This window comes from Hyla sarda, chromosome 2 (assembly GCF_029499605.1).
Source record: "Hyla sarda isolate aHylSar1 chromosome 2, aHylSar1.hap1, whole genome shotgun sequence".
In the NCBI taxonomy this organism is placed as follows: domain Eukaryota; kingdom Metazoa; phylum Chordata; class Amphibia; order Anura; family Hylidae; genus Hyla; species Hyla sarda.
Window position 1 is genome coordinate 286,983,071 of NC_079190.1, and position 144,179 is coordinate 287,127,249.

At 43.9% G+C, this 144,179-nt stretch overlaps 3 protein-coding genes across 8 annotated transcripts; all 3 read right to left on the bottom strand.

Annotated features, from left to right (window-relative positions):
- Positions 1 to 7,442: 7,442 nt before the first annotated feature.
- On the bottom strand, positions 7,443 to 35,862 carry LOC130356196 (peptide methionine sulfoxide reductase MsrA-like). Of its 3 annotated transcripts, none has more exons than XM_056557358.1 (6): positions 35,722 to 35,862; positions 23,485 to 23,553; positions 23,276 to 23,395; positions 12,832 to 12,936; positions 9,772 to 9,878; positions 7,443 to 7,737 (listed from the first exon to the last, which is right to left on the bottom strand). In XM_056557358.1, exons 2-6 carry the CDS (start codon positions 23,489 to 23,491, stop codon positions 7,585 to 7,587), a joined length of 492 nt encoding a protein of 163 aa, XP_056413333.1. In that variant the 5' UTR covers positions 23,492 to 23,553; positions 35,722 to 35,862; the 3' UTR covers positions 7,443 to 7,584. The 3 variants fall into 3 exon arrangements, with proteins under 3 accessions (XP_056413333.1, XP_056413332.1, XP_056413334.1); XM_056557357.1 differs by lacking the exon at positions 35,722 to 35,862 and adding an exon at positions 23,725 to 24,083; XM_056557359.1 differs by lacking the exon at positions 23,485 to 23,553 and having other exon boundaries at positions 35,722 to 35,820.
- On the bottom strand, positions 33,938 to 55,890 carry YTHDF2 (YTH N6-methyladenosine RNA binding protein F2). The gene is made up of 7 exons (XM_056557355.1): positions 55,127 to 55,890; positions 53,307 to 53,331; positions 50,412 to 50,491; positions 46,771 to 48,090; positions 43,839 to 43,866; positions 40,739 to 40,772; positions 33,938 to 36,657 (listed from the first exon to the last, which is right to left on the bottom strand). Exons 1-6 carry the CDS (start codon positions 55,151 to 55,153, stop codon positions 40,765 to 40,767), a joined length of 1,488 nt encoding a protein of 495 aa, XP_056413330.1. The 5' UTR covers positions 55,154 to 55,890; the 3' UTR covers positions 33,938 to 36,657; positions 40,739 to 40,764.
- A 19,657-nt stretch (positions 55,891 to 75,547) lies between these two features.
- GMEB1 (glucocorticoid modulatory element binding protein 1) lies at positions 75,548 to 112,374 on the bottom strand. 4 transcript variants are annotated; one of them, XM_056557361.1, is made up of 10 exons: positions 112,233 to 112,374; positions 106,591 to 106,744; positions 99,367 to 99,446; positions 99,168 to 99,292; positions 89,754 to 89,857; positions 89,515 to 89,669; positions 89,276 to 89,407; positions 86,324 to 86,461; positions 85,726 to 85,848; positions 75,548 to 76,369 (listed from the first exon to the last, which is right to left on the bottom strand). In XM_056557361.1, the coding sequence occupies exons 2-10, from the start codon at positions 106,716 to 106,718 to the stop codon at positions 75,840 to 75,842; spliced, it is 1,515 nt and encodes a 504-aa protein (XP_056413336.1). In that variant the 5' UTR covers positions 106,719 to 106,744; positions 112,233 to 112,374; the 3' UTR covers positions 75,548 to 75,839. The 4 variants fall into 4 exon arrangements, with proteins under 4 accessions (XP_056413336.1, XP_056413338.1, XP_056413335.1 ...); XM_056557363.1 differs by having other exon boundaries at positions 89,276 to 89,392; positions 112,203 to 112,319; XM_056557360.1 differs by having other exon boundaries at positions 112,203 to 112,319.
- Between the last annotated feature and the right edge of the window lie 31,805 nt (positions 112,375 to 144,179).

A 144,179-nucleotide genomic window follows, 5' to 3' on the forward strand; every position in this document is an offset into this window, starting at 1 on the left:
CAGAGAGGGACTCTAGGACTGGACTCTTTCGTGTGTGTGTGTGTGTGTGTGTGTGTGTGTGTGTGTGTGTGTATGTATATATATATATATATTTAGTATGGACCCATGTCCAGAGGGGGGGGGGGGGGATGGGATATTTTAGTATAGGCTGCTATTCTGTGTCATTCTGTTATAATGTATATTTTGTATGTTACCTTGTACAAGTATTTTTATGTAAGTATTTTGTATAATGTTACAGTTCTTCTGGGAGAAAGGCAGTCGGACCAGTTTCTTTAGTTTGATTTTCTTTAGTTAGGGCAGTTAGCCATATTTTTTCGTTAGTTATTTAAAAAGGGGGGGGGATGCTATTCCAAGTTGAATTATTTTTAGTTAAGGCAGTTAGCCATATTTTTCTTTTGTTATAAAAAAAAACATTTTTGTGAGGTTGTTGTCACGATCCCGGCTGGTAGGAGGTGGATCCTCTGTGCCAGAGAGGGATTGGCGTGGACCGTGCTAGTGGACCGGTTCTAAGTCACTACTGGTTTTCACCAGAGCCCGCCGCAAGGCGGGATGGTCTTGCTGCGGCGGTAGTGACCAGGTCGTATCCACTAGCAACGGCTCAACCTCTCTGGCTGCTGAAGATAGGCGCGGTACAAGGGAGTAGACAGAAGCAAGGTCGGACGTAGCAGAAGGTCGGGGCAGGCAGCAAGGTTCGTAGTCAGGGTGGATAGCAGAAGTTCTGGTACACAGGCTTTGGACACACAAAACGCTTTCACTAGGCACAAGGGCAACAAGATCCGGCAAGGGAGTGCATGGGAGGAGGTCAGATATAGTCAGGGACCAGGTGGAAGCCAATTAAGCTAATTGGGCCAGGCACCAATCATTGGTGCACTGGCCCTTTAAGTCTCAGGGAGCCGGCGCGCGCGCGCCCTAGAGAGCGGAGCCGCGCGCGCCAGCACATGACAGCAGGGGACGGGAACGGGTAAGTGACCTGGGATGCGATTCGCGAGCGGGCGCGTCCCGCTGTGCGAATCGCATCCCCGACGGCCATGACAGTGCAGCGCTCCCGGTCAGCGGGACCGACCGGGGCGCTGCGGAGAGAGAGACGCCGTACGCGCTCCGGGGAGGAGCGGGGACCCGGAGCGCTAGGCGTAACAGTACCCCCCCCCCCTTAGGTCTCCCCTTCTCTTTGTCCGGTAACTGCCCCCCCTGGGATGAGGACACCGGGAAAGGATGGAGGGATTCCTCAACGGAAGGCAGTACAGCAGGAGTGGGAATGGGGAGGGAGGGCAGAGGGCGAGGCCTGGCACGGGGCAGTGTGACACCAGGACGAGGGCCATGAGGAGGCACCGAGGCTTGCCTGACTGGACTGGGAGGGGGGGGAGAGGCACTTCTTAAGGCGGGCAGAGTCCATAACGACCTTAGGGAGACCGGATACAGGAGGAACCACAGGGTCACGGCAGGGAGTACTGGGAACCGGTTTAAGGCAGTCCTTGAAGCAAGAGGTACCCCAGCTCTTGATCTCCCCTGTGGACCAATCCAGGGTTGGGGAATGGTGTTGAAGCCAGGGTAGTCCAAGGAGAATTTCAGAAGTGCAATTGGAGAGGACCAAAAACTCAATTTTCTCATGATGAGGTCCGATGCACATTAGGAGGGGCTTCGTGCGGAAACGCACGGTGCAATCCAACCTGGCTCCGTTGACCGCGGAAATGTGGAGTGGCTTGACAAGACGGGTCACAGGGATGCGGAATTTATTCACAAAGGACTCCCGAATGAAATTCCCAGAGGCACCAGAGTCCAGGCAGGCCACGGCTGAGAGGGAAGAGCTGGCTGAAGGAGAAATCCGTACAGGCACCGTGAGACGTGGAGAAGCCGACTTATCATCAAGAGACGCCACACCCACGAGAGCTGGGTGCGAGCGTGCGTTTCCCAGACGTGGAGGACGGATGGGGCAATCCACCAAAAAATGTTCGGTACTGGCACAGTACAGACAAAGATTCTCTTCCTTACGGCGATTCCTCTCTTCCAGGGTCAGGCGAGACCGGTCCACTTGCATGGCCTCCTCGGCGGGAGGCCTAGGCGCAGATTGCAATGGAGACTGTGGGAGAGGTGTCCAGAGATCTAAGTCTTTTTCCTGGCGGAGCTCTTGATGCCTCTCAGAAAAACGCATGTCAATGCGAGTGGCTAGATGAATGAGTTCATGCAGGTTAGCAGGAGTATCTCGTGCGGCCAGAACATCTTTAATGTTGCTGGATAGGCCTTTTTTAAAGGTCGCGCAGAGAGCCTCATTATTCCAGGAAAGTTCAGAAGCAAGAGTACGGAATTGTATGGCGTACTCGCCAACGGAAGAATTACCCTGGACCAGGTTCAGCAGGGCAGTCTCAGCAGAAGAGGCTCGGGCAGGTTCCTCAAAGACACTTCGAATTTCCGAGAAGAAGGAGTGTACAGAGGCAGTGACGGGGTCATTGCGGTCCCAGAGCGGTGTGGCCCATGACAGGGCTTTTCCAGACAGAAGGCTGACTACGAAAGCCACCTTAGACCTTTCAGTAGGAAACTGATCCGACATCATCTCCAAGTGCAGGGAACATTGCGAAAGAAAGCCACGGCAAAACTTAGAGTCCCCATTAAATTTGACCGCCCCCCCCCCCCCCAAAATGCCACCCCACACCATTACTGACACACCACCAAATCAGTTATGCTGGAGGATGTTGCAGGCAGCAGAACGTTCTCCACGGCGTCTCCAGACTTGGTCACGTCTGTCCAATGTGCTCAGTGTGAACCTGCTTTAATCTGTGAAGAGCACAGTGCGCCAGTGGCGAATTTGCCAATCTTTGCCAAAAGTCCTGCACGGTGTTGGGCTGTAAGCACAACTCCCACCTGTGGATGTCGGGCCCTCATACCACCCTCATGGAGTCTGTTTCTTTCCGTTTGAGGACACATGCACATTTGTGGCCTGCAGGTGGTCATTTTGCAGGGCTCTGGCAGTGCTGCTCCTCCTTGTATCTTGTTGCCCTGCTACGGCCTCCTCCACATCTCCTGATGTACTGGCCTGTCTCCTGATAGCGCCTTCATGCTCTGGACACTACGCTGACAGACACAGCAAACCTTCTTGCCACAGCTCGCACGGATGTGCCATCCTGGATGAGCTGCACTCCCTGAGCCACTTGTGTAGGTTGTAGACTCTGTCTCATGCTACCACTAGAGTGAGAGCACCTCCAACATTCAAAAGTGACCATAACATCAGCCAGGAAGCATAGGAACTGAGAAGTGGTCTTTGGTCACGACCTGCAGAACCACTCCTTTATTGGGGGGGGGGGGTCTTGACCCCTGTTGACTGTCCCATTTGCACAACAGCATGTTAAATTGATTGTCAATCAGTGTTGTTTCCTGAGTGGACAGTGTGATTTCACAGAAGTGTGATTGACTTGGAGTTACATTGTGTTGTTTAAGTGTTCCCTTTATTTTTTTTTTTAGCAGTGTATATGTTATATTCACCAAAACATGTTAAAATATATGTTAAACATAAAAACTTGATTTTCTTAATCTAAAAAAGAAATGTTATGATGTGTGATTTCTACATATGTGTTATGTTCACTGCCATCTGAACTCTACATATGGCATATATGGAGATTAGATTGATTGCTGGAAAGCCGCACATAAGACTCCCACACACTGCAGCCTGAAGACACCTGCAGACTAGAATACAGGTGTGTAACAGGAAATGTGTGGGTGTCACCGCCCCATCCTCACTCAGCATCTGTGCTTCCTGGAAGCAGGACTCCAAGCATGCCACTGACAATCTGCTCTAGTGATCAGCACTTTGTGTACCTGGCTTCTATCATCTTACGTCACAATCTCCCCCCATACCATGACAATCATTCAGCAGTGAAGATCTTTTAGTTCATCTACTAGCACTATGTGGTTACCCTTCTAAATATTCTGCTATGTAACAATTCACACTTCAGTACCAGAACATTGTGTAATTCACACTTTATTTTTTCATAAACTAGTCTGAGTTTACTACAATTGTATCCAGTCTATATACAATTCTGTGGGAGCCAAACATCCTGGTCTTAAGAATGATACATATTATCTACACTAATACTTTGTAGCTCCCAGGACAGCTGAGAGAGTTGTGCTTCTGTGTATCAAATAGTATCTAGATCAAAAGGTATAAGGCTTTGTTCACACCGTCTCTATTTTTCCCCCATTGTTCTGTCATAGAAGCAGAACAAATGAGAAAACAGATCAGCAGTACAATAGACACCAACTGCACTAGCAGGATCACATTGACTTTAAAGGGGTTCTCCCTTGTTTATACTGTTTTTTGTCATTATGTTTGTGTGTTATGTGTGTATAAGTATGTGTTTTTTATATGTGTGTTGTGATTATGTATATATGTATTTTCTTACCTTTTGTGAAGATCCAGAAGCTGGCCCCTCTTTCTTCAAGCGGCTTGCTGTGTAACCTCGGCCTCCGCCATGTTGTGTTCGGTAAGTGGGATGTCGGGGGGGGGGGGGGGGGGGTGTTCTTGCTTCTGTCCTTCCTATCTTCTGACGTCCGAGGCGAATCTTTTCTTCCTGTTTCTTCCGTGGCTCAGCGACGAATCTGCGGCCTCTTCCGGCGCATGCACAGTTTTTTTTTGTCTAATTGACAAACTGTCTGCGCTTGCGCGAAGCTACGCTATTAGCGTAGACCTAACGTACGCTACGCTGTTAGCGTAGAGCACTTGCATACTCGCGCATGCGCAGACAGTTTGTCAATTAGACAAAAAAACCTTTATTGGTAAAAAAAAAAAAAAAAACTAGCTGCGCATGTGCCGGAAGAGGCCGCAGATTCGTCGCTGAGCCACGGAAGAAACAGGACGTCAGAAGATAGGAAGGACAGAAGCAAGAACACACACCCCGACATCCCACTTACCGAACACAACATGGCGGAGGCCGAGGTACACAGTAAGCCGCTGGAAGAAAAAGGGGCTAGCTTCCGGATCTTCACAAAAGGTAAGAAAATACATATATACATAATCACAACACACATAAAAAAAACACATACTTATACACACATAACACACAAACATAATAACAAAAAACAGTATAAACAAGGGAGAACCCCTTTAATGAGGACTATCCAGTTTCCCTCATAGTGCCTGGCATTCTACCACACAAAATAGCACTCACTGCTTGCTCCACTATTTTGTCTGGCATTTGTGGTGCAATCTGTAATAAATGCTCCTAACATCCAACACAGGTGTGATTCAAGCCTTCAGGACCTACTACACAGGGTGATTATCCGCTAAAATGGCTGATATAGCTGTGTGTCATAGGACCAGTGTCTTATAGTAAGATTTCCTCTGTTGCTCATAGCTCTGCCAAAATGAAAGCAAAGATGTGACTGGTTGCTATGGGCAACAAACAGAATCTTACTATAAGACTACATGAGCTTATGAATAAGTATTAGATCTCACCCAGTGCTTGATTCAAAGCTTAGACTGGTCAGTACTACTCTAGAATGCTCTTATACTGGTACAGCTTCTAAGGCTGGGTTTAAGAGACATAGAGGAGGAGCATACTGTCTCCCCTGTGTGCCGTGTACAAGTAGAGATAAAGTCCATATCTGATTTTGTATTATATATATATATATATATATATATATATTATCCATACGGGTGGTAAACTGTGTGGGCCAAACTGATTCAAAGAAGCATTACATATAGGAGGAGATTTATCAAACCTGTACAGAACAGTGGAGGACTTGGCCATAACAACCAGTCATTTTTTCAGTGGACTTTTTAAAAATGAAGAAGCAAGCTGATAGGTTGCTATGAGCAACTGCACCACTGTTCAAGGTTTGATAAATCTCCCCATAGTTTTTGAAGTATATGCACTAAATATGTTTCTCTAGTAAGTAGTATAGTAACAAACTTCAGCACCCCACAATTAGCAAAATGATAGGGCTGTGGTATATCCTGGAGTTATGCCATACTTTATTCCTTATTTACACTCTATACATATCTATATATGATTGATGATTTTGAGGGTGCCACCGGTGGCTATTCCCTTACTACAAATGGATGGCTATCCTAAAAAGAGATCATCAATGAATATCCCTGAACACTATCTTTATGTAGTTACAATGTCAGCAACGTGGCAAAATCGTTAATAGAGTGTTTTAGAGAAGGTATTTTGTATGATCTGATGTGATCTCTACCTAATGCTTTTTATTTTTTTTTTATTTTTTTTGTTTTACAGTGGTCCCTCGACCCATCGTTTGTCGAATCCATCGTATGTTGAGAGATCCGTGCAATGTAAAGTATAGGAAGTTATACTCACCTGTCCCCGCCGCTCCGGACTACATCCTCACCGCTCCCAATGCTGTCCCAGGGGCTCCCGATGCTGTCCCGCTGCTCCGATGTCTTCTTCGGGATCCTCCGGTGTCTTGCGCATCTTCTGCAGGGTCTGGGTCTTGCTTTCTGGTGACGTTATTACGCTGCTGCGCCGGCACAGCGTGTGTAGTGACGTAATAACGATGCCGGAAAGCGAGGCCCGGACCCCGGAGAAGATACAGAAAACGCCGGAGGATCCCGAAGTGGACCTGGAGCAGCGGGTATAGGTGAGCGAACCTGTCCGGGATGCTTAAAGGAGTACTCCGACGCAACCTGATTATGGGGGAAATGAAGCATTAATAAAAGTTATATCACATTGTAATATACTCACGTTGTCCACGTTGGCTTCTTCCCGGACTTCTCCTCACTTTTCCATCTGGCCGGAAGCTGGGTCCTTAGATGATGCTCGACCGCTTCTTCTTCACGATCCGGCGCCATCTTCGCCCGGTGACTCATCGCTCCCATGAGTCACTGCGGGCTGTGCCGGCCTCCCAGCCCGGAGTCGGCTACTCCCCCTAAGTTAATTTATTCATTTATTCGCTGAGCTGAGCTGCCATAGGCTCAGCTCAGCAAACACCCTGTCATTCAATCAGGGGAAGGGCAGGAGCTGGCTGGATGTCAGTAGCGGGCATGCTGGGAGATGTAGTTTTTCCCAGCGCGGGCCAGGAACTTCGGGCGGCCGTAACAGGAGAACAAGATTGAAGGGTCGTTGGACAGGTAAGTTAATGGGTTACAGTTAATGGGCTACATTGTGGCATTTTTTTTTTTTTTGTGGTGCATCGGAGTACTCCTTTAAACTGCTATCCGACAGTAGCTTAAGCATTTTGCGCTGTCGGATAGCAGTTAATGCGAGGGCCCCGACATATAAAAGCATTGTATGTAGATGCTGACATAAACATGCGATGGCCTCTGAGAGGCCATCGTATGTCGATTTGATCATATGTCGGGGCCATCGTAGGTCGGGGGGTTACTGTACTATGTTTTTTTGTTTTTGTTTTGATCTATTTATAAACCTATTGAACTAATATCATGTAAAACCCATTATTAAGGTCAGACAATGAGACTGTATATAGAAAAATATGGTTCTGTGTATTGTATTAAAGCAGTTTAAAGCAAATGAGTATTACTAAGATACAAAGTACAGACCTATGTGCACATGCGCTTTATTAGGATCACACGCCTAAACACTGTGCGAGGAAGAAAGAGGAATAGCATCCAGGCGTTTACAGCACACAGGACACTCCAGTTCCTTTCAGACCACAATAGCCATCTGGGTTTTTGTGCAGATATTGCTGGTGGTAATCCTCAGCATAGTAAAACTCTGGAGCAGGATGGATCTCAGTGGTGATGGCTCCCAGGTTAGAATGTTTTAGCTCCTGTGGTTAGAAGATGGGAATCATTGTATGGATCTCATTGGCATCTTGTGTTCTTTGTAGAGCCATCACTTACACCTATGACATTTCTTTATTGCTCTGTCTTTACTAATGTTACATAACAGAACAATAAAATAAAAAGTTATCATTCTTGCACCACGTGCACTTGTGCATTGCAATTTTTAACTGTGCATCCAATATCATACACTGGATATCCAAATCTTGGAATGTTATTCAAAATGTGGGCTCATATTGGCAGCCTATTGAATACATAATCTGGATTCACATACACAGCTTCTGATGCAGTTTTTTGAGCCAGAAAAAGACAAATAAGAAAAGTCTTACTTTTGCATGTTTCCTTCCTCTTAGATTCACTTCTATGTTTGGCAAGAAAAAAGAAAAAAAAGCACCAAAAACGGCATGTGTGAATCCGGCTTTAAAATATTTTTAAATGTGCCATGATATTAATGTCAGGAGTGGAATTATACAGTGGAATTGTGTGACTTGTGTCAATGAACATGTATTTGCAGGTGGAATTTATTATCGCACCAGCATATTCCATCCGCAGCACATACAGTGGCAGCAAAGTTGCTCGAATTTAAAACCCACTACCACACACTGCATATGGTAGTGGGTTTTGCATAATCCATATGGAAATTGTTCTGCAGTGTGGATTTCAGATTTGCAGCATGTCATTTATGGTGTCAGATACTCTGCTGATTTGTCCCATTTATTTTCATTGGAAAGGCAAAATCAGCAATAAATCTGATGTGTTGCATCAAAAAATCTGAAACAAATTCTATTTGATGTGTACATACTGCAGATTTTCTGCTGTAGAATATCTGCAGCATTTCTGCTAAGTGTAGCTGTACCCTTTGGCCATGTTCAAACAGCATAAAATGGGCAGAATGCCCGCACGAAAAACACGGGCGGACATTGTGCATATTTGAATAATCCGGCGGGCACTGGGATCGCTCAGAAATGCGCCATCTCATAGACGGCAATGCATTTCCGAGCTAAATTCACAAAAACAATAGACAAGTCTATTCCTTTTGCAGATGCCGTAATTCGGATTTTCTCGGCAGAGTTTCACCGTGTAATCAATGAGACTCTGCTGCAGCGGAATGCCGTGTGAACATACCCTTACTGACTATTTCACAGCTCACAACATTTACAGTACAATACTGACATGTCAGTCTATTCAGTTTACTGACATCATAAAACGGTGGTTGAGCATTTATTTTTGGGTACATTTACTTGATTTTTATAGTTGTGGCAAAACTGTGGTGACATACTCATAAAACATATGCCACAAAAACAAAACAAAGGAAAAGATGCCCTATGTGCCACATACCCTTTCTTTTTCTTTTTTTTTTGCAGTTTTGCCTGCCGTAATTTTGCATACCGGCAAATAACGGGTCCCGATTGTATTCAATAGCCGCCGTTTTGGAGAGAGAAACCAGAGAAAAAGACAGTCCAAGCACTATTTTTTCTCCGACTTTTCTTGATCCTAAAAAATGGGCTTCAAACTGGCCGGCAGTGAGAATGTAGCCTAATACAGGTCATAGGATACATTTTCAATTATTGTCCTATTGTTTCAAATGCTTGTTTTTGACAAAAATGATTAAAAGGCATTTTACCTAGGCATTTACTATGGGGTCAAGGCAGGTATATTTGAGCCTTGGGCCTTGACAAGTTTGCAGTATTTGCAGATAAATAGATGCCTATGAGGCTGCCAGTATTCAAACCAGTTTGTCTTCATACCATATTCCTAGTCAAGAGCACCCTCTGCTGGTGCGAGGTCGCCATGACACTAAAAACAATATCTACTGGAATTCTTATTCATGGAATGTTAGGTTAGGCAGTGGAATTTAATGCTGTAGAGCAGTGTTTCCCAACCAGGGTGCCTCCAGCTGTTGCAAAACTACAACTCCCAGCATGCCCGGACAGTTGAAGATTGTCCGGGCATGCTAGGAGTTGTAGTTTTGCCACAGCTGGGGGCACACTGGTTGAAAAGCACTACTGTAGAGTATTTACCTTTTGGTAGCCGTCTTTAGACTGTACAGCTGCTTCTCTCTGTTGGTCTCCATAGGTGAATATCACTGAGCGGTACTGAGAACCTACATCCTGTCCTTGCTTCATTCCTGCATTGACAGATGGAGTGAGAATTTTAGGGAAAAGGATTATATTGTCATTATTATCTTTGCTTCTTATCACAGACCAGTAACAAATATCCAGCCTGATCTCACATTAGGATCACCAGAGGTCCTGCCAGAAAAAGGTGCCAAAACACTTTAGGATCTATTTAGTTTAGTGTTCTCCAACCAGCAGCTCTCCAGCTGTTGCAAAACTACAACCTCCAATGCCCAAAGCTAAAACTACAATACCCTTTCAGATAAAGGCTGTCAGGGTTATCATGGGAATTGTAGTTTTCCAGTGGTAATAAGGTTACATGTGCTTAGAGGGGATTCTTCAAGGGAACCAATCAGCAGATTTTAGTATATATAACCCTTGACAACACATTATATATGCTAAAATAGTTATCCTAACCATCCCCAGGGGACGTTTTTGCCCCCAGGGATGGTGAAGAGCTTAAGTTGTAAAGTCTCCCCCAGCCACCCTGCAAGTAGTCCCCTAGGCAGGGACATATGCTTACCAGCACCCATTGCTCCCCATTGCTCCGGCCATGGCCGCCCAGTCGGCTTGTGTCATCGCTCTTTTCCATAAGCAGACGGAGCAGAGCGGTGACGCGAGCCATCAATCAAGACGAGGGGACGGGACAAAATTTCTGTGCCACCACCTGAGCCATCTGAATCTGAGGCTTGTGCGAGACTACAGTCCACACAATTGGCTCAAGCCTCGTAGGCTTGAATGGGACTTGGGCAAATAGCCTAGATTAAACGTCGTAGTCTTGTGCAAGTCTCGGGCTCAGGCAACGGCACAAAAAAATTTAAACAAATAGCCTGCTGCTTAAAGGGGTACTCCATCGGAATAAAAAAAAAAAAAAAAAACTGGTGCCAGAGAGTTTAACAGATTTGTAAATTACTTCTATTAAAAAAATCTTAATCCTTCCAGTATTTATCAGCTGCTGTGTAATACAGAGAAAGTTCATTTCTTTTTGAATTTCTTTTCTGTCTGTCCACACTCTGACTTCTCTGTCCATGTCAGGAACAATTCCCCATAGCAAACCTCTCCTGCTCTGGACAGTTCCTGACATGAACAGAGGTGTCAGCAGAGAGCACCGTGGACAGACAAAAAAGAAATTCAAAAAGAAAATAATTTCCTCTGTATTATACAGCAGCTGATAAGTACTGGAAGGATTATGATTTTTTTTTTTTTTTATAGAAGTAATTTACAAATCTGTTTATCTTTCTGGCACTAGTTGATGTAAAAAAAATAAAAATAAAAATCTTTTCCACCGGAGTGCCCCTTTAAGCATTACTGGAGTTGCCCTTTAACCACTGAGCACTATTTTCCTCTATTAGGCTAGGTTCACATTGCTGTTGTGCTCCGTCCCGCTCTGCGTCTGTACAGCTTCTATTTTTTTGTTCCAAACAGGACTCCACTGGGTAATGACGGATCCCATTGACTTAAAGGGGTATTCCAGGAAAAAACGTACATATACATATATATATATATATATATATATATATATATATATATATATATATATATCTCAACTGGCTCCAGAAAGTTAAACAGATTTGTAAATTACTTCTATTAAAAAATCTTAATCCTTTCAGTACCTATGAGCTTCTGAATTTAAGGTTGTTCTTTTCTGTCTAAGTGCTCTCTGATGACACGCGTCTCGGGAACTGCACAGAGTAGAAGAGGTTTGCTATGGGGATTTGCTTCTAAACTGGGCGGTTCCCGAGACAGGTGTCATCAGAGATTACTTAGACAGAAAAGAACAACCTTAACTTCAGAAGCTCATAAGTACTGAAAGGATTAAGTTTTTTAATAGAAGTAATTTACAAATCTGTTTAACTTTCTGGAGCCAGTTGATATATATATATGTTTTTTTCCTGCATAACCCCTTTAAATGGAGTAAGTCTAGGATCTAGTAGTTTACTATAGTTTAGCAGAGGAAGAAATTGTTGTTTTGTCATTTTGACAGAATTGCTAACTGCTACATCAGCAGAATTATGAATATAGCACTTAACTGTAATACAGGCTGTATATGTTTTTTTTACCATGATAGACATACCCAGACTATCTACTTTTTATTTCCTGTTTCACAAATGACTCCTGATCGATCAATTTGTATACAATGCAAGTCTGTTGCATCCTGCTAAACCATCCTGCTTGACAAAGAAAACAGAATCCTGATCTTAAGAAGCTTCCTGCGAGAAAAAAAAAAAGATTTGTACATTCACATGCTGCAGATGTGCTGCACATTTCCTGCAGTTAATTATAAATACTTAATTTTTTTCTGGTGCAGAAATACTGCTAATTTTCTGCAGACCCACAGCATGTGAATAAATCCTAAAGCAGTGGTCTTCAACCTGCGGACCTCCAGATGTTGCAAAACTACAACTCCCAGCATGCCCGGACAGCCATTGGCTGTCCGGGCATGCTGGGAGTTGTAGTTTTGCAACATCTGGAGGTCCGCAGGTTGAAGACCACTGTCCTAAATGATGTTTCAACAGGATGCAAAGAAACAAAACAACGTATTGTGAACCTAGTCTAACATAATGATATTTGACATTTGAAATGACAGCTGCATAACTGTAAGGCTCCCACATATCTCAGCCTCACAATTAGAGATGAGCGAACTTACAGTAAATTCGATTCGTCACGAACTTCTCGGCTCGGCAGTTGATGACTTATCCTGCATAAATGAGTTCAATTTTCAGGTGCTCCCGTGGGCTGGAAAAGGTGGATACAGTCCTAGGAGACTCTTTCCTAGGACTGTATCCACCTTTTCCAGCCCACCGGAGCACCTGAAAGCTGAACTAATTTATGCAGGAAAAGTCATCAACTGTCGAGCCGAGAAGTTCGTGACGAATCGAATTTACTGTAAGTTCTCTCATCTCTACTCACAATCTCTGCATTATTATATATATTAGCCAGTCACTCAGATTATAGGGGCCATACCTTCTGTTGGGTTGTGATTCTCCCAGAACAATTTCAGCAGAGATTTATAACTGATCATTTTAGGGTCAAATACGACTCGGACCACCTCAATGTGTGCAGTAAGACCTAGAAGAAAAAGACAAAATGAAACATTTCCCAGGAAAATGCTCTTTACTAGACAGACTTTTTTTCTGTGTGTTTATATTGTTGATGTGTGTCCTGACTTGATCTATATAGAAAGTATGAATGTCATAAAGAGCGAAATGAAGATTAAAAAGTGCAGGACCTGAGGGGTTGGTGCACGACACAGGTGCAGGATCCTGGTACACTTGGTGATGGGGATTTATTATCGGAAATCCCACACTTTTTTCTCAGTTGTGAGACACACGTTTGGCGCATTGCCTGTGTGCCAAGTCAGTGCCTGCCATGCAACAGAAAAAAGAATGAAACCCACAGACCCTACAATTTACATTAGAGTTTGAGAAAAGGGCATGTGTCCTCAGATAGGTTTACAAAACCATTAGATTTACTATTTTAACCCTACAGAAAGTGTTGATTTAGAATCACATAGGAGTCCTTTTTAGTGTCTTTTAACTAAGCTTAAGTGGTAGCCCAGTACAGAAGTGGCCCTTCTGTACACTACTGGTCCTATCAGGTGGACTCCGTCCCAGTCCCCTGGCCCCCACACTCTTAAGAACTCTCATTGCTCCGATGCTCGCGTTTATGCATAGGATGTAAATGTACGTCCTGGTGCATCAGTACCGCCTCACCAGGACGTACATTTACGTCCTGCGTCGTTAAGGGGTTAAATCTTAAAGTTCTGGTGCGCGCATGCCCGAAGGGACGGGGACACGCGCGCCGGAGCAGAGGCAGATGCAGGAGAAACACCTGGAGAGTGACGGACTGGGGCTCACATGCGGGTGCGTCCCGCGATGAGAGTCCCAGCCCCGTCGGCAGCAGAAGGTAAGGGGACCATGCGCTCACGGCCAGCGTGTGTGGCCGGAGCGCATAGGATAACACTGACCTAAATGTTCACAGGAGGTTTTATAAATTGATATTGGATCCAGCATGTCACCCAGTCCGAGGCCATATGCCCAGCAGAGGTGAGTGAAATGAGTGTTAGGGTCCCATCCGAAATGAGGCCACCTCCGCGTGGTGGATGGGGGACATGTTTTGATCAAAAAGTGCTCTAAGAGACTTGTTTTTGCCAAAAAAAATAAATACCCAAGTGTCAACCAACTTTGCAAACTACACCCCTCACGGAATGTAACAAGGGGTATAGTGAGCCTTAACACCCCACAGGTGTTTGACGAATTTTCATTAAAGTTGGATGGGAAAATGAAAAAAATTTTTTTTTCACTAAAATGCTGGTGTTACCATACATTTTTCACAAGGGAAAATAGGAAAAAAGCCCCCCAAAATTTGTAATTTCCCATATGTGGATGTAAAGTGCTCTGCGGAGCGAACTACAATGCTCAGAACAGAAGAAGCGCCATTGGGCTTTTGGAGAGAAAATTTGTCTGGAATTGAAGGCCATGTGTGTTTACAAAGCCCCCATAGTGCCAGAACAATGACCCCCCGCCCCCCACATGTGACCCCGTTTTGGAAACTACACCTCTCACGTAATGTAATAAGGGGTGCAGTGAGCATTTACACCCAACAGGTGTCTGACAGATTTTTGGAACAGTGGTTCGTAAAAATGAAAAATTTTATTTTTCATTTGCACAGCCCACTGTTCCAAAGATCTGTCAAATGCCAGTGGGATGTAAATTCTCACTGCACCCCTTATTAAATTCTGTGAGGGGTGACAAACATGTCAAGTTTATGATGCAAACAAAGTAGACATATTGTATATGTGAATCAATATATAATTTATTTGGAATATCCATTTTCCTTACAAGCAGAGAGCTTCAAAGTTAGAAAAATGCTAAATTTTCAATTTTGTCATCAAACTTTGGAATTTTTCGCCAAGAAATTATGTAAGTATCAACAAAAATTTACCACCAACATAAAAAAGAATATATCACGAAAAAACAATCTCGGAATCAGAATGAAAAGTAAAAGCATCCCAGAGTTATTAATGCTTAAAGTGACAGTGGTCAGAATTGCAAAAAATGTTCCCGTCCTTAACCCCTTAAGGACTCAGGGTTTTTCCGTTTTTGCACTTTCGTTTTTTCCTCCTTACCTTTTAAAAATCATAACCCTTTAAATTTTCCACCTAAAAATCCATATTATGGCTTATTTTTTGCGTCGCCAATTCTACTTTGCAGTGACATTAGTCATTTTACCCAAAAATGCACGGCGAAACGGAAAAAAAAATCATTGTGCGACAAAATCGAAGAAAAAATGCCATTTTGTAACTTTTGGGGGCTTCCGTTTCTACGCAGTGCATATTTCGGTAAAAATTACACCTTATCATTATTCTGTAGGTCCATACGGTTAAAATGATACCCTACTTATATAGGTTTGATTTTGTCGCACTTCTGGAAAAAATCATAACTACATGCAGGAAAATTTATACGTTTAAAAATGTCATCTTCTGACCCCTATAACTTTTTTATTTTTTCACGTACAGGGCGGTATGAGGACTCATTTTTTGCGCCGTGATCTGAAGTTTTTATCGGTATGATTTTTGTTTTGATCGGACTTTTTGATCACTTTTTATTCATTTTTTAATGGTATAAAAAGTGACCAAAAATGCACTTTTTTTGACTTTGGAATTTTTTTCGCGTACGCCATTGACCGTACGGTTTAATTAATGATATATTTTTATAGTTCGGACATTTACGCACGCGGCGATACCACATATGTTTATTTTTTTTTTTACACTGTTATTTTTTTTTATGGGAAAAGGGGGGCGATTCAAACTTTTATTAGGGAAGGGGTTAAATGACCTTTATTAACACTTTTTTTTTACATTTATTTGCAGTGTTATAGGTCCCATAGGGACCTATAACACTGCACACACTGATCTCTCATGCTGATCACTTGTGTGTATTAACACGCCTGTGATCAGTGTTATCGGCGCTCGACTGCTCCTGCCTGGATCTCAGGCACGGAGCAGTCATTCGCCGTTCGGACACCGAGGAGGCAGGTAAGGGCCCTCCCGGTGTCCTGCCAGCTACTCGGGACACCGCGTCCCGAACAGCCCGACTGAGCAGCCGGGTCACTTTCACCTTCTAAAGGGTTAATACCGTACATCGCGTCGATCGGCGATGTGTGGTATTAGCCGCGGGTCCCGGCCGTTGATGAGCGCCGGGAACGACGCGATATGATGCGGGATCGCGCCGCGATCCCGCTTCATATCGCAGGAGCCGGCGGAGGACGTAAATATACGTCCTGCGTCGTTAAGGGGTTAAGGCCAAAATGGGCTCGGTTCTTAAAAAGGCTTGTGAAAAATAAAAGAAGCGATCTGATTGGTTGCTATGGGCAACTGAACAACTTTTCTTCTACACTGGTTTTGATGAGGTTTGAATTGTGGTTCAACATATTTATAAAAAAAAAAAAAAAAAAAAACAACTAAATAATAAAACTGCCCTGGACAAAATGATGGTACCTGAACGAAAAAAAATTGCGCAACATTTTGAGGCAGTCACTGCAATAAAGTGATTTCTGTAACTCTTAATGAGACTTCTGCAGTCGTCTAGAGGTATCTTGGCCCACTCCTCATAAGACACTGCTCCAGCCGTCTCTGGTGTGACGGGTCCCTTCTCCAGGCTGCATGTTTCAGCTCCTTCCACAGATGGTCAATTGAATTCAGATGAGAGTTCATAGACGGCCACTTCAGAATAGTCCAATCTTTTGCTCTTAGCCATTCTTAGGTGTTTTTAGCTGTGTTGTGCATTATCCTGTTGGCGGATTCATGACCTGAATCTTAGACAAAGCTTTCTTACACTAGACAGCACATTTAGCTCTAGAATGCTTTCATAGTCTTGAGATTTCATTGCAGCCTGTACAGATTCCAGACACCCTGTGCCATATGCAGTGGCCCCAAAACATAGTCAAGCCTCCTCCGTGCTTTACAGTAGATAGTGTTCTTTTCTTTGTATGCTTCATTTTTGCATCTGCGAACATAGAGCTGATATGACTGGACAAAAAGCCTCAATTTAGTTTTATCTATTTAAAGGACATTCTCCCAGAAGTTATACATTTTGGCAAAATACAGCTTTTATTATATGCTTTCAACAGTGGTGTCCTCCTCGGCCATCTTCCATTAAGTCCACTTTGGCTCAAACAGGAACAAATGGTGTGATCGGACACTGATGCACCTTGACCTTGGAGTCAACTCTAATGTCTTTGGAAGTTGTTCTGGGCTCTTTGGTTACCATTCATATTATCTGTCTTTTCGATTTGTCCTCAGTTTTCCGTTTGAACAATGCTGTGGACCCTAAACTTCTGAATAAAATGGCCAACTTTAGTCACAGGAACATTAACCCCTTAAGGATGCAGGGTTTTTTCCTCATCACCTTCTAAAAATAACGCTTTCAGTTTTGCACCTAAAATTCCATATTATGGCTTATTTTTTTGCACCACCAATTCTACTTTGGAGTGACATTAGTCATTTTACCAAAATATCCACGGCGAAACGGAAAAAAAATTCATCGTGCGACAAAATTTAAGAAAAAAATGCCATTTTGTAAATTTTGGGGGCTTCCATTTCTACGCAGTGCATTTTTCGGTTGTCAGTATAGTTCCCCCACATTAGGTTGGCAGTATAGTTCCCCCACATTAGGTTGGCAGTATAGTTCCCCCACATTAGGTTGGCAGTATGGTTCCCCCCACATTAGGTTGGCAGTATGGTTCCCCCACATTAGGTTAGCAGTATAGTTCCCCCCACATTAGGTTGGCAGTATAGTTCCCCCCACATTAGGTTGGCAGTATAGTTCCCCCCACATTAGGTCCCCCCTCTCCCTCTACTTTTTCTGTTTTTCATATTTCATTACCTGACCGCACTCGGCAGGCTCAGGTAATGCAGCGGGTCTTGTGGGCTGTGTGGATAATATGATGAGTGACGTCTCCTGCCGGCTCCTCTGTGCGGCGTCAGGGACGTTACTCATCATTTCCTGCAGCCACGGACTGCTAAACTTAAGCAGCCGGCGCTGCAGGAAATGAGGAGGGACGTCCCTGATGCTGCACAGAGGAGTCGGCAGGAGACGTCACTCGTCATATTATCCACACAGCCCACAAGACCCGCCACATTACCTGAGCCTGCCGAGCGCGGCCAGGTAAGGAAATATGAAAAAATAGAAAAAGCAGGATAAGTGTCCGGGCCCGCCGCTGGTCATGGTTTTAAAGTGGCTGCGGCCGGGCTGCAGCGGGCTGCTGATCCGCTACTGAGCAGCTGGCAGGGGACCCCCTGGGGGATGGGGGCCCACGGCAATTGCCTGGTTTGCCCCGCCCTAACGCCGGCCTTGGATGTGAAAAGTCGCCTAATAATACACATTTCAGCACCAAAGTCCCCAAAAGTTGCACATAATTTGATTAATTTGGTGCACGGGAACATTACCTCAGAGTCCTCCTATTTTTCCCACCTGTTCCGTCAGTGTGCTGTACTGGAAATAAACTAAGCAGCCAAGCATCAGGAAATGTTGACTGGCTGCCTCACTTGCCTGCCTGGCATCATTATTCTCCCCTGCCGCCAGTTATCCTAAATTATCCTGCGGGCACAATTGAGGTGGGGGGGCATCAGAGGACCAACACTGTGTCAGTTCATGTGGGGGATGTGTTCCACCTGTCCCCTATGGTACTGATGCCCATGCTATTCATTTAGACTGCTTTCTAGGGCTGAAGTGACATGGTGTGAGTTTGTGTGTAAATCACAGCGCTGTGACTTTTCTGAGACTTTTTTTTAGACTTTCAGAGAAAAGTCTCACATACATTTCAAATATGATCAAAAGCAAAAGTCTCACAAAAGTTCCATGAAAACAGACTTTTTGTGCGACAATTTTAGATTAAAAAAAGTTTCTAAACAGGTTAATAAACTCCCCTCCATATTCCCAAATACATTCACCATACAGAGGTAGATACCAGCTGTACACAGGATCTGTATACCATATAAGTGATTATATACAGGACCATATAAAGGTAGTGGACAGGAAATTCTTCTAAAGCAAATCTGCAGCAGAAATACGCACGTGTGAACGTAAACCTAAAATTACATCTAGGGACTCACAGATGGCATCTTTTCTGATCACCCGCGTCTTCTTTCATTTTCTTCTCCATTCGGATCAGACCAACATGACTGCTTCTTCCAGCCAAAACTTCATCTCTTTGGCATCTGCAGGACAAACATGTTAGACTTCACATTTTTCCAGTGCCCTCCTCTACACAATCTCCACATCTATAGGCCTCCACACGATAAAAGATGCCCCCCCCCCCCTGCTCCGTAAAAATGGGCACGTAGGTAGCCAAGCAGTCAGGTATGTAGGTAGGTAACTAGCCAGGTAGTTAGGTAGCCATTTTTTTTAAGTAGGTAGGTAGTCAGGTATGTAGCTAGGCGGTTAGGTAGGCATGTATGTAGATAAGTTAGGTACCCCAATATGACAGTAGGTGAGTTTGCCAACCAGGGTGCATTCAGCTGTTGCAAAACTATAACTCTCAGCATGCTCAAACAGCCTTCGGCTGTCTAGGCATGATGGGAGTTGTAGTTTTGCAACACCTTAATGCACCCTGGTTGTGGAACACTGACTTGGAAGCCTTTCAATGTAGTGTTTTTTTTGTTGTTTTTTTTACAACCAAGGTGCCTCTAGATGTTGCCAAACTACAACTCCCAGCAAGCCCAGTCCAACAGAGGGACATAAGATGGCACTGGGGTCGTGGTGTGGCCAACACCTCTACCCCACCTCTTCACCATGTAGTCAATGTACGCAGAATAGTTCCCCCACATTAGGTAGGCTGCATAGTTTCCCCACATTAGGTAGGCTGCACAGTTTCCCCACATTAGGTAGGCTGCACAGTTTCCCCACATTAGTTAGCATAGATTCCCTACATTAGGTAGCAGTTTCCCCACATTAGGTAGCAAAGATTCCCCACATTAGGTAGCACAGATTCTCCACAGTAGGTAGCAGTTTCCCCATATTAGGTAGCATAGATTCCCCACATTAGGTAGCATAGCCCCCCACCCCCCCCCGACACAGACCGACAGACACACACAAACACACTCACCTGGCAGTGAGCTTCTTTTCTCTGGCGGCGGCCAGACGAGTGACTTTACTGATGTCCTCCTCCGCTGGGCGGCGGAGGAACGTCACTGGCACGACGTCCCTCGCTAGACCCGGGGCGGCCGGCTCACTGTCTTAAAGTGGCCACTGCGCTATTGCGCTGCTTTAACCCCTTAAGGACTCAGGGTTTTTCCGTTTTTGCACTTTCGTTTTTTCCTCCTTACCTTTTAAAAATTATAACCCTTTCAATTTTCCACCTAAAAATCCATATTATGGCTTATTTTTTGCGTCGCCAATTCTACTTTGCAGTGACATTAGTCATTTTACCCAAAAATGCACGGCAAAACGGAAAAAAAAAATCATTGTGCGACAAAATCGGAAAAAAAAACGCCATTTTGTAACTTTTGGGGGCTTCCGTTTCTACGCAGTGCATATTTCGGTAAAAATTACACCTTATCATTATTCTGTAGGTCCATACGGTTAAAATGATACCCTATTTATATAGGTTGGATATTGTCGCACTTCTGGAAAAAATCATAACTACATGCAGGAAAATTTATACGTTTAAAAATGTCATATTCTGACCCCTATAACTTTTTTATTTTTCCACGTACAGGGCGGTATGAGGACTCATTTTTTGCACCGTGATCTGAAGTTTTTATCGGTATGATTTTTGTTTTGATCGGACTTTTTTATCACTTTTTATTCATTTTTTTAATGGTATAAAAAGTGACCAAAATACTCTTTTTTTGGACTTTGGAATTTTTTTTGCGTGCGGTTTAATTAATGATATATTTTTATAGTTTGGACATTTACGCACGCGGCGATACCACATATGTTTATTTATTTTTTTACACTGTTTTATTTTTTTTATGGGAAAAGGGGGGTGATTCTAACTTTTATTAGGGAAGGGGTTAAATGACCTTTATTAACACCTTTTTTTTACATTTTTTTTGCAGTGTTATAGGTCCCATAGGGACCTATAACACTGCACACACTGATCTTTCATCCTGATCACAGGCGTGTATTAACACGCCTGTGATCAGTGTTATCGGCACTTGACTGCTCCTGCCTGGATCTCAGGCACGGAGCAGTCATTCGTCGATCGGACACCGAGGAGGCAGGTAAGGGCCCTCCCGGTGTCCGGTCAGCTGTTCGGGACGCCGGGATTTCACCGCGGCGGTCCCGAACAGCCCGACTGAGCAGCCGGGTCACTTTCAGTTTCACTTTAGAAGCGGCGGTCAGCTTTGACCGCCGCTTCTAAAGGGTTAATACCGCACATCGCAGCGATCGGCGATGTGTGGTATTAGCCGCGGGTCCCGGCGCGATCCCGCTTCATATCTCGGGAGCCGGCGCAGGACGTAAATATACGTCCTGTGTCGTTAAGGGGTTAAGACAGTGAGCAGCGGCGATGCCGAGACCTGGGGCTACTGGGGTTATACCCGGGGCTATAGCCCTGTTAGCCCCCCCCGGTGATGCCCCTGCATCTTAGTATATTGTCACATTATTTCCTATCGTTTGTAGTGGTACCATCATTTTTGTACAGGAAAGTTTCCTTATTTTGTTTTGCAAAAATATTTTATTAAACCACAATTCAAAAGGCAATGGCCCTGATTTATTATTGATAACCCGATATTTTTGTAGGGTCGTGTGCCAAATTATGGCACACTGCGCCAGAAATTCTATCTGTGACAGAATTTGTGTCAGAATTGGAAAAAGATACAAACAAAAAAAAAAAAGACCAACTCTCCCTTTTACTGAGAAAACCCAAAAAAGGGGTGCGGCTTGAGGGAAAGTTGGCATGGCTGCTGAAAAGGGGGTGTGTCCCTGAAATTTTCACAGAAACTCAATATATTTACTAAGGTTTCCACAAAAAAAATGTAGTGGATTTGAGCTGAGGAAAACCCATCAGAGCATGTGTTTAAAAATAAAAATAAATAAATAAATAAAAATAAATAAATAAATTAAAAAAAAAAGCAATATGTGGGGAAAAGTGCAAAATGTAGGGACACTTTAGTAAATACTGTGGGAAAAAAATTGTAGGGAACTAAAACCCACAAAGAAAACTACACAACACTCTTAGTAAATCAGGGCCAAATGTCTGATTTTTCTCACTTAAATGTTCTGTAAATTTTTATTCATTATTACTTTTGCCAGTTTCTATTTCTATTTCTATTTACAGCATCTGTATACACTCGAGAGGGGCTGAAATGAGTGGCAAATGGGTGCACCTGTTAACTCGAGGGGGGTTCTTTTTTTAAGATGTGTGGTTAAGAGATTGGGTGCTTGTATCTAGGAAGTGTGAAGCTTCAACCTAGTGGTAACTGGAAAAATTTAAGGTTTTAAGCATTATATATACATTTGTATGTGTGTGTGTGTGTGTGTGTGTGTGTGTGTGGGGGGGGGGGGGGGGTGTTACTTTAGGGATAAAAAGCAAACTTGGTAACATAATCTACCATTGCACACAATTTTTTTGGTAGAGACACAAAAGGGAATCTGTTACCAGTTTGGAGCCCTCAACACTGCTGACAGCCTTATACAAAAGGTTGAGGAGGGAGCGTAAGGCTATGTTCACACAATGACATTTCCGTGCATAAAGTTTTTGAGCAACTGTTGTGTTGTGGTAATGTCATGTCACAATACTTGGAAATGACTCCTGGTTATTCTTTAGTTATTTATCTTGATGAACTGAATGCTCTCTGTGAAAGGTACATTCTCATCATTTCTATAGCTTCCATGAACTTCCACATCCCAGTCTTACCTGCCACCTTCAGAGTTTCAGCCCGCCCTGGAAGGGCTTCTCCAGCAGTGGGATGAACGGTCAATGCTTACACCGGAAAACGGTTTTGTGCCACTACCTGTACTGCTTGGGGAAGAATGTACTGCTTTTTCTATTTGAACAATGTGGGCTTCTATTAACTGCACCAGACTATAAGATACTTGAATTTCTGCAACTGCCCTGTTCCATTCTCACAATGACTTCAACTAGTACAAAAGAGAATTGCTCAGAAATCAATTGTTCAATATCATTTGTAAAGCAGCTTCACATCTAGTAGCTGGGAACCTAAAATGTAAGTCTTAAGCTTTTAAAATATTTATCTTGCAATTCTTGCTCTTCTAGAATTCAGATGACTGTCAGTAGATAAATATATAAGTATTTTAAACAAATACCATCATTGTTTTATCATATTTGAAATTAATTGGGTAAAGTTCATGTGAAAGGTGTGCCCAGATTTCTGTTTATAAAGAATGTTAAAGTAGGTGACAAGTAACATGATAGATTTAGTTACAGGAAAAGTACTTACCCGTGCACACTTCTTCATATGTGGGATTATTCGTGAACCCTCCTGCATACCCCACTTGTGTAGAGTACACCCCCTTTTGTCTCCAGAACAGCCGTTCTACGCCCCAGAAACAACCCATACCTGAAAAAAAACATCAATAAAAAAAAAGTGTCAGTACAGAACCTCCATGTATAATTGCTCTTTATAGTTTTTCTCTATGTAGGACTAACCAAACATTGCCAACTCAAGTCCTGCAGGGAATGGCTCCAACGTTGAGTTTCCATTTACAGCGTGCTTGGCTGTTAAAGAGAAGGATGAATGATAAAATGAATAACAGGACTGGAGAAATACTTGGAAATGACTCCTGGTTATCCTTTAAGTTAATTATCTTGATGAACTTCATGCTCTCTTTGAAAGGTGCTGTCTCAACATTTCTATAGCTTCCATGAACTTCCACATCCCAATCTTACCTGCCACCTTCAGAGTTTCAGCCCGCCCTGGAAGGGCTTCTCCAGCAGTGGGAAGAACCGTCTTGCTGGGCATTGTTGAGTCATATGATTTTACAAAGCAGAAGCAGCGCAGGGTATTTATAGGGTGCAATTACCGGAGAGGGGCAGAGGTCAACAGAATTTTTCTAATGAGTAACCAATGAAATCAGTGTGTAAGAGTCAGTGTTGCAAAATAAAAAGTTCTCCCATTTTCTAACTGCATTTGTTATAATTCTTTGCCATTTCAAGATCTCTGCTTACTGTCAGTGGTTGTGAACATCATGGCTTACATTCACGGGCCAAAACCTATCCTAACAATGTCCAACTGACACGTACTGTACATAGCCAATTACAAAAGAGCTCTGACTTGACCAGTAAGGCATTAACTCAGCTAAACATATCTAGGACAGGTTTTCAGACATTTCAATTTATCCACTTGGACAGGGGATTCAGAGGTCCAGTTAGAGAAAATTTCCTCAAGCTCAAACACAGTCTGCAAAATTCAAATGCAGGAGCAGTGTGGCAACATTGTACAGAGAACTGGGCAGCGCAGTATATGAGTAAGTGCCTCCTTTCTGCTCTCTCAGAGTTGGGTCCGCCTATTAGTGACCATGGCACTTCATTATTTTATCATGGGCGCTTAAAGATACAAGAGACGTCTATAATTGGACCTTGGAACATGATTATGACTCTAAACACACCAGTGAATTTGCATTGCCCATAGGTGGAGTAGTCCAGGGCAGCTGAAGGTAGTTGTTCCTTGAGAGCAAAGTCTCTATTGTGATCACAGATGGCTTTGTGACAGGCTAACCCTGTATGTCCCTCTGTGGACACCCAATTAGATCAATTTATACCAATGAGGGTCTACTCAGCATGGCTGACTGCGATAAATAAACATGTAATATTGGTTACTAGTATTAGGACTTTCTATCCTAGGGCGTAACACAAAGATGATCGTGATGTGTAAGCCACACAGCCCTAACTCTGTCTGGTAGCCCTCAAAAAGATTAGGGTTTGTAAAGGAGTCCTTGCACAGCTATATCCTCTTATGGTAAGATGATTCTCTCTCTTAGAACTGGAGTAGGATAGTAGAGATAATTTCTCTCAGAATAGACTGGTGACAGCTCAGGAGAAAAAAAACTCATGTGGTGCCATGATCACTGTTACTGATCCAAAGCAGACCCAGGGTAGAGCTTAACAACTGGAACTGGATGTAACTTATCAGGCAGAGCTAGGGCTTAGCTGACTTGCTTCAAGCAGCCATTGCTGGAAGGAGAAACTGGAACTAAGCCCGAGGCTCCTCCTCCTCTTGTGACGTAGCAGGATACAGTCTCATTAGATGCTTGTACTTCTCTGGCCAGGGCTAGACTAGCTTAGACTGGTCCCAGGCCTCTGGGGAGAGAGGGTTGGACTTGGGAGAGTCCTCCTTCAGAATTTTCTCGCAAGTTCTAGCAGAAGGTAGTCTGAGGGAAGGTCATGTGACCAAATTTCCATGCATACTTTATATGTGATCCCTCTACTGGTGGCAGTAGAGAGCAAAGCATTTCCTAAAACTACAGAATTTGCTAGTAAAGTAAACAGAATGATTGGGGATAGCTATCCCCAAGGTACAGGAGAGCTTAAAACAGGGCACCTACCGTAGAACGAGAAAAAAAAAAAAAAAAAAGGGGTAGTGCATTTATTTTGCAGGTGGTGAGCATATCTGCATGGCCCATTGAAACAGGCACCATAACAGCAGCAGATTTAACCTTATGCCAGCCACCCACATGCAGCTTCCACCTTAGGCCCATTAGTCTTCATACATATGTATTGTAAAACCTGTGTTATCAGTATCTGCAGAAGCAGGTAGTGTCATGAAAGACAGCACCAGAGTTTATTCTCCAAGAGATGCAGTAGGTTATCATCAAGTTTGTAACTACAAGGCTAGGATGTGTCATGTCTGGATTCAACTAGTTTTGGTCTTCATTATCATATTATCAAGGAAATCCTTTGGGAAAAGGGATCTCACAAATCGAAAGTGGTAAAATAAGGTGTCCCACATACATATAGATGTAAATAAAGTACAAATGTACTGTTTTTAAGTACCATACTTTTAAAGTGTTTAATCCCTTAAGGACGCAGGGTTTTTCCGTTTTTGCATTTTCATTTTTTCCTCATCACCTTCTAAAAATCATAACGCTTTAAATTTTGCACATAAAATTCCATATGATGGCTTATTTCTTGCGCCACCAATTCTACTTTGCAGTGACATTAGTCATTTTACCAAAAAATCCACGGCGAAACGGAAAAAAAAAAATCATTGTGCGACAAAATTGAAGAAAATTTTTTATTTTGTAACTTTTGGGGGCTTCTGTTTCTACGCAGTTCATTTTTCGGTAAAAATAACACATTACCTTTATTCTGTAGGTCCATACGGTTAAAATAATACCCTACTTATATAGGTTGGATATTGTCGTACTTCGGAAAAAAAATCATAACTACATGCAGGAAAATTTATATGTTAAAAATTCTCATCTTCTAACCCCTATAATTTTTTTTTCCCCGCATACGGGCCGGTATGAGGGCTCATTTTTTGCGTGTTCTGACGTTTTTATCGTTACCATTTTTGTATTGATTGGACTTTTTGATCACTTTTTATTCATTTTTCCATTATTTAAAAAGGGACCAAAAATACACTATTTTGGACTTTGTAATTTTTTTGCACGCACGCCATTGACCGTGCGATTTAATTAACAATATATTTTTATAGTTTGGACATTTCCGCACGCGGCGATACCACATGTTTATTTTTATTTACAGTTTTTTTTTATGGGAAAAAGGGGGGGGGGGTGATTCAAACTTTTATTAGGGAAGGGGTTAAATGACCTTAGTTAACTTTTTTTTTTTTGCAGTGCTAGAGCTCCCATAGGGACCTATAGCACTGCACACACTGATCTCCTATGCTGATCCCAGCAAAGCCATAGCTTTGCACAGATCAGTCAGATAGGGGCTTGATCGCTCAAGCCTGTAGCTCAGGCTTGGAGCAATCAATCAACGATCGGACGCCGCGGAGTCAGGTAAGTAGACCGCCGCCTGCGTCCCAGCTGATCAGAACATTGCGATTTTATGTCCCGATCAGCCCGACTGAGCTAACGGGAATTACTTTCACTTTCAGACACCGCGGTCAACTTTGATCGCCGCGTCTGAAGGGTTAGCACAACGATCGATGCTGCGTGCAGCCCAGGGTCGCGGCTATGATTAGCAGCCGGGACCGACCTGGTGTGATGCGGGGCACGGCGTGACCCCGTTTTAAACACTGGAACCGGGCGTACAGGTACACCCTACGTCCTTAAGAGGTTAAAAGTAACTGACATACTTGCAGAGCTCTTCCTCCCAATCCATCTGATCACTTCCTGGTGTCCTCTAAACTGGGACTCTGTTGTTTCCAGGCAACAGAGCACACTCTTTCCCACAATCCCTCTTGCTTTCATGTACAGTGGAGACCAATTGCCCTTACCTTCAAGAGGCTGCAATGAAATGCAAAAAAATGTCATGTGTGACCCACCTTAGTGTGCCATAACTAAGGGAAACAGTTATTAAAACAAAGCAGGCACGTGGGGGATTAGTAAGCTTATTTACCACAAACAGTACATTTTCAGTAATGCTTGCATATTTGAATTGTTTAATTTTACATAATGCCTCAGTTTTTTACCTATTTTCCGTAATAGGACAACCCCTTTAAGTGTGTGATAGAAATTTCCTATAAAGTAACTAATTTAACCCCTTAAGGACCAGGGATTTTTCCACTTTCATTTCTTCCTCCTTACCTTTAAAAAATCATAACTCTTTCAATTTTGCACCTAAAAATCCATTGAGGGCTTATTTTTTGTGCCACCAATTCTGCTTTGTAATGACATCAGTAATTTTACCCAAAAATCTATGGCAAAACGGAAAAAAAAAATCATTGTGCGACAAAATTAAAGAAAAAACACAAATTTGTAACTTTTGGGGTCTTCCGTTTCTACACAGTAAATTTTTTGGTAAAAATGACACCTAATTATTCTGTAGGTCCATATGATTAAAATGATACCCTACTTATATAGGTTTGATTTTGTCGTACTTCTGGAGAAAATCATAACTACATGCAGGAAAATTTATACGTTTAAAATTGTCATCTTCTGACCTCTAACTTTTTTTATTTTTCCACGTATGGGGCGGTATGAGGGCTCATTTTTTGCGCTGTGATCTGAAGTTTTTAGCGGTATCATTTTTATATTGATCAGACTTTGATCGTTTTTTATTCATTTTTTTCATGATATAAAAAGAGACCAAAAATACACTATTTTGGACTTTGGAATTTTTTTTGCACGGAAGCCATTGACCGTGCAGTTTAATTAATATATTTTTTTTATAATTTGGACATTTCCCATTTTTCAAACTTTTATTAGGGAAGGGGTTAAATTATCTTTATTCACTTTTTTTCTTCAGCATGTTATAGCTCCCATAGGGGGATATAACACTGCACACACTGATCTTTTACATTTATCAATGGTTTCTCACAGGATTTCAGGCACTGAGCAGTCATTTGGCGATCGGACAACAGGTGGCAAGGTAAGGGACCCTCCTTCTGTCCTACAGCTGTTTGGGATACCACCTAGTTTCACTTTAGACACGGCAATCAACTTTGAACGCCACGTCTAAAGGGTTAATAGCGTGCGGCACCGCAATCAGTGCTGCGCTATTAGCCACGAGTCCTGGTCATTGCTAGGTGGCAGGCCTGACCCGCTATGATGGTTATTGAACGGGAGCGGACTCAGGCTTTACCAGTACATCCTAGGTCCTTAAGGGGTTAAAGGGGTACTCCGGTGGAAAACTTTTTTTTAAATCAACTGGTGCCAGAAAGTTAATATGTCAATGATTTCTATTAAAAAATCTTTACCCTTCCAGTACTTTTTAGCAGCTGTATGCTACAGAGGAAATTCTATTCTTTTTTAATTTATTTTTGGGTTGTCCACAGTGCTCTCTTCTGACACCTCTAGCAGGAGAAAATCCCTATTGCAAACCTATGTGGCTCTGGACAGTTCTTGATACAGACAGAGGTGTCAGCAGAGAGCACTGTGGACAAGACAAGAAATTCAAAATACAGCATACAGCTGCTAAAAAGTACTGGAAGGGTAAAGATTTTTTAATAGAAGTAATTTACAAATCTGTTTAACTTTCTGGCACCTGTTGATTTAAAAAAAAAATAAAAAAATAAACGCAGGGTTTTTCCATTTTCATGTTTTCCTCATCACCTTCTAAAAATAATAACGCTTTTAATTTTGCACATAAAATTCCATATTATGGCTTATTTTTTGTGCCACCAATTCTACTTTGCAGTGACAGTCATTTTACCAAAATATCCACGGTGAAGTGTAAAAGAAAGTAACTGTGCGACAAAATGTAAGAAAAACTACCATTTTGTAAATATGGGCACTTCCGTTTCTACACAGTACATTTTTCTGTAAAAATTACATCTTATCTATTCTGTAGGTCCATACGGTTAAAATGATACCCTACTTATATAGGTTTGATTTTGTATTACTTAAAAAGTAAAAAATAACTAACTACATGCAGGAAAATTTATACGTTTAAAATAGTCATCTTTAGACCCCTATAACTTTTTTATTTTTCCGCATACTGGCCGGTATGAAGGCTCCTTTATTACGCTGTGACCTGTTTTTATCGGTACCATTTTTATACTAATCAGACTTTCGCCTTTTATTCATTTTTTCACGATATAAAAAATGACCAAAAATACGCTCTTTTGGACTTCGGCATTTTTTTGCGCGTACGCCATTGACCGTGCGGTTTAATTAATATATTTTTATAGTTCAAACATTTCCGCACGTGGAGATACCACATATGTTTATTTTTATTTACACGTTTTTTTTATGGGAAAAGGGGGGTGATTCTTACCTTAGGGAAGGGGTTATGATCTTTATTAACTTTTTTGTTTACACTCTTTTTTTGCAGTGTTATAGCCCCCCAATCTCATACACAGATCATTGCCGTGCATTAACATGGCAAAGATCAGTGTAATCGGTGGTCCATTGCCCAAGCCTGGATTTCAGGATTGGAGCAATCAATCGCCGATCGGACGCAGATGAGGGGACCTCCGCTCCAGTTCTAGCTGCTCAGGACATCACGATTTTACCGCGATGGTCCCGATCAGCCCGACTGAGCTGCCGGGAAGCTTTTACTTTCATTTTAGACATGGCGATCAAATTTGAACACCACATCTAAAGGGTTAATAGCTCGCGGCACAACGATCAGTGATGCACGCCATTAGCCCAGGGTCCCGGCTGTCATTAGCCGCCGGGACCGACCAGGTATCACGTGGGGTCATCACGGCGTGACCCCGCGTTTTATATCGGGACCTGGTGCAGGGCGCACAGGTACGCCCTGCGTCCTTAAGAGGACTGCACCCCTAGTAGTTCACTTATAACAATTGAGGTAAAAGTAATTTCTGTTAACCTTTACCTTATCGCTTATACTGCAATAAAGTTTTTTTTTTTTTTTTTATTATCAAAGATCCTTTGATTAGTTTATTAGGATCTTTAAACACCACTCATCAACACAGTGGCAAAATACTTTTTGGCTGTACAAGTTGTCATCTGGACCATTGTTCTTGGATAGCAAAGCATACTGATGTACATGTCTGCTGTTGAATCATACCAGCACTGTTTTAACTAGAGCACTAAGTACACTTTCATTTTCCGCGCAGGATTTTCTGCTGCAGATTTCAATGTAAACTGAACACAGCTTGAAATCCTGCGCAGAATACTGTATGTGTGAATAGACCCTAATGCACCCACATTTAATGCCTAGTTACATTTACCTGAAATGTAATGTAGTGTAATTCACATTGGATATCCTGATCAAGAATCAATAGAAGTTATGTTTTAACTTCATTATCTGGGTGCATGTTTGAGAACGGTGCCCTTTCACAACTTTGCTATTGCGTGAATAAAATGTGTCAATTCCTGTCAAAAAGGTTATCTAACTCTTCTGCTGGACAAGTCACTGACAGAGGAGAGAAATCTTAATAAATTAAATAAGGTTATTTTAGGATTCTTTTGTACTGTGTACTACAGTGTTCGGTCTCTGCTGAATGGTGTACATGTGGACCTATTAATAATCAGACTCAGCAATGGTTTGTTTTTCTCATACCTTTGGTAAATGTACAAAGCATTAATCGTTCTTTTTAAAGGGTTGTCTCACTAAGACCAATGGCAGCCACCATCAGGGGACACAACATATTATATATTCTTTTGAATGGCTATCAATATAAGGCTCTATTCACACTATATTATGTCTTATGTTTATAATAGAACTACAACTGGTATGATGCAAGTTTTCCACTGGACATAAACAAACCCCACTGGGGTAAATAGTGTTGTATACTGTGTTGTTTTCCCCTAATTAAAATCCTGGAAAGCATGAGACATGAAAACAACAAAAAACATGTCACTGTGGTTCATCAAAGGACTCTGAAGTCAATATGGCCTAATGGCAACAATGGTATAAGTTTTGCTAAAATATCATTCATTTCCAGGAGCGGATCTTATTTTGAACTATAATTTATCTAAAGTATATATAAGAAACAAATAGATGTAAGAAAAGAAAACATGTCCAGGATATAAGAATGCACTTAAAGAAAATGTTATTTTCCATAAATGAAGGATATTACAGAAATGTGGATACAATGGTGACGCATTTCAGGCACTCATGGCAATATTAAGAGCACCATGAGTGCTTGAAACAAATTGCTTCCCATGTTCACGTTTGGAAAAAAAATTATATTATGAAATTTTAAGTGCATCTTTCAGCACAGGACCTTTTTTTTTCCTTACATTCAAGTTTCATCAATGAGGGTGCCCGCCAGCCCTTCTCCAAGATGCAGATTTGCAATCTAGCTAAGCTGAAGGTTTTTTTTTTTTAGCTATATTAATATATTAGATGGTTTTAAACATAATGAAAGCTTAAACTTCGGCATAGAAAACTATGGAACCAACATATGGCTATATTCCCTTACGACCACCAGCAGCACAACAATTAGTTCTTGCCCCTATGAGCGAGCAAAACAATGGAATTTTAAAGGGGTACTCCCCTAGAAAACTTTTTTATATCAACTGGTGCCAGAAGATTTGTAAATTACTTCTCCCTAAAAATCTTAACCCTTCCAGAACTTAGCTGCTGTATTTTCCAGAGGAAGTTCTTTTCTTTTTGAATTTCCTTTCTGTCTGACCACAGTGCTATCTGCTGACACTTCTGTCCATTTTAGGAACTGTCCAGAGCCGGATAGGTTTCCTATGGGGATTTGCTCCTACTCTGGACAGTTCCTAAAATGGACAGAGGTGTCAGCAGAGAGCACTGTGGTCAGACAAAAGGAAATTCAAAAATAAATGAACTTCCTGCAGAGCATACAGCAGCTGATAAGTACTGGAAGGACTAAGATTTTTAAATAAAAAGTAATTTACAAATCTGTAACTTTCTGGCACCAGTTGATTTAAAAAAGAAAAAAAAAAGTTTTCCATGGGAGTACCCCTTTAAATAAGAACATAATCGATTAACTAAGACAACCCCCCCCCCCCCCCCCCCCCACACACACAGATATATTTGTCCAGGTAACCTCAAAGACAGGGAGTTTTTATTTTGACCTTGGGTTACCAGGACATGTTGCATCTTGCTCATTTTTATGCGAACCTAAATGTTTTTCTGTGCAGCCTTTTTGTTTGAAGCTCCCTTCTAAAGGCCTTCAAGTTGGATGATGTCATCCAGAACCTCAAGAATAAAGTCTTAATGCAGAAATCTAGATAGAGCTACCATTCAAAAGGTAAATGATTCAGATTGCTCTGTGCTATTGACAAGGAACTCTTGAATCTCTTATCCTAAGCTCAATATGACCATTAGCAAGCTGTTGAGACATCATTGTTCCAGCATGACCCTATGGACAGACATATCAAGATGTCTCTCAAGAAAGCCTACTATACTACCTCGAATCAAAGTGGCCATCTCCAACTATGAAGTTACGAGAGCCCTCAGAAGGTGGCTCTCTAGAATTCTGGATGGATTGGATTTGATCAGCCGAGATATCCTTGCGTCTTTCAAGCAGGTTATTTTAGTCATGAATAACCTTTGAGATAGTTTCCCATGCACTTTGGCTTAGGCCAGGGAATAACCCCTTTATCACTTGTGCAATCTGGAATTTTTCCTTGGGAGACGTTCCTGGGAAGTCCCTTGCACAGGCTCCTAGGTCCTTTCAAAGATCACCTCGGAGGTCTAGGCAGACCCGTTATCAGGGGAGAGGAAGGGGTGCTAAAAGCATGATTACACAACTAAGAAGTGGTCTCTTCTAGCCTGGGTGTCCATCACCAGAGACCACTATGTTTTGAGCAACATCAGAAGAGACTATGCCCTAAACCTAAACTTCTCTCTCAGGTTTCTAGTTTCCCTCCCCTGCAAAGCAAGAAGCCATGGAAATCTCTCTTTTTGAGCTGACGTCTCTGGCAGCAGTGTCATACGTGTCTTTAAGTTAGGAAGGGGGTGGAATCTATCCCTGGCATTCTAACCCCAGATCCATCAGACAAATGGAGATCAGGTAGAAATTTCAGATGGAGAAAAAATGAGCAAATCTGACAGCTTGAATGATGATTGGAACCTATTAAAAAGGCAAAGAGTTTTTCTGACAGGGTATTGGGTACTTTAGCTCACTCAAGGAGTGAGGTAACAGGTTTTATACAAGAATAAAGATCGAGGCTTTTTGCGAGTAAGCAGATTGTCCACAGTGCTTCTTCAATCACGAATTCTAGAATTCCTACAAACTAGATTTGACAAGGAATTAAGCCAAAACTCTAAGAGTCCAGATTGTTTTCATCTACGCTTTTCTCTAGTCTAGACTTCCATGCTGAAGGGTTCAGAAGCTTCATTAGAGCTATTTTCAATCTTCACCCAATAATGTTTAGTGAGACCGTTAGTGAGTTCTCTTTTTCCTCCATAATATTACGTTCTAGAGGAAATAATCCTCTTTTGTGGTAGCCATAATCTCATGTCAAAGAGACTCAAACAATAGACCCCCTGGTTTAGCCAGTTCTTTCAGTCCCTTTAAACCTCTTTGCCAGTTATGAGGGGATGGTAGATGGTGCCTCCTCCAAAATACAGAATCTACCACAAGTTACCAGTTAAACAAGGATTTATTTAAACAGATATGCTGTTAACACATTCTTAACCATCCCAACTAGAAATTCTTCCACTCTAACTTCGTATGTTCTAAAACAGCTCAGCATTTTCTGCAGGTATGCTAGCAATCTGGTTCTTTTACTTCTAATTCCAGTAATTGCACCATTTCTCAATCCATTAATAGAGCATATGTTTAATGTTCAACTGAAAAATTCTGCATGGAACATAAGGTTTATTCCAGGAAAATTTAATGTAGCATAAATAAAATATGATGTTATAAACTACACACAGGCAGGGCAGATGGTCCCCATTCCCAAATGTTAAATAGAGATGGCTAGTAGCCTTATAGACTTTAGGGAGCACAAAAAAAAAAAAAAAAAAAAAAAAAAAAAATTAAAGAGATAGCCCTCACTGGTGAGTAACAAGCCACGTGATGACAACAGAACTGATAGAATAAGAACAATCGTGATGGAAATAAAGGTTCTCCATAAGAGGAGCCTTTAAATGCAGGCGCCCTCTTCCTATGGAACTTCAAAACACATTTCTACTCTGGAACCCAAAAATATAAAAGTCCAAGCAAAGTTTTATGGTGCAAACATCATTGTATATTTTCTCGGCAAGCACATGGGTCTTCCAGGAAGCCAACAGGTAAAGAACAGTAAGAAGTAATCGCTTACAGGTTACTCAACCAGGGCTGCCACTAAATAAATAACCAACCCTCTTCCTCCTAAATAAGGGACCATGCACTATGTTTAATAAAGTTCAAAGCCTCTCTCTAAACACCCTTCAAGGCATTTGTTAGATTTCTCCCAAAACATACAGTACCAGCCGCGTGACACCTCGGCCCCACTGTTAGAAAGTGCAAGCTATTGAAATACTAAGTTGAAGACATACAGCAAAGTGTCTCTTAGTACGGTAAATTGGGGTTAGCCACTTTTAAAGCAGAAAACCCCTTTGACATTCTCTGTCTTCCATGCATGCTTAACTTTGGCAAACATTCCTCAAACCATAAAACGTCCCATCCTGGCTAACAAGTTTCTAACACTGAAGCTATATTTGAAACACGTTAACACTTCATGCAAGTCCTGGGTGAATTTTTACTTTGTCGTCATTCCCAATTTCTTGAATTTCTTTTTAAACAAAACATTTATTCCAATCTAACATTTACATTGGGAGAAGGTGAGGTTGATAGCTTGAGCGGGGGTGGGGGGGATGGTGCACCATATGATGAGGGCAAATATACTAGATTATAGACAGTCACCAGGACATAAATACCTGTATAATATATACCTCTATATGTGTAAGAAGAAAAGAAAATTGTTTAAAAGTGACCTGTCACTTGTTTCTTGCTGCTTGAAGCACGGGCAGTACAAAATAGGCTTTTCTTATGATAATGATATTGAGCAACTTTGAATGGCTGGAACTTCAGCCGGAACACGACTGCGAGTCATGAGGATGGTTCGAGACCCTGAATGACAGATTTTTGCCTATATTCAAACAGAAAGATCTGTTAATGGAGGCTGGGGCTACCCCACGTCTTAGATCCTGTTTCAAGCCATAGATACAACTCTTATTACCCTGAAAAGGCACAGCCATTTGGAGAGGATCATATATCATTGTGATAGTGAAACGTGACAGTGTCATTCTGCCAGTGGATTGGGCAGCATAAAACAAGTGACAAGTTTCCTTTAAGGTCAGGCTTCTTTTATCCAGAAGAGACAACTTGGCATCTCTGCTTCAACTTGTAAGTAACACACACAGTATGTATCCAAGTTATACCTCACATGGTCATTCTTTAGATAATGTGGCCTAACTGTGCTCCTGCTGTATGAGGGTTGAAAGGGGACATAGAGGGAAATTTATGAAAACCTGTCCAGAGGAAGAGTTGCTCATAGCAACCAATCAGATCACTTTTTTCATTTTTGACAAGGCCTCTGAAAAATGAAAGCAGCGATCTGATTGGTTGCTATGGGCAACTCAGCAACTTCTCCTCTAGACAGGTTTTGATAAATCTCTCCCATAAGGTATATAAACAAGTAAAAATTGCATTTACTGTTCAATCACTGAGCAAAGTCTGAATCAGGCTAGCAGTTTAAGACCTGTTGCTTCAATATGTACTTGCAAAATCCAGGTTGTGGTCCTGGTGTTACAGGCCTTGTTTACACTAAGAAGTTTTCATACTTTCATTTTGACAATACCAGAAGTTGACAGATATAAAGAAAATACTTGTAGAAACTGTGTGATCAAAACCTATTACTTCCAAATGTTAACATATAATAAGTATGTACCCTACCAATGTACTTAAATGACTTAAAACACACATACAAAAACATATGCGCAAAACTCATACATACTGGGTGCTGTCAGGGGAAGGTAGAAAAGAAAAAGAAATAAGGCTTCTGCCACACCATCAAAAAATTAAATAAAAATTTGGCTTCTGCCACAAAATGCAAGACACAAATAGATGATGCAGGATTATCCAAAAATAATAAGTCTCCATCCTCTGTGAGTGGGGAATAAATCCAATCTTGATCGGCAACCCAGCATTAAATTCAAGATTATCTTAATCCCTGAATTATGGTGAAGGGGTACAATTCAGAGGCTCTAGCCCCAAGTTTCTGTTTGTCCTTTAACACTGTCATCACACAATTTCTTGCTTCGTTTATTATGTTCCACGAAAGATAAGAGTAAAAGGAGAAATCCGGTTTGATAATCCTTAAAGAAAAAGAGAAAATGATTAGAATGTATGCTCCCATACCCATGTGTTATTGAAAACCTGAAATGATTTGCCATAGCACTAGAAGATGCTCTCCATAATACTGACTGGATAAGATTGCACCCGATTTGGCAGCACCACCACTAAACGTATACCAATGTGTTCTGTTATAATGGGGTTATAAATGTTTCTTACATTACAACCTTGCCCAGGAAAGCTCCTCTGACTTGAAGCTCTGAGGTCAGGTCTGGTGAAAGCAAGCGCTTCTGCTTAGTGCCCTCCTACACCTTTTCTCCTGTCTAGAACATTTGACATCAAGTTTTTCAAATATTTTTTAGTTGATCCAGTTAGCCATTTTTGTCATATACCAGATACAATGCATCTTTTTAATGGTTCCAGGTTAACCACATAGGGATGTGGCCAATTTTAGCCTTTAGCATAGAACAATTTTATGCTCTGCCTTCCTCACATTTAAAGAGCCATAACCTTATTTTCTGATCAATATTGCCCTATTGCAGGTGGATCTGCATTTTTTTTTAATAGCACCAATTGCAGTACTCTGGTATAGTGTGCCGACACATACTGCATACAGCAGGGATAGCCAGGATCCCTTCTGTGGATAGGGGATAAGATTTTAAGCACAGGGGGTACCCCTTTAGTTATTTTGGGCATGTTAGAAACCAGTTAACTTTATTTTATAATTTAAAACACAAACTCGTCAAGCACCATACATTTAGTGGCAGATTGCACTAAGCACTTGTTGGCAGCACCACACAAAGTCTTTGTTGCAAAATCAGCAAACGCAAATAATATCACTTTGTTCAATTTAGAATTTTTATTTTATTTTTTGTTAAAGGGAACCTGTCATCAAATTTTACCATTTAAACACGCGTGGCAACGTGCTATATATGGTAAAATCTTCTTCCTCCTCTCCATCCCGGGAGAGGTTCCTGCCTGCACGGATGATGAGAATATATAGTTTAGTAGTGTCCTCTGCCGACACCGTACGTAGTGCCCTGGGCAGGGAGCTATAAGCTGTACTCCCCTTGTCTTGCTGCTCCGCCAGTAATCACATCTCCCTCAGTGTGATTGACAGCCCGGGCACAGCCTGTTTCATTGCTCTGCTCTGTCTGATTGGGGAGTTGCCAATAACGAAGGCCATCAATCACGCTGAGGAGGCAGGATTACAGCGCAGCAGACGTGACTAGACAAACATTGCAGACTCTTTTTTTGGCAATACAAAACAAAGCTGGACAGTTTGTTGAACAATGTACACAAATACTGTAGATCCTGTAATACACAACAACCCCCCTCCTCTGGTGTCTGCTTAGTTTGCAGGATTTGACCGGATAAACTGCTGCTTGCTGTATTTTTTCTAGGGATCGACCGATAGTTTTTTTTAGGGCCAATACCGATAATCTGTGGAGGTTAGGGCCGATAGCCGATAACTTATACCGATATTCCGGTATAAGTTATCGGCTATTTATCCCCCCGCGACACCGCTGCAGATCATTGATTTAAAGCGGGCGCTTTAAATCAATGTACTGCAGTGGCTTTTGCGGTGCCATAGGCCGCCGCCGCCGCCACCCGCTTCTCTACCCCTGCCTGTCCGGGGGTCCTGAGACCTATCACCGCCACCAGTGGTGCCTCCAGCTGTTGCAAAACTACAACTCCCAGCGGCTGTCCGGGCATGCTGGGAGTAGTAGTTTTGCAACAGCTGAAGGGCCTACTGTAGGTATTGTATATTATACAGACCCCTGTCCATCCCAGAACCCTGACTCACCTTCCCAGTTGCTGCAGGGACCGTCCGGGGAGGGTGGTCTGGGCCATCCATCCTTCCTGTAGTGTCCGGCGGCATTCCGGGTGGAGGGTGAACCGGTCCGGGTTGTCCTTCTCCGGGGGTCCTCTTCTCCACTCCGGGCAGGCTCCGGCCTAGTAACGCTGCATAGACGCCGCTGCGCAGCGACGCACCTGACGTCACGGCGTCTATGCAGCGTACTAGGCCGGAGCCTGCCCGGAGTGGAGAAGAGGACCCCCGGAGAAGGACAACCCGGACAGACTCACCCTCCATCCGGAATGCCGCCGGACACTACAGGAAGGATGGATGGGCCGGACCACCCCCATTACGGGTAAGTTTAATTTTTTTTATTGACTCGGAGGGTGGGGAGGGGCCCGACCGGTATAGCGGTATGGGCAAAAATCCATACCAGTATACCGCCCAGCACTACGGTGGGGGGTGCGACGTGGTGGGTCGGTTGCGGTGCGGCGGGTCGGGGGCTGGGGTTAGTGCGGGGGGCGGGGCATTATCGCCGATACCGATAATGCCCAAAATCGTGATTATCAGCCCATAATATCGGCCATACCGATAATCGGTCGATCCCTAATTTTTTCAGCCGCTCGGAGTCTGCAAAATAAACAGAACCTACAATGGAGCTTCGACCCCGCTCAGCCAGTGATAGGCTGAGCACAAAACTATGCAAGGAGCTCGGGCCCGCTTTCTCCCTGCTGCCCGGGCTCCCTACATGACAGTGCGCTCAGCCTATCACCAGCCAATGCAGGACATCACTACGGCTGGCGACACGATGACTGCAGTGTGACGTTCCGAGCCTAAGCAGCAGGGAACCAAGCAGCACCGGGACGCAGATATCGGCACAACGGGGGAATGTAGGAAGGAGAGTTAACATTTGTTTTTGCAGCCTGGGCACAGGGGAAGTAACGTTTTCTGCCGCATTTCTCCTTGAAATCTGGTGTTTACTCTCACACTCTTAATACTGGTCACTAAAAGCTCAACATGGCACCTTCATGTCAAAGAACTCTGAGGAGCTAAAAAAAAAAAATAAAATTGTTACTCTACATAAAGATGATCTAGGGCTAGGCTATAAGCAGATTGCCAAGACTCTGAAACTGAGCTGACAAGACAGCAGTTTCACAGGACAGGTTTAAAAAAAAAAAAAAAAAAAAAAAAAAAAAAAAAAAGTGCTGCCAGGTTGCATTGCTGCAAAGACTGAAGGGGTAGTGGGTCAGTCTATCAGTACTCAGACCAATAGCCGCACACTGTATCAAAATGGTCTGCATGGCTGTCATCCCAGAAGGAAGCCTCTTCTAAAGATGATGCACAAGGAAGCCTGCAACCAGTTTGCAGAAGATAAGCAGACTAAGGGTATGGATTACTGGAATAATGTCCTGTGGTTGAATGAGACAAAGAAACTTTTAGCTCAGATGGTGTCAAGCGTGTGTGGTGGCAAGCAGCTGAGGAATACTAAAGACAAGTGTGCCTAGCTTACAGTAAAGCATGGTGGTGGGAGTGTCAATGTCTGGACCTCAGCGTGCCGCTCGCACTGGGAGAGAGCGAGAGCACAGAGGAGTGCCATCAGACAGGAGAGCGAGAGCACAGAGGAGTGCCATCAGACAGGAGAGCGAGAGCACAGAGGAGTGCCATCAGACAGGAGAGAGAGCACAGAGGAGTGCCATCAGACAGGAGAGAGAGCACAGAGGAGTGCCATCAGACAGGAGAGAGAGCACAGAGGAGTGCCATCACACCCTCACTTACTGGACTTTGTCAAAGCTGAAGCACAGTTATTGACAAAGCCATGCTTTTATAGGCCATGATTTCTATATAAAAAAAAAAAGGAAATTAACCTTAGGAAATTCTATCTTTTTGCCAAGATGTACAACATATATAAAGTTTTTGTATCAGACAGTGCCCATTTAACCCCTTAAGGACAAAGCCCATTATGGCCTTAAAGGGGTACTCCGCCCCTAGACATCTTATCCCCTATCCAATGGAAAGGGGATTAGATGTCTGATTGCTGGGGTCCTGCCGCTGGGAACCCCCGTGATCTGGTCATTTGGCGCACGGAGCGAGCAGGGGTCGAATGATTGTGACATCACGGCCGCGTCCCCTCATGACGTCACGCCCCATCCCCTAAATGCAAGTCTATGGGAGGGGGCATGACGGCAGTCACACATTTACATACATACACACACACACTGCAGTTCTATGGTAGATATCCAAGGAAAATATAAACAAGTTGTCAGAGGTGGCAGTACTAGTTCTTACATTTTAGGTAACAAGCTTACCCGATTGTTTGATGACCGTCTAATTCTTAATCACCTAGAGTAAAAAAGAAGGAAAGGCAATGTCAACCTACATAATTAAAAACAAAGTCTCAACAGAAACAATAATTTCAATATCTGTTGAAACATTACAACAATGAGAATTCCATGATAAGATAATTAAAGACTTTTTTGTTGTTTTTTTTTTTTTTACACAGATTAGAGCCAGATAATCAAACATGATATTTTTTCTCCCCAATCTGTTTCTATTTGCTGATTCTACATGTTTTATTAATTAGGCCTCCATCTTGCATGAGTTGCATTTAACATCCTTTACAGATATGCTTTAGAGGTCCCATGGATATGGACAATAGACTGGCCCATACCTTATGCACTAGAATGGCAAAATGTTCTGGGCATGCAGGTCATGCTGATCTCTGAAAATCACCTATTGTCTTATTTACTGGTGTCACACTGTAATCCTGTCTTTCATTATAAGGCTGTGTTCACACGCCAGAATTTCTGCATGAATTTATAGCTAAAACACTTTAATGGGATTCCGTTGTCCCAATCACACTGCAGAATTTCTGCTGCAGGAGTTCCATTGAAGTGAATTGTCTATAAATTCATTCAGCATTCCATGCAGAAATCCTGCCGTGTGAACATAGCCTAAGGAGGGCACTGCTTGAAAGTGATCTGTACAGAACTGGAAGTCATTATTAGCCCTAATGGCCACAGGGATGTGGAATTCCATGCAGTTTCGGGCGCCGGGCAGGTGAATTTTTCCAGCCCTTAGCCCGGCTTCGGGCAAGCAGGGCCGGTGTGAGGTGAAAAATGTCTCTCCCCTGCTCTGCGCCTTCTTTCTCCCCGTGCAGACCTGCGTCCTCTGCCTTCGCTCCCCCCAGCTCTAGCTTAGGAGAGCAGAGGGGAGAAGCAGTTGCACATCTGCATGGGGCGCAAGTTTCACACCGCCGCTAATAACTAACATGCGGCGCTCAGCAGTATGTAAGGAGCGGGCTTTGGATTCCTGCCCGCTCCATACTCTGCAGCCCCCGGCTGTTCTCAGTAGCCGGGGGCCGCCGCTAATAGCCAGCATGCGGCGATCACCGCGGCTGGCTATTAACCCTTTAGATCGCCGCTGTCAAAGCTGACAGCGGCGTCTAAAGGGACATGTGAATGCTCCCTGGTGGGCTAGTGGTGTGGATCGCCCCCCTCGCAGAGTGATCGCAGGGGGGCGACCCACTATAGAGGTAGCCGGAGGGCTTACCTCTGCTTCCTCCTGTCCTAGCTCTGTCATTGATAGAACCTGGCTGGATTAGGCTCTATCAATGGAACACAGAGCACACAGATCAATGAGTTCAATAGATCTCTATTCATCTATATGAGGAATAATCCTATAAGTCTAATAAAGTGTAAAAAAATAAAATAAAAATAAAAAGTTTAAAAAAAAACACACATTAACCCTTCCATGTTAAAAGTTCAAATCACCCCCCTTTTCCTATATAAAAACAAGCTAAATCTTTTTTAAATTTGTAAAGCATAATGCAAACTATACAAATGTGTGTGTGTGTATGTATATATATATTATATATATATATTTTGGTTTGGAGAATAGGTTATTGAAAAATTAAAATGCATCATTACAGGGGTGTGGAAATTTTTTTATTTATAAAAAAAACTACTTGTCCACGGGACTAAAATGGAGCAAAATATACTTGTCCCTCATGACGATCCACTTGTCCGGGCCAATTTTCGCTTTTACGCTCTCGTTTTTTCCTCCTCACCCTATAATAGCCATAACTACCTACTATAATGATACCTTTTAATTTTTCAATAACATTCTCTGAACCAAAAAAAAAAAAAAATATATATATATATTAAGGGAAGTGAAATTGAAATAGTAAAAGATAATTTTGCAGATTTGGTGGTTTTCTTTTCTGCGCCATTTACCTTGTGGTTGAGGTAACATGTTAGTTTTATACTTTAGGCGCCTGATTACAGCGATACCAGATTTGTATCGTTTACGTCATGTTTTACTAATTCTGAACTTTTTCTAATTTTTTTAATTGCCATTTTTTAACCCCTGTAGCTTAATTTTTTTCCGCATACCAGGCTGTATGAGGGCTAATTTCGCGCTGCGGGGGGGGTGTGTGTCCACCCACGGAGTCTAGCCCACCACGGAGCATTTACATCTCCCTTTAGATGCTGCTGTCAGCTTTGACAGCAGCGATCTAAGGGGTTAATAGCCAGCGGCTGACATGCTGGCTATTAGCGGCAGCCCCCGGCTACTGAAAACCGCCACGGGCTGCAGAGTATGGAGCGGGCAGTAGTCCGGAGGCCGCTCCATACTGCCCTGCGAGCGCTGCATGCAGTCTCCCCATGCAGACGTGCGTCCGCTCCTCAGCTCTCCGAAGCTACAGTTGGCGGGAGTGAAGGCAGAGGACGCAGGTCTGCACGGGGAGCAAGAAGCCACGCCCCCTCATCTCCCCCCCCCCCCCCCCCCCCGCACGTCTGCAGAGCAGGGGAGAGAAGACAAATACACAGCTTCTCATCTCCCCTGCTCTGCTTCGGAGGACACAGGTTTTTACAGCCGGGGGGCTGCAGAGAATGGAGTTGGCAGGAGTCGGGAGCCCGCTCCATATAGTCTGCAGAGTGCCGCAGCGCTTGTCAGGTCCGGCCCTGTTTGCCCGAAGCCGGGCTAAGGGCCGGACAAATTCACCTGCCCGGTGCCAGGAACTGCTTGTCCCGGGCGTCGGTCGATAGGAATTCCACATCCCTGCATTATAGTAGGTAGTTATGGTTATTATAGGGCGATGAGGGAAAAATTAGAGCGTAAAAGCGAAAATTGACCCGGACAAGTGGATCGTCATGAAGGACAAGCAGATTTTGCTTCATTTTAGTCCCGTGAACAAGTAGTTTTTTTTAATAAAATTTCCACACCCCTGGGCCAGAATGAAAGCTGGAAATTTCAGGATTTTTATTTTAGAATATAGAAAACAATTAGAAAGAAAGAAAGGACAAACAAGCATTGCCAAAAAATTTTTTCCCAAAACATGACCAAATATAAATCTGTATTCAAAACCCAATGTTACATCTGCTGCCTCTTAGTTTAGCCTCCACTTACCACAAATAGATGTCCTAAGTGCAACATCCTGTAGAAAAAAAACCCATTTAAAACAAAATTTGGTGAAGGTACAGATTATAGAAAAGTCAGCCAAATATGCAATTTCAGTGGGACTGGACAACGGTCTAATGTGTATGGGGACTCTTAACACAATGTCGAGGGACAAAAGTATTGGGAATGTTAGATTTCCCATTCCACATGTCCAAACCTTCATTGGCAGAGAGTCCAGAGGACCCCACACACAGTAAATGGTAATCCAGTGCCGCTGGTCAACACATGTCTAGTGTTCCTGTATAGCAGCAACTCCTTACATCACTGGACCCTTCTAATGATGTGTTTATGAGAGTCTCTACACAGCGCCCAGAATGCAGAAGGAGACTGAGGAAAGCGAGCAAATCTACTGGTTATCACCTTACACATTGGGCACAGAAATATTCTATACAGCTTTGGTTAGATAAAGTGTTATATATTTCTGCTAAAAAAACATTTCACAAATAGTCACCTTGTAGCTCACGTGCCCAGAGGAGTGGAAAATCTCCTGAGAGTTAGGCAATGTTCACACGACCACTGTTCTCTGCTAAAAAGGGAGCTCCATCAGTCCATTAGAAGGATGGGACTTGAGCAGCGAAATAAAATACTGCATGTCTAATTTTTTTTTTCAACTACCCTAAAATGCCGGACCCCTGACGGACCCCTATTTAAGGCAATGGGACCAGGCTGACAAAAAATGTAAATACATTTTTTTTTTGACCCTGTACTGGTTGGAGCACAATGGCAAGGTGAACTTAGCCTTAGTTTTACTTTCATTTTAACATTGGGTAATCCAGTCTATATTTTACAATGGTAAGTCCTCTGTTTTATTAACAGTGCTTAGGGATACAGACCAACATAAAGAAGCCACTGCTCTCCCTACATTGGGAACAGACCCTTCAAAGAGCTGAGCCACAGAGTGTGCTGAGAATTGGATATGATAATCCATGAGACCCACGTATGAAGCATCATTCTATACTTTGAAACCAATGCTACAACTTGTCTTAAAGGGGTTCTCCCTTGTTTATACTGTTTTTTTGTTAAATTTGTGTGTTATGTGTGTATAAGTATGTGGTTTTTTTTATGTGTGTTGTGATTATGTATATATGTATTTTCTTACTTTTGTGAAGATCCGGAAGCTGGCCCCTTTTTCTTCCAGTGGCTTGCAGTGCACCTCGGCCTCCGCCATGTTGTGTTCGGTAAGCGGGATGTCGGGGGGGGGGGGGGGGGGAGGGGTGTTCTTGCTTCTGTCCTTCCTATCTTCTGACGTCCGAGGCAAATCTTTTCTTCTTGTTTCTTCCGTGGCTCAGCGACAAATCTGCAACCTCTTCCGGCACATGCGCAGTTATTATTTTTTTTTTTTTTTTTTACCAATAGTTTTTTTTGTCTAATTGACAAACTGTCTGCGCATGCGCGAGTACGCAAGCGCTACGCTAACAGCGTAGCGTGCGTTAGGTCTACGCTAATAGCGTAGCTTCGCGCAAGCGCAGACAGTTTGTCAATTAGACAAAAAAACTTTATTGTCTAATTGACAAACTGTCTGCGCTTGAGCGAAGCTACGCTATTAGCGTAGACCTTACGTACGCTACGCTGTTAGCGTAGCACTTGCGTACTCGCGCATGCGCAGTTTGTCAATTAGACAAAAAAACATTATTGGTATAAAAATAAAAAAAAACTACCTGCACCGGAAGAGGTCGCAGATTCGTCGCTGAGCCACAGAAGAAACAGGAAGAAAAGATTTGCCTCGGACATCAGAAGATAGGAAGGACAGAAGCAAGAACACACCCCCCGACATCCCACTTACCGAACACAACATGGCGGAGGCCGAGGTGCACTGCAAGCCACTGGAAGAAAAAGGGGCCAGCTTCCGGATCTTCACAAAAGGTAAGAAGATACATATATACATAATCACAACACACAACACTTATACACACACATAACATGAACATAATAACAAAAAACAGTGTAAACAAGGGAGAACCCCTTTAAGTAAATAAATACATACATGCTGAGGGTACGTTCTGTACAGGATCTGCAGCATTTTGTGTGCAGCGGACTTTGCTACCCATTGAACTTAAAGGGGTATTCCAGGATTTTTTTTATTTGACCATGCTACAGGGGCTGTAAAGTTAGTGTAGTTCATAATATAGTGTCTGTACCTGAGTGTGATTATTTTCTCACAATTCTTCTGTGATTTTCCCCCCAATATTTATTTTTATCAGCATACAAAATTACTTGTCTCAGATGTTTCCCAGGTTGCAATGTGGCCGAGACCTGACTCACTAGTCAGCTCATGACAGGGAGCCTGTCTGCTTCAATGGGTGGAGGGATCAATCTGCAACTAATGCAACAGCTGTAGGCACCCTGATTGAAAACCACAGGTCTTTTGAATGGATGCAGCTCATTTATGTTTCAATGAGTGGTGTGGCTGACGTGTGAGAGGGAGGAAAATGGAATTATGCGATTTGTAGTCAAAAAGAAAAATCAAACAGGAAATACCAGTTCACAAAAAGCTAGCCACAGTATTATGGTAATCTCACAACATAGCCATTTATCCCCAAGACAAGTGCAGATCCTTCCTAAGCATGTCCATTACTGTCTGCCAGGTACGTACTAAAATCACCTTATGGTGGATAACCCCTTGAATGGGTAGCAGAATCATCTGCACATAATATGCAACAGATCCTGTATGTGTGAATGTACCTTAAAACAAAATAAATCCTGGAGAAATCCCGAGTTAAAACGGTCAAAAAATTTCCTTCAGTTGCCAATGTCCAAAGGCTGTCTGGGTATTCTGAGAGTTGTAGTTTTGCAACAAGTGGAGGAATACTTTGTAAAACACTGCTATAAAACAATACATTTTAAGAAAGTTCACTTAGATAAAAAAAATATATACACCTACCTTCTTGGCACTATCCTCCTCCTCTTGCCTCTTCTCATAATGTGAAAAGTCATCAAATATGGAAGTGGTATGCTTGTAGCTAGCTATGATTCGTAGTACCTGGCGAGCCTTTTCTAGTGGAACCTCCTGTGTGTCTCGGGAGTTGGTAACTGGTTTATTCTCATTGTTCTCTAGTCGGATGTGTCGTAATTGCCCATTGGGTACATCCTTCACAAACACCCAACGCACATCGAAACGGCCCTTCCACTTGTCCTGAGACCACACCCCTGCACAAGTATTATAGTCCACAGCAGATCGCATTTCTGCCACCCCACAAAAGTGACCACTTCCATTAACACTGAACAGTAAATAGACAGGACCTTTTCCATTCAGAGAACGATAAGCAGCATCCAGGCGTTTGTTACCATGTTCTGTAGAACACCACACATTGTACTTGATAGAACGATGTATGTCATCTTCTGAATAACTCTTCACAATAAACACTCGGCCAAATTTTGGGTTGCAGTCAAAGTCCTTTGGATTATAGTTATTAAGGGAACGTAGTTTCTCCAGGACAGGATGGGGGTCCATTGCGGTCTGTAAGACATGGGCTTGCTCTGACCCACGGTTACGAGGTGCTGACCAACGAGCTGGAGTATGTGAAGATATAATGGGCGTTGGTTGCTGAAGAACTGGAGGGGAAGGTAGCTGGCAAATGTTGGCTGTAGGTACTTTGTTTTCCCAAGTTCCAATTTCCATATTTTGCTTTACTGGTGGAGGAAGTGTCTTTCCAGTGTTTGGTTTCGCAGGTTTGCTGGCAATGTCCGCCCAGGATGCCTGCTTTGGTGGAGCAATAGTTGCAGGGGGTAAATTGGTCACACCAGTTTTAACACCATTTCCTTCTCCTAACTTCAAGGCCCCCATGCTTTGCTCTAAACTGCCAACTGCTTTGCCACCACCAAAACTTGCTGGGCCATCCAAAACAGCTCCGCCCAAGCTGCTGGGAGCATATGCATAACTACCACCATAGCCAGAGCTAGGGGCAGACGCACCTGGAGAGTTTCCTCCACTCCCCCAGGCTGAAAAGTCCATGCCACTTGGGAAAAAGTTGAATCCAGATTGTCCCAAAAAAGGAGCACTACTTAAAGGTCCAAACATTGCATCTGGCAAAAAGTGTGGCTCACCACTGCCTAACTGACCATAAGAAGCAAGAAATGGCATAGTTGGTGGTGGGTCCCCTCCAGTAGACCAGGCAGCATCACTCAAGGAATAGGAAAATCCAATGGATGGACCATAGTAACTGGGAAGGTAGGAATCGGACAATGCTGTGTATCCATTACTCTAGAATAAAGCAGAAATTACATATTTGAGACAAGCCTAGAAATGTTTTCTTTGGGTTTCCTACTTACTAACTAAAGAAAATAATTTTTACTTTTGTATAACAAATTTGAAGTAAAATTGAGTTGACTCTGCAAAACACATTGGGGAACATTTGTGCAACTGTTGCCGTTTTACATGGTGACGCACCTTTTATTCAATTTGGTTCATTACACTCCTGCATGAATAAGACCAGCAAAATAAACACTGGTGTAAGTAAATCCCACCAATAGACTAGGCACTAAAAAGGATGTTCCAAATTTATCACATCTTTAGGCTATTAGTAGGTTTAATTTACACTAATATTTTGGCACACAATATTGTATCTCAAGACATACCCCTTTCTGTCCAGCCATCCCCCATTGCCACACAAGGTGCAAAAAGTTTCTAAAACACAGAGGGAGATTTATCAAAACATGTGTAGAAGAAGAGTGGTGCAATTGCCCATAGTAACCAATCAGATCGCTTTGTTCATTTTTCACAGGTCTCTAACAATGAAAAGAGCAATCTGATTAGGGCAACTGCACCATTCTTCCTCTGCACAGGTTTTCATAAATCTCCCCCATAATGGGGAATTTATGAACAGATTTAAAGTCCTTTTCAGGTGTAGAAAAGTTGCATAAATGTATGCAGCTTTTTGCTAAAGTAGTTTTGACTAAAATGATTTTGGTACACATTTTTGGTTTTTCATTTTGTAGGTAGAGATGAGCGAACTTACAGTAAATTCGATTCATCACGAACTTCTCGGCTCGGCAGTTGATGTCTTATCCTGCGTAAATTAGTTCAGCCTTCAGGTGCTCCGGTGGGCTGGAAAAGGTGGATACAGTCCTAGGAAAGAGTCTCCTAGGACTGTATCCACCTTTTCCAGCCCATGGGAGCACCTGAAAGCTGAACTAATTTATGCAGGAAAAGACATCAACTGCCGAGAAGTTCGTGACGAATCGAATTTACTGTAAGTTCGCTCATCTCTACTTGTAGGGTTTGCCAGAAAAAAACAAACAAAGTGGTGTTCTGAGGTCATTTATTGTTTTTTTTTAACTTACGAGTGCCAAATTTATCAACCCCCATGCGATTTTCTAACAAATATGTCGAGCAAGCCCCCCCCCCCAAAAAAAAAAAAAACACGTCAAAAACACAAATGTTAAATGAAAAAAAAAAATCATGTCATACATGCCTTGCTCAAGTTACTGTACATACTCGAGTATAAGCCGACTCGAATATAAGCTGAGGCCCCTAATTTCACCCCAAAAACCAAGGAAAAGTTATTGACTCGACTATAAACCTAGGGTGGGAAATACATCACCCCCCCCCCCCATCATCATCCAGACACACGTCATCATCACCCTGTCATCATGACCGCCTGTCAATCCCTTCATCAGTGGTCTTCAACCTGCGGACCTCCAGATGTTGCAAAACTACAACTCCCAGCATTCCCGGACAGCCATCGTCATCATGCAGAAAGTTGTAGTTTTGAAACATCTGGAGGTCCGCAGGTTGAAGACCACTGCGGCCTTCGTCATCATCCAGACCGTCCGGTGGGGAGGGTCCGAACGTCCCTGTGCGTCGTCATCAAGGCAATGTCACTAGTCCGGGGCCAGCCCGGAGCAGAGAAGAGGGCCTCCGGGTGAAGATGGACAGCCCGGAACGACTAACCCTCCCCACCGGACGGTCCCTGCAGCATAGATGACCCGGATCAGCTCACATTTCCTTCCCACCTAGGGGAGGTGAATAGAAAACTAAAGGGGCTGCAAAGGTCTTTAACCTGCGGACCTCCAGATGTTTCAAAACTACAACTCCCAGCATGCCCGGACAGCCAATGGCTGTCCGGGCATGCTGGGAGTTGTAGTTTTGAAACATCTGGAGGTCTGCAGGTTGAAGACCACTGAGAAGGGATTGACAGGTGGAGAGTTCACTCGAGTATAAGCAGAGGGGGGAGTTTTCAGCACAAAAAAAAAAATTGTGCTGAAAAACTCGGCTTATACTCTAGTATATACGGTACTATGCCAGAATTTGAATTCTGGTGCACTTGGAAATGTTAGTCTGCCCCAGTGTGTTCCCATATTGAAGTTTTAGAGCCATTCAGGGGTGCACCAACACTGTCATTAGGGCTTCTAAAAGAGGATGCCTCCTGTGGCAAACCAAGACATTTCTATTGCTATAGAGGGATGCACCTACTTATTAAACAAGGCAATCACATGTATACATTGCTGTGACATAACAGAATAAACATGGGGAAAAAAAAAGATCGCAAACACATACTTAACCATGATAAGAGACTGTCCTACCTGGCGCTCTTGTGTATGTAAATAGGGCTCAAACTCATCATCATTCACGCCATCTTTCTGATGAACAGACCCATTTTGTACTAGAAATTAAAAGCAAAGTTAATGATTTGAATCCAAATGTTTCTTTACATCGATATATGACAAGAAAAACAAACATCATCCATTACCACCAAATGTAAATAGTCTTAAAGGGAAGCGTCATGCTGCCTGAACCATGAGTCACCAGGCCTGGAGAAAAAGGCTGATCTGCTGCATGAAATGATGTGAACAGCATTAGAAACAGGGTCTGTCACTAGTTCACAGTGCTCATACAGGGGTGAATACCAGGTCCCTACAGGCTATGTTTACACAGTGTAATGCTGGCAGGGAAAATCTCCATTCGGTCATTCCACACACAGCGGAGTATCGCCAGAACGTGCATGCGCTAGGACCGCTCGGAAATACGCCACCTCATAGACGGCAATGCATTTCTTGTTCAATGTTTTGTGGATGCCGAAATCAGGATTTCCGCAGCAGATGTTGCTGTCATGGAAATTCTGCAAAATCCTATTGAAATCAATGGGACTCTGCTTTAGCACAATGTCCATGCAGAATTCCAGACAACCCTTTTAGTTTTAGTCCACATCACGGAGCTCTATTATAGGCTGTAGCCAAGATAAATAACACTATTTACAAAGTTTCTTAGCTTCTTTTCTAAACATTATCAGTGTAAAAGGTGAAGGAACAGTTTAAAAAAATAAATACATTTTTATGTACATAAAAAGTTAAGTATGTTCCAGCCATGTTGCTACTGTTATGGCTCTGCTTACATTTACTGTCACTTAGTTTTCTCCATTCAAACACGGATCTGCTCTCAATATTCTGCTTTGCAGACACAGGAACTAGAAAACCGGTTATTCCACTAGCCTGCAACTTATATGCAGGGTTTTGTTTATGTGAACTTTCCTGCAGGTAAACCATACTGAATTTAAAAAGTGTCATCCCTATTTCAAGGAGACCAAAATCCCCTCCAGCATATTTGAAAATAAGTTCTTTAATCCCAGTTGCATCTGCAGCTGGCGACACAGGTATCGGCCAAACCTGCAAACCATCCAATGTTAATGGGGCTCCCCAAGTCTCTCTCTCTGATGGCAGATGCCAGGGAAGATAAGGATTTCAAGGGGTTATCCAGGATTAGAAAAACACTTAATTTCTTCCAAAAACAGCACCACACCTGTCCTTAGGTTGTGTATGGTATTGCAGCTCAGCTCCATTTAAGTAAAGAGCCAAATTGTAATAGCACACACAACAAGAGGACAGGTGTGGCATTTTTTTTTGTTTTAAATAAGAAATCAACTGTTTTTCTATTACTAAATAAGCCTTAAAATCCATTTGACTGTCCTAGTTTTTGGCCGACAGCTGACTTATGTATATGGTGCTCCCATGGAAATAGATATGGGATAAGTTGCCTTTCACTGGACAACCCCTATATCAACATCTAAACAGGGGCGTAAATAAGCCCATGGCTGGGGCTTCTCGTCAAGTTTCGGGGCATACCCTTTATATCTCCATGGTCCTTTGCAGCCCCAACATGTGTCTTTGTGTTAACATATAAAAATGAGGCTCAAGACTCCAGAAGGTGGCATTCCTCAGGACACCAAAACCAAGGTAAGTCCAGGCTATGTCCTATTATTCATTACCTCTGTGTCCACTTGCATACCCCTTTTATTGCTAGTGGACAGGGCGGTGATGAATAAAAAATAAAAAAAACATCGACTGCCCTTACCTTGGCCCTTGCTGTCCTGGGGAACCCCACCTCCTGGGCACTTGAGCATAATTTACATATTAAGTAAGAGACACATGTTGGTGGTGCTGGAAAAGGACTATGGAGATATAAAAAGGTACATCAAGAAATCTAAAGAGAAGCCCTATACATGGGCTTATTTACACCCCTGTTTAGCTACTGACAGGTCTGATTTAAAGGGGTTGTCCAGTAAGACAACTAATCCCCTATCCATTTGGGAGCACCAAAAGTACAGCACTCTGGTCTTTTTAGTGATTTTTTTTTTTTTTTTTTTAAGAGCCGAGGTACGTGCTCTCAAATCACCCAAGTGCAAATGTGCACAAGGATGCAGTCTATCGCAAGCCCTTCTTCAAAAGGAGAGAGAGAGACTCCTCCCTCCCCCCCCCCCCCAACAAACCAAACCCTTCGCCTGCATTCAAAATGCACCTGCTAGGTTCCAGGTACAATGTCTCCTTTCGCCGAAGCTGCTCAGGAGGGACACCCAGAAGGGCTACCGCACCCTGACCAAATCCTTGTGAACAGACAGAACACAAAACGTGGACACAGTGATAAAAAATAATTAAGTGGATGTGCACAATGTAATACTGCAAATTTCCCAATCCTAACCAGAAGGCCGGGATACTAAGGGTGAGTGAAAAAGTGCGTGCTACGTGCCTTCCTTCAAGTGGGGTTGCCAATCCCAAGTGAGTTCCGGCATGCTGAAGTCACCACTCCCAGGGCACTTGTGCACCTCGGCCTTCACTCTACTTGGACCTTAGGGCCAGATCCAGCAGGAACAGGTCTCATAAGACATCACTGCCGCTGTATACAGCCATCCCTGGTACACCTGTCCTACTGTGTGGTTCCCCATCCTGCTTTGGTGGTCTTCCACACCGCTAACTAACAGGAAAGGTACTACACTTGATCTTAGCCAAAAGGCCGAGAAGCGATAGTGATTCCATAGAAATGGATGAAGCACACATTCCCATCATAGAGCTTGGTTCCCAGCAATTAGACTCCATGCGATCAGACACTTATCCCTAATCTTATGGATAGTGGATCAGTTGCCTTTCACTGGAAAAAAAAACACTAACAAAAATAAATAAATAAATACACAATACAAGTCTTCTCACCTTTGCTCGCTTGGCCCTTGGGTCTCTACAAAAAGAAAACAAATATTTTAGCTAAAACATTTTAGCATAAAAGGAAATGTGAAAAAAGTATGGGACTAAGGGAGGCAGGGAAAAGGGGGAGTTCTGCTGCAAATAGAGGAGAGCGAAAGATCGGGTGGGCAGAGAAGTGAAGGGATGGGAAAGATAAGGTTACAAGGAAAACAATGTTAGGGTCCCCCACAAAAGAACAAATTATGGTCACAAGTCTTGGCCTGACCACAGGTCAAATTACTTAATTTAAGTGCTCTCTGTTGGGGCCATCAGAACTATGCACAGTATGGCTCCCTCTTCATTCTGTGCGCAGTATGGTGGCAGAATGAAGAGGGAATATGCTGATGTGGTAACAGAAGATGAAGGGAGTGTGGCGGTGTGGTGGCAGAAGGGGGAAGTGTAGTGACAGAAAAAAAAAAAAAAAAGAGTGAAGCGAGGTGGGGGCAGATGAAGCAGCGAGTGTGGCGGAGTGGTGGCAGAAGGAGGAGCGAGTGAGGCAGTAGAAGGCGCTTATATCACGGTGTGGCAGCAAAGGAGGAGGGTGTGTGGCGGAGTGGTGGCAGTAGAAGGCGCTTATATTACGGTGTGGCAGCAAAGGAGAAGGGAGTGTGGCGGAGTGGGGGCAGTAGAAGGAGGTTATATTACGGTGTGGCAGCAAAGGAGGAGGGAGTGTGGCGGAGTGGGGGCAGTAGAAGGAGGTTATATTACAGTGTAGCAGCAAAGGAGAAGGGAGTGTGGCGGAGTGGGGGCAGTAGAAGGAGGTTATATTACAGTGTAGCAGCAAAGGAGGAGGGAGTGTGGCGGAGTGGGGGCAGTAGAAGGAGGTTATATTACGGTGTGGCAGCAAAGGAGGAGGGAGTGTGGCGGAGTGGGGGCAGTAGAAGGAGGTTATATTACGGTGTGGCAGCAAAGGAGGAGGGAGTGTGGCGGAGTGGGGGCAGTAGAAGGAGGTTATATTACGGTGTGGCAGCAAAGGAGGAGGGAGTGTGGCGGAGTGGGGGCAGTAGAAGGAGGTTATATTACGGTGTGGCAGCAAAGGAGGAGGGAGTGTGGCGGAGTGGGGGCAGTAGAAGGAGGTTATATTACGGTGTGGCAGCAAAGGAGGAGGGAGTGTGGCGGAGTGGGGGCAGTAGAAGGAGGTTATATTACGGTGTGGCAGCAAAGGAGGAGGGAGTGTGGCGGAGTGGGGGCAGTAGAAGGAGGTTATATTACGGTGTGGCAGCAAAGGAGGAGGGAGTGTGGCGGACTGGGGGCAGTAGAAGGAGGTTATATTACAGTGTGGCAGCAAAGGAGGAGGGAGTGTGGCGGAGTGGGGGCAGTAGAAGGAGGTTATATTACAGTGTAGCAGCAAAGGAGGAGGGAGTGTGGCGGAGTGGGGGCAGTAGAAGGAGGTTATATTACAGTGTGGCAGCAAAGGAGGAGGGAGTGTGGCGGAGTGGGGGCAGTAGAAGGTTATATTACAGTGTGGCAGCAAAGGAGGAGGGAGTGTGGCGGAAAAGAAGTGGGTTGTGTAGAGGTGTGGCAGCAAAATGAGGTGGGAGTGTGGTAACAAAATACAGGGTCATCTTTAGGTAGATACTAGAAAACAGATCATGGGAGAATGAGGGAACAACATTGGGATGGCAAGCATGGACTAGAAAGCGTGAAGCTGGACAGGACATGGCAGACCTGTAGCCACAGGATGCAGACACATGAGGGATAAGAAGGAAGAGATAATAAAGAAGGACAGCGGAATGAGAGGGAAGGAGGAAGCATCTAGGGCTGCGGGGAGGGCGGGGTCATGTCGGTACCGTCTCCAGCAGACTACTGGCGGACATGTCGGCGAAGAATCGATCCAGGAGATGCAGCAGGAGCGCGCCCTGAAAGCAGGAAGGGGGCGGGGACTATGGCGCGTACACAGATGCGCCGACACTGACGTATTTCGATGCCTAGGAGGACATGTTGAGTAAGGGCACGTAGGTCACACATGAAAGGATCGTGGGAGCGTGCCCTTGGCGCCGAGGGACGTCACATGTGCGACTGTAGCTGGCGGTGATGATGTCATGGAGTTGCGGCGTGCGCACAGTTGTCTTTCGGCTCTTTGTTATGACGCCATTGGGGCGCTTGTTTCTAGCGTTTCCTCATTCCTGTCCCGTACACCCACATGAATACGCCGAGGATTTACTGCACATTTTTACTTTACTATTGAAGTTCATTGAAAAACTCCACAGCATCGCAGATCATCAGAAACAGCTACCTAAGGGCATGTTCACACGGTGCCTATGTATGGCAGATTAGCTGCAGCATTTTACATGCCTATTGAGGTTCTTTGGGAAAATCTGCAACTAACATTCATCTTGCTCTAAAAGTTCTATAGCTCAGTTGACTCATATGTATGTGTAGATATAGTCAGGACATTACACATTGCAGTAATAGATTTAAGAAGATTTATAACTTTATTAACCCCTTCAGAACATTGCCAGAGCCATAATTTGTATTGTCATCTTCAGACCAATTCTCACCCCTATATTTTTCCATATGTGACTTTTTATTGCATATATGCTGTTCACTGTATGGGAACATTAACATTCTATTTTAACCCCTTAAATGGTAACTCATTAAAACATATTTTGCTATTGCACTCCTTATGGTAAATAAAAAAAAATATTTCTACTATACGTTGTTAAAAAAAAATGAAGTTTTCTATGTTTTATTTGTGCTTAAAAAAAGCTCAAGAGCACATTTTCCCCCATCTCATACACAGACTTTGGACCGAAGACCAGACACAGGAAGTGCAGCCTGGAGTGCTGAGGGGGTGTGTCCAACCAACAGCATATGGCATTTAAGTGTGAGAGGAGCTATGATTGGATGAGGCTGGACACCCCCCCCCCCCCCCCCTCAGCACTCCAGGCTGCACTTCCTGTGTTTGGACTTTGGCCCAAAGTCTGTGTATAAGATGGGGGAAAATGTGCTCTTGAGCTTTTTTTTTTTTTTTTAAAGCACAAAGGAAACAGAAAACTTCATTTTTTTTTTAAACAAACTATATTGGAAATATTTCTTGTTTAACATAAGGAGTGCAATAGCAAAAATTAGTTTTAATAAGATTGCCCATTTAACCCCTTCATGACCCAGCCCATTTTCACCTTCAGGACCTGGGCATTTTTTGAAAATCTGACCACTGTCACTTTAAGCATTAATAACTCTGGAATGCTTTTACTTATCATTCTGATTCCGAGATTGTTTTTTCGTGACATATTCTACTTTATGTTATTGGTAAAATTTCACTGATATTTGCATCCTTTCTTGGTAAAAAATCAAAAAATTTCATGAAAATTTAGAAAATTTAGCATTTTTCTAACTTTGAAAGTCTCTGCTTGAAAGGAAAATGGATATTCCAAATAAATTACATATTGATTCACATATACAATATGTCTACTTTGTGTTTGCATAAAAAAAATGATAAGTTTTTACTTTTGGAAGACACCAGAGGGCTTCAAAGTGCCGCAGCAATTTTCCAATTTTTCTCAAGATTTTCTAAATCGTAATTTTTCAGGGCCCAGTTCAGGTTGGAAGTGGATTTTAAGGGTCTTCATATTAGAAATACTCCATAAATGACCCCATTATAAAAACTGCACCCCCCAAAGTATTCAAAATGACATTCAGTAAGTGTTTTAACCCTTTAGGTGTTTCACAGGAATAGCAGCAAAGTGAAGGAGAAAATTCTAAATCTTCATTTTTTACACTTGCATGTTCTTGTAGACCCAATTTTTGAATTTTTACAAGGGGTAAAAGGAGAGAAATCACCCTAAAATTTGTAACCCAATTCCTCTCGAGTAAGGAAATACCTCATATGTGTATGTAAAGTGTTCGGCGGGCGCAGTAGAGGGCTCAGAAGGGAAGGAGCGACAATGGGATTTTGGAGAGTGAGTTTTTCTGAAAGGGTTTTTGGGGGGCATGTCCCATTTAGGAAGCCCCTATGGTGCCAGAACAGTGGACCCCCACATGTGACCCCATTTTGGAAACTACACCCCTCACGGAATGTAATAAGGGGTGCAGTGAGCATTTACACCCCACTGGCGTTTGACAGATATTTGAAACAGTGGACTGTGCAAATGAAAAATTTTATTTTTCATTTTCACAGACCACTGTTCCAAAAATCTGTCATACACCAGTGGGGTGTAAATGCTCACTGCACCCCTTATTACATTCCGTGAGGGGTGTAGTTTCCAAAATGGGGTCACATATGGATATTTATTGTTTTGCGTTTGTCAGAACTGCTGTAACAATCAGCCACCCCTGTGCAAATCGCCTCAAATGTACATGGCGCACTCTCCCTTCTGGGCCTTGTTGTGCGCCCCCAGAGCACTTTGCGCCCACATATGGGGTATCTCCGTACTCAGGAGAAATTGCGTTACAAATTTAGAGGGTCTTTTTTCCCTTTTACCTCTTGTGAAAATGAAAAGTATAGGGCAACACCAGCATGTCAGTGTAAAAAATTTATTTTTTTACACTAACATGCTGGTGTAGACCCCAACTTCACCTTTTCATAAGGGGTTAAAGAAGAAAAAGCCCCCCAAAATTTGTAAGGTAATTTCTCCCGAGTACGGCGATACCCCATATGTGTCCCAAAACTGTTGCCCTGAAAACGACAGGGCTCCAAAGTGAGAGAGCGCCATGCGCATTTGAGGCCTGAATTAGGGATTTGCATAGGGGTGGACATTGGGAATCATTGGCATAGAATACCCCTAACAGGGTGCCTCCAGCTGTTGCAAAACTCCCAGCATGCCTGGACAGTCAATGGCTGTCCGGCAATACTGGGAGTTATTATTTTGCAACAGCTGGAGGCTCCGTTTTGGAAACAGTAGTGTACCAGACGTTTTTCATTTTTTTGGGGGGAGGGGAGGGGAGGGGGGCTGTGTAGGGGTATGTGTATATGTAGTGTTTTTTACTTTTTATTTTAGGTTAGTGTAGTGTAGTGTTTTTAGGGTACAGTCACATGGGCAGAGGTTCACAGCAAGTTTGCCGCTGGGAGTTTGAGCTGCAGCGCAAAATTTGCGCCATCTCAAACTTGCAGCACTCACTGTAAACCTCCGCCCATGTGAGTGTACCCTGTACATTCACATTGGGGGGAGGGGGCAAACATCCAGCTGTTGCAAACTCCGAGCATGCCCTTTGGCTGTCCGTGCATGCTGGGAGTTGTAGTTTTGCAACAGCGGGAGGCACACTGGTTTGGAAACACTAAGTTAAGTAATAAACTTTCAAGTGTTTTGCAACCAAACTTAGTGTTTCCAAACCAGTGTGCCTCCAGCTGTTGCAAAACTACAACTCCCAGCATGCATGGTCTGTCAGTGCATGCTGGGAGTTATAGTTTTGCAACAATTGCAACAGCTGGAGGCACTGAGGTAGGAAACGGACAATGTTTCCCCACTAGTGTGCCTCCAGTTGTTGCAAAACTACAACTCCCAGACTGCCCAGGCATGCTGGAAGTTGTAGTTCGGCAATATCTGAAGGATCAGATGTTGCCGAACTACAACTTCCAGCATGCTTGGGCAGTCTGGGCATGCTGGGAATTGTAGTTTTGCAACATCTGGAGGTCCACAGTTTGGAGACCACTGTATAATGGTCTCCAATCTGTGCTCTTCCAGATGTTAGAGAACTACAACTCCCAGCATGCCTGGACAGACTGAGCATGCTGGGAGTTGTAGTTTTGCAACATCTGGAAGAGCACAGATTGGAGACCATTATACAGTGGTCTCCAAACTGTGGACCTCCAGATGTTGCAAAACTACAACTCCCAGCATGCCCAGAAAGCCAAAGGCTGTCTGGGCATGCTGGGAGTTGCAGTTTTGAAACTCCCAGAGGCAGCAGTGAAATCGCTTTACGGCGATCTCACTGCTGCCAATGAAGATGCCGCCCTGCTTCTGCTAACTCACAGCGGGGACGCACCACCGCCGGGACCGCCTGGAGGACGCTGCTCGCGCCGGGACCGCTCAGGACACCGCATGGCCGGGTAAGTGACGCCGGGGGACAGGTAAGGGACACTTAGCAGAGCGGTGTGTGTCCCGATCCCCGTGATCGGGACTCACACACTGCGCTGCTATCAGCTAGTCAGATTTGACTAGCTGATAGCAGCGATCGCTGGGGGGGGGTGGGGGATGAAACCCCCCGTGGTCGGATGGTAAGATGGCTGGCTATCAGTGATAGCCACCATCTTACCGGGTGCTGCGGGATGCCGCGAGTAGCGGCAAAAATTTTCATGACGTACCTGTATGTCATGGGTCGGGAACACCTTGCCACCCATGACGTACAGGTATGTCATAGGTCGGGAAGGGGTTAAGGACCCAGCCCATTTTCACCTTAACCCCTTGGGGACCGAGCCCATTTTCACCCTAAGGACCAGAGGATTTTTGCAATTCTGACCACTGTCACTTTAAGCATTAATAACTCTGGGATGCTTGTACTTATTAATTTGATTTCAAGATTGTTTTCTCGTGGCATATTCTACTTTATGTTAGTGGTAAATTTTCGTCGATACTTGCATCATTTCTTGGTGAAAAATTCCAAAATTTCATGAAAAATTTGAAATTGCATTTTTATAATTTTGAAGCTCTCTGCTTGTAAGGAAAATGAATATTCCAAATAAATTATATTTTGATTCACATATACAATATGTCTACTTTATGTTTCCATCATAAAGTTGACATGTTTTTACTTTTGGAAGACATCAGAGGGCTTCAAAGTTCAGCTGCAATTTTTCAAGTAAATTTCAAAATCTGAATTTTTCTGGGAGCAGTTCAGTTTTGAAGTGAATTTGAGGGTCTTTATGTTAGAAATCCCCCATAAATGACCCCATTATGAAAACTGCACCCCTCAACATATTCAAAATTACATTCAGAAAGTTTGTAAACCCTTTAGGTGTTTCACAGGAATAGCAGCAAAGTGAAGGAGAAAATTCAAAATCTTATTTTTTTTATACTAACATGTTCTTGTAGACCCATATTTTTTTTTATTTTTTAAGGAGAAAAAGCCCCCAAAATTTGTAACCCAATTTCTCTTGAGTAAGGAAATATCTCATATGTGGATGTAAAGTGCTCTGTGGGTGCACTAGAGGGCTCAGAAGAGAAGGAGCAACAATAGAATTTTGCAGAAATGGTTTTTGGGGGGCATGTCACATTTAGGAAGCCCCTACGGTGCCAGAACAGCAAAAAACACCCACATGGTATACTATTTAGGAAACTACACCCCCTCAAGGAACTTAACAAGTGGTACAGTGAGCCTTAACACCCCACAGGTGTTTGATGAATTTTCAATAAAGTTGGATGCAAAAATGTGGATGTTACCCCAAATTTTTCATTTTCACAAGGGGTAATAGGTGAAAATGTCCCCCAAAAGTTGAAACACCCTTTCTCTCGAGTAAGGAAATACCTCATATGTGAATGTGAAGTGTTCTGTGGGTGCACTAGAGGGCTCAGAAGGGAAGGAGCGACATTGGGCTTTTGGAAAGTGAATTTTGCTGAAATGGTTTTTGAAGGGCATTTCACATTTAGGAAGCCCCCATGGTGCCAGAACAGCGAAAAACACCCCACATGGCATACTATTTGGGAAACTACACCCCTCAAGAAACATAACCAGGGGTGCAGTGAGCATGTACACCCCACGGGCGTTTGACGACTTTGCGTTGAAGTTGGACGTGAAAATGAATTAAATTTTTTTTACTAAAATGCTGATGTTACCCCAAATTTTTCATTTTCACAAGGAGTAATAGGTGAAAATGTCCCCCAAAATGTGAAACTCCATTTCTCTTGAGTAAGGAAATACCTCATATGTCAATGTCATGTGATCTGCGGGTGCACTAGAGGGCTCAGAAGGGAAGGAGCGACATTCGGCTTTTGGCAAGCAAATTTTGGTGAAATGGTTTCTGGGGGGCATGTCTCATTAGGAAGCCCCCATGGTGCCAGAACAGAGAAAAACACCCCCCATGTTTACTATTTGGGTAATTACACCCCTCAAGGAACGTAACTAAGGGTGCAGTGGGCATTTACACCCCACTGGCGTTTGACAGATCTTTGTAATAGTGGGCTGTGCAAATGAAAAATTACATTCTTCATTTTCACAGACCACAGTTTTCGAAAATCTGTCAGTCACCTGTGGGGTGTTAAGGCTCAGTATACCCCTTTTTACGTTCCATGAGGGGTGTAGTTTCCAAAATGGGGTCACATGTGGGTTTTTATTTATTTTGCGTTTATGTCAAAACCACTGTAACCAGCAGCCACCCCTGTGCTAATCACCAGTTTAGGCCTCAAATGTACATAGTGCGCTCTCACTCCTGAGCCATGTTATGCGCCCGCAGAGCATTTTACGTCCACATATGGGGTATTTCCGTACTTCTTCTACTTTTACCTCTTATGAAAATGAAAAGAATGGGGCAACACCAGCATGTTAGAGTAAAAAAAAATAATTTTTTTTACACTAACATGCTGGTGTAGACCTCAACTTTACCTTTTCATAAGGGGTAATAGGAGAAAAAGCCTTCCAAAATTTGTAGCGCAATTTCTCCCGAGTACGGAAATACCCCATATGTGGCCCTAAACTGTTGAGAAATACGTCAGGGCTCTGAAGTGAGAGAGCGCCATGCTCATTTGAGGCCTAAATTAGGGATTTTCATAGGGGTGTACCCGGATGCAAGCGTTACACTTGCCTCCTCCACCAAAAATACTGTAGTTCAGTTTTCCCCAAACAGGGTGCCTCCAGCTGTTGCAAAACTCCCAACATGCCTGAACAGTCAATGGCTGTCTGGCAATACTGGGAGTTGTTAATTTGCAACAGCTGGAGGCTCCGTTTTGGAAAAACTGACATACAAGACGTTTTTAATTTTTATTGGGGGGGGGAGGGTGTAGTGTATATGTAGTGTTTTACTCTTTATTATGTGTTAGTGTAGTGTAGTGTTTTTAGGGTACATTCACACGGGCGGGGGGTTTACAGTGTGTTTCCCACTGCAGCAGAAAATTTGCCGCATCTCAAACTTGAAGCTGGAAACTTGCTGTAAACCCTCGCCCGTGTGAATGTACCCTGTACATTTATGTAGTGGGGGGGGGGCGGTCAAAACTACAACTCCCAGCATGCACTGACAGTCCATACATGCTGGGACTTGCAGTTATGCAACAGCTGGAGGCACACTGGTTGGGTGCTGAGCACACTGGTACTGAGTTAGGTAACAGACTACCGCAGTATTTCTGCACCACTGTCTGTTTCCTAACTCAGTGTTTCCCAACCCATGTGCCTCCAGCTGTTGCAAAACAACAACTCCCAGGAGTTATAGTTATGCAACAGCAGGAGGCACACAAGTTGGGAAACACAGGAAACAGACTGTTTCCCTACCAGTGCGCCTAAAGTTGTTGCAATACTACAACTCCCAGCATGCTCAGACAGCCAAAGGGCATGTTGGGAGTTGTAGTTATGCAACAACTGGAGGAGAACAGTTTGGAGACCACTGTGTAGTGGTCTCCAAACTGTAGCCCTCCAGATGTTGCAAGACTTCAACTTCAAGCATGGCCAGACTGCCCAGGCATGCTGGGAGTTCTAGTTCGGCAACATCTGAAGGGCCAGATGTTGCCGAACTACAACTCCCAGCATGTCTGGACAATCTCGGCATGCTTTGAATTGACATCTGGAGCGCTACAGTTTGGACACCACTGTCCTTCCAGATGTTGCAAAACTAACTCCCAGCATGCTGAGACTGTCCAAGCATGCTGGGAGTTGTAGTTCTGCAACATCTGAAGGGCCAGATGTTACAGAACTAAAACTCCCAGCATGCCTGGACAGTCTGGGCATGCTTAGAGTTGTAGTTTTGCATCATCTGGAAGGACAGTGGTCTCCAAACTGTGGCCCTCAAGATGTTGCAAAACTACAACTCCCAGCATGCTGGGAGTTGTAGTTTTGAAACTCCTAGATACAGCAGTGATGATCACTTTACGGAAATCTTCAATGCAGTATCTAGGAAACCACCGCCGCTGCCTCCACTTGCCTGTGCCTCCTTTTAGCCACCGGTCCCAGCGTGAAGCCAGGTAACCGGCGCCAGGGGGACTCTGCCGCATCCACAGGCCCCCCGCTTTGCCCCGACATCCAGGGGCAAGCAGAGCAGGGGAAATGAACATTCCCCCCGCCCCTGCCCTGCGATTCGCCAGTTGGCCGGAACGGCCAATTGCAGGGGATAGGGGGAGGTGGCACCCCTGCCACCTCGCTCCTATCCTTTAGGATCATCGGCAGCTCCGATCATCCCTATTTTCCAGGCTATTGGGTCATCAGAGACCCGGTCAGCCCGGAAACGCCACAAATCTTTGTGGCGATCGCAGACATTGGGGGGGGGGGGGGCTGTCTCAGAACCCCCCAGGCATTTGCACGGGATGCCTGCTGAATGATTTCAGCAGGCATTCCGTTCCGATCCCTGTCCGGCTAGCGTCGGGGATCGAAATTCCCACGGGCGTACAAGTACGCCCTTGGTCTTTAAGTACCAGGACACAAGGGCGTATCCATACGCCTGTGGTCTCCAACAGGTTAAGGACCAGAGCATTTTTTGCACATCTGACCACTGTTACTTTAACCCCTTGACTACTACGGACGAAAATGTACATCCTGGTTTGGCGGTACTTCACACACCAGGACGTACATTTACGTCCTGTGTATGACCGCGAGCATCGGAGCGGTGCTCGCGTCATACACGGCAGGTTGCGGTTGCTATCAGCAATGGCCAACATCCGCAATCGCGCGGATGTCCGCCATTAACCCCTCAGATGCCATGATCAGTACAGATCATGGCATCTGCGGCAATCATCATCTCCGCCATCCAATCATCTGTAATGGCGGACGGAGGTCCCCTCACCTGCCTCCGTCCGTCTCCCGACGTCTCCTGCTCTTGTCTGAGATCAAGCAGACCAGAGCAGGCCATAGCACTGATCAGTATTATCGGCTATGTCCTATGCATAGCACTGAACAGTATTAGCAATCAAATGATTGCTATAGATAGTCTCCTATGGGGACAAAAAAAGTGTAAAAAAAAGTTAAAATGTAAAAATAAAAAGTAAAAAAAATCCCCTCCCCCAATAAAAATTGTCAGTTTTTCCCATTTTACCCCAAAAAGCGTAATTTAAAAAAATAAATAAACATATTTGGTATCGCCGCGTGCGTAAATGTCCGAACTATCAAAATATAATGTTAATTATCCCGTATGATGAACGGCATGAATTTTATTTAAAAAAAAAAATGATAAAAAGTTTTATACATGCAAATGTGGTATCGATAAAAAGTACAGATGACGGCGCAAAAATTGAGCCCTCATACCGCCCTATATATGGAAAAATGAAAAAGTTATAGGTGGTCAAAATTGGGCGATTTTAGATTACTGATTTTGTACAAAAAGTTTTTGATTTTTTTTAAGCGGTACAAAAATATAAAAGTATCTAGCCATGGGTATCATTTTAATCATACCGACCCACAGAATAAAGAACACATGTCATTTTTACAGTGTGAAAACAAAACCCTCCAAAATGTGCAAAATTGTGGTTTTCATTTAAATTTCCTCCCTAAAAAATATTTTTTGGGGTTCACCGTACAATTTATGGTAAAATGAAAGGTTTCATTACAAAGTACAATTGGTCTCGCAAAAAACAAGCCCTTATATGGGTCTGTAGATGGAAATATAAAAGAGTTATGGATTTTAGAACGGAAGGATGAATAAACGAAAACGCAAAAATAAAATTGGCCTGGTCCTTAAGGTGAAAATGGGCTTGGTTATTAAGGGGTTGGGCATTAATAACTCTGTGATGCTTTTACTTTTCTGATTCCTAGATTGTTTTTTCGTGACATATTCTACTTTATGTCTGTGGTAAATATTTGTCGATACTTGCATCATTTCTTGGTGAAAAATTTAGCATATTTTTTCTAACTTTGAAGCTCTCTGCTTATAAGGAAAATAGACATTCCAAATAAATTATATATTGATTCACAAATACAATATTTCTACTTTATGTTTGCATCATAAAGTTGCCATGTTTTTACTTTTGGAAGACACCAGAGAGATTCAAAGTTCTGCAGCAATTTTCCAATTTTTCACAACATTTTCAAAATCGGAATTTTTCAGGGACCAGTTCAGTTTTGAAGTGGAATTGAAGGGTCTTCATATTAGAAATACCCCATTATAAAAAGTGAACCTCTTAAAGTATTCAAAATGACATTCAGTAAGTGTGTTAAACCCTTTAGGTGTTTCACAGGAATAGCAGCAAAGTGAAGGAGAACATTCTAAATCTTCATTTTTTGCACTCGCATGTACTTGTAGACCCAGTTTTTGCATTTTTACAAGGGGGTAAAAGGAGAGAAATCACCCTAAAATTTGTAACCCAATTTCTCTCGAGTAAGGAAATACCTCATATGTGGATGTAAAGTGTTCGGCGGGCGCAGTAGAGGGCTCAGAAGGGAAGGAGCGACAATGGGATTTTGGAGAGTGAGTTTTTCTGAAATGGTTTTTGGGGGGCATGTCACATTTAGGAAGCCCCTATGATGCCAGAACAGCAAAAAAACAAAAACAACATGGCATAATATTTTGGAAACTACTCCCCTCAAGGAACGTAACAAGGGGTACAGTGAGCTCCTGCTGTTGCTTCATGTACAAGACGTAAATGTATGTCTTGGTGTGTTAAGTGTTGCACTACTGAAGCAAATAAACAAGGCAGCAAATCAAAATGAGGTGATAATAATGGGGGACTTTAACTATCCTGATATAAACTGGGAGACTGAGACCTATGAATCTCATAAAGGAAACAGGTTTCTGACTATGACAATTATCTGTCCCAAATGGTACAGGGCCCGACCAGAGGGGGCGCCCTACTAGACTTCATATTAACCAACAGATCTTATAGAGTAACTGATGTGCAAGTAGAAGGACACCTAGGACAGGGGTGTCAAACTCAAATTCATTGGGGGCCGCATCAGCAGTTTGGTCACCCTCAAAGGGCCGGTTGTATCTGTAAGACCCCTCCCCCCCCCCCACATACCGTATATGCCGGCATATAAGACGACTGGGTGTATAAGACGACCCCCAACTTTTACAGTTAAAATGTAGAGTTTGGGATATACTCGCCATATAAGACTACCCCTCCTACCGCAATGTACAGTACCTTGTAGTTCCCCCCACATTAGATAGGCAGCATAGTTCCCCCACATTAGGTTGGCAGTATAGCTCCCCCCACATTAGTGTATGGCTGGAGGCTGTACGTCTGTGTGCTGCCCCCACTGTGATCCGGTCACCGCTCCTCCGGTCCGGGGTCACAATCTACTGCTATGGACCATAGCAGTAGGTGCCAGGACTGGTCGAGCAGTGACCGGAACGCTGAAGAGAAGAAGATAACGCAACGCCGGTCACTTACCAGGCCCCGGACGGAGAACGTCCTCCCGCGATGATCCTGCCGTTCTCCTGGTCCTCCCGCGTCTCTTTGGTTGTACAACCATAGAGGCGGAGGACCGAAGGAGAATCGCTAGAGGGCAGGCGTTGGTGAAGGCCGGCGGCGGCTACGCTGGCCACATGACGAGGTCTTGCGGGCCGGATTCGGCCCGTAGGCCTTGTGTTTGACACCCGTGACCTAGGAAATAGTGATCATAATATAATACATTTTAACTTGTTCTTCAATAAGGGAATCTCTCGAGGGGCCACAAAAACATTGAACTTTAGGAAAGCAAAGTTCGATCACCTCAGAGAAGCCCTTAACAATATAAAATGGGAAATACTGACACTAAATGGGAGACTTTTAGGAATATCTTAAATTCTCACTGTAATATGTATATACCTTATGGGAATAAAAAGGGTCAGAAATGAAAGAAAACCAACATGGATGAATAAAAATGTTAAGGGGGCAATAAATGACAAAAATAAAGCATTTAAACTACTAAAACAGGATGGCAGTGAAGCAGCATTAAAAAGCTATAGAGAAAAAGTTAAAATATGTAAAATACAGATAAAAGCCGCAAAAATAGAGACAGACTCATTGCCAAAGAGAGTAAATATCTGGATTTTTCCAAAGCATTTGATACGGTGCCACGTAAAAAGATTGGTGCATAAAATGAGAAGGATGGGGCTGGGGGAGAATGTGTGCAAGTGGGTAAGTAACTGGCTCAATCATAGGAAACAGAGGGTGGTTATTAATGGTACTTATTCTGATTGGGTGACTGTTACTAGTGGGGTACCACAGGGGTCAGTATTGGGTCCTAGTATATTTAATATATTTATTAATGACCTTGTAGAGGGGGTTGAATAGTAAAGTAGCAATCTTTGCAGATGATACTAAACTCTGTAAAGTGGTAAACACAATAGAGGACAGTGCACTGTTACAAATGGATCTGGATAGTTTGGGCTGAGAAGTGGCAGATGAGGTTTAACACTGATAAATGTAAGGTAATGCACATGGGGAGGAAAAATCCGGGACGGGGTTATACATTAAATGGGAGCACACTTGTGACGACTGACGTGGAAAAGGACTTAGGGGTCTTAGTTAATAGTAAACTTAGCTGTAGTGACCAGTGTCGGGCCGCTGCTGCCAAGGCAAATAAAATCATGGGGTGCATCAATAGGGGCATAGATGCCCATGACAAGGAAATAATTCTACCGCTGTACAAATCACTAGTCAGACCACACATGGAATACTGTGTACAGTACTGGGCACAAGTGTACAAGAAAGATATAGTGGAGCTGGAGAGGGTTCAAAGACGGGCAACCAGAGTAATACGGGGAATGGGGGGACTACAGTACCCAGAAAGCTTATCAGAATTGGGGTTATTTAGTTTAGAAAAAAGAAGGCTTAGGGGCAACCTAATAACTATGTATAAATATATCAGGGGACAGTACAGAGATCTCTCCTATGATCTATTTATACCCAGGACTGTATCTAAAACAAGGGGGCATCCTCTACGTGTAGAGGAAAGAAGGTTTCTACACCACCAAAGATGGGGGTTCTTTACTGTAAGAGCAGTGAGACTGTGGAATTCTCTCCCAGGAGGAGGTGGTCATGGTGAACTCTGTAAGAGTTCAAAAGGGTTTTGGAGAATAATAAAATTGCTGGTTATGTATACTAGATATTTAGGGACAGAATGTTGATCCAGGGATTTATTCTGATGCCATATTTGGAGTCGGGATAGAATTTTTACCTCTAGTATGAGGGTCTTTTGCCTTCCTCTGGATCAACTCAGTAGGGACTCATTAGGGATAAAGGTTGAACTACCGGTAGATGGACTCTGGTCTTTTTTGTCAACCTTATGAACTATGTTACTTACATTTTTTTTTTTCTCACTCTTTATTAGCCAGAACTTTTTTATTTTTTTTAAATCACCTACACACCCATATGAGGGCTTTTTTCTTTTTGCAGAACCAATTGTACTTTAACCCCTTAAGGACTCCTTGTCTTCTAACAATCATAACTCTTTTATATTTTCATCCACAGATTAGTATGAGGGCTTGTGTTTTGCGTGACCAGTTGTCCTTTGTTATGACATCACTCATTTTACCATAAAATTGATAAGAAAACTGCCATTTTGCAAATTTTGGAAGGTTTCATTTTCATGCTGTACACTTTATGGTAAAATAGACAGGTTTTCTTTATTCTGTGGGTCAATATGATTAAAATGATAATTACATACTTTTCTATTATTATACCGCTTAAAAAAAAGACTGCTTAAAGATTTAAATTTTCTACTTACCGACCCATATGAGAGCTTGTTTTTTGTGCAACCAATAGTACTTAGTATGACAATTTTTTATACCCATAAGGGACAATTACATGGAATACTTCAATTGCATGTCTGAAACTATAAAAAATATAGATTTATCAAGTTTTTTTGCATAAAAAAGTTGCATGTACTTGCGCGACTTTCCTATACATGCTGCAACTTAGTTTTTTTGTTTATTCCAAAGCACATTTCTGAAATCTGCTCACATAGTATTTTAATGTTTTTTTTTACTTTACAGTGGGCATGTATTTATCAAATGCGATAGTCGCTATTTATGAAAAAAAAAAGCTGCATCTCTGTTTAAAAGTCACATATGTATTCCAGGTCCAACCTGGCTTACAGAAAGTGCATATATCTGCAGAAAAGGACTAACACCCACTTTAACATCTGTTCTTGTTCTGCATCATGAAACAAAGCTACTACATTAATGTTAGTTAATTATAGAAAAAAATTTATTATATAACTAATAACTTAATTTTAAGGTTCAAAATACACACTGCACACCTTGTTAATATTAGGACACGTACATACTGGCATACCAACTATTTTAAAAATTGTGTTAAAATAAAATAAGGCACAAAATAATTGTGTAAGAATTTTTACAGACTAAGTAAATAACCCATATGTGGCACTAAAATTTTTCCTTAAAAAAAATGAAACATCCATAGTAATACAGCTTCATGCACATTTTGGGGTGGGTAACGTATCAAGCAGTTTTTTATTTTTTTGTGGCTTCACTATTGTTTATGTGCCTGTTGGTGCTGCACTGTCTTCCTTCCTGAAACAAACTCCGGCCTCAGCACAGCGACGCAAGACTCCGCCCACCAACGTCACAAAATGCGGGCTCAAAATTAAACAAAAAAGTCTCCAGAGTACGGATATTCATGGTGCGGCATATTATGTTTTTAATATTTTTTCATTTCTAAGGAGGGTGGATGGGTTGTTGCGAGATAGTTGGAGTGCAGCTATCTAGTGCCAGGCAGGCCAGTCAGGGTGTCACCCGATGTGGTACGACCCCCCCCCCCCCCCCTTCCCGTCACTCTCTAGCAACATTTTCTGCTTTAAAAATACTTTAGTAAGCGGGTTTCCCGGGTTTTGCTTACGTGTGATTTATTTATCAAGGTCGTGCGACTGTTTAATAAATAGGACGCATGTAAGCAAAAGTGATGGCGCAAATACCAAAGTCTAGAATTGCGTTTTTTTGGTTACTTTGTATACCCTAATAAAATGCATAAAAAGCGATCAAAAAGTCCCAACAAGAATAAAAACTACAGATCACGGTGCAAAAAAATCAGCCCTCACAATTTCCCCCTTATACGGGAGAAAAAAAAAAAAAAAAAGGAGGACAAAAGCATGCACTGATAGACCGTACATGCTGGGAGTTGTAGTTTTGCAACAGCTGGAGGCATGCTGGTTGCGAAACAAACTCTGTGTTTTGCAACCAGTGTGCCTCCAGCTGTTGCATAACAACTCCCAGCATGCATGGAAAGCCAAAGAGCATGCTGGGAGTTGTAATTTTGAAACAGCTGGAGGTTTGCGCGCCCCCCCCTCCCATGTGAATGTACAGGGCACATTCACACGGGCAGGGGTTTACAGTGAGTTTCTCGTTGCAAGTTTGAGATGCAGCAAATTTTCCGCTGCAGCTCAAACTCCCAGCGGAAAACTTGCTGTAAACCCCCACCCGTATGACTGTACCCTGAAAACACTACACTACACAAAATAAAAAGTAAAACACTACATATACACATACCCCTACAGTTACCTCTCCTCCCCCCAAATAAAAATAAAAACCTCTGGTACAGCACTGTTTCCAAAACGGAGCCTCCAGCTGTTGCAAAACAACAACTTCTGGTATTACCGGACAGCCACTGACTGTCCAGGCATGCTGGGAGTTTTGCAACAGCTGGAGGCATCCTGTTTGGGAGACACTGCCGTAGGGTAATTTTGGTATCGGAGGCAAGTCTAATTCTTGCCACTGGGTCCGTCCCTATAAAATCCCTAATTGAGGCCTCAAATGCGCATGGCCCTCTCTCACTTTGGAGCCCGGTCGTATTTCAAGACAACGGTTTAGGGTCACATATGGGGTATTTCCGTACTCGGGAGAAATTGCCTAACTTTTTCTCCTTTTACCGCTTATGAAAAGGTAAAGTTGGGGTCTACTCCAGCATGTTATTGTAAAAAAATATATATATTTTTTTTTTACACTAACATGCTGGTGTTGCCCCATACTTTTCATTTTCACAAGAGTTAAAAGGAAAAAAAAAAAAAAGACCCCAAAAACAGATTTGTAAATTACTTCTATTTAAAAATCTTAACCCTTCCAGTACTTATCAGCTGCTGTATGCTCCACAGGAAGTTCTTTTCTGTCTGACCACAGTGCTCTCTGCTGACACCTCTGTCCATGTCAGGAACTCCCAGAGCAGGAGAAAATCCCCATAGCAAGTAATTTACAAATCTGTTTAACTTTCTGGCACCAGATGATAAAAAAAATAAAATAATAATAATAATTATTATATATAGTTTTCCACCAGAGTACCACTTTCTGTGCTCTATTGGTAAAGCCTGCTCCAGGCATCTAGATGGAGTGCTGCAGACTATGGTGCGGTCTCAAGTCAGGAGCCTGCACCATATGTCCTTACCAGCCCCATGATGTGTATAAACGGAACAGGTTGTGAAGGGGTTAAAGGCCAAAAAATATTATGTTAACAACATACCTGTTTGTTCGCCTCATTCCATAACTACAGTACTTACTTTTCCATGATGTTCACAGATGAGGTCCTATTGCAATTCATCCCAGGCTTACTAGCTCAGTCCCTAAGTAAGAATATTTTAAGCTGGTGTCTGGTAGCAGAGTGAATAAAGCCTTTATGGCAATAGTCTGAAATCAGGTTTTCGGTCATACTGCTGACTCTACTTAACACATTCACTTTGTTAATCCAGGATTGTTAAAGTAGCCTGTCGTTCTGCCCGAACCATGAGCCATCGGGGCGGTCCCTAATGGCTTTGCCTGCCCGCTGTCCTTGATTGGTAGATCTTTTGCAGTTTGATGCCTGTGGGGTCGGGAGAAGCCATGAGGACTGCCCCAATGACTCATGGTATAGACAGCATGGACGTGATGACAGGTTCACTTTAAAAGGGGTACTCCGCCCCTGGCATCTTATCACCTATCCAAAGGATAGGGGATAAGATGTTAGATCGCCGTGGTCCCGCTGCTGGGGAGCCCTGGGATCGCCGCTGCGGCACCCCGCCATCATTACTGCACAGAGCGTGTTCGCTCTGTGCGTAATGACGGGCGATACAGGGGCCAGAGCAGCGTGACGTCACGGCTCCGCCCCTCATGACATCACGGCCTGTCCCCTTAATGCAAATCTATGGCAGGGGGCGTGACGACCGCCACGTCCCCTCCCATAGACTTGTATTGATGGGGGCGGGCCGTGACGTCACGAGGGGTAGAGCAGTGACGTAACTATGCTCCAGCCCCTGTATTGCCCGTCATTACGTGCAGAGCGATCTCGCTCTGCGCAGTAATGATAGCGGGGTGCTGCAGCAGCGATCCCCGGGGTCCCCAGCAGCGGGACCCCGGCGATCTGACATTTTATCCCCTATCCTTTGGATAGGGGATACGATGTCTAGGGGCGGAGTACCCCTTTAAGACCAAACTATTCTTTCACAAACAGTTTGTAAGGGTGTCACACATAGCAGTACTTTGGATGCCAGGAGTGGGACCAGCGGGAAGAAGGAGTAGAAATACTATCTATGGGGGAAGATTTATCATTGTGTGGCTGTGTGCATTCATTCCTCCTATCTTTTTTTTTTTTTTTTTGCTTACTTGCAGAAAATTTATCCAAAAGGCGAACAGACTGATAGATTTTGTACACATTAAAAATCACCTCAGAACTTGCTATATGATTTCCAAGGCAGACGTGGCATGAATGGTTTATTTATTTATTTTTGGTTTAACATTTGCACATCTATTGTGCCTTTGCCAAAAAGGTTCACATGGTAAATTTTCTCCACTGCAATTTCAATAATGATTCATTGCATTTCAAAGTCAGTTTTGCAGGAAGTGTCTATTCTGAAATTGCGCAAAATCTTTGCACCAAATTACAGCCAAAAATGTCAGGAAGGCAATGATATGCCTTCTAAATCCACTCTTGGCTTTGGCTCAAAAACTGCAGTGGCCTCCATATGGGATTTGTGATGTCAGGCTTTTTATTCATTAACTGCAATTAAAAACCTGAGCCCAAGGGCTTGTTCACACAGGTGGCGGATTTAGGAGAGCCCGTCCCCTTTCAAACTTGCAGCAGAAATCACGCTGTGAGTTCACAATTAAATCCGCCTGTGTGAACACGCCCTTAAAAGGGATGCCAGAAAGTTTAACAGATTTGTAAATGATTTTAATTTAAAAATCTTAATCCTTCTAGTACTTATCAGCTGCTATATGCTCCACAGGAAGCTCTTTTCTTTTTGAATTCCTTTCTGTCTGACCACAGTGCTCTCTGCTGACACCACCATTTTAGAAACTAGCTGGAGCAGGAGAGATTTGCTATGGGGATTTGTTCCTACTCTGGACAGTTCCTAAAATGGACAGAGGTGTCAGCAGAGAGCACTGTGGTCCGACAGAAAGGAAATTCAAAAAGAAAAGAATTTCCTCTGTAGTATACAGCAGCTAATAAGTACTAGAGGAGTTATGATTTTTAAATAGAAGTAATTTACAAATCTGTTCAACTTTCTTGCACCAGTTGATTAAAACCTGGGCAGAGAAAAAGTTGCCCAGTTGCCAATAGCAAACAATCAGATTGCTTCAAAGGGCCTCTGAAAAAATGAAAGAAATTATCTGATTGAACGCTATGGGCAACTGACCAGCTTTTTCTCTGGACGGGTTTTCATAAATCTCCCACTATATAGTGTATGAGGGAGAGATAAGAGTGCCTGACCAGGTACAGAAACTGAAGTGGACGATGACATTGTACAGTGAAATATGTTTTTCTTTATGTATTATATACCTCCTTTGTGTAAACATGTCCGTAGGATAAGCGGTTTTTGGTTCTTAAACACTTTATCCATAGTAATTGCAGTGCGTTCCACTCTGGAACGCATCGGGTCCTCGATACACCAGGTGCGCAGGCGTTGAGCATTCTACCTTTCTCCGCATGCACATTTGAGGTATGCGCTCCATTGTGGAACGCATGATTCCGGAAGGTCGGCGAGTGATCCCCGATCACGTGGCGATATTAGTCACGTGGTCGCGGCTCCCATTACTGAAACTTCCGGTTTTCCTCCCCTAGGAGGAAATCAGCATACTACTGGGTATCACGTGATCTATGATCACGTGACCCAGGTATAGAACATGTGACCTGCAGAACCGGATCTGCAGGTCCTCAAATTACAATTCTATAAGAAACAAAGAACCAATCAACACGCTTCTACCCCGGACATGGTATGTATATAAAAGGATTGTATTATAACTTTGTCTTGTTGTATGCCTGAGGAAGGAGGCAATTCTGTAAGCCCTCCGAAACGCGTCGCAATAAACCCTATTCTACTCATCCACGGGCTTCTCGGCCATTCTGTCATACTCTCCTGGAAGGGGATGATGTGAAAGGTAACTCCACCTACACATCTCCCCTAGTGAAGTAAGTTCATCTCAATGATAATTTACTACAATATGGTTTGACTGTCGTCATCTTTTGAACTGTCTCCGAGCGCTGGTTTTTCTATTTGTCTTTTTCCTATACACGGACCACGGTTCTGTGATTCCGGCTCACCCTGCGCCCTCCCTAAGGGATGTCTATATGACAGAGATCGTTTCAGTGTATAAGCGACAAGAGGACTCTAGGTGTTAGTGGGGGATCACTGTCTTGTGACCTCCCACATACACCGGGTGAGTACATACCTCTTCTACTTCCAATTGTTTTTGGGATTCGAGCGCCGCCTTTTTTCATTTTCATTTTACCTACTACAGTGAAATCTGATGAGTTGTAGGTAAAAGAAATAGCATTTAGGGTAAAACGTGCTGTATTTTGCTGCTGCATATATTCTTAGCGTTTGATGTCAGTGGGTAGAGAAATACGCAGCAACAAATAAAGCACATGTGACCCTAGCTAAGGCTATGTTCACATGCCAGAATTTCTGCATGAATTTATAGCCAATGCACTTGGGATTCAGCTGTCCCATTCACACAGCAGGATTTCTGCTGCAGATATTCCATAAAAGTGAATGGACAATTCAATTCTGCAGAATTTACTGCAAAGTTTTCACACAAAATGTGCTGTGTGAACATAGCCTTATACGGGTCAATGGGATAGCAGCATGCTCATTCTTTTGAAGAAATGCACGTTTTACCCTCTGCAATGCAGTGCAGACATTTATTTTTCTTGCTACTCATGCATTTCTGTTTCAGCTCATAGAAACAAATGACCCTTTTATCCATTTTAGATACTACTAACTTTGTGGTATTGCTATTATTCAACGTAAAATGACTTTATTACATAATATAGTAATACATTTGATGTTTTAATAAAAAACGTAACTTTCAACATGTTATATTTTTACACAATATTTACAGGAAAAGAGCAGGCCACAAATATATTTATAGGACTTTGTGAAAGGTCCATCCTTCAACAGACAAAGGCTCCATCTTATCTATTAACTAATAGGGTTTATAACAGTCAACAAAAATAAAGAAGGTTGTCTAATAAATTAACTGTTTCCATTCACCTCTAGAAACTAGGATCATTCTGTGTATTACAGTTGTTACTCGTCTTCTAACACCACAATTTCCACATTATGCATGCCATCATGGTGTCTAACCCCGAGAACCTTTCCATCACCAAGTTCCATTACCTTAGATCCACTTTCAGGGTCTGGTGCTGGGTCTATCTGAATAATTGTCTGGCCCTCTTCACCAACACCATCCTGCCCAAGTCCTGAATCCATTGCCACAAGCTCGACTGGGCTCATAACTCCGCTTAATGATCCTGAATCCTGCATTTCTGTTGCCAATACAGTAAGGGCATCACCTTCCTCAGTTTTGCCCAATACAGTGGTGTACCGTAAACCACCTAAAGAAAACTGCTGTCCAACTGGCGCTAATGTGAGGGGAGAGAGCACTGTATACTGTTGCTGGGATGACTGGGTACTCAAAGTACCAGCAGATGCTGGACGTTGCAGTCGCGGCCTCTTGGAGAGCTTTGGAGTGTTAACAGGCATCAGGACCACATTCTGAAGAACTGGTGAATGACCTCCTTCCTGCTTTTTCTGCTCTTCAAGCTGCCTTTCAAGATCTGAAAATAAAGGCATTTTTTTTAAAAAGTAATTTTCATGCACTTACACTTTACTTCACATAATGAACTCCCTAAGCTTATTCCAGGTCTGGATTTCCTTGTGGGGATCTTTTTTAAATTGTGAAAAACCAACTATAAAAAACTGTTAATATCACAATTTAAATACATGCTTTGCATATACATTAAATGTAAAAACATAAGTTCTTCCAGTACTACTCCAGTAGTGCTTATATAACTGATCTAATCTATGTTCTGCACTGTGCTAGTCTAGTACATTGAACAACCTGGACCACTGACCTTCGAGGAGAGAAGCTAGAATGCAGGGAGAGCTTTATGAGAAAGCTTCAGGAAATAGCAGGTTGAGTGATTCTTACCACTAAAGGTGTACTGTGCACTTCTGTATCTTGAGTGGAGGCATGAGTGCAACTACTGTCGGAATCTTCCCCAGGGATCAAATTCTTATTCAAAAGTTCTGTCATGGAACGTCAGATGTGTGAACTGTGCAGTGGTCCTCCAACTAAAATCAATGGGAGGCTGCTGCAAGCACAATTCTTAGTTGCGCGAACTGGCCATAGAGATAACAGAAGCCTTTTTAATGATGACCGAAGGATAAGCCTCTTAGCAGCCTCTTAAATTTCTCTGTGCTCCCTGTATGAGCAGTTATGTGGCACAACAATTCCCAGAATGCATTGCTTTCCCTCAGGTGTTCATTACAGTCCTCTCATACTGCTCACATTCCTTCCCCAGCACTTCTGCCAGTTTCCTGCCCAGAGCTGGCGTACAACATTGCTCTACACAGCAGACTCTCTCTTCAGACAGCAAGTCTGTAAAAGTTACTTTATTTATTGCCTGTCTGCTCCTCTGCCTGTGGCATTGTTCAGCACAAGGCAGCATGCTGTAAAACACATCTGATTCATCCTTCAATGTCACAATAAAGATGTATATGACAGGGAAATTGCGATGTTGGCTGTAATGACATCACTCGGGGAGAGGCTAGAGCTCAGAGACAAGATCCAGCCACGCCTACTGAGATGGCAGAAGATGTAACCTCTTAGAAGTGTGGGAGCTGGAGACCATATCACATTGAAAATGAAATAACTACACAACTTCCTGTCAGGGACAAATCACGCACAAAAAAAAAAAAAAAAAAAAAAAAAAAAAAACACTAAAGCCAGTACAATCTGTGATAACACTATATTAGCCTGTCAAGGACGCAGGGATAAAGGTACACCCTGATGTCCCAGTGCTTAAGGACCGAGGATGTACATGTACGTCCTGGTCCCATTAATGGGGTTTAAACCGTTCTCCCCAGCGAAGAGCGGGTTCAAACCCATGGGTCCCAGTTGCTATGGGCAGCCAGGACCCATGGCTAATGCTGAGCACCGCCGATCAGGCCGATGCCGGGCATTAACCCTAACAACTTTGATCGTGGCAGCTAAAATGAAAGTGAAACTGTCCCGGCAGCTAATCGCGATGTCCCAATCAGCTCAATGGATGATGAGAGGGTCCTCACCTGCCTCTCCATCGTTTGTTCGGCGATCTGCTGCTCCAATAAAAAGTTAATTAACCCCTTCCCTTTTAAAAGTTGAAATCACCCCCCATTTTCACATTTTTAAAATAAAATAATGTAATAAAAAATAAAAATAATCATATGTGGTACCGCCGCGTGCGTAAATGTCCGAACTACTAACCTGTTAGGGACGACTGGCGTATGGGTACACCCTTGCGCCCTGGTACTTAAGGACCAAGGGCGTACCTATACGCCTCTGGGAATTTCGATCCCAGCCGCTAGCCGGACAAGGATCGGACCGGGATGCCTTGCGAAATCATTCAACAGGCATCATATTGGTGATTTTTGGCGATTTCGGGCTGATCGGGTTTCTGTTGACACGATAGCCCGGAAAATAGGGGTGATCGGAGCTGTCAGAGACAGCTCCAACCATCCTGAAGGATAGGAGCGACGTGGTAGGAGTGCCACCTCCTATCCTCCGCGATTGGCCGATCAGGACTTAGGGGCAGAGCAGGGGGAAAGATGGCGGCGATGGTGCGGGGGCCGTGGATGCGGAGGCAGTTACCTCCGATCACGGCGCGGGGACCAGGACTGGCAGCGGACAGGAGGCGGCAGGCAAGTGGAGGCAGCGGCAGTGGTGTCAGATGCAGCTGTGAAGGTTGCCGTAAAGTGATCTTGTCTGCTGTATCTCGGAGTTTCAAAACTAAAACAAAGGCTGTCTGTGCATGCTGGGAGTTGTAGTTTTGCAACATTTGGAGGGCCACAGTTTGGAGACCACTGTCCTTCCAGATGTTGCAAAACTACAATCTCATCATGCCCAGACAGTCCAGGCATGCTGGGAGTTGTAGTTCTGTAACATCTGGACCTGATGTCCAAACTGTAGCACTCCAGATGTCAATTCAAAGCATGCTGAGACTGTCCAAGAATGCTGGGAGTTGTAGTTCGGCAACATCTGGCCCTGCAGATGTCGCCTAACTACAACTCCCAGCATGCCTGGGCAGTCTAGGCATGCTCGGAGTTGAAGTTTTGCAACATCTGGAGGACTACAGTTTGGAGACCACTACACAGTTGTCTCCAAACTGTTCTTCTCCAGTCGATGCATAACTACAACCCCCAACATGCCCTTCGGCTGTCTGGGCATGCTGGGAGTTGTAGTATTGCAACAACTGGTGGCACACTGGTTGGGAAACATTGTCTGTTTCCTAACTCAGTGTTTCCCAACCTGTGTGCCTCTTGCTGTTGCAAAACTATAACTACCGGCATGCACTGACAGACCATGCATGCTGGGAGTTGTAGTTTTGCAACAGCTAGCGGCACATGGGTTGGGAAACACAGAGTTAGGAAACAGACAGTGGTGTGGAAACACTGCGGTAGTCTGTTACCTAACTCAGTGTTTCCCAATCCCAACCAGTGTCCCTCTAGCTGTTGCATAACCACAACTCCCAACATGCACGGTCTGTCAGTGCATGCTGGGAGTTGTAGTTTTACCCCCCTCACGTGAATGTACGGGGTACATTCAAATGTGCGGGGGTTTAAAGCAAGTGTTTCAGATGCAGCAAATTTTCCGCTGCAGCGGGAAACTCGCTGTAAACCTCTGCCCGTGTGAATGTACCCTAAAAACACTACACTACACCTAAATAAAAGAGTAAAACACTATATATACACTACACCCTTACACTGTCGCGCCCCCCACCCCAATAAAAATTTAAAAAACTTCTTGTACGTCAATTTTCCCCCCAAAACGGAGCCTCCAGTTGTTGCAAAATAACATCTCCCAGTATTGCCGGACAGCCATTGACTGTCCAGGCATGTTGGGAGTTTTACAACAGCTGGAGGAACCCTGCTTGGGGAAAACTAACGTACAGTATTTTTGGTGGAGAAGGCAAGTGTAACGCTTGCATCCGGGTACATCCCTATGAAAATCCCTAATTTAGGCCTCAAATGCGCATGGCGCTCTCTCACTTCAGAGCTCTGTCGTATTTCAAGGCAACAGTTTAGGGCTTGTACTTGGGAGAAATTATGCTACAAATTTTGGTGGCTTCTTTTACTCCTTTTTCCCCTTATGAAAAGATAAAAGTTGGGGTCTACACCAGCATGTTAGTGTAAATTCTTTTTATTTTTTACATTAACATGCTGGTGTTGCCCCATACTTTTCATTTTCATAAGAAGTTTGTACGGAAATACCCCATATGTGGGCGTAAAATGCTTTGCGAGGCGCACAACAAGGCTCAGGAGTGAGAGCGCACCATGTACATTTGAGGCCTAAATTGGTGATTTGCACAGGGGTGGCTGCTGGTTACAGTGGTTCTGACATAAACGCAAAAAAAATAATACCCACGTGACCCCATTTTGGAAACTACACCCCTCATGTAATGTAATAAGGGGTGCAGTGAGCATTTGCACCCCACAGGTGACTGACATATTTTTGGAACAGTGGTCCGTGAAAATGAAATATGTAATTTTTCATTTGCACAGCCCACCGTTACAAAGATCTGTCAAACGCCATGTAAATGCTCACTGCAACCCTTGATACGTTCCTTGAGGGGTGTATTTTCCCAAATAGTGTGCTATGTGGGGTGTTTTCCGCTGTTCTGGCACCATAGAGGCTTCCTAAATGAGACATGTCCCGCAAAAACCATTTCAGCAAAATTCGCTTTTCAAAAGCCCAATGTCACTCCTTCCTTTTTGAGCCCTCTAGTGCACTCGCAGAACACTTTACATCCACATAGGAGGTATTTCCTTACTCGAGAGAAATGGGGTTTCAAATTTTGGGGGACATTTTCACCTATTACCCCTTGTGAAAATGAAAAATTTGGGGTAACAAGCATTTTAGTGAAATTTTATAACATTTTTCACTTTCACATCCAACTTTATTGAAAATTCATCAAACACCTGTGGGGTGTTAAGGCTCACTGTACCCATTTTTATGTTCCTTGAGGGGAGTAGTTTCCCAAATAGTGTGCCATGTGTTTTTTTTCCGCTGTTCTGGCACCATAGGGGCTTCATAATTGTGAAGTGCCCTGCAAAAACCATTTCAGCAAAAATCGCTCTCTAAAATTCCATTTAGCTCCTTCCCTTCTGAGCCCTCTAGTGCACCCACAGAGCACTTTACATACACATATGAGGCATTTCCTTACTTGAGAGAAATTGGGTTACAAATTTTGGGGTCTTTTTCTCCTTTTACCCCTTGTAAAAATAAAAATATGGGTCTACAAGAACATGTTAGTGTAAAAAAGAAATGAAGATTTTGAATTTTCACCTCCACTTTGCTGCTATTCCTGTGAAACACCTAAAGGGTTAACAAACTTTCTGAATGTCATTTTGAATACATTGAGGGGTGCAGTTTTCATAATGGGGTATTTCTAACATAAAGACCCTCAAATTCACTTGAAAAATTCAGATTTTGAACTTTACTTAAAAAATTGGAAAATTGCTGCTATACTTTGAAGCCCTCTGGTGTCTTCCAAAAGTAAAAACTCATCACTTTTATGATGCAAACATAAAGTAGACATATTGTATATGTGAATCAATATATAATTTATTTGGCATGTCCATTTTCCTTATAAGCAGAGAGCTTCAAAGTTATAAAAATGCAAAATTTTCAAAGAAATGATGCAAGTATCGACAGAAATTTACCACTAACAAAGTAGAATAGGTCACGAAAAAACATCTCGGAATCAAATTCATAAGTACAAACATCCCAGAGTTATTACCGTATATACTCGAGTATAAGCCGAACCGAGTATAAGCCGAGACCCCTAATTTCAACCCAAAATCCCAGGAAAAGTTATTGACTCGAGTAAAAGCCTAGGGTGGGAAATACATCATCCCCCCCGTCATCATCCAGACCCGTCATTGACATCTTCATCATCATCACCGCCTGTCATCATCCAGACCCTCATCATCATCACCTGTCATCATCCCTTTGTCATCATCCCACACATCCCCCCTTCATCATCCCCTTGTCATCATCCCACACATCCCCCCTTCATCATCCCCTTGTCATCATCCCACCCCCCCCTTCATCATCCCACCCCCCCCCTTCATCATCCCCTTGTCATCATCCCACACCCCCCCTTCATCATCCTCTTCTCATCATCCGCCCTCAGTGGTCTTCAACCTGCGGACCTCAAGAGGTTTCAAAACTACAACTCCCAGAAAGCCCGGGCAGCCATCGGCTGTCCGGGCTTGCTGGGAGTTGTAGTTTTGAAACCTCCGGAGGTCCGCAGGTTGAAGACCACTGCGGCCTTCAACATCATCCAGCCCCCTCTCACCCCCTTTAGTTCTGAGTACTCACCTCCGCTCGGCGCTGGTCCGGTCCTGAAGGGCTGTCCGGTGAGGAGGTGGTCCGGTGGGATAGTGGTTCCGGGCTGCTATCTTCACTGGGGGCGTCTCTTCTCCGCGCTGCGGGCCCGGAATAGAGGCGTTGCCTTGACAACGACGCAGAAGTACGTTGGCAATGAACGCACCTCTGCGTCGTTGTCAAGGCAACGTGACTATTCTAAGGCCGGGCCCGAAGCGCTTAGAAGAGGCCTCCCCGGTGAAGATAGCAGCCCGGAACCACTATCCCACTGGACCACCTCCTCACCGGACAGCCCTGCAGAACCGGACCAGCGCCGAGCGGAGGTGAGTACTGTACAGAACTAAAGGGGGGTGAGAGGGGGCTGGATGATGTCGAAGGCCGCAGTGGTCTTCAACCTGCGGACCTCCGGAGGTTTCAAAACTACAACTTGCTGGGAGTTGTAGTTTTGAAACCTCTGGAGGTCCGCAGGTTGAAGACCACTGCGGGTGGAGAGTTCACTCGAGTATAAGCCGAAGGGGGTGTTTTCAGCACGAAAAATCGTGCTGAAAAACTCGGCTTATACTCGAGTATATACGGTAATGCTTAAAGTGACAGTGGTCAGGTCCTTAGGATCAAAATGGGTTAAGTCCCCAAGGAGTTAAAATAAGGGTAGCTAAACCGCACTGTCGATGGCGTACACGTAAAAAAATACCAATTGTGCATTTCTGGTCACTTCATATACCATAAAAATAATTAAAAGCGATCAAAAAGTTCCATCAAAACAAAAAATGAGCCCTCATATAGCCACGTATGTGGAAAAAGAAAAAAGTTATAGGGGTCAGATGATCACAATTTTAAACATACAAATTTTGGTCCATGTAGTTAGAATTTTTTAAAATAATAAAATAAAATAAAACCTACATAGATTGGGTATCCTTGTAACCCTATGGACCTACAGAATAAATATAAAGGTGTCACTTTTACCAAAAATTGCACTGTGTAGAAACGGAAGCCCCCAAGATTTACAAAATGTTTTTTTCTTTTTTCAATTTCACCCCACAAATATATATTTTTTTAGTTTTGCGGTAGATCTGGTTATTAAATGATTGATGTACTTACAAAGTACAATTGGTAGAGCATAAAGCAAACCCTTATATTGGTCTGAAGGTGCAGAATTTAAAGCGGTATGATTTTTAGAAGGAGAGGAGGAAAAAATGAAAGTGCAAAAACGAAAATTGGCTTGGTCCTTAAGGTGAAAATGGTCTTGGTCCTTAATTGGTTAGTAAGTTATATACAGTCATTGCCATAAATGTTGGCACCCCTAAAATTTTTCCAAAAAATTAAGTATTTCACAGAAAAGGATTGAAGTAACACATGTTTTGGTACTAAACAAAAAAAAAAAAAAAAAAATGCAAATTGGACATAATGTCAAACCTAACTCCAAAAATGGCCTGGACAAAATTATTGGCACCCTTAACTTAATATTTGGTTGCACACCCTTTGGAAAAAATAACTGAAATCAGTCACTTCCTATAGCCATCAATAAGCTTCTTACACCTCTCAGCCGGAATGTTGGACCACTCTTCCTTTGCAAACTGCTCCAGGTCTCTCTTATTGGAAGGGTGCCTTTTCGCAACAGCAATTTTAAGATCTCTCCACAGGTGTTCAATGGGATTTAGATCTGGACTCATTGCTGGCCACTTCAGAACTCTTCAGCGCTTTGTTGCCATCCATTCCTGGGTGCTTTTTGACGTATGTTTGGGGTCATTGTCCTGCAGGAAGACCCAAGATCTCGGGCGCAAACCCAGCTTTCTGACACTGGGCTGTACAGTGTGACCCGAAATCCATTGGTAATCCTCAGATTTCATGATGCCTTATACACATTCAAGGCACCCAGTGCCAGAGGCAGCAAAACAACCCCAAAACATAATTGAACCTCCCCTATATTTCACTGTAGGTACTGTGTTCTTTTCTTTGTAGGCCTCATTCAGTTTTCGGTAAACAGTAGAATGATGTGCTTCACCAAAAATCTCTATCTTGGTCTCATCTGTCCACAAGACGTTTTCCCAGAAGGATTTTGGCTTACTCAAGTTGATTTTGGCAAAATGTATTCTTGCTTTTTATGTCTGTGTCAGCAGTGGGGTCCTCCTGGGTCTCCTGCCATAGCGTTTCATTTACTTTAAATGTTGATTGATAGTTCGCACTGACACTGATGCTCCCTGAGCCTGCAGGACAGCTTGAATATCTTTGGAACTTGTTTGGGGCTGCTTATCCACCATCCGGACTATCCTGCGTTGACACCTTTCATCAATTTTTCTTTTCCGTTCATGCCCAGGGAGATTAGCTACAGTGCCATGGGTTGCAAACTTCTTGATAATGTTGGGCACTGTGGACAAAGGCAAATCTAGATCTGTGGAGATGGACTTGTAACCTTGAGATTGTTGATATTTTTCCACAATTTTGGTTCTCAAGTCCTCAGACAGTTCTCTTCTCCTCTTTCTGTTGTCCATGCTTAGTGTGGCACACACAGACAAACAATGCAAAGACTAAGTGAACTTCTCTCCTTTTTATCTGCTTTCAGGTGTGATTTTTATATTGCCCACACCTGTTACTTGCCCCAGGTGAGTTTAAAGGAGCATCATATTCTTGAAACAATCGTATTTTTCCACAATTTTGAAAGGGTGACAATAATTTTGTCCAGACCATTTTTGGAGTTTGGTGTGACATTATGTTCAAGTTGCTTTTTTTCCCCTCCGTTTTTTTGGTTTAGTTCCAATACACACAAAGGGAATAAAATTGTATAGTAAAACATGTGTTACTGCAATCCTTTTCTGTAAGAAATACTTCATTTTCTAGAAAAATTTCAGGGGGGCCAACCTTTACGGCCATGACTGTATCTTTGTGTGATTGTAAACCAGATTACCCTCTTAAGTCTTTTCTTTGTGAACAAAGGTGTGGAATTCAATTAAAATTCTGTTACTGTGGAAGCTTAAAGATTTAAAAAAAATAAAATAAAAAAATGATACACTGGGAACTGCTGCTGCGTCTGTCTGCTTATCTTGGATGACGACAGAGTCATAAATCAAACGTAAAGGCGTTAGGATGGGACAAAAGGTGCAAAATAATACTAGAGCAATTAACCTGATCTATAAAGCCAAAACCTCAAGACTCCCATCAATGCTCTTGTCTTCTGATGCTGAAAAATTGTCTTTTAAAGGAAGAGACTCTCTGCTTCCTTGGCATCCACCCTCTGTTCCCGAACTGGATATTCTAGCTGTACACTTCTCCACCCACCAAGGTCCAAGTGAATGGCATTTTGTCTGAGGACTTCCACTAAGAGCCTCAATTATTTGACCAAGAGTGCTGCTGCAACCTTCTTTTTGTATATTGTATTCCTAAACATACATTTGCGATTTAAACTTTATCTAAAACTTTTGACATGTCTGGTTAAAATGCCAAAAGTTTTTGCAAATGACAGTGACTCTAAAAAGGTGAACTAAACAGAATGCAGAGATAAATATTTTTTGTGTAGCTAAAGTAAAAATGTTCAAATAGAATTCTTACCAGCAAGTGTATAGTGGTATTGTTCTTCACTATGATCTGTCCGATTCCTTTTCCGATCTAAAACTTTTTTCACAACATCCAGGAGTCCAAATGTTTGAGCAAAGTTACTGAGTTCAGTGGCATCTAGCAGAGAGATCATAGACTAATTATTAAACACTGAATTCAGTCAAGAGTTCTGATTTTAGTTACCATTAAAATTATACTTGGCTTTTTTTTGCTACTCTATTTTTCTTCCCCCTAGTTTCCAGTGCCTTGTAACTTGTCCTTATGTCTTGTATAATCTCTGTTTATCTTATTACCATGAACTCTCTGACACAACCAATAAACTTGAAGTAAAAAAGGGTCTTCTAAAGGACGGGCATTCTAATAAAAATACAAGGCAATCAAAAAGGTGGTCTTTTGGAGAGGTTTAATTTTGTACGTGCCAGCTTCTAACTTTGAATGACCACAATCTCCGTTATCTTTTTCTCTACACTTGTAAAATGGAAGCTCATTTAGAACTATTTCTAGTAAGTAATGCACATTCACACTACTACTTATGTAGCGGCTCTACTAGTCAATGAAATGTTAATGTTTCCCCCAGATATAGCTGGCTCACCTGTAATTTGAAATGGTTGATGGTCTATTCTCTGTTGGACACCACTTAAAATCTCCTCAATTTCATTCTGGACTTTGCTTATAACTTCATCCATTAGTCCCACGTCAGAGATCCCTTTCCAGAACAGCAAAGTCTCCTCTACAAGAAGAAGATTTAGAAACTTGTATTCATAACATGTCAACAAGAACAGTAAAAGCATTGATTTAGGTGCATGTTACTTTTATAGCATTTTTTTCTCAACCCAGTCTAACCATTTTTACAAGTAAAAATAAATAGCTTCAGAATCATATAAAAGGGGTACTTTGGTGGAAATTATTTTTTTTTAAATCAACTGGCTCCAGAAAGGTATACAGATTTGTAAGTTACTTCTACTTAAAATCTTAATACTAAAATATTATTTATGTGGGAAAATTGAAAAGAAAACCGCAATTTAGCAAATTTTGGAAGGTTTTGTTTTCACACTATACACTTTACGGTGAAAATGACATGCTTTCTTTATTCTGTGGGTCAATACGATTAAAATGATTGCCATGTTATATGCTTTTCTATAATTGTACCACTTAAAAAAAAATCTCAAACCATTTTAACAAAATTAGTATGTTTGAAATTGCCCTATTTTGACCACCTATAACTTTCAAATGTTTCCGTATATGGGGCGGTATAAGGGCTCATTTTTTGCGCCATGATCTGTATATCTGTTTATCAGTACCACTTTTGCCTAGGTTTTACTTTTTATAAATTTTTTCATAATTTTTTTTCGAATAAAATGTGACAAAAAGCAGCAATTTTTGACTTTTTAAAAAATCATTTTACGTTTATGCCGTTCAACGTACGGGTTAATTAACAATATATTTTAATAGTTCAGACTTTTGTGCATGTGGAAATACCAAATATGTGTATTCATTTTTTTATGCTTTTTTGGGGGTAAAATGGGAAAAACTGACAATTTTTCACTTTTTTTATTTTACATTATTTTATTTTTTTAACACTTTATAGTTCCCATACTGTTCAGTGCTATGCATTGGACATAGCACTGATCAGTATTTTCGGTGATCTTCTGCTCTGGTCTGCTCGATCTCAGACCAGAGCAGAAGACCCCGGGAGACAGCCGGAGCCAGGTGAGAGGACCTCCGGCTGCTATGCTGGATGATCAGATCGCCGCGGCAGCGCTGAGGGCGATCCGATCATCCATTTAAAGTACTGCACTGCTGCAGATGCAGTGATCTGTATTGATCACGGCATCTGAGGGGTTAATGGCGGACATCCGCACGATCGCGGATGTCCGCCATTACCGGCGGGTCCCTGGCTGCTGATAGCAGCAGGGACCTGCCGAGCATGATGCGAGCACCATTAGGTAAATGTACGTCATGGTGCGTTAAGTACCACGCCACCATGACGTACATTTATGTCCATTATCGTTAAGGGGTTAAGCATGTTAACATAGAATCTCTCAAAAGAGTGGACAAATCAGGGAATCTGTTAAGAACGCTAACAATAGAAAGCATGTAGGTGCTATATGGAGACTATGCCCCAATGTGGAGGTCTATTTCTGACAACTATCCTTTAAACTACATAATCACTGCTATAGCAAGATTTTAAAGGGAACCTGTCAGCAGATTTTACCCTATACAACTACTACATGTTGTATATGGTAAAATTAGTTTTCTCGTCATGTCCGGGTGTCTTGTACAGCGTCCATTATAGTGCAGAAAATTACTCTGAAAATTTCCTTGCGGTGTATGGTAATTGGCCCTAAGTAGTCCCATGGGCATTCTCAGATAGACACAGCCACTCCGGGCTGTATTCACATCTACTTGTGCATAATTGAAATCTCTGCTCCCAGAGTCTTGCGTTGCCTGGAAGCTGCTCAGGGACAATGATGCTTCAGGGCCTGTGCAGGATTTCACGCAACGCAGGACATACGGACATTTTGAGAAAACGCCTTTTACCCTACATAACCTGTTGGCAACAGTTATATAGGGTAAACTTTGCTGAAAGGTGTCTGTTAAAACGACATTATAAAAAATATATACCTGCTACTCCCCTCCATCCTCAAAGGCACACTAAAGACTGTACCATGATCCACTAGGGCACACTAGGGCAGATCCACTTTTCCTCTGGCAACATGCAGTCTCACACACAAGTTAGGGCAGACAGACTAACCTCAGAAAATGACTCAATAATTGGCTGAGAGATAGATCATAAACAAGACACGTGCTTGTACCATTTCCAACCTTGAAACTACTTCCAAAATCTAACTGCAGATGTTTGGTTTGGATGGAAACTTTCCTGTACTGTTTAGTTAAAGGGGACCTGTCACCAGTTTTGAGCTACCAGCTGACAGGCCCATAAAGATGATGTCGAGGAGGGGAGTAAAATCATACCTTATGTCTTGGACATGCAGCTTTTTTGACAGGGAAAAGCAGTTCTATGCTCCGCTGATAATGTCAAAGAGTTGGGCTGTTCGGTGCATGGAGCTCCCAGCATTGAAAGCTTTTGCAGCATCTCCTCGTAGCTAGGATTGTCAGCTCTAGTGGTCTTCTAGGAAGAAAGTCCATGCACTAATGAAGACCTCACCTCTTTGACAGTTGCAGCAACAGCAGCCAGGGCATAGAAAAATGTTTATTTTGGTCATGCAATCCACATGTCCAAGGCCTAAGGTAAGATTCCTCCCCCAGCATCTTTATAGGTCTATCTGCATTTTTGATGAAGTTAGTTATACCTTGGTTAGGGTAAATTTGGATTGTCAATGCTAAAGGTCAACGTTTTTGTACATAGTTCTTGCACTCATCTGTAAAATAGACATGTTTAAAAGATTGAGAAGAGCGTAATCAGTGCTTGCTGGCAATTCTTCCATAAAAATGATCTATAAATGTTAGGAAATGTCAGAAAGTCTAATACTGCTTTGTTGGAATGAAAGTGTATTGGAATTATTGGACAAGATTTTCTTACCGGAAATCTCTTCTGCATCCTTTTTGACACAGTCATCTCTATGCAGCTGCACTGTAGCAGTAAGTCCTGGGCCCCATTCGATAGCACCCTCTTCTACAGTCTCCTCTGACACAGTCACTAAAGAAAGAGGCCCTTAGATTTAAACAGCAGACATTACAAATGGACACGTGTGCACAACATTGCGACAGTCCAATCCACCGCCAGGGGCAACAAGAGGCTATGAGTATTTAAATACATACCTTCCCCTGTTGGTGGAGCCTGCACAACATTGCTCTGTCCTGGGACAGGGGCACGGGCACTACTGATCAGAAGGTCAAACTTTGTGCTTCGGCATGTGTTTGTGCAGAGTTTTTCATGTTGATAAAAATCAATCTGGCCAGAATCCATCATTTTTCTGCAATGGAATGGAAACATTCTTACCACAGTCCTAAACCTTATTAGATAAAGTGTCACAGCAAAGTTTTGAAAAACTATTTACCGTAACATGACTCCTTCAAGGCGAATGGCTCTCTTCCAATCCTTTAAGGTTGATTTTCCAGCCAAATTAACAAAGTGTTTAGGGCTTATCATCTGGTCATTAAACTAAAGAAAGAAAAGACAATGCGAGATGTGCAAACATGGAAAGAAAATAAGATAAGAGAGAGATAGTCCACATTTCTTAAGACAAAACTCCATATGTAAAATAAAATGATGATATCTTTAAGGGAGACACGTGGTAAAGTTAACTGCTTATTTTAACGGCTGCCCTTTTGTCAAGGCAATCGTCCATGTTTTTAAGGGGTATTCTGCTCATAGACAACTTATCCCAACTTATAGCTAAACGATAGGGGATAAGAAGTCTGATCGCCTGCCATTGGGACATGAATAGAGGGGGGCGTGGAGTGACGTCACGTCTCCAGTCCCGAAAATTCGGAGGTTTCCGAGATTAAAGCAGCAGCCAGGCACAGAATGCTGGGTGCTGCACAGAGATCGCAGGCAGTTCCAGCGGCGGCCCCCCCACGATCAGACATCTTATCCCCTATCCTTTGAATAGGGGATAAGATTGTCATTGTATGCTGAATAAAGGAACCCATTGTCTATGCTATGGTGTGATCTGTATTAGGGATCGACTGGTATCTGTTTTTTAGGGCAGATACCGATAATCGGTGGAGGTTAGGGCCGATAGCCAATAACTTATACCGATATTCCGGTATAAGTTATCGGCTATTTATCCCCCCGCGACACCGCTGCAGATCATTGATATAAAGCGGGCGCTTTAAATCAATGCACTGCAGTGGCTTTTGCGGTGCCATAGGCCGCCGCCACCACCACCCGCTTCTCTCCCCCTACCTGTCAGGGTGGTCCGGGCCATCCATCCTTCCTGTAGTGTCCGGCGGCATTCCGGGTGGAGGGTGAATCGGTCCGGGCTGACCTTCTCCGGGGGTCCTCTTCTCCACTCCGGGCAGGCCCCGGCCTAGTAACGCAGCATAGATGCTGATGCGCAGCGACGCCTGTGTGCAGTGACGCACCTGACGTCACGGCGTAGCGGCGTCTATGCAGCGTACTAGGCCGGAGCCTGCCCGGAGTGGAGAAGAGCACCCCCGGAGAAGAAGGACAGCCCGGACCGGTTCACCCTCCACCCGGAATGCCGCCGGAAACTACAGGAAGGATGGATGGCCCGGACCACCCCCATTACGGGTAAGTTTAATTTTTTTTTTATTGACTCGGAGGGTGGGGGAGGGGCCCGACCATTATAGCGGTATGGGCAAAAATCCATACCGTGGGAGAAAAAAAAAACGGTATCCGGTTCATACCGGTATACTGCCCAGCACTACGGTGGGGAGTGCGACGCGGTGGGTCGGGGGGACGGTCGCGGTGCGGCAGGTCGGGGGAGGGGCGGTCGCGGTGCAGTGGGGCATTAATCGGCAAGGTAATTGCCGATACCGATAATGACCAAAATCGTGATTATCGGCCGATAATATCGGCCATACCGATAATCGGTCGATCCCTAATCTGTATCCAAGCAAACCCCCACTGACAATTGAACAATACAAAAACACTTTTTATAGCCAGCATGGTGTTACATGACACATCACCTTTCAAGAGCTAGTCAGTTACGAAGTGTTCCAAAAAACCAGGCTTGCACAACAAAGTCTGCCTGAGGATTCCTGGCAGCCCGCGATCATGTCAAGGAAGGTCCTATTCTAGTCATTATACTAGGACCTGCCTTAAAAAAAAAAATCAAAAAAAAAAATCACGATTTGGGGGTCGATTCACTGCAGTGAGGGCAGAGATAGCGGATGTACACACACCTGGGGTTGGCTATCCCCGCCTCCTATGTCAAGGAAGGTCCATTACATCTCTTCCCCGCTACTCATGACGGCATCACAGTGCGGACGGCAATGACGTTGTCATCACACTCTTTTGAATTCAAAAGCTCAATGAGGTGAGCACACCTTTTTTTCTTGCCCAAACAGCATTACTAATGGAGGAAGAGGGGCAGAATGCCTTTGTACTTATTTGGGGGTCTACCTACTAACCTAATGAGAGTGCCTTTCTAATGAGAGGGAATCAACCTAACTCCCTACCTATTTGGAGGGGGGGGGGGGGGGGCTATTGGTGAAAAGGAGTTAATAAAAGGCACTTTACCAAACTGTCCCTCTAAGGAGGAGTATACATATTAATTATTATCATTGATCAAAAACATATACGTAATTGCAAAAGAGGCACACATTTTTACATGTAGTTTTCTGAATGTTTTACTGGGTTTAAAACACACTGAAAAACACCACAAGTGATAGCGTGTTACTGATAAAAAATTATCTTTAAATAAATTAGAAATGTGGGCCCATTTGCACACTGAGCCCACCTATGTGTAAAAGAGGCCCTGTATGTAGAGCACCTCAAGTTAAATGTTTTTTTTTTATTTAAGAGCCGAGGGTGATCAAGAAAATCAGAGACAAAGACGTGCTCTCAAGTCACAAAGTGCAGGGGGAAAAAGTGCAAAATGAGTTCACACAAAAATGTGCTCTAGGATGCGGTCCATCGCAAGCCCTTCTCCGAAAGTAGAGAGGCCCCCCAATAAACCAAACCCTTAGTCTCTGGCCCAAAAGGCACCTGCAAGGTTCCAGGTACAATGTCCCCTGGAATAGACAACTCTGAGAATGGTTCAATAAAGACAGACAGAAAGGTCTTCCAATCTCTGAAATAAATTTTAGTAACTGGTTTCCTACTGCACTATAAGGTAGTAAGAACAGTCTGAAATATTGCAGGCTGTATCTCGCTTCAGGTATTTGGGAGTGGAGGTGTCTCCCAGCAATTCTGAGTTGATGGCCCTTAATTTGGAACCTCTTTTAGGTAATACGCTTACGCACTTACAGGCTTGGGATTCATTACCCCTATCCCTAGCAGGTAGGGTTAATATCTTTAAAATGATCTTCCTCCCAAAATTCCTGTACCTCTTTCATTTGTCACCTATTATCCCTCCTAGGATTTTTTTTTTTTGTTAAACTTAACAGCGCTCAGAGATCCTTCTATTGGCAGAATAAACCTCAGAGATTGGGACAGGCACTGCTCCAGCAGCGCGGGGGGGGGGGGGGGGGAGGTAGTAGCCGCTCTTAATATGCATAACTATTTTCTAGCCTCACAGCTGGTGTACGCGGCCTTGGTGGATTGACCTAGACCTTTCCAATGCCTTCACAGCTTTGGCGGGGGCTCTCATGGGTTCCTATGAGACACTGACCAATACATTGTACAGGTATGTTCCCTCTTCATCCTTGCCAGCTCCTATTAAGAATGTGGCAGCGGTCTGGTCGGTGGTTTCTGGGCGCTTCCCTCAGCCGGTGGTATCTCCTTGAGCACCCCTGTGGGGTAAACCTCATTTGGAACACCTACGGGAGTTGGAGACGGACAGATTTAGGAGCTCCCAGGGACCCAAATTCACCATGCACTTGTTTGGATATGATTGTGTCTTTCCTTCATTTGCTGATGTTAGAGAATGTTTTCATGTCCCTCAGGATGCCCACTTCCGGTATCTTCAGTTGCGACAGTCTTTCTGTAGACATGTGGAAGGAAGTGGTTAAGACATTACCCTACTGTTGTTATTGCCCGAGATATGCTCATTCAATCCAGGTTTGTGCTCCGTTTGTATTATACTTCTATTAGACTGTATCGCATGGGGGTCTCGTGGTCGGATGTCTGTTTTAGGTGTGGGCGGGAGAGAGGCACTTTTCTGCATGCGGTTTGGACTTGCTCTTGTGTTGTGCCCTTTTGGGAAGCGGTGAGGACATTCTTGTCAGATCATTTAGAATTCCCCTTTGTTTTGACGCCAGAAGTGTGTTTGTTGGGAGTTATTAATGGGTTAGAGACGGGCTCTTATAGGAACATATTTAGCCGTTTCCTCTTGTTTTGTGCACGCAAGGTTATAGTAATGGCCTGGAAAGATGGGTTCCCCCTCCCCCCCCCCCCCCAATGTCTTGGTGGATAGCCTTAGTGAACAAATATGTTCCCTTGGAAGTTGTAAATCCCCGAAAAAATTTTATAACGTCTGAGCACCGTGGTTGTTGTTGGATGTTTCTGCTGATCCTCCGGTTCGTGGGTCCTCCCAGACTTAGGGTGGTTATGTGGATAACTGGGGAGCTGCTAGGATATGTTCTGTTGTGTGTGTGAATGGTGATGTCTGTAGTGTGGTCTTAATGTGTTGTTGTTCTAGGTGGGGATACCCTTCTCCCTCATACTTATAGAGGTCTATGACTTCTGAACTACGGAATACCCCTTTGAATCTTTATATGTCTGGCCCTATAATAAGATTGTCATTATGGTGCGGGTGGGGAGGGTCTACCGGAATTGTTTCATTGTATGTTGTTCAGTTAACAGAAAATTAAACAAATAAAAAAAGAAAAAGTCTGAAATACCCTTACTTTTTTAGGATTAGCCTTTCAAAGGCCATGCTGTATATGCATAAGGGGCTCACTTCTTGTTGTCCCTTGCCTGTTTATTACTGACACTGTTGTTAAGTTGTCTGAATACATTTTTACGTTTCTTTGATGAAGAAGAGTGCATGCTTGGAGGAGGTTGTGATATAAGGAGTTCTCTGCAATTTGAAGAGAGGGCCCTGAATTGGGGACCCCAAGGACCCAGGAAGTTTTTCTCTCTTAATTGTGCTCCCCAAGCCCAAAGGGCTGGCATCCGTGGTAAGTACAGTGGTCCCTCAACATATGATATTAATTGGTTCCAGGAGAACCATCATATGTTGAAACCATCATATGTCGAGTACATATGTCTATGTAAAAATGGTAATTGGTTCTGGGGCCTTGGAACCATTGTATGTTGAATACATATCTCTATGGGAAACTGCTAATTGGTTCTGGGATGACCATTGTATGTGGAGTGTATGGGGAGTGTTTAACAAACCAGGGTGCCTCCAGCTGTTGCACACCTACAACTCCCAGCATGCATGTAAAGCCATTGACTGTCTGGGCATGCTGGGAGTTATAGTTTTGCAACAGCTGGAGGCACACTGATAGGTAAACATTGATGTATGGGGTGTATATGTATTGTATGTGATGTGTGACATCGCATACAGTACTGTACAGTTCTTTAAATACCTTCAGGGGGGACAGAATGTCCTCCATTACAATCCCGCCGACTACAGCTCTATAGGAAAGGAAGGGCAGCCAGCAGCTCATTGGATGCCTGCAGCAAGATGCTGCAGGCTATTGGCTATGGCTGCACTGGGGGGGGGGGGCTTACACGGAGCTCACAGTGGAAGCCTGCGTGAGGTAGCAGGACAGCATGTGAGTAACAGGAGGCAGAACTGGGCACACAGGGCACATTAAACAACTATCTGTCAGTTGCTGAAGTTGTCAGCGCTGTCAGATAGCTGTTTGTACAATGGCCCTGACACACAGCAGCATCATATGTCGATGCTGCCTTCAACATACAATGGGCTCTGAGAGGCCATCATATGTTGAAATGATCATATGTCGAGGCCATCATAAGTCAGGGGGTCACTGTATAGCTGTATCTTCTACTAACCAACTTAGTCCTTATGTTAAGTTGGTGTCCTCCAGCTACCAGAGTAGAGACTCCTGAATTTTCCCCTTTAGGCATGTTTTTTCATCTAAGGACTCCTGATTGTCATCCCAGACCTGTAAAATATTTGCCTGAAGCATTCTTGAACGAAATTGTACCCAGAGAACAGACTGAATTGTGGCAGTGAGAAGTCCCAAAAGCGACATTGCCTTACGGATGGTGACTGACTTGAGATGAACCTCTCTTATGCAATTTTGTATTTTTTAGAATTTTTTCTTGGGGTAGGAAGGTCTTTTGAAGTTCTGAGTCTAGAAGAACTCCCAAGAATAGTTCTTTCTTTAAAGGAATAGGGTATGATTTTTCTCAATTTACTATCCACCCTTGTTTGTTTAGAATTTTTAAAAGGTATGGGAGAAAAAAAAAAAAAAAAACAGAATTCATCTTATGAACAACTCAACAGAAAGAAGTTGTCTAAGTAGGGGATAAAGGTACCTACTTCTCTTATATATGCCGCCATCTCCAAAATAAATTTTGTAAAAACTCTGAGCCACTGCAATCCCTAATGGTGCTTAACGGGGTATTCCAGTGTAAAACTATTTGTTTCATATCAACTGGCTCCAGAAAGTTGAACAGATCTGTAAATTACTTCTATAAAAAAAAAATGTAATCCTTCCAGTACTTATCAGCTGCTGAAGTTGAGTTTTTTTTTCCTGTCTGACAACAGTGCTCTCTGCTGACACCTGTCCGACTGTCTCCCCATAGCAAACCTCTCCTGCTCTGGATAGTTCCTGAGACAGACAGACAGGTGTCAGCAGAGAGCACTGTTGTCAGACAGAAAATAACAACTGAACTTCAGCAGCTGCTAAGTTCTGGTAGGATTTTTTAACTTTCTGGAGCCAGTTAATACGAAAAAAAATTTTGATCAGAATACCCCTTTAAGTATTTTTGAAACTCTGGATAAATAGGCACATGTGATTATGTGTCCTTTAGCTCTCAAGAGGTCATTGAGCAATCTTTTGTAAGAAACTGTACAGGTGACTTGACTGTCTCCATCTTGAACTTTTGGTAGGTCAGATACTGGTTTAGAGGCTTTAGTTTTATGATGGTAAGACGCCTTGAAGGGCCTGACTGACTTGCAGTGATTTTTAGGGTAGTTGGAGGGAGGCTGAGAAATTTCAGATGTAACCAGTCTTTGATTTTATTTATAATCCAGGGACTGTTTGATACCGTTCCCAGGCCTGCAAGAAATTTCTCAGTCTGGCCCCAACTCGCCCCAAGATAGTCATTGCTTACCAGACTTCTTTGTACATGAGGATGGCTGATTAAACAAGAAACCTTTTGATTTCTTGGGAAATCGCCATCTGGACGATTCTCTCGACTTCCTACCTTGACCACTAGATCTTTTGTTTTGAAAAAAGGGTCTATTGGGTTTAACTGTAGGAAGGACAGGAAAATAATTTTTTCTTGTCGCTTGCTTTCTCCAGGATGAGAGAACTAGACCGAAGAGCAGTTTACCTTTGCAAGGAATGGAGAATAACTTATTTTTAGAGCAGACATCAACCCCCAACCCACTTTTTTTTTTGGGCTATAAAGCTCTGCGGGCAGAGTTAGATAGTGCGGCAACCCTAGCAGAAAGCCTTTCGGCATCCGAAGATGCATCCGTTAAAAAGGTGGCTGATTTTTTTTTTATTGAAGAATGAGAACTCAAAAGTTGCTCATGAGGTATTTTATTTTGGATGTCTGAAACAAGCTGATCAATCCACAAAATCACAGCTCTTGATACTGAAGTGGCAGCTACATTAGGTTTAAATTAAGCTATAAAGGCTTTCAAAGATTTTCTTAAGAAACTTTTGGATCTTTTATCCATTGGATTAAGAATTCCCAAGTCTTCCAAAGGAAGGGCTCCTTTTCTAGAAATTTTAGAGATAGCATCATCGATTTTAGGCACTTTCACCCAGTCTGCTAGATCTGCGTTATCAAAGGGATACTTTCCTTTCTAAGGCCTTCAATAGAAAAACCTTATCTGGATTGTCACATTCTTTTTTTAATCAAAGAAGAAATACATCTATGAAAGGATCTACACTTTCTTGGTTCCAAGTTCCCAAACATAATAATCCTGGATACTTCTGGTTTCCTTAGGATCCTCAATGTTTAAGGCTAACTGTATGCTTTTAATTAGCCTATCAGTATCCTCCACAGGAAAAAAGGGTCTCCCAGCAGTATTATCTTCCAAAAAAGTGGAATTCGGCAGACATACCAATACGTACCTCTTCTTCTGAACCAGCTACTGGTGATACAGAACACACCGGAATCGTAGGAGTTACTGGCAAAGGGGCAGCTGGAATGGATAGGTAAGCTGCTCTGAGGGAAGTTTGTATTTCTTTCCTAATCATTTATGCATGGATGATAGTAAGGAAGGTGTTTGTGCAGAAATTACTTTTGCAATACAAGCGGCACAGGTAAGCTTATCATAATTAGGAGGAAATCTAGTTCTACACGTATTACACTCCAAATTTTTTGTTTTCTTGGTAGGTTTTTTTAGGCGCATCCCCCTAAAATATAAAAACCAAACAGGGCATTAAACCCTTATCAAACATGAAATAGGTACACTCACTCAGGTAGCTGCAGGTACAGAGGCCGGGGTCTTTGCTGTCTCGCCGAGGGTCTTCTTTAGATGAACTCATTACAGCTACTCTTCCTAGGATAGCGAGCTGCACTTCCACAATGGTGACCAATCCTATGCACAGATGGTGCCTAAATACAATTAGGCAGTCCCCCTGCACCGATGCTAGGCGTGTGTCGTAGCTTCCGGGAACCCGATCAGCCGCTCTGAGATGAACATGCGGAGGAACAGCCCAAAATCACTGAACCTCCGCTTCTCCCCCTATACAACGTGTGACCACGCGGTCACCCGGCACCCCCTGAGCAGGTAACCGGAGAGGGAGATCTGTGGCTGCAGTCTTACACCGATTCCAACTAGGGAGGTCTCATGACACCCCAGGACCCCAGGGAATAATCACCATGCCTCCAGCTGAATCCTACCTGAGACAGAGACTCCTGTCTCCACTGGCCTCTAATGGAAAAGGAAACCACTGAGGCAGGAGAGGAGGGCTCATCCTTTTATCCTGTCCCTTGGGGCGGAATCTCTCTCTCAGGTGCTGTCATGGTGACCGGGAAACAGACTTACACTGCACAAGCTCAGCAAAATTAGAGAAAGAAAGACTTGAACATTGCCTGGTCTGAGGAGTCTCGATTCCAGCTGTGACATTCAGAATTAGACGGTCAGAATTTGGCATTAACAACATACAAGTATAGATCCAACTTGTCATGTATGAATGTTTGAGGCTTGTGATGTAGACTTATGATGTTGAGGACATTTTCTTGGTAAACTTAGGGCTCCTTAATATCTACTGAGTATGAACACTACAGCCTACCTCAGTATTGTTGCTGATGTCCATAGCTTTATGACCACAGTGTGCGCATCTTCTGATGGCAACTTCCAGCATGATTATAACCCACACAGTAACCAGATCTCAATCCAATAGAGCACCTTTGTGATGTGGTGAAACGGGAGATTTGCATCATGGATGTGCAGGCACGATATCTGCAGAAACTGCGTGATGTCATTATGTCCATATGAATCAAAACCGCTGAGGAAGGTTTTCAGCAACTTGTAGAAAGTATACCATGAAGACAAAGCAAAAGGGAGTTCAACCTGGTACTAGCAAGGTGTACCTAATAAAGTGGCCAGCGAGTGTATTGTGCAAAGTTAAAGAGTTTTGTAATAGGCATTTTCAATAGTTTGATATGCTGTTCTATATCACTTAGTTACCTGTTATTTTTGCACACATTCAGATTATCACTAGTTTTAGAAATTCACCTTGACACACTTGACATTGATCCCAGGACACACAAATTTCTTCCAAAGTAGAACAGCCTTGCTGTCTCCACAAGTAATCGGATATGCAATGTCAATGTCATCACTCAGCTCCACTGTGCCACCATCTACATAGAAATGGGAAAGTTAATTTAAGATGTTTCCCCAGTGAGTGTCAGTACAATAATCTTATTTTACTTACCCAGTGTATCTCCCATCTTCAGGGTGTGAGTCTCCAATGATACAACAGCAGCATTGGTGTCGGACATCTCCTCATACATTCTGAATAGATACAGTAGCAGTTACATAATTTTGGTTAAAAGGAATCTTCATGAAATATGTTAAGAACAAAAACACCTGCCTTTTATGCTGTACTAGCCGCTGCTGCAGGGTCTTATTGTTTCTGGACTAAGACCAAGTGCGATATAGACGACATGTGAATATTTTATGTTAAAAGGAGAACTCCGGGACAGGGAGGTTGTTAAGCAAATGTAACATTTTGTCATGCAAAATAAAAAACAAGCATCTACTTACCCCCCGATGCTCCCCTGGTTCCTCCATTGTGCTGCTGCAGTCCCCAATGCACTCCTCTTTTGGGTTCCCTGTGGTCAAAACGTCATGCTGCGGCTCAGCGATTGATGGCCGTAGCGATGTCCCACCAGCGATTCTGATTAATTAAGCCCCGGCACCAGGAAGAAGACCAGTGCGGGACCTAATATGTCAGATTGCAGCCCAGCAATCACTGGCCGAGGCAGGACATCGCTGGCAAGTGATTGTTTAGCCGCAGCATGACACATTAACCATGGGGAACCTGGAAGAAGAGTGTACCGGGACTGCAACAGGGCAACAGAGGCACCAGGGGGAGCAATGAAAGGTAAGTATATGTTTTTTTTATGCCTGACAGAATGTTAAATTTGCTTAAAAACCTATATCCTGGAATTCCCCTTTAATGACAGTAATGCTTTGAAGCCCCAGACATTACAAAAAAAAAAAAAAAAGTCACCAATTTTATGTGTATAGAGGTCTCACGCTTCTCCCCTGAGTGATGATTTAAACCTAATTCTTTAGATTTCCCTGGAGAAAAGCCACTGCCGGAGCTATCTGATGAGGAGAGAACCGTCTGGCTGGAGCTTCAAAAAACATGCATGCTCTGCTTAATCCAGTGTACATGTGTATATAGGGAAAGACTGTACGACGCCCAGTAAGGGCTTGTGAGGAACTCGCTGTGCTTAGTACTGTTGCCACTGAACCAATCCGCCTGAGGTGAGCTGCGTCTTTCCAAGTGGAGCTACGGAGAGCACATGAGACCACATCACTGGCATGACACTTTTAAAGGGGTTATAACAAACAGTCTCCAGCCAAACAGTCTTCACTGACAGTCTGCTTCCCAGAACAGCAGACCGGGCGTCACAGCACTGCTCAGCCAATCAATGGCCGCAATGGTATCCCACCTTAGCCAGTGATTAGCAAGTGGCATCGCCCTAATACTGGATGCTACAAAAGGAGCGAGGAAGGTGAGTTAAAGTTTTTATTGTTTCCTTAGGCAGGCTGGGGACAACCGCTTTGAGGATAGGGATACACTTGGCATATATGCTGCACAAAACAGATATTTCCTTCATGGAATTTCTATGTGGAAAACTGCAGCAATTACAGTAGCACCGCCTGGCCAAGATTTTAGGAAATCTCACTCAAGCTGCATTTCCACTTGGCAGTTTAGTTTTTTTGAGCCAAAGCCAGAAGTGGATCCAGCAGGATGAAGAAGTATAAGCCCTACCTTCATATTTCCCATTTCTTTTGGATCCACTTCTGGTTTAGCTCAAAAACTGGAGTGGCACTTTTCCAATAAACCAAAATGCCAAGTGAAACACAACTTCACATAAAGTAGACTAAAGTTGCTTGAAAATGGACCTGCAGGGAGGATTTGAAACCAGCTGAAGGTTAGTTTGTGTTGTGCAAATGCTGAAAATTTGTTGCACATTTTCTTTATTGACTTCAATGACAAAATCTATAATAAAATGTCACTTTTTTTCAAGAAAGGAATTTGCATTGATTTATTTATTGTAGCACTAAATTTCTGCTGTGGAACACAGTCAGCATTTCTGTCCTTTGTGGCTGCACCCTAAGGCTAGAATTCCACTGAGGTTTTTGCCCTGCGTTTATACCTTTGTGTGGAATTTGCCTTTTTTGGTCCCTTCGGCGTTTTTTGTACCAAAAAAAAAAAATAGGATGCAGTAGGGATGTAAGAAAAATTATTTAACTACATTTTTTATAACAAAATTTTAATAATTAATTTTTATAAAGTGCGTGTGTTTAACTTTTATTTTTTATTTTTTTTAGGTAGAACTACTACTCCCAGCAAGGATCAGACTGTTCCATGATGGGAGTAGTAGCACCTGTACTAATAGACATATCGCCTGTGGAGCGGCTCTATACAGCACTCACATTTCTGCACTATACTCCGGCCAGTGATGTAAATAGAACATTCATATTTTCTGCCCAGAGTGGCGATTGGCCGGATGGTTGCAGCCACTCACAGCTCTGAGGGAAATATGAATGAGTGAGTGGCTGGAGCACAGTGCAGAGATGCGAGCGATGTATACAGCCACTCCATCTCTGCAATAGATAGGATGATCGAGTGTGCTCTATGTTTGTAGTAGTAGTACTTGTAGTTAAGAACAGATCACAGCGGGTATCACTACTGACACCTGCTGTGATCCTCCTGTATAATTTAGATGCGGCGGGCCGCTCTTCTATGGTCTCTGCACTGCCGTGTGTATGTATGTATGTATGTATATAATATATATATATATATATATACATATACACACACACACACCTATTCATATTTTCCACAGAGAGCTGCGATTGGCTGGAACCATCTGGCCAATCACAGCTCTGCGGGAAATATGAATAGGTGTATATATATATATATATATATATATATATATATATATATATATATACGGCAGTGCAGAGGACCATAGAAGAGCGCCGGCCGCATCTATAAATTATACAGAAGGATGGCAACAGGCGATCTGTCTATTAGTACCGATACTACTATTCCCATCATGGAACACACACTACATTTTTATCATTGTCGGCTACATTTTTAGTGCTTTACCCGCCCACATAAATTGATCCCTGTTTAAAAATTAATAAAAATTTCGTAATAAAAAAAGATACGTTTCGTTAAATACAATTTTTTCCATCACTACTGTATCTTTTTTATTATAATTTTTTACCGGTACCCTACGAAATTTTAATAAAAAATGTATTTCCATCACTTTTTTGGATCGCTTAAGTCCAAAAAAGAATAAAAACCAGCGGCAAAAACGCCAAAGTTAAAACTAACATGGCGTTTTTGCTCTCCCATAGACTTCTATGGGAGGAAAACGCCACGATTTGTATGCAAAGAACGCCAAACTAGGTTTTGTTGGGCGTTTTGAAAAACCAGCCTCTGAGCCCAAAATTGCTGAAAAACGCCAAAAGGATTTGAAAAACGCCAAGTGAATCTGGCATTTTGCAGTTTACTATTGACTTGCAGCTAACATCTGGACGCGGCGTTTTTTAGCTGAAGAGTTTCACCCCTTAAGGACGCAGCCCTTTTTCACCAAAAGGACTGAGCCCTTTTTCGCAATTCTGACCACCGCCACTTTACGAATTAATAACGCGAAGGCGCTTTTATTGAATATTCTGTTTCTGAGACTGTTCGTGACATATTCTACTTTATTTTGGTGGTAAATTTTCAGCGTTAATTGCATCCTTTTTTGGTGAAAAATCCCAAAATTTCATGAAAATTTTGCATTTTTCGAACCTTGAAGCTGTCTACTTGTAAGGAAAATGGATATTCCAAATAAAAAAAAATTTTCTTCACAAATACAATATGTCCACTTTATGTTGGCATCATAAAATGAACATATTTTAGCTTTTTGAAAAAATTAGAGGGCTTCAAAATAGAGCAGCAATTTTCAAAAATGTCATGAAAATTGCTAAATCTGAAGGGACAGATGTTACAGAACTACAACTCCCAGCATGCCTGGGCAGTCGAGGCATGCTGAGAGTTGTAGTTTGGCAACATCTGGAGGGCTACCGTTTGTGCACCACTGTAACAGTGGTCTCCAAACTGTGACCCTCCAGATGTTGCAAAACTACAACTCCCAGGATGTGGCAACCCCCTGTCCTGTGCTGCCATTGGTCAGAACTCCATTCTGCTAATGGCAGGGGATAGGATGAAATCACAGCTTTGCGACCTCACTCCTCCTATCCCTTAGGCTGATCGGGGCTGTTGCTGACAGCTCCGATCAGCCCTATTTTCCGGGTGATCGGGTCACCAGAGACCCGATCAGCCCGGAATTGGAGAAAATCGCATGTCTGAATTGACATGCGATTTTCTCCGATCGCCGACAAGGGGGTGGGGACCGGATATCCCACGGGCGTATGGATACGCCCTCGGTCCTTAAGGACTCGGAATGCAGGGCGTATCCATACGCCCTGTGTCCTGAAGAGGTTAAAAGGAAAACTGTCATATTTTCTCCCGCACTACCCACAGTACTGATTGATCCGCCCGCAACGTACTTTTAACTGCTAACTGGCACTGACGTCAGCGCCGCTTATGAATATTCATCCCCCCTCCCTTAGGAGTGGCGAAGAGAGGAAGAACTGGAGGGCGGGGGGGGGATGAATATTCATAAGCGGCGGTGACGTCAGTGCAGAAGCTCCGCCCTTGCCAGATACAGCAAGATATACACATAGAATAAAACTACAATTGCAGACGAACGGCCGGGCGGGTCCGCGCAAGGTAGGGCTCGTTTTAATCAGCGTCTCCGCACTATCCACCAGTACTGTGGATAGTGCGGGAGAAAATATCTGATCGGTTTCCTTTAAGGCGTTTTTGCAAAAATAAAAAATAAAAACTCAGTGAAATTTCAGCCTAAGGCTGGGATTACACACAACTTTTGTTTATTTTTGTTTGTTTGCTTTGGACTCAGTACAAGCCATGTGATCCTCCATGTGAAGCCATATGACTCAAAGATTTCTATTGAAGAATTGGGGAAACATACAAATATTTAATACACTTCTGGCATTTTTACCCTTCCAAAACACAAACATTTTATGAAAAACATCATACCCTTAGAATGCTGCAATTTTGGAGAAAAAAAGCCAAAAAACTAAACAAAAAAACAGCGAGTATGGATTTTTAAAGCTTTTTTTGACAAAAATGGTCAAAGGTCACATGCCGTATTTTGCTGCTGCGTATTTTCTTACCCATTGAAGTCAATAGGCAGCAAAATCAGATTGCTCTTGTCCCAACTTTTATATTATTCAGATACTGATGAATGTGATTACATAAAGGCAGACTATCTGAAACTAAAAAATTATCAAAAAGGAGAACAGCGATTGGATGGCAGTCTGGTGATGACACTTTTAGTTAGTAAAAACTGCGTACAATAGTCTTTGGCATCATCCAGGCTCCTTCACAACCATACCACCCAAAGAGACTCCATACATATCACAGGAAATTTATAAAAATGTTATTATGCAGACAAAAAGTGGACAAGTTGCTCATGGCAACCAGATTGTTTCTTTAATTTAGAAAAAGGCCTTTTAAAAAATAAAATGATCAATCAGTAGGGATGTTCCGATACCGATAATAGTATCAGTTTCGGGGCCGATACCAGGCATTTGTATGGTATCTGGGACTCGTTTAATGTCCCCGATACCAAATCCGATACCTGCTACAAGTGTGGCTGCCCCGTTCTCCTGTCCGCATCATGGCGTAACATGCGACACACACATAACTCCTCCTCCTCCAATGCGCCAAGCGTAATGCTATGGAGGAAGCAGAGTGACATGTAATTCACATGCTCCTCCATAGTAAGCCATGATGTGGATGGGAGAACGAAGCAGCAGAGCAGCAACACCCGACACAGTAGCGGAGTTGTCCTATGTTGGTGGCGTTGGTGCTATGCTGTGGATTGTCAGGAAGAAGAGCAGGAGGAGAGAGACCTGACCGGGGCTACGGGAGAGAGGAGGTGGAGTGAGGTTTGCTACTTCCTCTGGATCAACTCAACTCAATAGGGACTTATTAGGGTTATAGGTTGAACTTGATGGACTCTGGTCTTTTTCAACCTTATGAACAATGTTACTCTTCAGTGTCGCCCCGTGTCGGGTAAGGGATGGGAGGGGGTGCTCACACACACTCACCTCTGCAGCACTAACATAGCTGTGTGTATGGAGACTGACATCCCGTGTACAGGAGAGCATACACTCACAGGGGCAGTGACATGGGGTGAAATAGATACTGTGCATATGACACTACTGGTGTGTATACTACCGATCTGCAAGGGGGGGGGGCGCTACGGTTTACAAAGGGGCTGCTGTCTACAGGGGGCTGCTACTTATGTCCGTAACTATCTATACTACAAACAAGGGGATACTACCCACTATTAAAGACAATCTTACAGCAGAATCACCTGCACTAACTTGAATTTATAGGTAGATAGTGAAGGTGACGCGGTTTCTACCGCTGCTCACCATGTGATTATCAGCGCAATCACTCTGGCGACATCGGTTCTGATCAATTAAGAAGAGAGAAATCTTCGCTGATACTACAGCAGCCGCCTCCATTGTACACAACAAAGAACCCACACATCAGCACGGTAAGCAGCGCCAGAAACCGGGTCACCCTGGTGTCACATTCCCTTTAAAATAAAAGTACTTGTAATTGGTATCGGCACTCGTTCTTTAAAAAAATGGTATCGGGACATCCCTAGTTATCAGACTGGTTGCAATGGGCTACTGCACCACTTTTCCTCTACACTGATTTTGATTAATCTTTTTCATCTACTTTAACATGTAAAAACAAAGTGATTTACCAGGATCCCCTGTAGAGAGTCTTTAAAAGTGTTGATTGTAAACCAGATAAGTGTTTATAGGAACATTTGTTTCACATAATTCACCAGTGATCAGCCAATGAAAGAGAAAACACTTATTCGTCGGCTGATTTTACCATTTATCCAGGCCGCACATCTACCTTTGTCAATAGTGGACGTGCAGCCAACACTGGTGTTGAACGAACAAGCGATTGTTCGTTCAGCCCTGTCTACATGGTGATCTAGCCTTATAAAGGCTCCTTAGAAATGGGCGCCAACGTACTAGAGCAGCACTAAGTTATTCAGCCTGTCTAAAAGGGCCCTGGGGGAGAATTATCAAAACCTGTGCAGGGGAGAAGTTGACCAGTTGCCCATAACAACCAATCATATTGAAAAATAAAAGCAGCAATCTGATTGGTTGCCATTGGAAATTGGTCCACTTTTCCTCTGCATGGGACCTTGAGGAATCCCCCACCCCCAAAGTCCTCCAAAGACATCATGCAGAAAGGCATTGCTGGTCACATCTAAGCAAGCAGATAAAGTAATAAGCTTACCCATGAGGAATAGGCTGCAGCTGCAGGATCACCTGAGTCTTAGTATCTTCTGGATCTTCCCCTTCTGTGCAGTCACTAGGAATCACCACCACGTCCCCCATGGGGACAGTAACCTCGGCATTCGCCATGTGTTACATTAGGTTTAGCCAACAATCTGGGGGAAAAAAAGTCAGGAATCAGTTGTCGCCTACACTTAATGTACCCTTATGTTAATATATTTACACATAACTACAAATAATATATCAATGAGTAAGTTTATTAATAAAATTTTTTTTTATATAATTAAGTATTCCCAGCCTATATAAAAAAAACAATGACACAATAGGACAATTTAAAAACAAATGGGTAAAGGAGCTAAGAACATAAATGGAATTAATTTTCCTATGTGAAGAGGGAAAAGTGGTGCAGTTACCCATAGCAACCAGTTTTCTTTCATTTCGCAGAAGCTTTTTTTTTTTTTTATTAAAGAAGCAATCGGACAACTCCACTCTAGATTTGGTCAGGCTGGTGTATATGTATGTATGTATATGTATGTATATATATATATATATATATATATATATATATATATATATATATACATATATATATACATACACACACACACACACACACACTAGGGATCGACCGATATCGATTTTTTAGGGCCGATATCGATAATCTGTGACCTTTCAGGCCGATAGCCGATAACTTATACCGATATTCTGGTATAAGTTATCGGCTATTTCCCCCTGCAGATCAATTATTTAAAGGGGGCGCTTTAAATCAATGAACTGCAGAGGATTTTGCGGGGCTAGAGACCGCCATCGCCCTCTTCTCTCCCCCTGCCTGTCCTGGGGTCCTCCCTAGTCCAACCACCACCGCTGCCCCATTGCCTCCCCCATCCCCGGTTTTATAATTATCTGTTCCCGGGGTTTGCACTACTTCTGGCTCTGGAGGCATCCTGAGGTGTCACTGTGCACACTGACGGTGACGTCGCATTGAGGACGTCACTCGTCATTGTGCTGCACAGCGTGCAGGACGCCGCAGGAGCCAGAAGTAGCGCTGACCCCGGGCCCTGGGAACTGGTAATTATAAAACCGGGGATGGGGGGAAGCAATAGGGCAGCAGTGGTGGCAGCGGTCTCTGGCCGGGGAGGCCAGGGAGGCGGGGCAGGGCATTATCGGCAAAGTAATTGCCGATACCGATAATGTCCAAAACGTGAATATTGGCCAATAATATCGGCCAAACCGATAATCGGTTGATCCCTAATACACACAGTCAGGTCCATAAATCCAAATATATTGGGACATCAACACTATTCTAACATTTTTGGCTCTATACACCACCACAATGGATTTGAAATTAAACGAACAAGATGTGCTTTAAATGCAGATGGTCAGCTTTGGCCGCATGTCGGCTATTAGCGGCAGCCCCCCACTACAAGAATTAGCAGGGGGCTGCGGGGTATGGTCGATGATGGACATCGGAGCAATCTTCAATGTCCGCCAATACAGGCAGATGTCAGCTGCTGATAGCAGCAGGCATCTCCCGTGTATGACGCAGACAAGACCTGTGGGTCCGCGTCATGTCCTCACCCGACCCATGACGTTCATGAATGTCATGGGTCGGGAAGGGGTTAAGCTACGCCCCCCGAAATTTTCGGCGGAAAATTCAATTAGCTGAAAATGATTTCGGTGCATCACTAATATATATATATATATATATATATATATATATATATATATATATATATATAGATATAGTCAGGTCCATAAATATTGGCACATCGACACAATTCTAACATTTTTGGCTCTATACACCACCACAATGGATTTGAAATTAAATGAACAAGATGTGCTTTAACTCCAGACTGTCAGCTTATATTTGAGGGTATTTACATCCAAATCAGGTGAACGGTGTAGGAATTACAACAGTTTGCATATGTGCCTCCCACTTGTTAAGGGACCAAAAGTAATGGGACAGAATAATAATCATAAATCAAACTTTCACTTTTTAATAACTTGGTTGCAAATCCTTTACAGTCAATTACAGCCAGAAGTCTGGAACGCATAGACATCACCAGACATTGCTGGGTTTCATCCCTGGTGATGCTCTGCCAGTTCTCTACTGCAACTGTCTTCAGTTCCTGCTTGTTCTTGGGGCATTTTCCCTTCAGTTTTGTCTTCAGCAAGTGAAATGCATGCTCAATCGGATTCAGGTCAGGTGATTGATTGACTTGGCCATTGCATAACGTTCCACTTATTTCTCTTAAACTCTTTGGTTGCTTTTGCAGTATGCTTTGGGTGATTGTCCATCTGCACTGTGAAGCGCCATCCAATGAGTTCTGAAGCATTTTGCTGAATATGAGCAGATAATTTTGCCCTAAACATTTCAGAATTCATCCTTCTGCTTTTGTCAGCAGTCACATCATCAATAAATACAAGAGAAGCAGTTCCATTGGCAGCCATACATGCCCACTATGCCATGACACTACCACCACTATACTTCACTGATGAGGTGGTATGCTTAGGATCGTGAGCAGTTCCTTTCCTTCCCATCACTCTGGTACAAGTTGATCTTTGTCTCATCGGTCCATAGGATGTTGTTCCAGAACTGTGAAAGATGTTAGATGTCGTTTGGCAAACTCTTATCTGGCCTTCCTGTTTTTGAGGCTCGCCAATGGTTTCCATCTTGTGGTGAACCCTCTGTATTCTCTTTGGTGAAGTCTTCTCTTGATTGTTCACTTTGACACACATACGCCTACCTCCTGGAGAGGGTTCTTGATCTGGACAACTGTTATGAAGGGGGTTTTCTTCACCAGGGAAATAATTCTTTGGTCATCAACAGTTGTTTTTCTTGGTCTTCCGTGGCTTTTGGTGTTGCTGAGCTCACCGATGCATTCCTTCTTTAAAAGAATGTTCCAAACAGTTGTTTTGGCTCTCTCTCCAATGGGTTTGTTTTGTTTTTTTCAGCCTAATGATGGCTTGCTTCACTGAAAGTGACAGCTCTTTGGATCAAATTTTGACAGTTGACAGCAACAGATTCCAAATTCAAATAGCTCAGCTAGATTCCCTCCATTCCCACAGGGCTTACCCCTTGGTTGCCTCATATAAATGTATTTTTGTATAGTGTACAAATGTATAGGACCTACCCAGGTCACGTGGTATATGATAATGGTTGTATAGATATTTAGGACCTTCTGGGGTCATGTGATAGTGTCATGTGATGTAGTCACTAAATTCACTCTCTTGGTTCCTGCTCTTAGTTCCAGACTATCAAGCAAGCACAATCAGCATATCTTCATTCATCTCAACTAGGCCAAAGCCTAAAGAACCAGCAACCACTAAAACCATTTGTTATAAAGCTCAACCTACAAATCCTGTGTGACTACTATTCCACTCAAATTTTATAATTATTAGCACAGTGGCCTGCTTAAAGCTAAAGACTACTAGTCCCAGCAAAGCCTGTGAGGAACCTGCATCCCGGTTACCTCAAGAGAAACTGTACAATTGTAAAGACTGTTGCATAAAAGTTCAAGTAAAAGTTTCCAGTTATCTAATAAAATCTGCTGTGGACATTACATTTATCCCTGCCGTTTGTGGGCCGGTTGGCGGCAGGACCTCTAATACTAAGCAAACCTCACCCTGGCGTCACGACAAGGGTTAATACCACCAGACCCTTCATTCACCATTGCAACACCCCAGACACCACACTTTAAATTGTGGTCCAGTACTAATAATCCCTGCACGGACAACTGCCTGGATACAGGTCTATTTATATTGATATGATTTAGTTTCTGTATCTATATACTTTCTAGCATTATGCAACTTCGACTGAATAGTATAAATGTGATACTCTGAACATTGGTATACCAGAAATACAAATCGTGCCACAATACACTACATGTAAGATGTGCTTTACAGTTAATGAATTGTCTTTTGTATCAGGTAATGTTCTTGGATTATTTATTCTAAATCCTGAGCTCCCCCACTCTTCATTGTTATAAGTAGTCCTATCGTGTGAATTTTTTTTATGGGTTTGATTAGGGCTGGGCGGTATAGCGGTTCATACCGAATACCGAAATTTTTGGGCTGCACGGTATGAATTTTTCCCATACCGCAATACCGGTTGGGCCCCTCCCCCTTGGAATGAATTATCAGCCCAGCGCAGCCCCCACATCAGGGAACTAATCATGTGACCCACCAGCGCTGTTCTGCTCCCCCCAAATCATGTTACCCGCCAGCGCTGTTCGCCCCCCCCCCCCCCCCCAAAACATGTTACCCGCCAGCGCTGTTCTGCCCCCCCCCCCAATTAATGATCAGCCCAGCGGGGTACTACTCACATATGTCACCCGCAAGCACTGCCCTCCTCCTTTGTTGGGGGCCGCCGGCGCTAGAACTCACTGTACGCCAGTGGTCTCAAACTGAGGACCTCCAGCTGTTGCAAAACTACAACTTCCGGCTGTCCGGGCATGCTGGGAGTTGTAGTTTTGCAACAGCTGAAGGTCCGCAGGTTTGAGACCACTGCTGTACGCTGTATCCCTATGCCCGGGCTGCAAAAGATAAAGAAAATAAACTCTAACTTACCTACGTCGGACAGCCATCAGCCTATCACCGGCCGGAGCGATGTCCCACCACGGCCAGTGATACATGACAGTGGGTTCAGCCTAAGGAGCTCTGGCCGGCTTCTTACATGACAGTGGGCTTAGCCTATCACTGGCTGGGGCGGGACATTGCTCCAGCCAGTGATAGGCTGACGGCTGTCCAACATTCCTGTCCCCAGCGTAAGGCCGATGTAGGTAAGTTAAAGTTTATTTTCTTTATCTTTTGCAGCCCGGGCATAGGGATACAGCAGTGGTCTCAAACCTGCGGACCTCCAGCTGTTGCAAAACTATAACTCCCAGCATGCCCGGACAGCCATTGGCTGTCCGGGCATGCTGGGAGTTGTAGTTTTGCAACAGCTGGAGGTCCGCAGGTTTGAGACCACTGGCGTACAGTGAGTTCTAGCGCTGGCGGCCCCCAACAAAGATGAGGAGGGCAGTGCTTGTGGGTGACATGTGAGAGTAGTACCCCGCTGGGCTGATAATTAATTGGGGGGAGCAGAACAGTGCTGGTGGGTAACATGATTTGGGGGGTGAAAGAAATACCGTTATATATAGTGGAACCGCCATAAGTTACAAAAAATACCGTGATACACATATTTGGTCATACCGCCCAGCTCTAGGTTTGATCTGGGTAACCATATATTTGACTATAATGTCTCTTTATTATTAGCATTTGGTGTTAGGAGCGAATCTAGTGACATAAGGGTGCATTAGGTTTAGGTCTGAGTTTTTGTTCCCTTATATTTGCTATATATTGTAGCAGTATAAACCTTTCACATAAGTTCATAGGGATGAGCTATAGGCCTCTTGCCCACAACACAAACAACCTGCCAAGACAAAGCTCTTTCCACACAGGCCCCATTCATGTGTAGGTCTACGCCATGCTCCAACTCTCATCAACCAACCCCATATATAACCCTAAGCCACAGCACACCTGCACTTCATCTGTGGTCCTCCACACACTGCACAGCCAAGTGCACAAAGTCTACTGAACGATCTGTCACCAATACAATCCCTATAGGATCACCTGAACCCCTCCTCCTCCGGGGAAGCTCACCGTTCCACTCCCAAAGACTCCCCGGATCTCGGAACCCCGCGCATGCGTCCTTCACGCTCACCAACCTAGCGCGCCTCCGAGGCTTCCGGTCATGTGATTCAACACGGGAACAGAAGAACTGGCCAATCAACGCTCTCCGTCACTGACCTGGTGGCTTAGCGATGTCCTGTGCACAGCAGGTTATGAGGAGTGCTGTAATAACATGTGAGGCTCGGTAGTGTCTGGAATATGGCTTCTCAGAGAGGACACGCTGAGCGCTTTGCTTACAGATACCGTGTTTATGTCGTTGTCTATTCCTAGTTGTGTTCTTTTACTGTCCACAGGCTTTGAGACTCTGGGGGAGATTTATCAAAACCCGTCCAGAAGAAAAGTGGCTTAGTTGCCCATAGCAACCAATCAGAGTGCTTTTTTTGGGGGGGAAAGGCCCCTGAAAAATGAAAGACGCAGTCTGATTGGTTGCTATGGGCAATGCAGCAACGTTTCCTCTGGACAGGTTTTGATAAATCTCTCCCTGTCTGTTTACCTGAAGGGGACGCATGCCTCTGCTATACTGCTTTATATAGTTGTGTAAAGAGTACCACAAGTATATTTGTCAATGACAATATAGCCAGCACAATATTGATCAGATGACGGCTTTAAATGGGCACTGTCACCAACATTTATTTTTTTATATGTTGTAGTACTTATGTACTACAACATATCTCTAGTATAGATTCATTGTTTTTTTTTTTATTAAAATGGTTTATTTTACATTTGAAAACCGACCACTAGGGGTCTTCCTCCTAGTGGCCGGCTGCAGCCTGGTGTGACGTCACGCTTTAATTTGGACCGTTGCCGGCCGGGCAATAGGTCCTAATTCATTCAGCCTGCACTAGCTCCCTGCCTGTCAATCAGACAGACGGGAGCAAGCGCAGTGAACGCCGGGGCTGCGCGCATTGGCTACTTAGATTTGTGCGCAGCCCGTCCCTGCCCCCGGCATGTAATCATCAGGGTGCCTCCAGCTGCTGCAAAACAACTGCCAGCATGCCCATAAAGCTGTTGGCTGTATGGGCATGCTTGGAGTTGTGGTTAAGCAACAGCTGTAGGCACACTGATGATTAGTAATGAATGTTCATAAAACAGTGTGCCTACAGCTTTTTTTATAAAGTCCATTATATGCAAAATCGCGGTCCCGGGTCTTGCCAAATGTATATTGCAAGGCAGGCTACTCCTATACTCCTCCCTGGGTAGCACATGCACTGCTAAACAGGGAGGAGGAGACCCCGGAGCAGCCTGCCGTGCGATTCGCTGATCATCTATGCGCGCTCCCGACAGGAGCGCAGCATAGATTAAGTGAGGGTGGAAGTCGGCGCCCAGCAGGCGTCAGTGACGTCGCGTCTGCTGGGGAAGGCGGCTTCCGGGAGAGGACAACACAGCAACACAAGAAGAGCTGATGATGATGACTTTGTAAGTTATAAAAAAAAAATTTTAAAGGCAGGGAGGGAGTTAGGGATGGATTACCAATAGGGAGGGACAGAAGAAAAAGAAAAGTGGGAGCTACTCTTTAACCATATATATTATATGTAGGAATTCACATTAGATACGTATCTAGGGCCATTACCACCCTGAACTGATACAAATCTCTCCACTGTGTTTGCACAGTTGTTAACCCCTTCATGGCCCAGCGAATTATGATTTCTAACTTTTTTTTTTCCTTCTAAGACCATGGGGGAGATTTATCAAAACCTGTGGTGCAGTTGCCCATAGCAACCATTTAAAAAAAAAAAGGCTTAATCTTTTGCGCCACCAATTATACTTTAAAATGGCATCAGTCAATTTACCCAAAAATCTACAGCGATATGGGGGAAAAAAATCATTGTGCGACGAAATTGAAGAAAAAAGCCATTTTGTAACTTATGGGGACTTCCGTTTCTACGCAGTACATTTTTCAGTAAAAATTACACCTGATCTTTATTCTGTAGGTCCATACGATTAAAATGATACCCTACTTATAAGGGTTTGATTTTGTCGTACTTCTGGAAAAAATCATAACTGCATGCACGGAAAAGTATTCGTAAAAAAATTGTCATCTTCTGACCCCTATAACTTTTATTTTTTCTGCGTATGGGGCAGTATGAGGGCTCATTTTTTGCGCCGTGATCTGAAGTTTTTAGCAGTATCATTTTTGTATTGATCAAACTTTTTGATAGCTTTTTATTAATTTTTTCATGATATAAAAAGCGACAAAAAATACGTTATTTTGGACTTTGGAATTTTTTTGCGCAAACGCCATTGACCATTTAAGGAATGATATATTTTTATAGTTCGGACATTTACGCACGCCGCGATACCACATATGTTTTATATTTTTATTTACATGGTGTTTTTTTTTTTTTAATGGGGAAAGGGTTATATCACATTTATCAACTTATTTTTTTGCAGTGTTATAGCTCCCTTAGGGGCTATAACATTGCACACACTGATTGCCAGCACTGTTCACTGCAAAGCCATAGCTTTGCATTGATCAGTGTTATCGGCGGTTGATTGCTCAAGCCTGCATCTCAGGCTTGGAGCAGTCAATCGCCGAAGGGACACGCCGGAGGAAGGTAAGGGGACCTCCGCTCGTGTCCCTACTGCGGTGGTCCCGATCAGCCCCACTGAGCAGCCGGGAAGGTTTTACTTTCGTTTTAGACGCGGCGTTCAACTTTGAACGCCGCGTCTAAAGGGTTAATAGCACGCGGCACCGCGATCGCTGCTGCGCGCTATTAGCCCCAGGTCCCGGTTTCAGATACATGCCGGGACCGACCTGGGGTCACCGTGTGACCCCGCGTTAAATCGCGGGAGCTGGCCAAGGACATAAATATACGTCCTTGGTCGTTAAGCGGTTAATAAAATGGGAATGGTTGGTGATATTAACTTCCTGTTTGTGGCACATTAGTATATGTGAGGGGGGGGAACTTTTCAAGATGGGTGGTGACCATGGTGGCCATTTTGAATCCAACTTTTGTTTTTTTCAATAGGAAGAGGGTCATGTGACACATCAAACTTATTGGGAATTTCACAAGAAAAACAATGATGTGCTTGGTTTTAACTAGGGATGCACCGATATATCGGCGGCCGATACATATCGGCCGAAAATAGCTATTTCGGCAAAATGCCGAAACAACTAAAAATCTGGCGATAATGACCACCTCCCCTGCCCGCCCACAGCACAAGTTACAAACACTGCCAGTGGCAGAGGCACTCGTGGGCGGTGCAGGGGGGGCCGGCCGCAACATCTGGGGGGGGGGGGGGGGGGGGGATTGCGCTCTCCGGGATAGGATTAGGAATACTTCTTTTTATGTGCCCGGGCCGGCTCCCGTGTGTGGCTGCAGGCGGGGGCCGGCCAGCGCATATAAAACCTAATACTGTATGCTAAAAACCAGGGGGCCTCCAGCTGTTGTGAAACTACAACTCCCAGCATGCCCGGACAGACTTTGCCGGTCCGGGCATGCTGGGAGTTGTAGTTTCACAACAGCTGGAGGCCCCCTGGTTTTTAGTATACAGTATTAGGTTTTATATGCTCTGGTCGGCCCCCGCCTGCAGCCACACACGGGAGCCGGCCCGGGCACATAAAAAGAAGTATTCCTAATCCTATCCCGGACATCCCTGTGTCCCGAAAAATCTTTTCGGGACATAAAGATGTCCGGCGGTCACTCACCATTCCCTGGCGTCCTCCTGCGATCCTCCCGCGATCCTCCTTCGGTCCCTCGCTTCTCCGCCTCTATGGTCGTACGCACGGGACGTCACTGACGTCCCGTGCGTACAACCATAGAGACGCAGGAGGACCGCAGGATCGTCTTAGGAGAACGCACGCCGGCCGGGGCCTGGTAAGTGACCGCGTCATCTTCTTCAGTGTTCCGGTCACCGCTCCTCCGGTCCCGGCACCTACTGCTATGGTCCATAGGCCATAGCAGTAGATGTGACCCCGGGCCGGAGGAGCGGTGACCGGATCACTGTGGGGGCAGCAGTACAGACATACAGCCTCCAGCCATACACTGTATATGGCTGGAAGCTGTATGTCTGTGGGGTGGGGGAACTGCTGACCTAATGTGGGGGGGAGCTGCCTACAAATGTGTGTGTGTGTGTGTGTGTGGGGGGGGGGGGGGGGGGAGCTGCCTAATATTGTGGGGGGGGGGGGGGGGAGGGAGCTGCCTAATATTGTGGGGGGGGGGGGAGCTGCCTAATATTGTGGGGGGGGGAGCTGCCTAATATTGTGGGGGGGGGGGAGCTGCCTAATATTGTGGGGGGGGGGAGCTGCCTAATATTGTGGGGGGGGGAGCTGCCTAATATTGTGGGGGGGGGGGAGCTGCCTAATATTGTGGGGGGGGGGAGCTGCCTAATATTGTGTGGGGGGGGGAAAGCTGCCTGATATTGTGGGGGGGGGGGGGGGAAAGCTGCCTGATATTATGGGGGGGGGAAGCTGCCTGATATTGTGGGGGGGAGCTGCCTGATATTGTGGGGGGGGAGCTGCCTGATATTGTGGGGGGGGGGGGGCGGAGCTGCCTACAAATGTGGGGGGAGCTGCCTAATATTGTTGGGGGGAGCTGCCTAATATTGTTGGGGGGAGCTGCCTAATATTGTTGGGGGGAGCTGCCTAATATTGTTGGGGGGAGCTGCCTAATATTGTGTGGGAACTGCCTACTATTGTTGGGGGGAGCTGCCTACTATTGTGGGGGAAATGCTGACCTAATGTGAGGAACCTGCCTACTATTGTGGGGGAACTGCTGACCTAATGTGGGGGGAGCTGCCTAATATTGTTGGGGGGAGCTGTCTAATATTGTGTGGGAGCTGCCTACTATTGTTGGGGGGAGCTGCCTACTATTGTGGGGAACCTGCCTACTATTGTGGGGGAAATGCTGACCTAATTTGGGAACCTGCCTACTATTGTGGGGGAGCTGCCTACTATTGTGGGGGAGCTGCCTACTATTGTGGTGGAACTCCCGACCGAATGTGGGGGAGCTGGCAATCTAATGTGGGGGAATCTAATCTAATGAGCGGAGCGCTGCATTTTACCAGAAGACGGGGAGAAGTCATTTTCGGTATCGGCCGGACATTTTTTTTTATTTCGGTTTCGTTTTGGTTCTGAAATTTCCATTTCGGTGCACCTCTAGTTTTAACATAACTTTATTCTTTCATGAGTTATTTACAAGTTTCTGACCACTTATAACATGTGTTCAATGTGCTTCCCATTGTGTTGGATTGTCAATGCAACCCTCTTCTCCCACTCTTCACAAACTGATAGCAACACCGCAGGAGAAATGCTAGCACAGGCTTCCAGTATCCGTAGTTTCAGGTGCTGCACATCTCGTATCTTCACAGCATAGACAATTGCCTTCAGATGACCCCAAAGATAAAAGTCTAAGGGGGTCAGATCGGGAGACCTTGGGGGCAATTCAACTGGCCCACGACGACCAATCCACTTTCCAGGAAACTGTTCATCTAGGAATGCTCGTACCTGACACCCATAATGTGGTGGTGCACCATCTTGCTGGAAAAACTCAGGGAACGTGCCAGCTTCAGTGCATAAAGAGGGAAATACATCATCATGTAGCAATTTTGCATATCCAATGGCCTTGAGGTTTCCATTGATGAAGAATGGCCCCACTATCTTTGTACCCCATATACCACACCATACCATCAATTTTTGTGTTCCAACAGTCTTGGAGGGATCTATCCAATGTGGGTTAGTGTCAGACCAATAGCGGTGGTTTTGTTTGTTAACTTCACCATTCACATAAAAGTTTGCCTCATCACTGAACAAAATCTTCTGCGTAAACTGAGGGTCCTGTTCCAATTATTTGCCCATTCTGCAGCACCTGAAACTACAAATACTGGAAGCCTGTGCTAGCATTTCTCCTGCGGTGTTGCTATCAGTGTGTGAAGAGTGGGAGAAGAGGGTTGCATTGACAATCCAACACAATGGGCAGCACATTGAACACATTTTATAAGTGGTGAGAAACTTGTAAGTAACTCATGAAAGAATAAAGTTACGTTAAAACCAAGCACATCATTGTTTTTCTTGTGAAATCCCCAATAAGTTTGATGTGTCACATGACCCTCTTCAAAATGGCCACCATGGTCACCACCCATCTTGAAAAGTTCCCCCCCCCCCTCACATATACTAATGTGCCAAAAACAGGAAGTTAATATCACCAACCATTCCCATTTTATTAAAGTGTATCCATATAAATGGCCCACCCTGTATAATGTATTACAGTAAAAAATTTCATAAAATATATGTAAGGCAAAATTTAAATAAATTAGGAATTCTGCAATTTTGTGGGGGACATCATTTTTTCGGAGTCTACAGTATGCTAAAACTGACTCTAAATAACTGACAATAAATAACTTTATTCTATGGGTCAGTACGATTCTAATGATTACAAAATAAATAAATACAGCTGGCACGCCCCCTCCCATAGGCTTGCATTGAGGGGCGGAGCGTGACATCACACGGGGGCGGAGGCGTGACTTCACACGCCGCCTGCCCCGTGGTCGCCCGTAATCGGACCCGGAGCAAACATGCTCCGGGGACTGATTTTAACTGGGGTGCTGCATGCAAGATCACGGGGGTCCCCAGCGGCACAACCCCTGCGATCACGCATCTTATCCTCTATCCTTTGGATAGGGGATAAGATGTCTAAGCGCCGGAGTACCTCTTTAATTCTGTGATAAAATGGCTTAAAAAGTTAACAAGTCACATCTGATCTAGGGTATTTTCACATGCTGTGAATTTGCTTTGCTGCAACTGATTTTAACCCCTAGGAGACCCATGGCATAAATTTATATCATGCACTGCACTGAGGCTATGAAAGGAGCGCAGGAGCTGCACGTGCTTCATAGACAGTGGGTGAAGGATGCAACCAGCAGTCGACACTTAAAGGGGTACTCCACTGGAAAACATTTTTTTAAATCAACTGATGCCAGAAAGTTAAACATATTTGTAAATTACTTCTATTTAAAAAATCTCAATCCTTCCAGTACTTATCAGCTGCTGTATACTACAGAGGACATTCATTTCTTTTTTAATTTCCTTTCTGTCTGACCACAGTGCTCTCTGCTGACACCTCTGTCCATGTCAGGAACTGTCCAGAGCAGGATAGGTTTGCTATGGGGATTTGCTCCTACTCTGGACAGTTTCTAAATTGAACAGGTGTCAGCAGAGAGCACTGTGGTCAGATAGAAAGAAAAGAACTTCCTGTGGAGCATACAGCAGCTGATAAGTATCAGCTACTGTATACTACAGAGTAAGTTGTGTAGTTATTTCCAGTCTGACTATAGTGCTCACTGCTGCCAACTTTGTCTGTATAAGGAACTGTCCAGAGCAGGAGAAGTTTGCTATGGGGATTTGCTTCTACTCTAGATAGTTCCTGACATGGACAAAGGTGTCATCAGAGAGCACTTTGGTCACACTGGAAAGAACTATACAATTTTCTCTGTAGTATACAGCAGCTGATAAATACTGGAAGTATTAAGATTATTCTGTCTCAGACAGACTCTTCTAGCATAACATTGATCTCATTGAGCAATTCTAGGCAATTTCATAGCATTGTTTAGTATTGGCAATTTAATAAATGCTTATGGCTTATGTAAGTCCCCTGTGGGAACTTTAAAAAAGTGTAAAATGAAAAATAAAATATATACAGTATAAAAAAAGTGCCCCAATAATTCAAATGAATACAAATTTATTAAAAGTGATCAAAAAGTCCCATCCAAATTGGTCACAATAAATACTACAGATCATGGTGAAAAAAATTAAACCTAAAGCAGCCCTATAGACAGAAAAATAAAACGGTTTATAGGGGTCAGAATAGGGTGTTTTTAAACCTACTTATTTAGTTAGCAAAAAAAAAAAACATTTTCTTTAAAATAATACAATAGTAAAATAAAACTAAAACTATGTAAATATTAAATGTTACCTTTCCATTGTGTCCGGGCTGTAAAAGGTAAAATAACAAACTTTATCTCATCTTCCACTGCTCCCCTGATGTGCCGATATCTCTCTTCTGTCTTCTTAGCCTGGTCTTCTTCCGCATCCTGGAACCTGTCACGTCACTCAGCTTCTCGCCTGCCGTAGCGATGTCCCGCTTCGGCCGGTGATATGATAAGTGCAGTGTCATGTAATGGGCCTTGGCAGCAGGGTGGGCCCAGGCCTGTTACATGACACTGGGCTCAGGACATGCTGCCGGTAATAAGCTGAGCGCAGTGTGGTATGACTGGCTCCAGGATGTGGAAGAAGACTTTGCCTAGAAGACAGAAGAGAGATATCAGGGGAGCAGTGGAAGGTGAGTTATAGTTTATTTTACTTTTTGAAGCCAGGGCACAATGGAAAGATAACATTTTTCACCAGAGTACTCCTTTAATCATGTGCATGATTAAGGTAGCATGTTTGAATCTAGCAAAGGATAACAAGATGACCCAAGGCTTTGGCATTGTAACCGTTATATCTGAGGAATTTATATGCTGAAAAAAATTCCAGAAGGAAATAAAATGAATTGAAGAAAATACTCTGTGGTCCGTGAGTTACATTTTATGAATGTATATATTGTATGCTTTTTGCTTAAAAGCTTTTGTCTATCAGCCTAGTTCATTGACTATTTATATTTTTCTTCACAAGGCAGAATTCTATAAACATATCATTCTACCCTAAATGTCCCAATAAAGTTTTATTTTCCCCCCCACGAGTAAAAAAACATACATACAGTACAGACCAAAAGTTTGGACACTCCTTCTCATTCAGAGTTTTCTTTATTTTCATGACTATGAAAATTGTAGATTCACACTGAAGGCATCAAAACTATGAATTAACACATGTGGAATTATATACATAACAAAAAAGTGTGAAACAACTGAAAATATGTCATGTTCTAGGTTCTTCAAAGTAGCCACCTTTTGCTTTGATTACTGCTTTGCACACTCTTGGCATTCTCTTGTTGAGCTTCAAGAGGTAGTCACCTGAAATGGTTTTCACTTCACAGGTGTGCTGGTGTGGAGGAGGAGGTGTGATGGTGTGGGGGTGCTTTGCTGGTGACACTGTTGGGGATTTATTCAAAATTGAAGGCATACTGAACCAGCATGGCTACCACAGCATCTTGCAGCGGCATGCTATTCCATCCGTTTTGCGTTTAGTTGGACCATCATTTATTTCTCAACAGGACAATGACCCCAAACACACCTCCAGGCTGTGTAAGGGCTATTTGACCAAGAAGGAGAGTGATGGGGTGCTGCGCCAGATGACCTGGCCTCCACAGTCACCAGACCTGAACCCAATGAAGGCAAAAGGGCCAACAAGTGCTAAGCATCTCTGGGAACTCCTTCAAGACTGTTGGAAGACTATTTCAGGTGACTACCTCTTGAAGCTCATCAAGAGAATGCCAAGAGTGTGCAAAGCAGTAATCAAAGCAAAAGGTGGCTAGAACCTAGAATATTACATATTTTCACACTTTTTTGTTATGTATATAATTCCACGTGTTAATTCATAGTTTTGATGACTTCAGTGTGAATCTACAATTTTCATAGTCATGAAAATAAAGAAAACTCTGAATGAGAAGGTGTGTCCAAACTTTTGGTCTGTACTGTATGTATGTGTGTGTGTATATAATATATATATATATATATATATAATTTATTTATGTGTATATGGCAGGGCTGTATGGACTGGGAAGAGGTGGTGACTTAGGCTGAAGGGACAGCAGCTGGTGAGGGTTGGGGCTTAAACTCCGTGCACTGGAGATTGCGAGGATCCACAGCGGCGGGACCCTTGCAATCAGACATCTTATCCCCTATTCTTTGGATAGAGGATAAGATGTTTTTCAGCAGGGTACCCCTTTAAAGGAAAATGGTCACCCATTCACCCACACTATACCCGATACACCAGGTTATAGTGCGGGTGAACAGGAGACCGATGCGGGTTCTCGGACTGCTATACCTACCTTCAGTCAGGAACCCCGATCCTCCAAAGGTCCCCCTCTTCCAGCGCTGACTTGCCGGCTGGATTTAAATATTCATAAGTGCTGGTCATGTGAGCCTACTGAGCCCTCACATGACCGGCGCTTATAAATATTTCAATCTAGCCGGCGGGCACGCCTCAAAGCGCAAGTCAGCGCTAAAAGAGGTGGAGAATTGGGGTTCCAGACTGAAGGTGGGTATATCAGTCCGAGACCCCACATTGGGCTTCTGTTCACCCGCACTATAACCCAGTGTAACGGGTGACCGTTTTCCTTTAAGGACACAGTCAATTTAGCATAAAGGAGATATATCATGGCAAAAAATGTATTCCCTATCCAAAAGATAGGGGATAAGCTTTAGATGGGGGGGGGGGTTGACCACTGGGACTCCCCGCGATCTCCTGAGCCCTGGCTCTCTCTGGGGAGGGGGCGTGTTGACTCCTGCACGTAACAACTGCCTGTATACCCCCTCCATGGATCTCTTTGAGAGCTGTTCGGCAATCTCTGGCTCTCCCATAGAGATAAATGGAGGGAGTGTATCGGTCGCTGATTCCTGTGGGTTTGACACGCTCCATTCCCGGGGGAGAGCCGGGGACCCGTGCAGAAGATCACGGGGGTCCTAACGGTCGTACTGCACACGATCTAAAACGTATCCACTTTACTTGACACTATGCACCCTGCCCCGGCTATACGCACACCAGAATTCTGCTTGTTGGGTTTTAAGCCACCTCGGTTACCCTTTCGGTTTTTTAGATTGTCTCAGTTTATCCTGATGGGAGCGCGCATATATATTGCTTCCCAATGGAAAAAAACGATACTAGATTTCTCTAAGGTGATCGACAGTGTCATTGTCATTTTGTTAAATGAAAAACTGTCTGCAATCAGAGATGATTCTGTTACTCAGTTTGAATCACTGTGGGAGCCCTGGCTTGACTCTCCACACAGCTTATCCATGCGCCAGAGCTTTGCTTTATATTGAGGTTAGCCTCAAGTCGGCTAATGTGGGTTAGGCTGGGTTCACACTACGATTTGTAACTACGGTTCCCGTATACGGCTGGCTTTTGCCTACGGTCGGGAAACCGCATACGACCGAAAAAGCAGCCGACCGGTCGGCTCATAGACATGCATTAAATACAGTTCCCCTATACGGCTGAGTGAGGGCGCCGCGATTAAGCCCCCCTCCTCCCAGCCGTATACGGGAACTGTAGTTACAAATCGTAGTGTGAACCAGCTGGGGATGTTTTAGAGAGGGGGACTAGACCACCACCCTTTGGTCCTGTGAAGGGCCGTGGCCTACTACTGTTGCAGTATTACCTATCTCCTTGTTTTTATTTTAAGTAGCCTACATATAGTACTTACTTGAAACATTGTATTGTACCATCTGTTTACTATGTTACGGCCATGTTGGCCTTACTGATTGTACCTGAAGCAGTATGTTCCTGCAATATTATATACTCAATAAAGCTTCTTGGTTTGACCTTTAAAACTTATCCACTTATTTGGGTAGGGGATACGTTTTTCAGCATGATACTTCTCCTTTAAGGACGCAGACAGTTTCATTTATGCATTTTAGTTTTTTTCTCTTAGCGTAACTTTTTTTTTCCATTTACAGACCCATATGAGGTTTGTTTTTTGCAGGACCCTTTGTACTTTTGAATGACACTTTTTATTTTACCCTAAAATGTATGGCACAACAAAAAAAATATTTTGTGTGGGAAAATTAAAAAGAAAACCAAAATTTTGCAAACTTAAGGGGGTTTCGTTTTTATGCAGTGTACTTTACGATAAAACTGCCATGTTTTCTTTAATCTGAGGGTCATTACGATTAAAATGATACCCATGTTTACACACTTTACTATTAGGCTAGGTTCAAACTACGGAATCTCCGGGCAGAAAATTTTCGCCCAGAGATTCCGAGTTCCGCCTGCGCCGACTGAATTAGTTGGCGCTAGGACCGCGTGGACACTGCAGTCTCCTATAGACTGCTATGTGTTCCGCTAGGATTTCCGCCTGAAGAAAGAGCAACCCCTTTCTTCAGGCGGAAATTTTCTAGCGGATTTTTCATCCGGATTTTCCGCTTCACAAATTCCGAAGTGTGAATTTGTGAACGGAAAACCATTCACTACACTATGCATTATAGTAAGCGGAATTTCTGCCGGAAATTTCAAAGCGAAAATTCCGGCGGAAATTCCGTAGTCTGAGCCTAGCCTAATTGTACTGATTTTAGAAAAACAAACATTTATTTTTACAAAATAAGTATATTTAAAATTGCCCTATTCTGACCCCTATAACTTTCTAATTTCTTAGTTTCTTAGTTTATGGGATGTGTAATTGCAATTCTGATGTTTGCCATTTTTAATGTTTATGCCGTTCTCTGTACAGGATAATAAATATATTTTAATAATCATCTGATCTTTATGCACGTGTTGTAGTAATCTTTTTATTTTTATATTTTTTATTTGTATTAATTTTTAATGGGAAAGGGGGTGATTTATATTTTTATTGTAGAGGAGCCGTTTATTTAAATATCTATTTTACATTTTCTTAAGTCCCCATAGGAGACTATTAATAACAATCATTAGGTTGCTATGTACTGTTCAGTAGTATGTTGTAAGATAGTACGGATCAATACTATCGGCAATCTTCTTGTACAGCCTGGCTCTCCATACTGCATAAGAAGAGCTGCAATCCTACATGCCCGAGGAAGGTGAAGAAACCTTGGGCAGCCATTTCTGCTTATCTGACCCTCCGACTGCATAGCTTGAGTGTAATAAGCCCACCCAAACCTCAGGTTTCACTATGAATGCAGTAATTTGCATTATTCACAGTATCTATAAGGTTTATGGTGGACAGCAGCGTGATAGCTGATGTCCGCCATTATCAGTAAGTCCCCGGCTCCTGATAGCAGCCGGAGCTAACCTGCTCTGTATTGAGCGCAGCTCTTGTGCTCACTTCATAGCCGTGCCAAAAATGTACAGCGCTGTGTGCGAAGTTACTCACTGTAGCGCCATACATTTATGGCGCATGTTCTCAAGAGGTTAATGGTATAGATAAACATACAGATATCTGAAATGCCCCAAGAATATATAAGGGATTCAATACAATGATGCAATGGAGAATCGGCAACATACAGATCTGTAGTCATTAAACCCATCTTTTGAAATTCTGTTGGTGTCACAATTGCAAACAGCAATATTACAACATAGTAGCATAGTTTGTAAGGGTGAAAAAAAGACAAGACTTAATTAAGTTTAACCTAAAACACTGTGTTGATCCAGAGAAAGGCAAAAAAAAAAACGAAGGCTGATGCCAATAGCCCCATGGCAGAGAGAACATTTCTTCCCGACTTCAATATATCAGTGTCATTTTTTTATCCACATAAATCTAGTATCCATAACAGAAAAACTTGTTTATTAAGTCAGACATCACAACATCATGTAGTAGAGAGTTCCATAGTCTCACTGCTCTTACAGCTAAGAATCCCTGTATATGACGATGGTGAAACCTTCTTTTCTCTAGATGTAGAGGATGCCCCTTTATCATGGTTACTGGCCTAGGTATTAAAAGATCACTAGAAAGATCTCTATTCTGTCCCTTCATATATGTGTACATTGTGATCAGATCGCCCCTAAGACGTCTAGCCTGATAACCTGTCTTGGTCCTGTAATCCTCACATACTATTAATTTTCTTGTCGCCCTCTTATGCCCCCTCTCCAGTTTTTCCATTTCCTTCTTATATACAGGTGCACAAAATTGGGGACAATGGGGGAGATTTATCAAAGGATTTAGACTGTTTTTTCCTGTCTAAATTTGTCAAACAGAAAGTCTCAGTCTAAATATGTGCGACTTTTTTGCGACTTTTGCTTAAGAGGATTTTTAGAACATGATGCATTCTAGTCTATTTTAGATGGAAAAATGCGTTGGTGCTGAATTTATCAAAAGCGACTTTTCAGCGACAAGTCACATTGGCTGAAAGTATGCTCAAATGCCAGACCTTGTTGGAGCAGGTTTAAATACAGTCTAAAGCATAGATCCTAAAGTCTGTGCACAGAATTTATCAAGAGCTGTGCGCCTTTTGATAAATTAGGCACACAATAGACCAGCCTAACCCTCTGTAGTTTGGTCTATATTGATGTGGGACAGCTTTGATAAATCTCCCCCAATGTGTTCTGGCTTAATTTAAAGGCGGCAGAAAATGAACTTCCGGGGAAAAGAAAGACAAAGATATTCGATACCAGCCACCAATCACAGGTAAGCAAAGTATATTAGTTTTTTTTAGTATTTGTCCGCCCTTTCTTGCTCCCATGGTGGTCTCTCAGAACAAAACTTAGAAATCCAAAGTGGCGGCTGAAGCTGCTAGGCACTCTTCTGATGAAGTGTCGTCTGATGATGGCTCGCTGCGGTCTTGTGGCCCCTCCCGGCGAGACTCCTGTGCTCAGACTCCTATGGCCTCCAAAGTGTCAGCCCATGCGGCCAAGGCGCTCAGTTAATTTTCCAGATCTCAGGGCTGCCCTGACAATGAGTCTCCTGATCCATCTCTGCCGCTGTTTAAGGGCTCTGCTAGCCTGCCGCAACTCCATTCCCCTGAACGGCAGTACAACACTGCAGATATTGACCTGAAGTTCGCTGAAGTGCCGGCGGCTATTACTACCTGCCAAACCATGATGGACTCCAAGGTGGACGAGTTGAAACAGGACTTTGTTATCCCCCGGCATGAGACTCAAAAACTTCCAGAACGCACCACTGAAGTAGAGCGCATAATCTCTACCCTTCAACCTATAGCGCAACAGATTGCTACTTTACAGAAACAAGTGAAGGGGGTCGCTGACAGAGCAGATGACTTGGAGAATCTCCTGCGAAGGAACAACATCCGACTGGTCGATCTTTCTGAGAAGGTGGAAGGTGCTGAGGCAGTTGCTTTCCTGGAGAACTGGCTCAAGGACATTATCCCTGCGGATACCTTTACCCCCTACTTTTCTGTGGAGCGTGCGCACAGGGCCCCTGCCAGACCTCCTCCTCCGGGAGGGCCGCCTAGGCCTTTCCTAGCCAAGTTGCTTCATTTCAAGGTCAGGGATGCCATCCTGAGGGCTGTGCACTTTAAAGGCGAAATTCTCTTCAACAACAGCAGAGTGTCCTTCTATTCAGACTTCTCTGTAGAACTTTGCAAGCAGCAGACGCAATTCACTGAGGTCCGGCAGCGTCTCCACCCCAAGGGCTACAAGTACGCCATGTAGTTTCCAGCATGCTTGAGGGTGGGGGATGGATCCTCGACCAAGTTCTTCACGTCTCCAGTGGGCGGATGCTGCTCCTCCTGCTCGCCCACCAGACTGAACTGATCCTTGCAGTGGGAACACTTTGCCCCTTTCCCTGCCTTAGATAGTCTATGGAGTTAAGGCGTTTTTCATGTTTAGGGCCTCCCTAGATTCTTGTTAACCTAGTTTTAGGGGGTCTAGCCTTAGGTGAGTTCTCCGTTCCAATTAGTTACTGTTGCTGGGGGAGGGGGGGGGGGGGGGGTGAGTTAGCAGCTATTTGAGTCTATCTCTCCAACTTGTTAGCGTTTAGAGTATAGGTTTACACTTGGTTCCATTAGTGTCAGACAGGGTATTGTTGGGAATGTGTTATTTGTTGATTTCTTTGCTTCCATGTTTCCTGATTTTTTATGTCTGTGTGTTTGTTGGTTGCGTGCGCTGGAGCCTTCCCTCTTCTGTGGTTCCTGCCCCTTGTGTACTCCCCTGTTTTAATATGGGGTCCCTTAAAATTATAATCTGGAATGTCTGTGGTCTTAATTCTAAGTTTAAGCGACCCCTATGCCTTGACTTTGTCAAACGTCATTCTCCCCACTTGATTTGTCTACAGGAGACCCATGTTACAGGTCAGAAGGTACTAGCATTGAAGCGAGCCTGGATTGCGAGGGGGTATCATGGTGGTATCACTTATTCCACATATGTGAGGGGGTTTCTGTCCTTGTGTCTAAATCTCTTCCCCTGGAGGTGTCTCGGGTAATATGTGACCATTTTGGCAGGTTTGTGATTCTGCACTGTTCCCTTAGATCCTTTCGTTTTACGTTGGTGTCTGTCTATGTCCGTCCTCCGTTTTGGGTTGATGATCTAGATGTTATAACTACCAAGTTGCTTACTTTTCCTCTGATCATGTTCTATTTTTATAGGTGATTTCAGTGCTGTTCCTGATCCTTCAGTCGACCGCATCAGTGCTATGGACTCAGGCTCCTCCGTCCTTACCTCCTGGCGCCTGGCTTTGAATCTCACGGATGTGTGGAGATGGAAATATCCGACTGACTCTGTCTTCTCCTTCTATTCCTCTGTACTCAAATCCTTCTCGAGAATAGATCTCGCCTTTGCTTCAGCGGACCTTATGCCTATGGTAAGGGATATCCTGTACACTAATAAGGGGATCTCAGACCACTCGGCTATTGTTCTCGCCCTTTCTGTGGGTCCCTGTACCTCTTCTAAACTTTGGGGGATGCATCCTTGGTGGCTCCCGTCTGAGGCTGTTGCTGGGGCGGTGGAGGCAGCTCATGATGAATATTGGGCTCATAATGGGGATAACCCTGATCCATTGGTGCAGTGGAAGGCCTATAAAGCTGTGATCCGGGGTGCTTTCGTTGCAGGGGTGGAAGGCAGAGGGCAATTTACTGAAGTCAGTATATTAGAGGCGGAGGTGGTCCATAACCCCTCCCCTGAAGGGGAGTGTGTGTGGGCTAAGGCGCAGAGGGCCCTATTGGTAGTTCAGCAGGATAGAGTTCAGAGGAAGCTGGTGGATAGGGAGGCTGCCCTCTGGGGATAAAAATGGGAAATTGCTTGCTTATCTGGCGAGGGAGAGTCGACCGATTGCCTCTATTCCTTGTTTTCGGGTTACGGATGGGTCCATTGTTTCTGATCCTGTAGCCATTAATGAGGTTTTCCGGGATTTCTATAGTGACCTTTATGCTTCTCGCTCTCCTACTGTCTCTGAAGGCTTATTTTCTTTCCTACATAGCCTGTCCCTCACACCTCTTACTCCTTCTCAACGCTCAGCTCTTGATGCTCCTTTCTCTGCTAAGGAGGTTGCCCAAGCCATCAGGGATTTGCCGCCTGGCAAGACACGGGGATTGGGCGGTATGGATGGAGAGTGGTATGGGATGAAGAAATTGATACCCCGCCTTTTACGTTTATTTCATGCAGCTGCTGAGACAAGATCTCTGCCCGACTCTATGAGAGAGGTGCTGATTTTGGTTCTGCTCAAGCCGGGTAAGGACCCCTCTAGGCCGAATTCCTACCAGCCTATTTCCCTGCTTAATGTGGATATTAAGATTTTGGCCAAGATTTAGCTAACAGACTGAATGGGGTTGTCTCTTCTCCCACCTGTTCTTTCTGTTCCCTTGCAGGTTGTTGATGGTTTCCGCTCTTTGGGGGTGCAGGTCTCTGCTTCTTTATCTGATTATTTCTCCTTGAACCTCTCCTTTCCCTGACTGAAACTAAGCTTACATCTCGGTCTTCTCTCCCTCTGTCTCTCTCGGGTAGGATTAATATCTTTAAAATTATCTATCTTCCCTTGTTTCTTTATCTATTTCACCTCTCTCCTACTATTCCCCCTTAATGCTTTTTCTTACGTTTGAACTCTGGTCCGAGATCCTTCTATTGGCAGGGCAAATCTCCAAGATTGAGTCAGTCCCAAGCGCCCAAACATCGAGGTGGACTAGAGGCCCCAAACCTGTATGATCATATCCTTGCTTCACAGTTGGCATACGTGGCCTGGTGGATCGACCTGGATCTCTCTAATGTGGCTACAGCCTTGGCAGGTATGTTGATGGGTTCCTATGAGTCTCTCACTAATACATTGTATAGGAGCACTGCGTCCTCCTCTCTCCCTATTCCATTAGACACAGTAGCTGTGGTTTGGTCAGTGGTGTGTGGATGCTTTCCTCAGCCAGTGGTCTCTCCTCGTGCACGCTTGTGGGCAAACTCACACTTTCCTCACCTTCAGGGGTTGGAGGCTGCTGGGTTCTTGAGCTCCCATGGAGTCAAGTTTGCCATATATTTGTTTGGGGAAGGCCATTCCTTTCCTTCTTTCTCTGATATACAGGACCACTTTAATATCCCCAGTAGTGCCTTTTTTAGGTATCTATGTGGCTCAGGCACAATTTGGCTCCCTTGAGGTTACCCCCGTTTTTAATTATGTGGAATTGCTACTAGGCACCACTGATTTAGTTAAACCTCTCACAGGCTTATGCTCTCCTTCAATTTGTGGGTCCTAGTCCTTTTTGATATTACCTCTCTGAAGTGGGTGGAGGATATTCCTTCGCTCTCAGAAGATATATGGAAGGAGGTGGTACTGACCTACTATTCTACTGTTGTTAGTGCAAGGGACTTGTTGATCCAGTTTCGTTTTATCCTGCGACTCTACTATACACTGGCTAGATTGAAGAGAATCAGGGTTTCCCCTTCAGATGTCTGCTTTAGGTGTCAGTCATGTAATGTGGGTGACAGTCATGTAATGTGGGAGTGTGCTCGTGTGGTCCCATTTTGGAGAGAAGTGGTAGGCTTTTTGTCAGATCACTTGGAATTTCCCTACGTTTTAACCCCCAAGGTTTGTCTTTTGAATCTAGTTAATGGCTTAGAGATGGCTCCCATAGGCTCCTGCTAATCAGATTTTTGTTATTTTGTGCCAGTAAAGTGCTTATTATGGCATGGAGGGATAATGTGTCTCTGATGGTGAATAAATATGTCACCTTATATCAGTCCCTGTATACTAGTAGGAAATGCCCTAAGAAATTTGACAAGGTCTGGATGCCCTGGCTTTTGATTGGGGAATCTGTCTCCTAATGCCTAGGGGACTTAGTTTTGACCTCCTTCTTTTTGTGTTGATGGTGGTAGTGGTGGTGGTGGGGGTCTCCAGAGTGTGTATGTGTAGTGTGCATGGTTGGTTGTCTGGAGTTGTATGTATTGTCTGTCAGGCACCCTACGCCGTGGTCGTTTTATGTACCCAAATTTTTCTACTGCCGGCATCCCAGACTGTACTACCTCGGTGCCTTGTTTTTTTTGTTTTATTTGTATTTCTTTTGTTGTACCTTACTGTTCTTATTAATAATTTAAAATGTAAAATAATAATGAAAAAAAATTATAATAAAAAAAATTCATACCGTGGGAGAAAAAAAACCTGGTATCCGGTTCATACCGGTATACCGCCCAGCACTACAGTGGGGGGTGCGACGCGGTGCGGTGGGTCGGGGGGGCGGTCGCGGCGGGTCGGGGGAGGGGGTGCGGGGGCTGGGCATTATTGGCTTATCGGCAAGGTAATTGCCGATACCGATAAGGCCCAAAATCGTGATTATCGGCCGATAATATCGGCCATACCGATAATCGGTCGATCCCTACCTGGTACTACAAGAAAGTTCTCAAGTTAATGAGGGAATACCATCTGGAGCATCTCAAGACCGACTTGTGGAAACTAAACACTGCCCACAAGCTCATCTGAGCAAAGGATTTAGTAAAGTCTATTTTAGGGCCACAGCTTAGACAATTTGGAACTCTTCTAATGGACTTACCAACTGGCACAAGGACCTGTCACGGATGGCTGTTAAGGAGGCCCTGCCCCTGAGAGCTTTCATGCATGTCTGAGGACTTTGCAACACCAGGTACTGCCTGAGGTTCCCATTCACTGAAGAAACAACTTTGTACCTCTTTTTGGCATTGCCTGTTGCACTAGCCCTGTAAAATGCCCTAGAATATGAACTCAGAGACTCTCCTCCCAGGTGTAGCCAAACGCATTGTTCGGTACTTTACAGATTATTTCCTGAAGATCGCACTGTTGGGGCTATACAGGAGGTTTAGTGCCTTATGAACTGTTATAAGGATGCTTTGAGGTTTGCCAGTAAATGCCTGATTATGAACTCTGAGACGATGTCCATCCAGGAATGCCTCAGACTAGTCCACAGCCTGTTCAGAAACTATTCCATAGAGGAAAAATAGGATGAACACCCCTTTCCTTCCCCCTCTTTCTTGTGTGTCTTTCAATAAAGCCTGTGATCTCCCCTCCCTATCCCCTGCTTTCCCTTCCCCTATGCTTTATTGCTTGATATTGTAGATACTGTTCTTTTGAAAACGTTTTAAAATGTATGCAGGAATGTAAGTGTGCAGGAAATAAGAAAAAGTTTAGTTTTTTTATATGCTATTAACTGCCAAAGTCCAGAGGAAAAAAAAAAAAAACAGATCACTGGATAACCCCTTTAACACAGCTGTGGCTGCAGAGAGCCCTGAATTAGACTTCCCTGAATTCCCCCAATACACATGTCTGTCATCTAGCAGCATTTCACTCTGATGCTGTAGAAAAAGCAACATAGGGAAACTGATGATAGAACTGATCCCATTTATTTGAATGGATGCAAGTAAATAAAAAAACGGATTTTTTTCTGCAGCGCTGGACCAAGTAGATTAAAAGAGACCAAGCTCTTAAAAAGTATATTGGATAGTGTTTATTTAAAGCACATCAGATGTGCTTTAAATAAACGCTATCCGATATACTTTTTAAGAGCTTGGTCTCTTTTAATCTACTTGGTCCAGCACTGCAGAAAAAATCCGTTTTTTTATTTACTTGCATCTGTTACCACGGACGACTCCAGGGAGTGTTCGAAAGGATTGTAAGCTGCAGGACCAAAAAGACTCACTCTACATACGAATTGAGGTGTTGTGCTCTTAGCACAACACTATATGGTGAGTGAGATTTAACCTTTCTTCTTAAAATACGGTCTAACTGTACTTCACTAGGGGCGCGTTCCCCTTTTTTTCCTTTCCTTTCTCCCATTTATTTGAATGGGACAGTTCACAGTCATCTAGTGTCTCAAGTGGGGTGCCAGATGGTTGAAACAAAGTGCTTGGGTGCCAGGTGGGGGAATGGATCTTGCTGAGTTCCCCTGTCCGCCTTCAGAAATAACGGATAATGGATGCTAAAGCACTGATGCACATTGTCATCAGTTGTGGCATCAGTTGCATCAAGTTTTGGGCTGGGTTCACTAAGCCAGCTATATGTAAACCCAGCTTAAGAGGCGAGGAACAAAAAGTGCACAAGGATGCGGTCTATCCCAAGCCCTTCTCCAAAAGAAGAAAGGCCCCCTCAAACCTTTCCTTCAGGGCTAGAAGGCACCTGCAATGGTCAAGGATCTATGTCCTCTTTGCCAAAGCTTGGGAAAGACCAATGGAAAAAGCTTGGGGGATCATTCCGTCATCATTACAAGTCAAACAATAAATTACAATCATACATATATACAGCATACGTTCCCTAAGCTATACACTGTACCACATGCTGCACTAACATACAAACAATAACACACCAACAATACATTACAATCTGTGATCGTGGAGGGGTGTGGGATCTATGGGGGTAGGGAGGTGCTGATCACAGGGCCAAACTACTCAGCAAACATATGGGGAGGTGGGGAGGTAGAGGGGTGTAAGCCCTCTTCTTCATCGACGTCCGGCCTGACCAAGATTAAATAGTTTCTAAGCCGGCTGTGGATCAGCCTGCGCCATCCCGGACGGACATTTCCTCCCTGTTGAACATGGGGCGGTTTCTGGCCAGCCATTTTGCATCTTTAAAATATTTCATAAGGCGCCAGGCCTCCTGCATTGCCTCCACATTGTGAACCCCAGGAAAAAGTCAATAAAGCACGTACAATAGGTTGTTCCTGGGTACCATGTCTCTAAGTTCCAGGGCATTCAATAGACCCTGTGCAAACGGGCACTGCCAAAAGAGGTGCATAGATGTTTCCTCCACTTACAGGTGCCTGGGGCAGTACCTGGTTCTGCTCAGGCCACGGGCATGCATGAATAACCTCAGAGATAGTCCTCCCTTAATGGCCATCCACGACAAGTCTTTGTTTCCATTGGTTAGCCTTGCAGAGGCCAAATTGTCAAAAATAGTCTCTGCAGTGGCCTAAGGGAGCCCTGGAACGAGCTCTAGTCCTTACCTCTGATGGGCTTGTAAACAGTCTTAGGCTTGCACAGGTCACGCTTGAGTCCCCCAGTTGATGTTCCCTTATGAACCGGACAACATGCCTGTAAAACCATGAAGTGAAGCATACTCCCGGTTATGGCTCTGCAATCGGTAATATGAGGGGCCATGCCTGTGCGGTTTATTGTAGCACAGGCAAAACTGCACTCCGCAGGACAAGTGTTTTGCCCTCAATCAAGAGCTATCTGGTGCTCCAAAGTGCAATCTTTGAGTTCATCTTAGCCAATCGGTCTTGTCAGGTCTTGAGGGCCGCGCCTTCCTTCCCGAACCAGACTTCAAATATTTGGAGGAGAAGGAAGGGGAAGGGGCGAGAGAAGCCAGGGGCCATTTCCAGAAGTGCATAGCTTCCAACTTCCCGCAGTTGACCTTTGCCCCTGAAGTGAAGTCCTCGCAGGTCTTAACTAGTGCAGTCACCGAACGCTGATCAGCGCATAAGACAGTCACATTGTCCATGTCCATGCACTTGACCTTGTAGCGATCTGGTCCTGGTGCGGTGATCCTTCTGATCTCTCCATTGTGCCAAATAGACTCTGGGAACAGCTCTATAACTCAAACAAAAAGAAGAGGAGAAAGAGGGCACCGTTGTCTGACCCCAGAAGGGATGGAGAAGGGGTCAGTCTTCCAGCCGTTCACAAGGACCATGCTGCAAATATCAAGATACATACAGTTAACAGTTAAACTGGAAAGACCAATGGTTCATGGCTACCAACAAAAGATCAGCCGAAGAGCTAACAATGTGGCATGCCTGACGAAGTAGAGACCCAGGGTAACAGGAAGGTGTGAAACCTGATGGCCTAGCACACCTTCCTTAGACCTCCAGGAGAGACACCCAGTAGGGCACCACACCTCAAAAAATCCTTGTGGACAAACAACATGCAATGTCATCAGTGACAAGAAAGTAAATAAATAAATAAATTCACCCAAGACATATGGCCTGATGTAGAAAAATTCCTCTCTTGAGGCCTGGGGTGCTGAGGCTGAAGAAGAAAGTCCGAAATGGGTCTCCTTTGATTCCAAGGGGAGTTTGCTTGGGACTGTGGTGGTCATCTTCTGGAGAATTCCCAGTAGCTCAGGAAAGTGAGCAGAGCTATGCAAAAATCTCTCAGTCAAGTCCTCATTTCCAGCAGAAGTTCTAGTCCATGATCCCCATTAGAGGAGTGCTCAGCAGAGAAATCCGTGGTGATTGTAGTCTTTCCCCTGTCCTGGAGGTAGAACCCACATCAGACTAGCGATGGGTCTTCATGAACAAGCCAGCTCTTATATGTGAATTCTGGGATCCATAACACTCCATAATCACACCGCTTGCCATCCATGCCACACACCTTAGGCTGGGTTCACACTACGGTTTGTAATTACGGTTCCCGTATACGGCTGGGAGGAGGGGTGGCTTAATCGACCACGTTTTTGCCTGCGATCGGGAAACCGCATACGGCCGAAAAAGCAGCCGACCGGAGGCTGCGGTTCACTCCGGTCGGCTCATAGACATACATTAACTACAGTTCCCGAATACGGCTGAGTGCGGGCGCCGCGATTAAGCCCCGCCCACCCCTCCTCCCAGCCGTATACGGGAACCATAATTACAAACCGTAGTGTGAACCCAGCCTTACTCGGCCAGCCTCTATAAACTCCCAGATACAAGCAAGATATGTTCCTTTCTGACTGATTCTGTGTTCCTCCTAACATAACTATCCTCAATAAGCTCCAATCAGCTCCTTGTGCACATTTTTTGTTTGAACACTTGCACTTTTTTCTTGCACTTGGGTGAATAGGGAGCACGTACCTCCTTTATTGAGAGCTGTCTCTTTATGGTAAACGACAGGACCTAGAGATCACTATAACATGCAGTTATGGCATCAAATGACTGGAATTACCCCTCTAAGGTGTGTTCATTTGAATGGGTCTGCTGACAGTCCGCAAATCTGACACTATTGATAGCATAACAAGCAGCGGGTCGCCCACAGTGGGAAATGCTGCTAGTTACTAGTGTGTGCAAAGATTTTTGTCTACACAGGCGAAGGTTCATTTTGGTACAAACCCCCCATCACTGACATAGCATGGGTTGGAAGCACCTGGGCAACGCAGAATATACAGAAACAATTATCACTACTATACAAGGGACAAATAATTGCACCACACCATAACCACTACCATTATCACCATATAGTGAGGGGATGGTACTGCCATACTGATACTGAATAAAACCACTATACACAGACCAGTATCACCAATAACACCACTATACAAGAGACAAAAAATACTGCCACATCATGACCACTACCATTACCACCATAGTGACTGGATAATACAATTATGCTGATACTGAATAAAACCACTATAGACAGATTAAAATTCATCCCATACAGTGACCACAGAGTGGTGACCCCAGCTCTACACAGACTTTACAGACCATATAATTGATAACATACAGTTACATCCTCTGATCAAGTCGTTCAATTTGCTTTTTCTTCTCCATCCGGCCTAGACCATTATGACAATTTCTTCCAGCCACAACTCGCCTCGACAGAACCTGGGAGACAAACATTTTAGGAACTGCACTTTTTAAGCACCTATAGTGCTCCATACAGTAATAACCCCTTGGTGTCTCACAAAGTAGAGTGAGTAGATAAGCAGAGTGGGGAAGAGTAGGTAGGTCCCCCAATTAAGTAGATCCCTTCACATGGTTTCCCCCATTACAGGGCCCAGAGTAGATAGGTGCCACCTGTAGGCAGGTCCCAGTGTAGATACCCATAGCTATTTACTCCCTGTAGGCAGTAGCAGTCTCCTATGAGTAAGGGTTACTCCTTGTAGATAGAGCCCATTGTAGATAGTAGCCCCCCTTTTCACCCCCCCCCCCCCCCGATTTAGGTATTAGTAGCAGAAGCCTCTCTAGGTGGTAGTAGTAGTAGTAGATGCCCACTTGATGTAGGTGGTAGTAGTAGCAGCGCCTTTTAGGTACACACTGAAAAAGAGGAAGATGGGCACAGCTAGTGTACATTGTGTGGGTGCAACAAGTTGCCTAGAAACAGAATATATACCAAAAAGAAAAGTTGGCAACCATGAATAGATGCACAACAATGCATATAAATGCCATAAATTTTATTAACATATAGCAAAAAAAAGTACACATACAATTAAAAACATGACAAATACAAGGTGTAGGAATGTAATCCAGACACCCGACCACCTAACTCTCACTAAATAGTGAAAAACAAGGTGAAGCATGTCCCATATAGGTGCATATTATATGTAAGCCAAGGTGTAAAAGGCATGTAGCTGCAGACAACCACTATAGCAATAACAAATGTCACTGTGAGCCTCACACATAAAAAATTACAATAAAGTGCAGATGGAAAAAATAGAAAAGTGTCTAGTGCAAGATATAATACAAAAAAGTGCTCGCTCCACGCATAACATCACCAGCTACGGTGGATTCCTCAGGAGTGACTGTCCACTCATTCAAATGCCATATATATATATATATATATATATGTAACGGGGTTTTGAGGGCGCCCCCTAGTGTCTTTGGGGTCCCTAAACCTAGTTAACTCACTATGCCTGACAGGCGGATCCTGAGCCTCCGCTATCTGGGAGCTGGGGTACATGTCTGCGGCAGTGCCTCCACCCAGTGGAGCATCCGGGGTAGGGATGTGGGTTCCCACTGGGAACATACTTGGTGCAATGAGACTGACACAGCCTAACTGGAACTAACTTTATATAGTAAGCAGCAAATGAACCAACATACATAGGAAAATACAATAGAGTAACACAGATAACAATGCAATGTGGATTTTCCTCACCCACCCACCAGCACACCTGCACCCACCCCCTTATCTTTGCCCTAATGGCCGTTGGTGCACATAGGAGAGTTGGGGCCCTTATAAGTCCCGCTCCGCAGTGTCACTGAAACAGCCTGAGCTGTACAATGTCCGTCACTGGACCTCAAAGTCTTTACTGTGAGTGAGGAGACAGGTGCCCTGTGGTGATACAGGGTGAGGCTTGGCTTACCCTCACAACACAATTAACCAGGTCAGTCAGCTGCAGTCTCCTCCCACTGGATTCACCAGACGTCTGGACTCAGTGCTTGTCTTTGCCAGCAGGTCCCTCTCTCAGCTGGTGTGGTCTTGGGTGAAGCAAGTTCTTTCAACAAGGTGCTATCTCAGTGCTACAGTCTCTCACAGCTAGAAGCATGTCCTTTCTCTGGCTGAGCATGTGGTGACTTCTAGAAGTCTTCCAGGACCTCCTTCCTCAGAGCTGTGCAGGAAGTCTCCTAACAGGACCTGCGATGATGCCACAATCATGTGACTGAAATGGCAGCAAGTTATGTGATCAATGCTCAATGTTTTATTAACGGCATGCTGAGTCCATCTGCCACCTACTGGGCATTTCAGATAATGCAGCCTGTGTGACTCCACAGGGTTACATATATATGTGCATATCACCAATGAACACCTGTGGAGATAAATACTAGGGATAATCGAATCTGACGAATCCGAATTTGTTACAAATTTCATGAAAAATTAGTTTCACAACTAATGCGAATATCGCCGCTATTCTATAGCGCGAATCGCTTCATTAAACTCCATTTAGTGCGGTCCAGGCACTAGGGCATCTAAAATTGTAGATCCACATGTGAGGAAATGGGGCAAGCCAGTCACCCCTGTGATGCCACAGCCCTATATCATCGGCAGCCATATTGCGGCCAGTCACTTCAGCCTTTCACTGCGGAGAGATAGATAGGGACAGACAGCGCTGTATGCTGCTCAGAAAAGCTTTTTTCCAGCAGCGATTCACCTCCTAGTCAAGTCAGCATTCTGTTGCACAGAGAGAGGGATAGAGAGCAGTGTGTTTTGCACAGAAAAGCATTCTTACTGCAGCGATTCACCTCCTGGTCACAGCGTTCTATTACAGAGAGGGACAGAGTGCAGTGTGTTGCACAGAACAGCAGCAATTTAGCTCAAGCACAAATCCTTCCTGGAAGCACTGATAGGGAAGGGAGTGAGATTGAGAAAGAGAGTGCAATTTTGGGTGTAGTACACAGCGACTGTGTACTGCTGGCGTTGTGCACAAATACTTTTTTAAGCGTACTGTATCGCATTTTTCTCCCCTGATAAGTGCATACCACATACGTACATCTAAGTGGTGTACTATTTTGTTCCTGTTAAAGTCTCAAGGGCCTAGATCAGGGGTCCTCAAACTTTTTAAACAGGGGGCCAGTTCACTGTCCCTCAGACCGTTGGAGGGCCGGACTATAGTAAAAAAAAAAAAAAACTATGAACAAATTCCTAGGCACACTTATATATCTTATTAGTGGACTACCCCTTTAAGTACGTAAGTACGCAGCACAGTTCCCCCCACATTAGGTAGGCAGCATAGTCACCCCCACATTAGATTGGCAGTATAGTTCCCCCACATTAGGTTATAGTTCCCCCACATTAGGTTGGCAGTATAGTTCCCCCACATTAGGTTGGAGTTCCCCCACATTAGGTTGGCAGTATAGTTCTTCCCACATTAGGTTGTCAGTATAGTTCCCCCAACATTAGGTTGTCAGTATAGTTCCCCCACATTAGGTTATAGTTCCCCACATTAGGTTGGCAGTATAGTTCCCTCCCACATTAGGTTGGCATTATAGTTCCCCCCACATTAGGTGCAGTATAGTTCCCCCCACATTAGGTGCAGTATAGTTCCCCCCACATTAGGTTCAGTATAGTTCCCCACATTAGCTGCAGTATAGTTCCCCACATTATGTTGGCAGCATAGTTCCCCACATTACGTTGGCAGTATAGTTCCCCCACATTAGGTGCAGTATAGTTCCCCCACATTAGGTTGGCAGTATAGTTCCCCCACATTAGGTTGGCAGTATAGTTCCCCCACATTAGGTTGGCAGTATAGTTCCCCCACATTAGGTTGGCAGTATAGTTCCCCCACATTAGGTGCAGTATAGTTCCCTACATTAGGTGCAATATAGTTCCCCAACATTAGGTGCAGTATAGTTCCCCACATTAGGTGCAGTATAGTTCCCCCCATTAGGTGCAGTATAGTTCCCTACATTAGGGGCAGTATAGTTCCCCCCACATTAGGTGCAGTATAGTTCTCCACATTAGGGGCAGTATAGTTCCCCCACATTGGGTTGGCAGTATAGTTCCCCCACATTAGGTTATAGTTCCCCACATTAGGTTGGCAGTATAGTCCCACACATTAGGTTGGCAGTATAGTTCCCCCCACATTAGGTGCAGTATAGTTCCCCACATTAGGTGCAGTGTAGTCCCCACATTAGGTAGGCAGCATAGTTCCCCACATTAGATGCAGTATAGTTCCCCCACATTAGGTTGGCAGTATAGTTCCCCCACATTAGGTGCAGTATAGTTTCCCACATTAAGTGCAGTATAGTCCCCACATTAGGTTGGCAGCATAGTTCCCCACATTAGGTTGGCAGCATAGTCCCCACATTAGGTGCAGTATAGTTCCCCCACATTAGGTTGGCAGTACAGTTCCCCCACATTAGGTTGCCAGCATAGTTCCCCCCACATTAGGTTGTAGTTCCCCCACATTAGGTTGTCAGTATAGTTCCCCCCACATTAGGTTGTAGTTCCCCTACATTAGGTTGGCAGTATAGTTCCCCACATTAGGTTGTAGTTCCCCACATTAGGTTGGCAGTATAGTCCCCCCACATTAGGTTGGCAGTATAGTTCCCCCCCCCCCCACATTTGGTTGGCAGTATAGTTCCCCCCACATTAGGTTGGCAGTATAGTTCCCCACATTAGGTGCAGTATAGTTCCCCCACATTAGGTTGGCAGTATAGTTCCCCCCACGTTAGATGCATTATAGTCCCCACATTAGGTTGGCAGCATAGTTCCCCACATTAGGTGCAGTATAGTTCCCCCACATTAGGTTGGCAGTATAGTTCCCCCACATTAGGTGCAGTATAGTTCCCCTACATTAGGTGTTGTATAGTTCCCCACATTAGGTGCAGTATAGTTCCCCACATTAGGTGCAGTATAGTCCCTACATTAGGTGGGCAGCACAGTTCCCCACATTAGGATGGAAGCATAGTTCCCCACATTAGGTGCAGTATAGTTCCCCCACATTAGGTTGGCAGTACAGTCCCCCACATTAGATTGGCAGTATAGTTCCCCACATTAGGTGCAGTATAGTTCCCCCACATTAAGTGCCGTATAGTTCCCCACATTAGGTGCAGTATAGTTCCCCCACATTAGGTTGGCAGTATAGTTCCCCACATTAGGTGCAATATAGTTCCCCACATTAGGCCCAGTATAGTTCCCCACATTAGGTTGGCAGTATAATTCCCCACATTAGGTTGGCAGTATAGTTCCCCACATTAGGTGCAGTATGTTCCCCCACAGACATACAGCCTCCAGCCATACAGTGTATGGCTGGAGGCTGTATGCCTGTGTACTGCCCCACTTCAGTGCTCCGTCCACCACTCCTCCGGTCCGGACATAGCAGTAAGTCCCAGGACCGGAGGGGCGGTGGTCGGAACACCAAAGTTGACGTGCCGCTGGTAACACTTACCAAGCTGGCCAGCGCAAGTCCTGCTTGCTGCTCTGCTCCTCCTCGCTCCATTGCTATGGGCGCACTCACGGGACGTCAGTGACATCCCTGCGTGCGCTACCTCCCAGCGGCCCCTGTGTTTTTAAAGTAAACGTGGGGCCAGAGAGAGGTAACCGGGGCATCACTGTGTCCGGAAAACATCTTTCGGGACACAGGGATGTCCTTAGGCAGCGGCGGCAGGCGGGCTGGATAAATGTCCTCGGCAGGCCGCATGTGGCCCACGACCCTTAGTTTGAGGACCCCTGGCCTAGATACTGTGAAATGCCAGGCAAAAGTACTCAAAGGCTGGTGTTGTACACAAATATTTTTTTAAGCGTAGTGGAGCGTATTGTACCGTCATATACGCACTAAGTCCAGGACATGCACAAAGGGGTGGCAGAGTCATTCCTCAGGCAGAGGTTGCAGAAGACTACGGACGAGTGGCAGCAGGAGTTGCAGCGAGAGGCCTGAGCTCCCGGTATCAGCTAGTGGTCGTGTCTTGACCAGCAACCCATCTGCCGTCATCGATTGGTTAACACGGTCATCCACTTCATCACAAGTTACATCTGACACCCCCAGTCAACAGTCAGTGGGTTCCTGAGACTCAACAGTTGGCATGGCCCGTGAGAAGTCCCTGTCCTCCCATTGCCTCTGTCCTATGCTGTTCCCTCCCCCACAGAAGTATCTTATGCTGTGGGTTCAGCTCCACTATTTAGTGAGGACGATCTAGAGGACAGTCAGCAGCTACTGCCCATCCAAGAATTGGAGGCGACATCCGCCGCTTTCTACGGTAGGCGGGCAAGTAGTGATGAGGAGAGTGGCATGGGAGGTGGTGTTGCGAACATTTAGGCTCCTGAAGCAGACACTGTTGAGGAACCTGTGGAGGACATCAGTGATATGCAGATACAACTCGATGATGATGATTATGATGATGAAGCCGATATCACTTGGGAGCCGGGTGCAGAAGGGGCTTCACCAACATCAGGAGAAGAGGGTTGCAGGTTGCCCATGACCAGCAGCTGAGGCAGCAAGGTGGTAGCATGGTTGGCAGTCAGCATGGTGGCAGAAGTGGAAAGTTTGGAGCCAAATATTCCCGGGGTAGACCACCTGCTTTGCGGCGGCCTACCTTCCCAGGTAGGTAGTGAAACGCGTTCCTGGAGTTGGCGGCAGTAGCAGTCAATCAGTGTGGACTGTTGGTGGGAAAATCAGCTACTCAGCGGTGTGGTAGTTTTTCATCAAGCATGCGGAGGAGGTTAACCTGGCCACATGCAAGATGTGTCGTCTGAAGGTGAAGTGTGGCCAGTGTCCCAGTGGCCGACTGTGTGGGGGGAAGTGAGGGGGCGGATCACAGGGCCGAAACTACTGGGCTATATCTTCAGGGGAACATTGGGGGAAGGAGAGGAGTCTTCACTCTTCTTCATCGATGGCTGGGCTGACCAAGATGGAATAGTCTCTGAGCAGGCTCCTGATGAACCTGCGGCAGTCCCAGACGGACATGTTCTCCCTGTTGATCACAAGGCAGTTCCTGGCAAGCCACACTCCATCCTGAAAACAGTTCATAAGGCGCCAGGCCTCCTGGATGGCCTCCACGTTGTGGGTCCCAGGGAACAGACCGTCAAGCACCCAATGGAACAATAGGCAGTACCTGGGTACAGAGTCTCTGAGTTCATAGCTCTGCCCACTTTCTTCACCTGGTTGGATTTTCTTCAGGATTCAACCTTGCTTTTGGATTTTGACCTTTCTTTTGGATTCTGACCCTTCTTTTGGATTTACAATGGCTTTGGATCCTCTTCTCCTGATGCTCCCCAGACTTCAAGAGCGGCTCCACCATCGGCTCCTAGGCAAGGAGCCGGCTACGAGTACCACCAAGTTTCTCCAACCCCGGAGCCTAGGATGAGGCAGACCATCGTGCTCAAGCTGAAGGAAGTCGACGGGAGGATCCCTAACATGAGCGAGGATATTTTTGGGAAGAAGATGGTCCTGGAACAGGGATTCTCCAAATCGGAAACGGTAAGCATCCAGCCCTTTTTCACTGGAATGTTTTACGTTACCTTTGCCTCCATTGGAATCTGTAATGTGGTGATATCTGAGAGGCCGGACTCCCCCTTTGCCCTCTTTGTTGGGAACTGTCCCGTGCAGAGGGGACAGAGAGGAGGATTACAGTTTCAATGAGGAACCCACACATCCCAGGACCCGACATCACTGAAGTGTTTCTGTACTGTGGTGAAGGATCCCACTCACATCCTTGACGGAAATGGTTTTTGGACTGGCGAGTGGTCCGTCATTGTGCGCCAGAACAAGAACTCTTCATCCCCACTTATCCATCATCCGATTGGTCGCTACCTTTGCGGCCTTAAAATTCTGATTGGTCAACGACGGCTTGCAATAAACAGCGGTCCTTTTGATTTACCTGTTTACACTAGTA

Bases quoted from the DNA above. Each gene is read 5' to 3' on its own strand.
- LOC130356196 (XM_056557357.1), bottom strand. From the start codon at position 23,797: ATGCCCAGCAAGACGGTTCTTCCCACTGCTGGAGAAGCCCTTCCAGGG. The intron at 23,554-23,724 runs GTAAGATTGGGA...TCTCTTTAACAG, and splicing joins TGAAACTCTGAAGGTGGCAG to CCAAGCACGCTGTAAATGGA. The intron at 12,937-23,275 runs GTAAGTACTTTT...TTTTTCTTCTAG, and splicing joins ATATGAAGAAGTGTGCACGG to GTCTTACTGCACACATTGAG.
- YTHDF2 (XM_056557355.1), bottom strand. From the start codon at position 55,153: ATGTCCGCCAGTAGTCTGCTGGAGACG. The intron at 48,091-50,411 runs GTAGGACAGTCT...GCTTTATTCTAG, and splicing joins TACATACACAAGAGCGCCAG to AGTAATGGATACACAGCATT. The intron at 43,867-46,770 runs GTAGGTGTATAT...TTTTTTCTACAG, and splicing joins AGGAGGATAGTGCCAAGAAG to GATGTTGCACTTAGGACATC.
- GMEB1 (XM_056557361.1), bottom strand. From the start codon at position 106,718: ATGGCGAATGCCGAGGTTACTGTCCCCATGGGGGACGTGGTGGTGATT. The intron at 99,293-99,366 runs GTAAGTAAAATA...ATTTCTATGTAG, and splicing joins GAAGATGGGAGATACACTGG to ATGGTGGCACAGTGGAGCTG. The intron at 85,849-86,323 runs GTGAGCCAGCTA...TCTCTCTGCTAG, and splicing joins TCAACCATTTCAAATTACAG to ATGCCACTGAACTCAGTAAC.